This window comes from Genypterus blacodes, unplaced genomic scaffold (genome assembly GCF_046128005.1).
Source record: "Genypterus blacodes isolate CSIRO-AG114 ecotype Tasmania unplaced genomic scaffold, CSIRO-AGI_Gbla_v1 ptg000012l_1, whole genome shotgun sequence".
Lineage (NCBI taxonomy): Eukaryota > Metazoa > Chordata > Actinopteri > Ophidiiformes > Ophidiidae > Genypterus > Genypterus blacodes.
Window position 1 is genome coordinate 6,944,256 of NW_027466826.1, and position 112,102 is coordinate 7,056,357.

The 112,102-nt window shown below is 42.7% G+C and overlaps 3 protein-coding genes across 5 annotated transcripts; 2 read left to right on the forward strand and 1 right to left on the reverse strand.

Annotated features, from left to right (window-relative positions):
- The first annotated feature begins 28,235 nt into the window (after positions 1-28,235).
- Positions 28,236-34,675, forward strand: macroh2a2 (macroH2A.2 histone). The gene is made up of 9 exons (XM_076164033.1): positions 28,236-28,464; positions 29,921-30,098; positions 30,197-30,303; positions 30,860-31,054; positions 31,148-31,252; positions 32,168-32,267; positions 32,362-32,451; positions 32,771-32,945; positions 33,505-34,675. The coding sequence occupies exons 2-9, from the start codon at positions 29,927-29,929 to the stop codon at positions 33,668-33,670; spliced, it is 1,110 nt and encodes a 369-aa protein (XP_076020148.1). The 5' UTR covers positions 28,236-28,464; positions 29,921-29,926; the 3' UTR covers positions 33,671-34,675.
- A 1,729-nt stretch (positions 34,676-36,404) lies between these two features.
- On the reverse strand, positions 36,405-88,370 carry gbf1 (golgi brefeldin A resistant guanine nucleotide exchange factor 1). Of its 3 annotated transcripts, none has more exons than XM_076164014.1 (40): positions 88,285-88,370; positions 86,305-86,408; positions 85,668-85,734; positions 61,791-61,922; positions 57,434-57,552; positions 56,312-56,420; positions 55,938-55,998; positions 53,674-53,728; positions 51,089-51,236; positions 50,447-50,667; positions 50,043-50,211; positions 49,553-49,764; positions 49,374-49,472; positions 49,063-49,257; positions 48,596-48,788; positions 48,316-48,453; positions 48,133-48,221; positions 47,810-48,012; positions 47,503-47,626; positions 46,265-46,390; positions 44,533-44,615; positions 44,062-44,298; positions 43,768-43,861; positions 43,473-43,649; positions 43,217-43,281; positions 42,952-43,075; positions 42,740-42,811; positions 42,463-42,557; positions 42,212-42,365; positions 41,542-41,767; positions 41,171-41,325; positions 40,791-41,040; positions 39,262-39,482; positions 38,598-38,748; positions 38,064-38,194; positions 37,841-37,942; positions 37,545-37,658; positions 37,240-37,417; positions 36,960-37,154; positions 36,405-36,697 (listed from the first exon to the last, which is right to left on the reverse strand). In XM_076164014.1, the coding sequence occupies exons 2-40, from the start codon at positions 86,398-86,400 to the stop codon at positions 36,444-36,446; spliced, it is 5,634 nt and encodes a 1,877-aa protein (XP_076020129.1). In that variant the 5' UTR covers positions 86,401-86,408; positions 88,285-88,370; the 3' UTR covers positions 36,405-36,443. The 3 variants fall into 3 exon arrangements, with proteins under 3 accessions (XP_076020129.1, XP_076020136.1, XP_076020119.1); XM_076164021.1 differs by having other exon boundaries at positions 39,274-39,482; positions 88,049-88,353; XM_076164004.1 differs by having other exon boundaries at positions 88,049-88,353.
- Positions 88,371-101,318: 12,948 nt separating this feature from the next.
- Positions 101,319-108,487, forward strand: pitx3 (paired-like homeodomain 3). The gene is made up of 3 exons (XM_076165399.1): positions 101,319-101,427; positions 104,258-104,463; positions 107,918-108,487. The coding sequence occupies exons 1-3, from the start codon at positions 101,319-101,321 to the stop codon at positions 108,485-108,487; spliced, it is 885 nt and encodes a 294-aa protein (XP_076021514.1).
- The last annotated feature ends 3,615 nt before the right edge of the window (positions 108,488-112,102 follow it).

Sequence of the window (112,102 nt, forward strand, 5' to 3'; positions counted from 1 at the left end):
CCCCCTGAAAAACAATCCACCTGAACAAAAGAGAGACAGCTGCTCAGGAGTGGGCAGTGTAATATGAAGAGCCTTGATGCTGCAGTAAAAGGTGGGGGAGGGTATCTTTTTTAAAGGTACATTTGGTCCCTGGCCAACGGAAAGGACTTCCTGTGCATTAAAGGTGACTGAAACTCACCCCTCAACCATCTCTACAGCTGCCATACGTACTCCAGTTTGGGAATTGAGAATGATTAAAATGAAGACAAGAAACATCAAACCTGTTGGTTCAGCTTGAGAAACCCATATGTGGAAGATAAGAGGTTAAGTTCTTTTACACAAATCCAAAACAAACGATAGAAAGACAAACCAAAACGTATGCTGACTTTGACTGTTTAAAGCTCACATCTTTAGAATGCTCGCTGCCATGCGAGTCAGCATCTACATTCCGCATGATGTCTCAATTTGTGTTTCTCTAATATTAAACAATTTTATCATTAGGGAAGAATATATAATACAGTGATGTAATAGTCAAATCAATCTGATAAGCTAAATTATTTGCGGATATGACAATCTCTATTTTGTTAAGACACACACACACAATGTTTTCCGAGGGAGCACTGACCCCTGCATACTGTTTAGTTTGAGGGCATCTCTGCGGGACGGAAGCATACTGACGTGTTTCACAGCTGTGTGTGGACGTCGACGGCTACGCTGATGCATCAAACTGCACAACATGAGAACAGCAAATTGCTGCTTTGCCTTGACCCACTGTTCAGTTGTCGCCGGAACGGACGCATCCATCACGGCAGTTGTTCCTGTGACAACACAGAGGTCAGCCGCTTAACAGGCTTTGTTGAGTGGAGGCGTGACCCTCACAACATCACTGACCTTTGACCCTCCTTGACCTCTGCTCACAAACACAAATGGCTTTACACAAAGTTGATGTCTGTTTTTAGAACATTTTCCATGCAAGTGATATCCAGTAAAGAAGTCGTTTACGAATGGTTGAGAATAAATCAGTGATTTGAAGAGTTCACCTTGAGCTCTGGGCCTTAGTGATGGCATTTATCCTGATTTTGACATCTTTCTAACATAATCTTTCTTTCCTCGTTTTCCGGATACAGTAAGTTGTTGAGTAATGGAAATAGGTGTTAAGAGCCTGACACGACACGGAGACAACAAAGCGGCATCCTTAAAATCAAGCCTGCTGTCCTTTATGTACTCGGAGGCTTTTACATAAGTAGTAGTTGTGGCCATCTGACGCCCATTTGAACATGCACCTGTTTTTAAATACACTGCAGCCTAATCCATTCCTCATGCAGTCAACATTATGGGACTGCTGGCTAATTGTGGGTTTAGCCGCTGGCGCTGACTCACACAGAACATTGTTTGATGAGGAGCAGTTCGGTTAGAATAAGCAAGAGGCACCCAATCAGTGACTAGGAGGTAAACACTCGCACTCAAAGCCGTGTTGTTATGATAGCTATCAGCTGTGCTGCACTTCAGCATACCGACACAGCACTTAGTGCACAAATGCTATTGTAAAGATACTTGGTGTCCTATGGGGAAAGAAAACCTTCATCCTTCTGGTGTTTACTTTAGCGTTCAGCCCGAGAATACTGTATATGGTGATGAACAATGATTTTCTTCATTTCATTAACCGTTAAAATGCAATCCTACATGGCTTTGTGTGTTCTAAATATCAACTCATTTCTTGCTCATAAAATATTTATATATACAATCACGAGTTTTTGCACATTGTGTCTTTACAATGAGTGTCCCAATGGTAATGAATGCAGCATTATTAAGCAATAAATGCTTTATGCTGCTTTGAAAGTTTCCCACTGCCTGCTCCAGGCCTCACAGCTTGAAGAGCCTGATGTCAGGGCACCGGGAAAAAAACAGACTTTGCAGTGAAAGTGAAAACAGCCTGCAAGTGTGCGGATGTCAACAAAAAAGGGAGACCTATGGCAATAACTTCTGACAGGCCAAAGGAATATAATACGTTTCCACTGTGTTGTATAATCTGCTTGATGTTTTCTCACATGTGCACTGTGCAGTTTGGCCCTAGTTTCCTAGAAGTGTTCTGGCTTAAAGAGTATTCAGACAGATTGAGGATACGTCAGTGAGTACAGACAAAGAAACAGGTAGTACAGGTGTGCTAACTGGCAAAACTTTATAGCAACAAATGACATTTAGCAAAATGTTAAAGTTAATTAATCATACAGATTCTTAATGCTATAGAGATTCTTCAACATTTTGGTAGGTCAAAATGGCTAAATATCTAACTATCCTACTATTTTCAGTGGAGTTCCCATTGCTCTTTTTCTTTTGTTTTGCAAAATATGCCAGTCATGAGCTTTAAAAGGGACCAAATGTTATTGTCAGGCTGGATAAGGGCCATTTCTGAAATAAGGCTATGCTCAAGAAAATGAATAGTGCGGGCGTATATGGATATTTAAGTATAGATTAAAGATCTTCTCAGCTCGGATGTAAAAATACACATTTTCTCAGTGCCTAGAATATAACTACGAAATATGGATAACGTCCATATTTAAAGCAAGCAAGAGGATGAAGAACTGTGGTGTATGAATCAATAATCCTAAAGAGCAACAGTGAGATCTCAGTTAGATAACATAAAACATCATTACTACTCTACTGATTAATCTCACTCCCTTCATTTAAATCCCCTTTAAAACTAAAGAGAGGTGTGCGTGACTTCAAGTCGAGTGGAGGAGTCAGTCAATCGAAAAAAAAGAGCCTTCCCAGCAGCAGTGCAGCCGTATTTTAAACCTGCAGTGGCCTCTAATGTTACATTACATATGTATTAACACATCTGCACCTGAAGAGAAAGCACCTTTCCCTCTCCACATGGGTGACAGATGCTCAAATCGGACACAGATTTCTTTTACAAGACACAGAAGATGAAAAAAAGGTGCCGTGATTTTACAAGACGGTGCGGTGAGCTTTTGTCCTTCATTGTTGCACACTCATTGGAAACGACTTCAAGCAGCGGGCATCAACATCTGCGTCAAAAGAGGATGAAGCCAGAAGGACGAAACGACGAAGAATTGTAAAATAAATACTGAAAAAAAATGGGAAAAGGATCAAACGAAAAAGATACAGACAATGAGAAGTTTCAGAGTATGTTCCCATGCACTTTGAAACTTCAATTATGCTGCAATTAAGGCAATAAATAAAATTTCCCAGAAGTAAATCGCATTCAGGACAAATACTCTAAAATGTGTTGCTCATGAACAGCTTTTAGGAATATTTTTGTAGAGAGGGGCGGCATTTTGTCTTGAGTAGATTGTTCAGAGGTGGCTGGAGGGCACCGGCAGCTGCATCTTATTAGCAATTAAGCACTCATCTATTTATGTTCTGTTGCAGAAAGCTGAAGCCAATTTCAAAACGACGCCAAAGACAAAGAACTGAGATCCTACGAAAAAAGTATCTTATGACCTACATTGCATTTCCGGATTAGCTTTCCAGATTTTCTTGATTGGTTTCATTGCTTCATTCAACATACAATAAGTGACACAATTGTTCTGTATGAACGCAGTAAAACCCTGAAGAAGTAAACACGCTGAGCTGCACCGTCTCTCTCATACATCCAAGCCTCCGTGGTGCTTAAATAGAAACGCAGACCAGAGGAAGGTACAGCTGGCCCTTTGAGGGGAAGCACTCTGGGTGACCCGGACCCTGGAAGCCAGCCTCAGTCAGAAGATCCAAGACGGCTGGCTCATTTATCATCCCTCCACAGCGGAGGGCTAAAATATTACAGGGATTTTACTCCTGCTTCCTCATCCTACTCGAATCGAATCAGGAGGCCATTCTGAGGATGACATCATAAATTTCCTACCTCAAAATACTTAAGAGCGGATCGAAAACATACATAATGCAACTAGTTTTAACAAATGCAACCTCATTTTCTATTTAAGCAACGCTCGACACATCTTTGCACACAGGAAAGGTCGTGTTTAAGGCATTAGGGGACAAAGGAGGAGAATTATGCAGTGACATTTGTATTTGCTGCAGTGTAGCGTGAAGCGTGAGTCTAAGGTCTGCTGTCAGCCAACCAGAAAGTCTGATGAACAGATTAGATATTTGGAAGTTTGCCATGGATAAATGGATTGATAAGCACTGTAATGCAACTAGAATAAATATTAGCACTGGATTTATCCCTTGGAAAGACCTTAAGGAGCGACAGAATCACTGAAGCAAAGGCTCTTTCATGATAAAACAAATCTAGAAGACATTTATTGTTTAATCATGGGTTCAGTTATCGAATAATCTGCTCCTGTATTAACTTCACTGCCATTGAATTGTGTGTGAGGCTGTGGTTGTGTGTGTTTTGATGTATTGCTCAGGCTCATGACAATGATACGATAGTGTAAAATTCATCCACGCAGCACCTGTAATCTCTACGATACATAATATGATTTTACGGCATACAGTATCAATCAAAGTTATTGATTCGTTTGAGAAACAGTTCACGGTCTGTGCTGAGTAATGATGCCGAGCGTGAGGATGGGAGGAAATGTGTCTTTAAGTGACATGAAACAGAGCACCTCAATAAACTGCTCTGCCTGTGAGACGGAAGGAAAGTGGGTGGGAGACGCTGCAAGATGAAGCCCCTAAAAATATTTCTCACAGTATCTAAGATGAGGGGGAGGGGGGTCGGCAAACCCAGCGCACACACACAACGCAACCTTCAAGAGAGGCGGGCGGCACCTGGACATCCGAGGCAAAGATTTACAGTAGCTAGCTGAGCCTGCACCCACTTACCTGCTGATGTATGTTATTATAAGGTGATTTATCAGGCCGTCACAAGCGCAGGTTGATGGCTTTAGCAGTCGGACCCCCCCTGCTCCTCGCCGTCTCACACCAGGCCCTGACAGAAGACACACACACACATGCAGCTCTGTGATTGAGAAATGTGAATGTGGAAGAAACTGCTGCGCTCCTCTTGAAGCCTGAAGTTAACACGGGACAGGCAATGACGCTGAAATAATACAGGAGGTCATTAGTGAACTTTTACTTTACGAAAGGAAGTGATAATGTTAATACACCCTGTCTACTGTGAGTATTCCTCCATTTTGGTTACTTCTGGGAGGGTTCTTCCTACCTCCTCCATATTGGCTACAGACTCGTGGACAGCCCGTCCTGCTGTCGAAGCACCAGTGGCAAACTTCTAACACGGGGCAGAGAGGCACTGTCGACAGTCTGCCAGTGCCATCACAGCCCAACCACAAAAAAACAACCACAATCACAACTGCAGGCACTTCCACTTCACCTACCCTCCATGTCTGCGGCCTGTGGTAGGAAATGCGCACAGAAAGAAGTCAATCAGCTGAGTCCCGTCTGAACCCGTCTGGCTTTATTGCTGCGACAAGACAACGATGGCCGCTGAGGTGGCGTGCCAACCGAAACCAAAAATGTAAAGAGCTGAATATTTCTATACCACACTAAGCAAGTTCATGTGGGAATAAGCCTACGCTGGTTTGGAGTGGAGTAATCGGTTTAAGAATAGAAACGCTGTCAGGATCTACGGAGCCGCCGCATACAACAGAAACACCAAGAATACTGTGGAGTGACTTGGCTCTACTGTACCACTGTGCCACTCTACGAAAACAAGCTGTCATCCCACATATATGTACTTTACTGTTAACGCTCTCTGTAGGGAATACTTAAGGCGGTGTAATATTAAGGCTCACGGAGAAAAATCAGGAAACATTTGTCCTGAAAGTGGACATTCAACACAAACATCCTCTTCCAAAAGGGGGGCAGCCGTCCACCCCACGGTGTGCTAAGATAGATGGTTCCCAGGCGCTTATTCAATATTATGTTGGAGACCTAAAGAAGGTCCAGGGCCCACACATATGGTGGGTGTAACACGCCCACTGTTACTAATGAAGCATCCATTTAGAACAAGAAATACACCCTGAGAAAACAAGACACAGGGCGAAACCATTTTAACAAAACAGAGTGCATATTTGAGTAGGTGCTAATTATTACTATTAAAACTACAAGCCGCTATATATATAAACTAATGTACTCTGTGTGTGTGAGGTGCGTGGAATCAACAGTGGTTTATTTTCAGAACCAGTCACTTCCTGTTCAGCCAGGTCTTCTCAATCATCTTCAACCTCTTCCTCTCGAAGCACAATAGCCCCGCGACAGACTCGTTCATGCTTTGAGTTATCTGAAGTCTCAAAGCTCCACACCTTTAACTCTCGCCTACCTACACACATGTACAGTATCTCCGATGAAGTATGAAGTTACCAGAGAGACAAAAAGCATTCATCCTGATCCTTTTTTTTTTATCCTGATCTATTTAGCTTTACATAACATGTCCAGGAGCTCGGATCCAAGATTTACATCCCGAGATCTGTTTTGGGTATCAAATTCAGGACACAGACTGGCTTTCTCATGGAACACTTTCACTGCACAGGGACAATCCTAAACGTTTCTGTGTCTGACATGTTCTTATCGTAACATATTACTACTTTTGGCATCCTATAGATTTTGTCATTTGTTCATTTCGCTCAGTTATAACTCAATAACAGTAGTAAAAGACACTTTGAATTCATATACTCAAGTGTATTACTGCATTCTGAGTCATTGTAGACATCTTTACTTTAAAGGTTCAGTATTATTTTCATTACTCAGCTTGGGTTCTTTGTGTACTTGTTTAGCAGTTAATTTGTTGTTAACAGATGCTACACTCTATATGGCTTTACCTTAAAAAACCCTTAAGACCCAGCTGTGGCCCTCAAAGCCTACACTGTTATCAAGTTTGATGTAAGAGGGCTGCAAAGAAAAGGTCATGGGGTCACCATTTCTACAAATGGTTCATCCCCTGAAGAAAATGCGCCAGAAAAATTTAGTACACCGTCTATTACCACATATTTTGTACAAGTTGATGTTCTGAACTATAGCCAAAGGTCAGGAGATCACAACCCACGACTCCTTTCCCTCCCCATATTCTACGCTGGCATAACACAGACACATTCAGAAACTCAATTAATTTATACGAGTCCCAGCAACATGTGGCTTGATATCGGTACCACACCGTGTGCATTCCCTTCTATTCCCTGACCTCTGCGAGCTAACACACACACCATCTGCCCAAACATACATGCTCCTGTCTCAGACTGTCTGTGAAGTGATTAAAGGACATCTGCCAAAGCACTTGTGATGCACAGTTCCCCTTTACCCACCCGACCACTGACCAAGTTCAGCTAATGAACTTTCATTATTCAGGATCAAATGAATACCTGGATTGTTTAAATCTATTTTTCCAAAAACCACATAATTGCCTCCCAATGTGCGACTGGGCCTGAGTCATTGAAGGGTTTGGGGCATTGAGGGGTTTTTTTATACCCTGCTTCCTCAGAGGGAGCATAGCTGGACTGTCTGTGTTCCCTTATAGACTTTTTCATTGGGAGGCAGTAAATAACTTTTCTTTGTAACATCTGCAATACGTTTGAAAAAAAAAAAAAAAATACATTGCACTGTAGTAAAAAAATGTCTCACAAAACTATTTAGGAAGAACTTGTTTCCAAACCAACTTGTGACAGTTACAGCGGTTTCATTTGTAAATCTGCAATAGTCATTTGTACCTAACATTGTTATTCCATCTCTGTAAATTTTCATCATAAACTATCCAGAAATGAGCCACACTTTGCTTTTATTGCTCCTTTTGTCACCGTGTCCACAACTATTTCCTTCAGAATAATTAAACTTGTATCTTAACTTATCTTAAGTTCAGGCAGAGTATTTAAGGAAAGTTGCTGAAGTGAGGAGAGTAACATCACCATGGCTACTTTGTGGCATCTAAATCTTTTGTTTGTTGAGTTTTGCCTTCAATTTTAACATTTAAATCTCTTGAAATATAGTTTTTAAAGTGATGTACTGGCGTGGAAGAGTGTGTGACTCTGACCAATAATGTCATCTATATGGGACTTGTGCAGCTGGTTGGAAAGGGAAATGGCCTTTAAAGATTCTGCACTGATAGTCAACCCCCGGGTGTATTTAAGTGTCAATGACTGAATCCACAGACTGGAGGGGAGTTGGTACACGGTGAACCCTCTCACACCTCCTATGGGTCACATTCAATACATTAAACGTATTATTTACAGGGCTTTGTGTTGAAACTGGTTGGGGGCGTCCGTCGCTATCGGTGATGATCTTCTCAACATATTCATATCAGGCAAATCAGATCAGATGAGTCCAATGCAAAAGTAACTAAAGGTAAGAATGTCGTGATACAGAGAATTTAGCAGAGATTGCGTTTGATAAAATGTCTCTTTGATGAGCAAACAATAACTGCCGAGTCATTGGGGATCGCGTACACCGTCGCTGGTTTTGCATCTTGCGGTGCCAAGTAGCCACATAACCTCCTCGTATCAATTACAGGAATGTCACAGTGTCCTCCCAAAAAGAACACTGTGTTACCAACCAACTGCTGTCAAATACAAGCATTTACTTCACACGTTTAGGACACAGCGGTGCACTTGAATGGGTGGGGCCCGAGACGTGGACAGTCGAGGTCTGCTTTTCTCATCTCTTCATCTGAAGAGTTATTCACACCCTCTTGAAGGACTTGTCTTCAATGCTTGGTATGTCAGACTTGTCCAGGCTTCAAAGTGACGAGGGTGGAGCTTGAACATTCTGTCTGCTCTCTGTGGCTCTTATCCTGCAGGAGGGAAGGAGTCGCTGTCCCTGTTCCTCTGGGCTTATCTTTCACACCGACGCCCATAAAATCTCCCCAGTATCCTGACTGGATATCCATGCAGTTTCTAAATGTGTAACGCAGGCCTGGTTTGTACTTCTATGCTTCCTATATGAACCTCACTACTAGCTGGTTTAAACACAATTAATGTCATTCTCTACCTCCATTCCAGCTTTTATAATAAACCTACAGGATGTTCAAAGCACAACTAGAGTCTGGTGGCTGTCCTCCGATTCCCTTCTAGCAAAAAAAACTGACAAATGAATTATCAGTTGCGCAATCTAAGACCATGGTTCTCTCCTGTGATCTCAGGTTTTTGTTCACGAGTGAGGGCAGAGTGGAATGCGAGATCGATAGAGTGACACAGATGCGGTACTGAACTGTCACGCTGAAGAGGGAGCTGAGTCTGAAGCCAAAGCGCTCAATTTCCTGCTCAATTCCAGCTTTTACCAAAGCAGCTGAAATGTTAGACCATATTTCCATGGTTGCCCTTCTTCCTGGCCCGGACACAGTCCCTCTGCAAGCCATAGGCAGCATTCCTCGAAAATAGTCATTGCCTCCTCGCCAATTTTAGACTGATACTTCCTCTTTGACTGTAAGAATGAAACGAATTGAGTGTTGCAGCGGCAAAGCACACGAGGCGCAGCGTTCTGACAGCTAGCCGGGCCTGACCTCTGAGCCTCACCCTGGTTACGTTGCGGCGCTGACATGAAGCCCTTTTTCATTGGCTTCTACCTTTTCATCTCCCTCTTAGTCAAGGATACCACCAGACTGGCCATAGATCATTTCCAAAAGACGAGCGAGGCTTTCAAGCCAGCACATCCCTCGAAACGTTTGGAGGACGTAATTACAGCGTTGGGGATGACTGGGTGGTTTGCAGATCTGCAGCGGGTCACTTTTGTGGTTGAGATGTTTTGGGCTGTTATGAGAGGAGAAAGGCAAGGGATGAGTTAAAAGCCTCAGAGAGAGAGAGAGAGAGAGAGAGGAAAGGAGGATTTTAGTAGGTGTTTTCTCTGCTTCAGGTCAACTCCAACATGTTGTTTTTACACTATTTAACAGTTCACGCCTGCTGCACTTTCCTTGAGTTACACGATACGGTTTATTGCAGAGGTTGATTAGTGTATCAAATACTCAAAGCGGAAGCTTCTGAACCCTGAGTTATGGGGTTGAGTTGCGCGACTAAAAGCCGAGGTGAAATCTGCAAAAAAACTCAATTTCTTGCCTCCAATCTTCTTCACAACAGTGGCACAAATTAGTCATCTGCAAGCATTCATGCACAACCCCTTTAACAGCTGTGACCACTGAGCTGTTTTCTTAGTCGCATGCATGATTTCCAAAGCCCATGTGTCTGTTGGAGTCATTTCAGCGCAAGGACGAACACACAAATGGAAGCAAATAAAGTTAAATATGATCCAGATTGACAGGTCTATGTGGCAATTACACAATGTACAGTTAAACCGTTTCAGAGGCTCTTTCTTTCCCCTCAAGATCAAAACATTCTTTCTCCAAATAATGAAATTCACAACTTAAAGCCCAGATTGTTTAATCCTATAACAACGATGACACATTGTGGAAGATATCGAAAGAGCAGGAGATCCATTCAAACGATCAAAGACAACGTAAACCCTCCACAAATGCAAACGCGACACAAACAGATAGAAATAGGAATTTATGAGCTTGATAGAATTCATGTCAGCCAGACTTTTCCTTCTCCTAACCGACAATCTGTTGATACTCTTTGTGAATTCTTTTCCGTTAGATAATGTCGGGCTCTGATCCCAGTGGCTGTCGGAGACCAGACACTCAATCTAGGTCCATCAATAACTCTTAACAAAGACGATTGTGACCAGGCTGTGAGGACGCAGGCTGGTTGGTGAGGGACTGTAGGTGGAAACAAAGACTTTCAGAGTGCGTGTCAAAACCGGGGAATGACAAGGATGTGATTGTGGAGAGGAGCTCAACATTCCCTGGCTTGCGCATACTTGGCTGTGCTAGGAAGATGATTGGTGCAGTTCTTTGGTTTTAGGATGATTTATAGTAGGAATACAAAAGTTCCAACACATTAAACTCAGACTAACCATGATGAGATGTAGACGTGTGTAAGTCAAATGTATGAGATACTAAGCCCTAATTAGTAGGTGTGGTCAATCTTTCATTTGTGAGATAATTAGTTAGTTTTAATCACTTCCAATCCTTGTGTACATTCATGTATGCCATTACGCAATAAGACACACAGAGAAAACATAAAATGCAAAACAAGAAAGCACCTCCCTCCATTAAATCTGCAAAAACGTCACATTAAAGTCTCAAATCTCATAGCTACAACACCCAATAAGATCTCTCGCTCACGCTGTCCCTCATCTATATTCACTTCTTCTTCTTCTACTTCCTTGTTAGATCATTTAACCATCTTGTGATATTTCAGGTTTCTCATACGCAGCAATATACAGTATATTTATAAGCAAGTACTTGGAGCGCCATGAAAGGCTCAGGCCAGCGAGTGAAATAGCTTTGTACTGAGCAGCAAGGTGTCGTATCATGTGCTGGCCCAGAGGACACAGGTCAGAGGAGACGCCAGGAGTGTCTCATCCGTTTAGACTGGCTGGACACTGGCTGGTTATTCAAACAGGGCCACCATGGTGTGTGTGGCAAAAGGTGTTACCCTGAGCACCACAAATCCACTGACCTCTGTCACGTGGCATCAGTGAGTGGTCCTTCACCATGTTTGGTCCAAAGCAAGAGCTCGCCATAACTAACGTGCTGGTCAGATCACTGGTGGTCACAATCTGGACGGAGGACCAACGTCCATGAAAAGCTACCGTATGTCAAAAAAAAAAAACTATTTTATGAGGAGAAACACAAAATAAAACTCGATAACTGGAAAACTTGATAACTTTGGTGAACATTTTTTAAATATGATTATGCTTTAAAAAGGTTTGGAGTTTAATTTAGACTGTAGTCTTGGATAGACAGACATTGGATGTATGAATGGAAAATATGGATAATTTGTTGTGTGTTAAATTCCTTATCAAAATCTATCATCGTACTATACAAACAGGGAAAAACATTTGAATGTCTATAAAAATTTTACGTGAAAAATGTTCTCATCAGTGACAATAACCTCGTTTTTAATACGGTCTCACCTATTTCATCTCATAAATGACAGTTCAGTTGTCATGTCTTAGTAAAAGTTGTGACAGTGATTCGGTCAACATTGTCTCAGGGTTTAGGGGGAAGTGACCGCGGGCCGACACACACACATGCAGAGGGACTGTCGATAGAACAGTGCCCTCTTGACCCCGGGGGTTGGCAAGGTGACATTCCAGCCCAGGTTAGCACAAGGGCTCTTCAGTGTGGGAAGGAAGTGCTGATGGAGAGCGGGACAGGTGTCTTTATCGTGAGCGCACAGCTGTATCCATAAATCAGGAGCTACTAAGGCCCCTGGCAACCGGCAGGAGCTCGCTTAGGTGGAGCGACTGTTTTTAGAGCAACACCAAAGGCTGAACGTTTCTAAGGTCAGGGCTTAGGCGTAAGGATGGCAGCATATGACGTGTCACACCACGTTATGCAAAACCACAATACCGGCACTTCATCACAGCTGCCGAGAGAGGGGAACCTGATCTGACTGAGGACAGGAGGCTTAGACGAGACCAGGCGGAAGCCGAGATCATGTCATCTCTTTTTTTGTTTTAATCTTTCCCTCCGTCAAGCATTTTGTTAATATCTAGGATTGTCAATACGCTGTGTTGTGGTGGATCTATTGTCTTCATACAGCAGTACCTTATCCTGTAGCATAACAACAGTGTGCTGGATGCAATGACTTGAGTGTGGCGTCAAGATTCCAAAGGGTTTCTGTCTTTCTCAGGCTTCCAGATTGCAGCAGTCCAGACACAATGACTGTCTGTGTTTTTATGGATGAAAGGTCCGGTTTTCGTGAGACACTTCAAGGCAAGGAAGGCAAATACCGGACAGGAGCTGCTTAGTGCTCAGAGGTGTTTCTCTACGCTTCAGCACCGAAGAGGGAAGGTGTCACACAGCTGATCCCCGCAGTGGCTGCAGTGATGAAGCAGCGACCCCTGTGCCTCTTAACCCCCTCCAAACCCAGCCAAGTACTGGGATCGTGTTTCACCCAGTGCCTCCATGATGGGCTGCTTGGACGTAAGATGAAGTCTAAAATATTAATATATAAAATTAATTTTCCTGTTGTATTCAATTTGCTACTTTATCACTCCATCATCAATTAGTTCATGTGATCAAACATCTACATTACTCTCTATTTATGATATTTCTGTGTAGTAGTTGTACCTGCTCTTGATAACTTGATAACATGTTTGAGTGAAAGCCACCTGCTGGTTCTCTGCATAGTGCTATTCTACAACGTGTTCTCTGGAAAACATATTGTTAAACGTCCTAAAGTTGCACATTAAAATTGTAAGTGGCCATAAAAAACAAATTACTACCAGCAGTATTGCAGTCAATTTTAAACAACTTCTTATTTAATCATCATGTTGATTGTACTTTGGATTTGTTCCTGTAGGAAATGTAGCGCTGATTCTTAAATTGGAGCCTGGGGGACCGACGGCACTTAAACGTCAGTATGATTGAATTCACTCGGAATTATCTAAATGAAAGAGCATGTTCTGTAATCATAGGTTTAATGTTTTACAACTTTTATGGCCCTGACAGTGAAGATAAATGAATCCAAAGACTGAAATATGCAACCCCAGGGCAGAATATGATTAGATGTGGTTTTCGCATAAGAAAGCTTGACGTTTTGTATTGTTAAGCTGTAAATATAAATGTTGTTAAAGGTTTCTCAGCTTACTTCTTCCACGTTCCAGAGTCAGTGTGGGATTTAGCTGCAGTAAGAAACACGCCAGCCTCTAATACCTGCTGCACAGCCTCTATATTTACCTGGTATTGTTTTGATATCCAGTATACCAGATACGGGCTTCAAAGGGATGCCCACATAAGAGGCTGGCGAGCCGACACTCTTTGAAATTCAACACTGTTATGTGAAGTTGTTGGGGCGACTGTCCATCATCCTGGCAGTCTCGTAAACAAACGCACCCGAAAAAAAAAGATGGGGGGAAATGTGTGTGTGAAGAGAAACTTTGAGTCACACAGGAAATTAAGAAATATGTTGAATCGAGGTGAATTTGAAGATACGTCAAACCTGCGGAAAGTTTTTGAAGACACCTGCTGCTGGATAGATTCAGTGGTTGGAGTCGGAGCTGAAAATGAACTCACAGATATATGTGTGTGCGAGTGAGTGAGTGAGTGAGTGAGTGAGTGAGTGAGTGAGTGAGTGAGTGAGTGAGAGAGAGAGCAAACAAGGGCACATGAACACAGGACTCTAGTTTGCATTTTTCACTCTATAGTATGCAATAATAAAGATAAAATAATTGATATATTTAAACAAAAATGTGTACATATTCAAGTAAAATCTGCATTTCTATCGGTTCCACACTGAGTATTTTGTTCTGTGGGCACAATTCCATGCTGCATCAAACCTCACATGCCCTCTACACGTCACATTCTCCTCCAGATTGACACCAGCTGGACAAAATGGAAGCCGACACACCGTCCACATCAAAATGAACGCCGATGTCAAAAACAAATGAACCGAATGGAAGGAGCGACTGTATGTGCTGCTGCTGCTGTTATCTATTTTCGGCATGAGAAGCTTCCACGAATCCGACGCAACACCGAATGACACTTAAACTAGACTGCGGTTAATGAATTACAGTGAATCCTACTGGTCTAAGAGGCAAAACAGCCACATCTGCGTCACTCCCTCGTCCTCCCTCTCATCTTGTCCCTCTTTTCATGTTCGGGGGGCGATGCCGGCGCTCGCTCCTAGTTTTGGCTCGGAGACGGACGCGTCCCAGTTTAGAAAAAGCTCGACTTAGTCCGAGCGATCCATCCGACGCTTCTTCCCCTACAGTGTCTTGTTCGTCAGGTTTGAGTTTCTTACTGAGTCACTGCGTACGACCTCATTTTGTAGGGAAACACCAACTCTGACTAGACAAACTGACCAACCTTCTAGCGAAAAACAAGAAATTGCCCCATTAATCCCATTCTCGCTCCTCTTGTATACAGGTCAATGCCGTACGCAGCAGCAGCTTAATTAGGTATAAGTCAAATGCGGCGTAAGTGCTTTCACAGGCAGCATCACGGTTCACTGCGGCTGGGAACATGCAGCCCTGGCTCTTCAAAAAACATCTGTATTTGTATGAGGGCAATCCTGTACGCCGGGCAGTAAATTCTCTGTGTGTGTGTTTAGTTTTTTTATTCGCAATAGACACACGCATTTACTATAGTCGCAGCGCTCTGCCAACCCACGGTGCTGCAGGTTATGATTTATGAGCGTGACTTCTTTTCCAGATGGATGCTTGACTGCTGTCTAGGATCTTACCTACTGCAACTCAAGCCACAACTAGGTCTTTTAGAGAGGGTGCAAAACCTCCTTCACTCTCTCCCTCTCTCTCTGTGTGTTTTGTCATCAAGTACGAAGAGCGGCAGGCTGGTGAATGACTTTACAGCATTGCCTCGTTGTCCGATTCTCTCTTTCGGACAGTGGGCGAGCGTTTGATCTGTCCGCTTTCCCCGAGAAGCAGATGTTCTCACAGGCAGAAGTGTTTCAATACGGAGGGATTGGGGAGGTAAATCAGGCGGACCGCAAATGTAACAGAATTCTATATTTAAACATCCCAGCTGCTTCGTATTGTATATCACATAAGTTAGAATATGAGTTTAATCATATGAAGTAGTAAATTTAATTAAATTACGAGTACAGACGCAGCTCCGATAGAAAAGAAGCATTCAGGAGCTTTTAGACTTCTGCTTTCATGTGCCGAGCTTTAAATCCACATTTGTAAGTCAGTATATCTTGCTTTAAGCTCTCGATAAATGTGACAGAATGTTTCAAAAGAGGCAGCTAGCAGGAAAAAGAGGCTCAGCTCAGCCGTGCCAACACCGCTCCACCTTTCAGCCCTTATTACTCGACGTTGTGGAAAACGCGGTCTTTGGGAAACGCCGCGCTGTCGCCACCTCCGTCCTGCCCAACAGCCAGAAAATCAGGCACTGTGTCAAAAATCTGAGACGCTCCAAACGCATTTGCAGCCCTGTCCACGCAGCGCTGGAAAGAATTCAGATTTGTTGCTTTTTACAGTTTGGGTTTGTCAGCAGAGTCCAAATCCAACCTGAGTCTCACTGCAACAGAATTAGCAATAAAGAAGTGAGCGTGACGAGGTTGCATCGTGTGTCCTGTGATCTGCGGTGAACAGGTCCGGAATGGAAACACAACAATCATCCCCTACTACTCCCCCGCCCTCGCCGTGCTCACACACACACACAGGTCTCACGGCTCAAACGGGCCCAGACAGCGCGTGTAGCGGAGCTCTGGATGGAAACTGTGACCTGTAATTCCAACTCCTGTGGCCAGTTGGGATTATTGGCGCTTAAGTTCGTCATAAACATCAGACGAAAAATATTTGCAGGTTAGCTCACTGTCCACGTTCACAGAGGGAAGGTCAAAAAACAGCGACTGCAAACCTCACCGTCACAACAAACTACAGGCATCAGAGCAACATTTGTGTTCTTCAACATAAGGAACACGAAGGAAGGATTGAGGAGAACTATGAATCACTTCTATTCATTTTTAGGAATGAACTTCAGCACGTGTTCATCACAATTCCTACAGAGGCGAAGAAATCAGAGCGCCTACCAAAGACCAAAGCTCCTCTGTGTGTGTGTCTGTGTGTGTGTGTATAAGGATGTCTTCACTTGTGTATTTGGGTCGCTGCCATGAAGTGTTCACTTACCGCTCGCTCGCTATATGTGACTCCTGTGCAATGCGCTGTTGTGTGTTACGCAAATGGTGTTGACAGTGCAAGTGAAAGTGCAGCTACACAAACATGCCCACGACGGACACATAACCACGGCTGATAAGCGACGTGGTCAGAGCTGACAGGTTGGTAAAGATTTAAATGGCTGCGCGATCTGCCAGCGTTGAGCTTGACGAGGGGAGCAGACGCAGGAGCGCCGCCATGGGGAACAATGAGATGGATGAACCTTCTGTCTGTGGTGCTGCAGCTCTCGCAGCATCGCCAGTTTATGCGGGGACCTCAAAGGCAGCGAGCCTGCGACATTCTCCTCATTAGCTGGGGGGCCTCCGATGTGGCCGCAGAACATAATCGGGAAAAGAACCAATTTACCCGTAAGAGGTGAGGTTTAACGCTCACAGGCCGCAGATAAAAACCTCCCAAGCACGTTTCTCAACCGATACAGAAGGGGGGGAAAAAACGGAGCAGATCTGGACACCCAAGACCCACAGATGGTATGAACATACAAGACTGATCTGATGATGAAAATTGGCCAGTGGAGGAGGAAGAGTGTCGCGAAACACAACCGGGGCCTCCACCCAGTCCAGATGTTAAGATCCACAATTCCATCTGTATAACACAGCCGCTAGTTGGCAGCCTGACCATGAAAATAGACTACCTGTTACAAATACAACCACAATTAACTGAAGAACAAAACTGAGCAAACAAACAGGCCAACTAGGAAGCTTACAAGGAAGCTGAGATGCTACATGCATAATAGCAAAAAATTAAATAACACTAAAACAATATTCTTCATTGATAAAAACAGGATTATTGAGGATATTATAGACTCCAGGAGTCATGGAGAGGCTCTGAACTCATAGCGGCCGCAGAGCGATGACACTGGATCACAACACAGCGGTTGCCGGGGGCGATGGCAGTGCTGCCAGCCACACCCATGGCTGGCTTTGAACCAAAGCACTGGAGGATGAGTGAAGAAGCACAGAAGGTCCTGAAGCTGATTACTCATTCAGACCTGCACACTTCAGGGAAATGGACCCAAAGAAACATCTAGAAATAACTGTAGCTGTTTAGTTGTTGACTGTATAATTTGTGGACTGAAAGGGAAAAGGGCAGAAGGAAAGATCTTGTAGTGGTTGTAAATATAAATATTTGGAAAGAGAAAATTTGAACTTATTTACCCGCCCAATCCTTTCTGCCACCTTCAAATCTGCCCTTTCCCTCTCCCCCCCTGTTCTGTCCCTCTGCTGCAGTGGACTCAGAGTAATGGCGCATGGCGTAAACAAAGCCTGGCCCCTCTGCTTTAAGTGCTATGGACGGGGGTGAGAGGAGCCAGCGGGGTCAACCTGGTTTCCTGAGTTTTCCTGAATTATGGCGGCGCAGGCACTCGCGGTCGCCATTCTCGGAGGCGGAGCGGGACAGTACGGTCTCCACACAGTCTAGAAGCGGGTTGCTCGGATTACATTGGTGAGATGGCTGACATATCACGATGCCCATTCGTTTGGGTGTCACTGCATTCCGCTTCCGTGTAGCAGAGGCATAAATAACGGCTACCGTTAACACACCGGCCAAAGCGGCCAAAGCGGCAGCGGGGAGAAAAGAGATGGAAGTATTCAATTACACGTCGGAGGCTTTTGCGTGTTTTTGGTACATTTGATTCGCTTTCTTTACGTCGCACAGATCAAGGTATCGCATGACAAAATAAAGCGTGAATGAGGTCGTTCCAAACTTTTATGCACTTAATTCCGAACAACGTACAAAGTCACAAAATCTAACTTTCGACTGCTATTAAAATAAACCTACAATCTTATCTCTGTGTTTTATAAAAGCTGCTGGTTTGCGCTTCCACACCCCCCCTCCCCTGTCTTTCACAGGAACAGGAAATAGTGCAGATGGTATGGGTATGTTATGTGTTGCCAGGTTTAAATGCCAGCACTAAAAATACCGGGCTGGAATGCAGGACTTTGGCAGCAGCGATGGTTTGGTGGCCCGGGCTTTGTCGCCACTCTCTGGGCCTATTTTGACACAAGAGGGCCCGTCGAAAGCGAAACCCGAGCCTGGCTCCTTCCCTCCGCTCCGCTTTAATCTTCTATTTTGTTGTGGCAGTGCTTTCAGGGGGATACTTTGCAAGGGGCTCCCACGCCAGATGAGAGGGGGGATTTTAGGGTGCTATTCCTGGGGTCCTTAGGGAGACTTTTCTGAAAGATTTTTTTTTCTCTGTGCACCAGCATTGCCTAGTTGTCGGTAGCTATAAATACCCGATATGCTGTAGGTGTCTCGGCTGAGCCCAAACCAGGAGCGCAGTTTGTTCTGACTCCAGATTTGTACACATCCTGTCCCTCCTTCGCTCCGGGTGACGGCTGGCGTCATAAAGTTACGGCGACTTCTATAATTTGGCGTGACGAGTGACTTGGATGATGGATGGATTCTTGTGCAGTCTCTTCGTTTCCCTACACTACATTGCTTCCCACAAACATTCAAAATTTTATATTCAATGTTCAATATTTATGATCCAGTCCAATGCCGGATTTTAATGCGTACTTGAGGCAGCATGTAGTTGTCTGCATCTGTTTTTCATACATTGCTCTATGCCATTTATTACTGCAGTGTCAAATAAATGCTGCACTGTAGCGAGAAGCTGGTGGCCAATGATTGCAAATGTTCGATCCACACGTCATCCGACTCCACTGAGCTGTAAAAGCGATGAACAGACACACACAAGCATGTTGATCATGTCGCTCGCCTTATAAACATCTCGGCCTGCGTTTCATTTCCTGGCCATTTCTCATTCTCCTCTAAATCGCCAACACGTGTCTCCAATTCTGCATGAGCTACAACTCTACCTTTCAGTTCATCCTTCAGTGGCAACAACTCGACAGCATGGACCCTGAACACCGATCAAAAATGTTCCTACAAACGTCTCAAATGGCCTCAGGTCTTCCCTGTGCTGCCATTTTGCACATCTCTCAACATCCTCAACATCAGGTTACAGGTTTAGCCGAGGCTGTCAGGACAATGATGTACGGCAAATGAAACAATCTGACTGAGATGGATTCCAACTCAAATAAAGTGGGAACCTGCATCAGTTTGGCCTGCAGTATAGCAGCCGGACCCCTGCTGCTTCTCGTTACGCCTTGCTGATCTCTAGCCCATATTTTGACCTAGCATTCTTCCCCACCGGCATTCTTTCATTGTAGATCCACAACTTGCAGGGACGTGAATTTGCGATTCTGGTGAAGCAATCTGTCAACAGATTGAGACGAGGCGAAGCTAAAGCTCATCGAGTCCTAATTATGAGGCGTAAAGCTTTGCAGGAGTCACAGTGTCGCAGGTGGGACGCCTTCATCATCGAGACGTCACCTACATACCTCAGGCCATGTCAAGCTATCAGAGTTCCTTACAGCCAAACCGGGGGGGGGGGGGGGGGTTCATGGATGAACAGAATCAAATGGACTGGAGTTGCGTATCACAAATGGCCTGACTTTTAACTCTTTGAGGCACAGATCGGGTTTTGCGTGCCGTCTTGTTACAACTTTTGCCAGATAAAACAGCCGAGAGAAGTTCAAATGTGAAAGGAAGTCAACTGCTAACACTAAGAGGTCATAATTACTCTTCTCTGATTCCATACAAGTACTTCCTGCATAACCACAATAACTGAATGACTCACAAAACTAAGACTAAGAGTGAGAGAGTGCACGTATGCTTCATTCACACATTCATTGTCACAATATAGATGCTTTATATCAAGTAATAAAAGTGCTTCTAATTTTATTTGGGGGGCAAAGAGGGGGAGGGTGGGGGGCTCACAACATTAGAACTTGGTATGTCTAAACAGCACTTCAGAGATGAGAAACCGATGAGTGTAATGTACTGCCGAGGTATTTAAGGTTGTTTAAAACACCGAAGGCCACTGGGTTGCTGGTTTTTAAAGTTTAATTTGATCAAATACTCTGAAGAAGTGCTTTGATAGCTTTCAGTGGTAGACTTGAATAAGGTTTGATCGTTACTCAACATTTGAGTCAGAAATGCATGGGAAAAGCGGCCCAAACAGACAGAGCGTAAACACTGGGATGGCTTTTCCAGCTGCCTCTTAATGGTGCCACCTGAGTGCGGTTTGGAAAGCCGTCTCTTCTCAGGGCTCCTCTGCTGGGAAACAACTTGAAGTCCTTCCCACATGCTGCTGCTGCTGCTGCTGATGCCTTTGTCACACAGGCCTAAATTAACCAATGCCGGATAGTAAAAACTGGTCTCCATCTGACTTTAATTATGGGGAACATCACAAAACCACAGGATGTTTCAGAGATCAAACGTTGTTTAAATTGTATTATGGTGCGACTGACACAGTTTAATATGTGTACATCCATGTGGTCGCATCCCAGGAACAGAAGAGGAGCAATTACACTTGCTTCTTCACTCTGCATACAGTGTGCATATACTGAGCACTGTATTCATTACACCAATTAATCATCAGCACATTCATTTTGAGGCATTAAAGTGCTGGCAAGTGACGCAGCAACTTCTACATCATCAGGTTTCCAAAAGTGATAAGGCCGTTCATTTGTTTAGCCTAGTACAAGTAGTGAACTTCCAGATGATTCCATTTCAAAATGTGTCTTAAAAGGAGTAATGGGTCACTAAATTGGACTTTCATTGTGAAAAATGAGAAATCATGGGCTCAAGAGGTTAAAGAATACAGCTGTAGTTTGGTAGAGGACTATAAATGGCATTAAACTTAAATCCTGTGGTGGTGTTTTCAATCAGCCTTCTGTCTTTAATACAGCGGTTTGTTTTGCTTGCAGCTCTGGTTTAAGCAGAGAAAAGGGAGTTTACAATTATATTCAAAGTACCACTGATGGGGTAGAAACCACAGCTTGAGAAACACTAAATTACACAAACAGACTCTAATCATGTCGAGTGTAACGTACAGACCGTAAAAGCAGCATTCAAATAACAGCAAAACAAGCTACAAACAAACAAACGCAACCAATGCTAGCTAGCTTACTTACTAGCTGGCCTGTCGTGCTGACAATGACGGCGAACGATGCAAACGTCCTCCTTTCGTCTTTCTTCACCCGTCAGGTCTTCATTTCCTTCATATTTAATTGTTTGTGGTGTTTTCATGTCCATGTTCTCACTTTTACACCTGTTTCACCTGCGCGCGCTTTATTTGGCGACATTGTGGAGACGCTCGATCATTGTCCCTGAATGATCCCGGCGGGTGGTGCTTATCATGGCTGTTGGCTGTCATGACTGAACCTATAACAACAACAATCATAAAAATAACAATAATTGGTGTATTTGAAAGCTTAGTAACCAGCAAAATTTAATTAACAATGATTACTGACAGCAGTCACCCAAGTGAGTCTTGCTTGAGATTGACAAAACCCTTACTTAGGCTAACATACATGCACTGAATCATAGTGAATGTATATCATGGAGGAAATTCTTGACTAAACTTTATGTAATATTACAAATAATACACATATATTTGTACACATGAGGACTGATTTTACTTGTCAAGCTCTTATCCTTTGCATAGCTCTTTAAAGAATGGAAGAGAAGAGAAAGCATAGCAGTTTCCTTTTCTGGACAAGAACCAATGTGTTTGGGAAACAGTGTCTTCCTTCTGAAAAACACGAAATCCTACATGTTGCTCTTTTAAATTAGATCTGGGCAGGATTGTGCTGTGGTGTGTGTTATGGCATTGTAGTGAGGCGTTTAGGTGCACCAAAATACTTGGTTAAATGGATGATGTGCCAGCAGAGGAGAACTCCGGCCATGAGGAGAAACAGCCAGTGAACCCTGGAGGCTCCGAAAGAAAGAACTCAGCTGCAGCCAAAGAGGGAAATAACAAACGTCAAGCAGTCATACGTCATAAGACCTCTTTCTAATCTGAGCCAAGTGGTCTTTGTTGTACAAAGTGCCCAAGTCCTTCACTTACAGAACCTCATCGGTAAGAACTAAGAAGCGCTCCATTACAGTACATCCCTGACCTCACGTTTACAGGTCACATGGCAAAGCACAAAGGCGTCCACGTAAACACAGTGACTCGTCAACCTGTCATGATATTCGTCTATAAACAGCAACGGGAGGAAAGGCAGGGTTTCCCCCCCTCTTATGTCACAGGAGCGTAGGTGATGAGATAGTTTGGGTGATGAGGTGGTAGGAAGTCCCACCCGGTTGGTTGGCGAGGTCACTTTCCCAGGGTGAGATAAAGGTGAGCGCTCATGAAATGAACAGGAAAAAAATGAAAGTTTCATAATTCTTGAAAGCTTGAAAGTGGGTCAAGAGCAAAAACTTCACCGGTATGGAAAAAGCAGGAAGGTTTCCTCCTCTGGGAAGCATGAATGTGCTCGGGATACTCATGGCAATCGGCCCATCAGAGTTTGATATTTAATGTGCTGATGTAAAAGTTTTGGCCTGGTGCTAGTCCTTGAGGAGCAGTCCGGGGGGGTCAAAAATAGCATTATGGTTCATCCTCTGAGGATCGTGAATATGACAATGTGACCTGTCAGTGTTGAGAGGCCATCAGTTATGAAAACCAATCTGCAGACTAACACAGGCCGCTCTCGTGAGGGACATCCAACACTGTCGTAGCAGGAAAAGCACAGGTGTTACTAATAACATTTATGAATACGATTACATGGTGCATTCCATTTACGTGTGCCTAAATAGGATCCAACCATTATTTCTAAAGTCTTGGTTTGAAAAGTCAAAATGTCAGACGTTGGAGAGTTCTGTTGGTATATTTGCTTGTGTTTGCTTGTGTTTTCAAGGTGTTCACACACACTCTTTAAGAAGCACATCTCCACGTTACACCTTCGTCTCACATAATTATATTTTTTTCAGTCCACAGGTAAAGAAGAGACGGAATCGGCTACTTTGCGGAAATTGCAATTCTCTGAAAAGCATATTCCTTCTGTATGATGCTACAATGCCGAATGATTCATGTTCTGACCTGGCTGCAAAATTCATTATCCTGACTTGTATATACAGGCGGACAAGAAGCATCCACACTTCAGATTGAGTCGACTAAGTGTTCACAGACAAGATTAATGCCTTAGTAATAAATAATCCTCAAGCATCTATAGAGAATTGTCATTTTTCATGCGAGACATGTGAAGGGAAAGAGAAGGGAAGGTTTTATCTCTGTGCTAAATGATTAGCCAGATACAAGAGCGGGCCACAGGATAACACAGAGCACACACCAGGCCTGCCGGCAGATAAACCTGTAAAGATGCTGCCTTCTTGTTCTGTTCAAACCTCAGTCGAGACTCATTTGTCAGGGTGCTTTCGTGATCGCCGCATGAAAAGCTCATCACTAGCGAGGCTGCTTCATCATGATGAGGAGGAGTAGCACTTTTGTCTGCAGTATGAATGGAGCTCATTCAGTGGAGATGTGGACATCAATATGTGTGAGGGGGGAAATAACTCTATTCCAGTGAATACAAGGATGTAATTTTTCTTCTGTGAAAAGTACAATTCATGTTTGATCCCTCTATTTGCAGAGGAAATAAATCTACTGCACTTTCAGAGGATATTCTTCTGTATTTCAATGCTTTTCCAGCAAGTGTGTTCCCTCTCCCTCTTTGGCCCTGATGGTGGTCAGAATGAGTCGACGAGATCAAACACACACACACACATCCTATCCAGTAAATTGTACTTTGCTATGGTTAATACCTGTCAATTCCAACTCAGCGTAATACCTCATTGTGGCATTCAAATTCATCCTTGATATAATGACCACCAGCATTCTCCACATAAAACCATCTACACCACCTCTTCCTCCTGGTTCCAACCTAGGGAGCTGCTCCAGTCTTTTCATCACTCAGCACTTGGTTTGGTTGGACTGCCTTTGTCTCCAGGTGTTTTATCCATCTGAGAGTGGATGCTGACTAAGTGTGTCCATGCCCCTTAAGTTGAGGGGCTCTGGGGCCTTCTCCCTCCCTGAAGCATCCCCTTCGAATAGTTCAGACGGCGAGGCTGGGGAAGCCATCTCCCAATCTCCCAGGCCCCTGTGAAGGAGGATGCTGAGGCAGGCAGCATCTGGTACTGTAGTAACTGTAACTCTGTGGCTCTCGCAGGTTTACCCATGGACATCACAGACCTCGCTGATCACATCCTGTAGGGTTAAGGTCATTAAAGTGGATCCAACATCCTGCAGAATCCTGCTCAGTGCCTGAACCTGCATGCTGATACTCACAGGTACACAAGCGCCTGCTCATTGTGATACAGCAGACATCTGGACAGATAGATTCAGCAGATCTGGAATGCTTTACTCAGTCTATGCGATGACTGTAGACTGACTGTACAGGAAGACGTCAAACAATCTCCCCTTTTCTTTCTGTCTATTTTCTATTATTTACTGCTTTATGTTTCAGGATTTCACCTCCATCCACTGCATCACATCAAACAGTCTGATACCCTGTGTTGTACAAGTCAGGGCAATGTGGATGACATGTTAATGTTTATTTCAGAAGGAAGGGATGAGGTGATGGAGCTGTTCCAAAAATACAGAATTAAAACGGAGCAGTGGCTAATTTTAGGATGCACATCTGCTTTTTGTCATTGTGGAGGAAAAGGCAAATCAGCATTTCCAAACATGATTTACTTCCATCTACATCCACAATACAGCTCTTTGTTATACAGAGTAGAACCTGCTCCATTGGCAATTATATATATTTTTGTTTCTTTCATGTATAAACTGTATGTAATTATGAATATCTTGATTGTAATGTTGATAATAATGTTGATGTTCTGTGCTTGTTGAAAGAGTAGCGAGTCCAAACCCAGTTAGAAAAGGAAAGAAAAGCAGGGCAGCAGTGCTGACAGACTGGAGCTTTCAAACAGGCTTATTCCATCCTGGTCACGTGCATGATTTATTCTGATCCACATTGAAGGAGTCCACCGACATAAATCAAATCTGAGACACATGCTCAACTCATAATAATATCTAAGAAATATTAGCTTGAAGAACAAATCCTAGGAAAGGTGGACGGATACGGCACAGATCCTGCTGTGGCCACGAACTCAACTGCGTCTCCGTCAAGTCATATACTGCCCTCTGCTGGTGAAAGAGAAATACAGCAGCAGGGAGGAGAATAACTACAATGGAGTCCTATAGTCACAGTCATTGTGCCACAATATGATGCATAAAATACATTAAGATACATAAAATTAAGCAAATATATGTACTATGCACAAAACACAAACTACAACAATGTGATTAAATAAAAGACCAGCACGGAGGCATTCTGGGTACACAGAGCTTTTAAAACATGATGCTCTACTGCCCTCTACAGACTCTTCAAAGGCAAAAGAAATCAAGGCTGTATTGTTTTTTTATTTTATCGAACATATGGAAGGTTTGCTGCAATTTAACACACAATAACTAACATTTATGAAGATTTGTCCATGAATATAAACACACCTCAATCTCCATATCTTTAAGCCACTAATGTATGTTGATCTCAGGACTCTGTCAGGCATCACAGAAATGTAGGAGAGCCCTCAAATCAAAACACAGACTGTACGAATTACCATCACTTAAAAAGCCCATTTGTAGGGAAACATGTAACAGGACCTATTGTAAATATTTGGCATTAAAACTGGAATTACATTTCTCTACCTCGATTTCCATGTCCGCTCTAATAAAAGGAAGCAGTTGTAGTTATTATCCAGCCCACAGGGACCAACAGCAGGAGTGTGTCCCTAATATGCATGACTGTTGTAAGAGGAAACCATACAAACTCATATTCAAAACCAGCTCCTCGTTTCTGTGCCACTCAATACTGAATATGAGTAAAAATGCGTTGCATTTCTTAATCCCACAAAGCTGAAATAAAAGTCAATTCAATTCTGTCAATCTTGGACTGTTTGGTCTGTAATATGTGTTGTACAGATGTGGACCTAAAAGTGTTGTTACCCTCAACCCTGTGTTTGGTTTCACTGTGTGTGGGATCCATAACCTCATATTTTGTACCACTTCCTTTTTGTGGCAATCCCTGCGATCGAGCTCTTTCTGTATCGCTCTGAATGAGACTTCTACTCTTCCTACAACTGGTTGTTTGCTCCACTCTTAGGGTCTCTGTCCTGTAGGAGAAGGCCCTCAGCTCTGTGACACTGGGCGGTAATGTTTTGATGGTCTGATCTCATTATGCCGTGCACAGATTGAAGATGCAGCACAGCAGAAAGAACTGAGCCTCCTCCATGTTTCACAGTAGGGATGCTGTTCTTTGCTTAGAACTTCTTTATCTTCTGTGAAAATAGAGATGATGTGACCCAACAAAAAGCTCTCAGTTTGTTTTTATGCATTTTAGCAAACTCCAGTCTGTATTTTTATGTTTCTCTTTCTGCCTGGGTCTTCTTTCACAGCCTGCTTCCATTCAGAAAGTGATGGATGGTGCAACTAGTAAATTGTAGCCTCCAGGGAAAATACTACTGATACCCTGCCTGCATATATTTTGTTGAATGGAGCTCATTCTGGCAGTCAGGATCACCCATAACACGCTGTTTTTGTTTTGTTTTTGTTTTGATTTGTTCCTCTCCTTTCAGGAAACGTACAATAATAAATCTGGAACATTTACAGTGAAGATTGTGGAGTCGATTTGAGCAGGTTGGTCCAGAGCGGAGCAGACCTCCAGCTCTGTTTGCCCGTCTTCCTCTCTGCACCTGCAGGCTGTAAAGCACCATTTCTGGGTAAGAGGTGCTTGATACTCTGCTGAAGGCTCTCACAACCATGGGGAGGTACTTCTTCCATGTGAGGACAGTAGCTACCCCCTTCAAATTGCAGGGTGCTACAGCGCCACTCAGGGGACAATCTGGGTTATTTCAGGAAAACCTGCCCCTTTAATCATCACATTTGTTTTAAATATAGGGTTTCAATCAAGGCCACGGTTGATATGTTGGATCCATTTTTCATTTTCAATTTCAGTAGCGCCTGTCAGAGGATTATGTCACTAATTGAGGTTGAATAAAAGGAGAATGGGTGTAATATAAGGGGCTGGATGCTCTATGAGGGTGAGCGGCTGTCATCTCGTTCCATGGAGCTATTGGCTCTGACAGGAGTCAAATGATCTGAGTGGCTCCTGTGACTATGCGGGTCCCTTGTGATTTCCCTTTTGATGCATCACACACACACACACACACACACACACACACACACAGAGACTGCCAGGACATCTGCCTGATCCACTTAATAAACACACGCACACACACACACTTTTTTATTATTTACAGCAGCACTACCTGTTTGAACCACAATCCCACTGAGGAATATATGGGAGGGTGTATTTCTTCCCATTTGTTTTGTTTACACCTCAGATCTGTACAACATTACAGGAGGCGGTGTGTGTGTGTGTGTGTGTGTGGGGAGGAGGAGGAGGCGAAACATGAGGTGAAACCCGATGTAAGGCCTCATTTGAGGGCTGGATCAGACGATTTAGGGCAACAGTTTGCATCCACCGGAGGCTTTAGATTAAAGGCGCATTAAATCCCTTAGTGTCCGTGAAACAAACACACCAATCCCGCTCCATTAAACACAAGCTTTCTCTTAATCTGGAAGCACATCGCGTTCCTTTCTAGCAACATTCTCCCGCTTGAAGCCATGTTAGGGGGGCGTTTTCATTCTATTTTCCCTCTACTGAATTTTTCCCCTTTGCAGCATCAGTAGCACAGAGCCAGCCTCCGACCAGACTCCACTCAGCCCGCCTGCCTGCCTGCCTGCCTGCCCGCCTGCCCGCCTGCCTGCTGCTTCCCCCCCTTTCCTAACGCTGGGAAACAAGATTCCACACACGGACAGAAAACAAATAGAAGCCGGGAACAGAGAGAGAGAGGGGGGGGACTGGATCTTCTTCATCTCAGGCGTGTGTTTGGTTCGTGTCAAAGGAGGACAAACAGGTAGAAACACTTGGGGGAAGACTTTTTTTAAATATATATTTTCATATCCGGATTGACGTTTTTACTTTCCATGTCTGATGCGATTACAAGGAGGGGGGGGAGAGGGAGAAGGGGGCGGAGAGGGGGGAACAAATGTCTCGCTTCGGGTTCGGGTTCGGGTCCGTGTAGTCGAAAGAAGAAGAAGAAGAAGTGAAGTGAGGCCGCCGCTGCCGCTATACAAGGTGTGCGGGGTTAACGTTTACATGTGCGCGTCGCTCAAATAAACGTCGCTTTTTATGCTCCACGTCCCCTCCATTTAAAAAAACTAAATGCATATAAATACACACGCATCCACTAAACTCGGCGCCACCATGACAGCTTCTCCGACAGCGGGAGGGGGAAAAAACAGCGGAGAGAGAGAGAGCCCAGCTGAGCGTCTGCGTAGCTAGCTCGCCTCTTTGACACCGTAACGTCGGGCTCAAGTACAGTAACGGAGCTCGTCACATTCCGTGTTTTTACGTTTTATTTGTCATTTAAAAACACCTCCGCCTCTAAACATGGAGGAGACGTCACGTTTCGACGCGTTGTACGTTCGTGTAATGTACCAGCGGCGCTCGTGCAGGCCGCAGCGCGTCACAAGGCTGCACAGTACCGGGCTTGTTTACATGAAAGCGTCGGGGGAAGCGGTAACCTTTCCACCGTAACGAACATCCCTGCGCCAACACACGGTTTGAATTAAACACGCCGGGAGTGTGTGTTCGTGTTGTTTTGTTCTTCATTTCCCTGCGTAAATATTGTCGTTCGTGTGCGTAATTGGTGTTTGGATGTCATTGAACATGCGTGTGTGCCGTTGCCGTTCCGCTGAAGGTTGCACATTGTAGAGCAGCGGGACATAGAGCGGTCACACCTGACAGGTTCTCCCCCTCAGTCAAAACGACAGAGCGGAGGGGGCAGGGGGGGTTCTCAAACTGTGGAACGTGGCCCAGGAGTGGTACCTGAAACAAAAGCAACAATTGTATTCTGTGGCAATTCTGTTTCTGTTATTGTGCGAAATTATTGTTGTTGTTACTGTTCAGAAAAATCCACTTACTTTTTTTTTTTCTTAGATAACAACTGTTACTTGTTTTATTTGAAAAAACTTAATTAAATAAAATAATAATAAAATAATTGTTGGATTTATTTTATTTTTTAGTAAAATAACATTAGCAGTTTTGTGTCCCATAATGACAACTTGGTCAACTTTCAGTAACGTATGAGGAAGTGCTGTGACCAGAATTATAACACATTAATTCATGTTCATGTCACTATCCCTTTAATTAACATTGTATTAATTATTAAGTATGGATTTAGATTACATCTGATTGATGAAAACATGGCATGTAATGTACTTGTTAATCGAAGTACAGGTAAAGTAAAGTTGAGTGTGAATTGATTGGCATAACACTAACAGACATAAGTTGCCTGTTTCCGTGTGCAGAGCAAGATGTCAGCCAGAGGGGGAAAGAAGAAGGCTACCAAGCTGTCCCGCTCATCCAGGGCAGGTGTCATCTTCCCTGTGGGGAGGATGATGAGGTACCTACGCACAGGGACACACAAATACCGCATCGGCATGGGGGCACCTGTCTACATGGCAGCAGTCATCGAGTATCTGGCAGGTAGTGTGCTGCACCCACACACACACACACTCAATAAGTATTTCAAATTGACTCTGTATGTTGGATCGGTCTCCTAATTCCTTTTTCCCGCCTTTCAGCTGAGATCTTGGAGTTGGCAGGAAACGCAGCGCGAGACAACAAGAAAGGACGAATAACTCCCAGACACATCAAACTGGCGGTGGCAAATGACGAAGAGCTCAACCAGGTGAAACACACATTACATTACATTACATTACATTACATTACATTACGGTCATTTAGCAGACGCTTCCCCACACACTGGGGAAAGTGGACATGAATGAGTGTGTGCGAGTGGTGTTCAGCCCTATTTTCCTTTGTGCATCTAATAATGACGCTGTTGAAAATATTTTAATATTAGAAACTGCTAATTGTCCCTTAAAATGTAGTCCAGTTAAAGTCTTTCCACTGAAGTTTAAGGTGTTTACATTGCGAAACTACCACAGGAGATACTGAAGGTCTCATTTGACAGCAGATGGGGTGTGTGTGTGTGTGTGTGTGTGTGTGTGTGTGTGTGTGTGTGTGTGCGTGTGCGTGTGTGCGTGTGTGCGTGTGTGCGTGCGTGTGTAGTGGCTTAATATTTCAGCAGGTGTGAATTACTCACTGTTACTGTGTACCGGTCGACCTCAGCCTGGAACAGCCACAACCGGGATGTTCTGTGTTCTTAATCGTTCTTTTCCTCGAACCCACACCCCCGCCCACCCCCCCTTCCTCCTTCTCCTCCTCTGTGACTTCTCCCTCAGCTTCTGCGAGGCGTCACCATATCAAACGGCGGGGTGCTGCCTCGAATCCACCCAGAGCTGCTTTCCAAGAAGAGGGGAGGCCGAATCAAAGTCGACACGCAGACGAGCGTGCCGGAGAAACGAGAGGAACGCGCCAAGAAGAAGCCTGTCAAACCGTTCAAAAAGGGCAAAGGCAAACCAGGCCGCAAGCCAAAGGTTGGTCCACTTAAGACGATTTGATGTGTTAATCCTCTGGACTATGCCAGCGCGATCCTAATGTGCTGTTTCTTTTCCTCTGTGGTGGCAAAGAGCACAGACAACGACAAAGAGTCCGTACCAAACTCCACAGTGGAAGACGGCCCGGGAGACGGATTCACCATCCTCTCAGCGAAGAGTCTCTTCCTCGGACAAAAGGTAACAGCGGGTCAAGCTGACTGAAAGCTTCGGTTGAAAGACTGTCGAAGTTTCTCATTCTTGCAATCTAAGTGCAAGTGTCAATTTAGTGCACAGTGGTAAAATTCTATAATAATGTTTACTATGATGATTAGTGTACACTTTGTAAATATATAACAGTGGTCCCCGGATACGCATTATGATTTTTTTTTCAGTCTGGCCACGCGAATCCTAGACTCGCCCCTGTCAAATAGAACGGAATAATGGCGTAAAGGTTAGGTAAGAGAACAATTGATTCAGAATGCAGGGTATTTAACCTGCTGTGGTCAAACGATTATTTTTTTGTTCAATGCAAAGACAAGGCTGTTTGTCTCATCTGTCAAGAGGCGGTGGCGGTATTCAAAGAATACAATCTGCGCCGACACTATGAATCCCGTCCCAAAGACAAGTATGATAGCTTGCAAGGCCAAATGCGAGCAGACAAACTCTCAAAGCTAAAAAGTGGACTGTTAGCTCAGCAGAATACATTTGTACGCCAAGCTCAGCTGAACCCGTCATCCGTTCGGGCCAGCTTTCGGGTTGCTCAACTGATAGCAAGTAGCGGTAAACCTTTCACTGATGGAGAGTTTGTCAAGAAATGTTTGAATGCTGTCGCGGAGGAGGTGTGTCCTGAGAAGAAAGATGTCTTTAATGCCGTGAGTCTGTCGGCGAGTACAATCACCAGACGCATTGAAGAAATCAGGGGTAATGTATATGCCCAGCTGCAGCAGAAGACGAAAGAATTTGACTTAGGCACCCCTGCGATCGTCACACTTTTTCTGTTACAAACTGACCCCGGCCCCCATCAGAGAAGGGAAAAGTTTGGGGACCCCTGATATATAATATGGATTTAGGACAATGCTCTACACAAATCTGTTTGTTTTCTGGTGTTCACAGCTTTCACTAACAGAGAGTGAACTCAGCAAAATTGGCTCCATCAAGGTGGAGGGGATCATTAACCCAACGAATGCAGAAATGGACCTTAAAGACGGAGTAGGTGAGGAAGACCTGCCGGTGTTTGTCATTCATCAGCTGTGCAACACACACATTCCCCCCCACCCCCTTATTGATCCGTCATGGTTTGTTTGAAGGAAACGCCCTCGAGAAAGCAGGAGGCCGAGAGTTTCTGGACGCAGTCAAGGAGCTGCGGAAAGCACAGGGCCCCCTAGAGGTCGCATCAGGTAAGGGGTCATTTAACGCCGCTCGTCAATTAAGTTCCAATTGGGCCACGATGGCGATGTGTGAGCCGTGTGTGAGCCGTGTGTGAGCCGTGTGTGAGCCGTGTGTGAGCCGTGTCTTCACACACCTAGAACACAATGATGTCAGATTAACTGATGTCATCAATCTAACACAACAATGTCATTTAGCCTCAAATGACATCTTGACATGAACGATGACATGTTTCCTAACAGGTTCCTAATCAGGTAAATAAATCAGTTTTGATGTCTATGTTTAAGAATGAGAAACAAACTACGCTGTAACTGTCTCTCCCCCGTGCAGTGGCAGTGAGCCAGGCCAGCGGGATGGCCGCCCGCTTCGTCATCCACTGTAACGTCCCTCAGTGGGGTTCAGAGAAATGCGAGGACCAGCTAGAAAAGACAGTGAAGAACTGCCTGTCCGCCGCAGAGGAGAAGAAACTGAAATCCGTGGCCTTCCCATCACTTCCAGCTGGACGGTGAGCACGCCATGCGCCACGTTTGCAGAAACTCAAGCCGCCGTGTTGTTGTGACATCAGCCCACAAACATCTCTGTAGGTTTGTGGCTGGCATCTGGTTCAACGCAATCTGTGTAGACGGTCAAAGGCTCGGGATTTAAAATGCTTTCATCACCCTAGAATCTATGCTTTGGTTTTGGTTGCAGGTGGTTCTGAACACATAAGCGATCATGTTGATAAGATTTTATACGCTGACTCAAGTTGAAATATCTTCCACTTGTTTTTGTTTCTTCAGCTTTTCATGGATTTAATTTAAGAGTTTTTGTGCTCCTTGTAAACTGACCTCAATTACCTGCAGAATGACTGATGAGTCGTAACACCCACCTCACCGTCCAAAGAGTCAAATTCAAGTCAGTATATCCTAACATCAGTCTCTTACCAGGCTTTGATCAACATCGCAATTAATTACACCTTTATTTGGAGGAAGGAAAGCCGCTCTCTGCTCGGACAAACTTTTGAAAATGATTTTACCGTTCTGTTGAAATGGATCTGACCAACGTTTCGTGTCCTCATATCACAGGAATGGATTCCCGAAGCAGACGGCAGCCCAGCTCATCCTCAAGGCCATCTCCAACCATTTTGTGTCGTCTACCAGCTCCTCCCTGAAAAACATTTACTTCGTTCTGTTCGACAGTGAGAGCATCGGAATATACCTGCAGGAAATGGCCAAGCTGGACGCCAAGTGAGGAGGAAGAAGAGGAAGAGGAGTAGGGAGGAGGAGCGGCAGCCGTGCGGTTCTTGTTTGGTGGGGCGTTTTTCTAACTGTTGTTTCTTCGGCTGGTGTAGATTGGTGACGAAATAAGGGTTTTGATGTGGAAACTGTCTTGTTAAACGAGGAAAAAAATATTTGTGAGTGGAGTACTGTTCACATTTATGTTTCACTGTCCGTTAAAGAGATTACATTCTTTATAGATTAGATAATTTAATCTGTGAGTTTGCCATTATGGTTCCTTGTTTGATGTTTTTACATTCCATGTACAAATATTAAATAAGTTAGATTTCCTGGTTTCTGTAGTTTCTGATACTGTTAGTTTACTAAAGAAAAACTGTGTTTCACATTCTGCTTTGAAATAAATTCTCAGATGTTTTACACCAGAGATCTGACGTTCACTATTATGAGTCAGAAAGTACATAAGAAGCACACACACGCACACACACACACACGCACACACACACTGTACAAAGTTCAAACAGGACCGTTGACTAGAGGAAGTGCAGAAGATAGATATGGGAAAAACATTTACCTTATATTCTTTTGTAAATTGGAAGAAAACTAATTACAAACACCAGAATACACATTTTCTTTACATTATATTTATTACATTGTAAAAAGTACATTACCTTTCATTTATATGTACATATTATATTCATGTAATTTCCTATTCAGGCAAGAATCAGCTCCAGATATATTCAAGAGTCCCGTACAACAAATAAAACACAATTTATGAAATTTCATACTTTATCTGTCATGTAGGTGGGAGTGAAAAACTGCTGACTGAACCGTGGTTGCTCTATAAGGCTGTAGTGTTACCTGAATGAATTACACGCCTACATCATCTGTACTGCAACGCAACCGTCCCCAACTTATCGTTCCTGACTGAATAAATAACATTAAACGTTACTGAGACAATCCCAGAGCTATGTTTGATGGATGCTGGCCAAAATGTCTGGACTTGCTCGTGAAAATGGAAGAGTTTGTCCAAAATCTATATCCCATTCAACAACACACCCCTCTCACTCTCTGCTCCTGTACCATGGTAGGCATTGTACACGGGCCACAATCAGCATGCGAGAATGTGTCCGCCGATGTCCATATTTATCTTAGCTAAGATGGAAGAATCCAGCCAAGTACTTCCATCTCCTCAGGCTCACCCTTGTGTGCAATCTTGCGCTACACAATCCGTGTTACACAAATAAGATGAAAACACCTTCAGGAACCATAAAGTTATGTCAGTACTGTACTCGTTCAAATAATTTAACTGGTAGATTTACCGTAAACTGTAAGAGTCACTATATGGATTGATCAACGCCATGTCACACACACACACACACACATTACCTTCCTCCATAAAGTGGACCAACCACTCTGCAGACTTGCGTATCTACATTTTGGAATGTTGTACATGGGACATGGGGGAGGGGGGGGGGGTTCATAAGGTGCCCTAAAGCAAAGCTGTTTCTTGTTCCAGGGGACAGAAAATATGACTTTTAATTAACAGAAGGGGGCCAATTTCCCTTTTGCCACAATGGGATAACACAGCTGAATTTGGCCTCTCAAACAACTGCTCAACTGGTACATAAATAAACTTCTGTCTCACTGTACATGTTTGAATCTGATACCGGGGGGAGGAAAGTGCTGGTAACATCCAACTGAAGTCAAAGCTCTGTACACCCTTATTCAATCATCAACATGCGGTGCCTAAAATGCAAATCATTTACTCAACATGGATTTTTTAATGTCTCTTGTCAGAACTCTCTAAGTTAATATAAAGCACAGGCATACTAGCAAAGCACTGAGGTCAGCCTTGTCTCATTAGGTTAAAATCAGTGGAAATTTTGAGTCCTCTTGGGAAAAAGGAACCCAAAAAAATGGCGCTGCCCCTTCAGGCAAAAACAGATTCTGCAGATGTTTCTTCTTCTTCTGCTTGGGTGCCCCGACCAAAAGAACATCGAAAGGACTTCCAATAAGTTAATGGAAACAAAACAGGAATGACGGCACTTCATAAACTAGACGGAACTTCAGTCTCATAGGTAAATCTCTTATACCACATTTTTAATAATGTCCAAAACCAGGCTAATGTGTACCGACAAGGGGAAGGAGTCCAAATACATGAACCCGATGTTTACCAGGAGAGGAATAGTTCTACCCTCAGAAATGAAGTTAGATTGAATCAATCTGTGATGATCTTCATTCTACAGGAGTTCTAGAAGGTGATGGTATCTCTACTTTAGGTGAAACCATGTTACCCTTGATCTGACTTTTACTTCCAAAACATGACTTTCACCCAAATACTTTTTTATACCGTATGACTGTTGGAGGATGTTTTTAACCATTGACGTTTCATTTTCTATTACTTCACTGTACGGCACTACATTTACGTATGTACTGTATGTTGACATGATGTCACATAGTCAACAACTGGCCAATTATCCACAGGAATAAGAGAATAACACAACACAAACATGGCACAAAATAGCAACGTGCTTCACCAATGGTTGTTTTTTTGAACACTCTCAAATATCTGTTGGGGGGGGGAGTCCTTTAATAAAAATGTGGTATAACTGAGGTTAATTTGTCAAACACCTAATCCCTATCCTACATATTAAATCATCTCAACCCAACGATCAGCAGCTCTCAGAGTTGACAGTGAAGTTGAATGAATGAAAACAAAACCAGGTTTGGAGTTTTTTGGGGGGTCCAGCTGCTTGAGGGTGGGGTTTGGATAGTTGAGGGTTATTTTACTTTACATCATCAGAGGGGCTTGTAGGTCTGGGAACAGGAAGCAACGGCACCGGGGACGTGGCTTCAATAAGGGCGGGGTTCAGTATGATTGGCAGGGACATGGGTGGGACACCCACCTGTAGGGGAGAGGCGAGGGGCTGCAGAATGAGGGGCGACTGACTCAAGGGTGAGGGAGCCTGTGTCGGGGATGTCGTCAATGGCACTGGCATGGGGGGAGTGGATGGGGGCACGGGGGACGATCGGTCTGATCCTACAACGCAAAAGAACAACAGGGGCATTTTAACACAATTCAAACCCTATTGCACTGTTCAGAGAAAGAATCATAGAACATGGGAGGCCAATGCTGCTCTTTTAAACCATAACCCTTTTAGATGATGGGCATGAGGCAGTTTGAGTCCCATGACCTTGATATACTAGAGTTTGTCACCCTTTGGAAACTCACACGTCAATTAACACGTGATCTGTGTGTGCTAAATTGTGACTTTGCTCAGACATGAAAATTGGATTGTTACCATTGACACTGGCAGGTTGGGGCTCCTGGGGTGATGCTGGCCTGCTGGGGGTCTGTGGCTCTGCAGGGACAACTGGGACTGGGACCGGAACTGGAGACGGGGCCTGGGCAGGAGGTGCAGAGGCCGGAGGGGAGGGAGGCTGGCCTGATGGGGCTGTTGGCTGCACAGGTTCTGCTGGTGGACTAGGTCCCGGGTCTGAAAACAAGCCGCGCAGGTTACACGCACTTTTGCAGCTTTTGATTATAATGGGATTTACAAAAAGTGTTTGTGTGCTGCTTACCTGGTATGACTGTCTGTTTGAAGAGTTCCTCTCTCAGGTGAGGCAGGAAGCACACAATTCTTTCCCAGGTTATTTCCCACAGGTCAGAGTATCCCGTCCTGGAGTCAGCGCTGTGGAAAATCCCTGCCGTGTCCATCACCAGCAACATGTTCTTCAGAGACTCAGGGATCGCCTCCAACTACAAGCAAACAGGCAGGATGTTTCCAAGATTACAGAGGAAAATACACCATCAATAACAGTCTAAAAATGCAGGAAGATAAAACTGCGTCTGCGCGTGTCTTTGCTGCATCAGTGTGTGCCCTCACCAACAAGTCACTGGATCCAGCGTGCATGTACTTATCCATGAAATCCAGAATGGTGAGCCACAGAGCAGCAAAGGTAGGAAGTGACAACAGAGGTGACAGATGTTGCAAGAAAACCTGGAGAAAAGAAAAGTTATCTTTAGTCTCTCCTGTGCAACACACCCATTTGCTGTTTGTGGTGAAAAGTGTGTTGACAGATCATGGTAGACAACAAAACTTATATTTATGTGAAAATGAAGTCTAAATATAAATGCATATAATGTCTACTGCTTGTTGTACTGCAGTGTGTTGCATCACACCTTTGACAGGAGTGTGCAGGCTCTCATTCTGGTCTCCTCCATTCCGCCCACATCTGCTGGGCTGATGTTGTCAAGCAGCTTTGTCAGCAGAGGGAAAAGCACCTGGGAATTCAAACAAATCATTCAAATAACTTCCTTGCCAAAGGTCTGGAAGTATAAATGGTCAACATAAAAAAAAGTTTCTTCTGTGTGTCAGAGATGCAGCGTGTTGTGTCTTTCTTACCTTATTGAAGCATGATTCCCACTCAGCAGCATCTAGTGTCTGCAGATCGTGGACCAGCAGCGCCCTCTGGAGGTAGGTGAGGGCCTGCATGCGGACCTGACGTCTGGCATCGCAACACAGCCAAGCGATGCCTTGAGAGGAGAACAATATGAGATGTAAACATAATATGTCAAAACATAATTTATCAAATACAAAACAATTCTTAACTGTCAAAATCTTTGAACCAAGTATTGTTTTTATTTATTGGCAGCCTTAACAAATTTGTAAAGTTGTGAAGAGTTTTAGCAGTGAAGTAACGATGCCTTAGTCTGCTGTCATATTTTTATGACTACATATATTTTATTTTATTCATCTATCAATCATTCAATCCACTTCAGTCTAAGGCCTCAAAAGTTACCAAAATGATATGCTTGAACAATCATTAATGTAATTGTGGTGCACTTAAGTCTGTGGCTATCCATACTTAAATGTAATATACATCACAGGTGCTCCATTTATTGTGTCCAGTCTCAGTGTAAAGTGATAAAGTCCAACCTTGCAGCAGTGGGCACCAGCAGCTGGTCCATAAAGTCTGGGAGTCAGCCTCAATCTTCTTGCCTGCGGCCTCTAAGTGGCGCTGTTCCTCTGCCCAGGAGCTGTAGATGCTGGCAGCTCGAGTGTGCAGCGTGTGCATCAGGTCCAACAGCTACACCGTCACACAGAGAACCAGAGTCAAAACCAAACATGTTAGGGTTAATTTCATCTTATCGTGATGGAACTGCAACCAAGGAAAATTCTTCCCAAAAAATTTCCCAACCAACTGAACACCTCACAGGACAGATGAGAAGCTGTCAGGAGGACGATGCTCTGTTCTAATCAAATACAACCACCACCTCTCTATCCTACCCTAAAGACATTTCTGCTGTATGAAATGTCAAGAAAAAGCATCTGGAAATCATTTGTTCCATTGACATATTGTATGACAAAACATGCATATAAAGCACATGCACCCTTGGGAGCTAGAGTCCAGGTTTCCCCAAAACATTTCCACGCATTAATCACCTTAAGGCAAAGCAGAGTTTCACATGGACTCTAATATTCTCATTTCAATCCAACTATTAAACATTTCTGGGTGTACTGAAATATGCGGATATGTTTTGGGGAGATTCGGGCTCGTACTAAGATAAGGTAGAAGGGTAAAGAGGGCTGTTGTACTTACGTCCTGACTAACCTGTAATGATACCGTGTGGTAGCTGGCTGGGACACCCTCGTCCTCCTCGTCGTCACTGTGGGAGCGAGAGAGACGCTGGCTGGACGCCCGGCTCCCGCCTCGCCTAGAGCCGCCTCCGGCCTCTTTCTCTCGTCCCCCTGCCTTCTTCCTCATCCGAGACTTGGAGGAATCATACTTGTGGCTCTTCTTCTTGTCATGGTTGCGGTAACCTGGGCACAAAAACATGTTTTCAAATAACTGGACGCTGAGACAGTAAGCACTCACACACAGAATTGGTATTTCCACTTTTCGCTTAATCTTGAGAACAACATTTTGGAAGGAACGTATTCTCTCTTTAAGCACATTTCAGAATCTTTTAATAGGCTACTAAATAAATCAGGTGATGACAATGTGAGTTTACACCCTAACCCTCTGGTATTGGACATTAGGGGTCAATCTGAACAAGTCGAATAACATCAGCCAATTCTCTTTCATCTCAAAGTCCTTTGAGAATCTCCCGGTCATTCAGGGCGAACTGCCAACACATCACATGAGTGTTAGACTTAATGGTATGTACTCTGAGCCAGCACTGCTGTGTAAGTGGACAATTATCACTGAAGAATATCTGGTCATGAACTAATTACACCCTGGATGAGACGTCAAGCTCTCCCGCTATTATCCTTTTCCAAAAAAAATTGCCATTTTTCTTAAAACCACCTCGAACAAAAGGATAAGAACACAGACCACAAAAGCTCAAAAGAGTAATAGCAGGTTTGGCACTTTCTATTAGTATCTCATAAAGATTAGCGCCATGCCTTTGCCTAGTGCTTTGATCGACCCATCTTTTTTGTTAGTCAGTGTAAAGCTGTGTTGACAGTGTGTGTCCAATGGCCCGGAGCACGGGGAGAAAATGAATAGGCCGTCAGCTGCGGCAAAGCACATGCACACACCGCTGCCATTTCTCAACGTTAATCCCTGTTTTACTGTAGGTCAGGAGCAGAGCAAGGAGGAATGAATGGTAAAGGGGAGTGGGGGAGCAAAGAGGGTTCAGGGACAGATAGTGAGGAGGATGGGGGGTAGAGAAGGAGGAGGGAGAGGCAAGGAGCTGTGAGCGGTGAACTCTTCATGCAGCAGTAAATGTTGGATTGCCCATAAAGCATGCTGTGTTAAATACAGATCTTTATTTCGCCACTTATGAACTTGCTTACTATCTTCTCACATCCTTTTATCTTCAACCGTGTTGGATTTTGCCCAGTCAGAAGTGCTCTTTCACCTAGTCAGAAGTGGCTGTGCTCATAATGGCTACTTAAGCATCACTTATAGCCAAGTTAGGGTTCAAATTAACTTGCAAAACTCTCAGGCAGTGGCTGAGCAAGTCAAAACATCCAATTAGGAATCTGCCCAGACGAGTGGTGTACTCGACAGTTCATTATTCAGACTATTTTCCATTTTCTGATGCTTTCTGGTATTTCTATTAGAATATGCTTATAGATGTTGATGCTAAAAATGTATTTAGTTGCTGTTGTTAATCATCTCACCTCCATTTAGGCTGGCTTCAACAAACACTCGGATGGCTTTGACGCACAGCTCAAAGTTGTCGGGCGTGATGTGCGCGGCGTCACGGACAATGAAAGACAGCGTTTCCACACACTTTATGAGAGACTTGGTGTCGTGCTGGCCCAGGTCCTGACCCAGTGTCAGGCTGTACTGGTTGACCAGTGGGTTATTCAATGGCGATTTAGAGCTTAGTGCAGGGGTCTTGCTCATCTCCAGGTCATCTTTCCCAACCTGGGGATTTAACAGAAATATGGGTGAGACATTGATCTGAATGTGAAAATGCTGTTGTATTGTACTGCATTAGATTGCACACATTGTATAGTGTGTGGAAGAATAGTGTGTGTGGTGCATTTGTGCTGACCACAAGCCACCCGCTGCTTGCCACATCTACGTCAGTGGTGGATCGAGGCATTCTGGTCTTGTTGTGCTCTGTATAGACCTCTGAGTCAGACGTATAGCCGCGGTCAGTCACTTCACTCGGATGGTGGGATGGCAGCTCGCTATCTGACTGGGCACCTGCAGACAGAAACCCGAGACATCTACTGTACTTTTTCCTTTAACATTTTATCAATAAGCATTATTGTATATGCTATAGGCCAAGAGCAGGGTTTCATTACAAGGATGGAACAAGAAGAAATTACTGATTGAAACCTTTCTGTACTTTATATTGTGCTCAACATTAAGCTATATATCCTGAATCAAGGGGACAAAGTCATGGGAGAAATGTCAGACCTGTATCGTTGTCGATGCTGCTGGAGGTGAGCTGGAAGGAAGAGGGAGGTTTCACTCCAGCACCGATGCACTCCAGCAGGGAGAAGAGAGTATACCAGTCGTCTGTACAGTGGATGTTGGCTGCGTTCGTTTTCAGGAGCTCATGGAGGCCAAAAGCAACTTCCCGGCTGACCCGAGACAGGACGTGTGGTTTCATTATCAGCAGGAGACGCAGGGAGTGGAGCACCTATGCGTGTGCAGAGAGAGAGAGAGAGAGAGGGATCAGGAATAAACAACAAGCTCTGTAATGTTGTTGCTGTATTTTTCATGTCTTTGTACCGTTTGAAGTGCATTCTAAAATCAGAAATTCCATATATGCAGCTTTGACATTGTTCTGAAAATAAAATTAAACAAGACAGACTTATACGGTTTGTATTATTTCCCTAGCGTCCTTATATGACGCGACTTCAAATGAGTGGCATAGTTGATCAGTGTGTCGTTCAAGGACACCAACAAGAGACATGTCTGTGGTCTGGCACCAGCTGTTGGAACTGAAAGTGACCTTCCAGTCTAAGCACTGGGCCAGTCTGGTGACCTGACATGATGTCAGCCAGAAACATCATACCAACCCTACTGGAGAGATTTATGAGTGATTCATACTGTCTCTGTGTGCGTGCGTGAGTGTGTATACCTGGGAACTGATGTCTTCTCGTCGTAGCAGGCGGATGGCAAGCCGAATGAGTCCCACCACCGCCCTCTCCACCAAAAAGCAGCTCTCATTCGCATGAACGCAAAGATGGCAAAGGTGTTCACGCACTGTCTGCCACACACAGGACACACGGTCTCTACACACACAAACAGAGAAGGAGAGGTTGGCCTGTGGTAAAAAAAAAAAAAAAACAGGTTCAACTAGATGACCGCTAAGGTTTAATGTTCTCCTACCGATTCTCCATAACAATGCGCAGCAACATCTCCAAGCAGAAGGCAGCATCCTCTTCATCATAGGTCTCCTCATCAGGGGTGACAGATATGAGAGCCTGAGGAAGAAAAACAATGGACACTAGTGATTCATTTAAGAACTGAATGGGATGGCGGTGTTGAATTGTCTTTCTTTACCCAATCAGTATAATTATAAATGAGTCCAGACTTATAAAGTAGTGCAATTCAAATATATGTATATCTGATATCTATTGATCCAAAGAGATGTAAAAGCAATCACCTTCATCAGCTCCTGTAGAGACTCCAGCTGTAGGAATTTACTCTCTGTGATCAGCTTCTCGGGGTCACATTGCTACAGGAGGAAAAGTAAGAGTAAGCTCAAAGCTGCTAAGTGACAAGAGTGAATATGTAGCATAAAGAAACAAGCATTTAAGACATTTTAATACTTTCTACAGCTGTACATTTGAAATGACATGTTAGAGTGCCCTGCACCTTTATGCAGAGGATGGCAGCCTGTTTGGCTTCCTGGTTTTCTGTGGATGGTCCCCGGAGTCCCGACTGCTCGGCTCCACTCAGGGTGAGCCAGTTGACAAAACTCAACACTGCTGATTCACCACTGTCAAGCAACAAGGCAGAACATTTATTTTGTTTCTGAAGTTCCACACACTGCGGTTCAGTCAAATATGTTGAATAATACATTTTACTTGTTAAACAGGGCTGATAATATCGGTAGGTGGTAGATGAAATTTGTACAAACCGATTTGAAGGTGTTTCCTCCCTTTGAAGAGAAATTTTCCCATTTGGCTCCACAAAATCCTCCACCTGAGGCAATACGGACAATGGATATACAATGATCAATAGGTGGCAGCAGAACACATGGAAAGTAAGTGGTGAGTAAGAAATTCCCATTCTAACAGAAAAGACCTTGTGCTGCAAATACAAACACAAAACATACATTTATCAAATCAGTGAAGGATTGGAAAAGCTTCACAACAACTAAATAGAATCCTGACCTCAACCATGGCTTTAGGCAGGAGCTCAGCCCTGAAGAGCTGCAGCATGGAGTCCATGATATTTTTCCAGCCCTCCCTCAGGATGTCACCGTGTCGATGAGCGAGATCAAACACCGTCTTGGCTGCTGTCTGTGCTTTGCCATTGCTGCCAAAAACTGTAGGAAGGTTTTCCACAGACTGACAGGGGACATGACACAGGATGGAAAATTATGAACACTAATGTTTTTAATAATATCACTTTTAAGATCACCAACAACAAAAAATGTATATAAAATAATACTCTAATAAGCTTTACCTCACTGCTCAGAGTGGTGAACTTGCACAGGGAAATGATCAGATTGTCAAAGACGTCACTGAAGCCATAGTGAGCTGATATCATGGCACATTTCCTGCACAGATAGAAGTCACATGTGATTATAGAGCTTTGTACCAAACAAATAAGCATCCAAAAATATTTAAAACAACCAAATGGTATATCCATCAATCTTAAGAGCATTTGTGTGATAGTCAGAAACAAGAGGTCCCTTCCACTGTTCTTCAAAGGGTCTCCATGTTTAACAACTACTACCTGCTTTTTACATGGTTGTACCTGAAGCCAATGATGGCCTTCTGGATGATGTTGTCATCCAGGCTTTTGTCAAAGACATAGGACAGGGCAGCGATGGTGGGACCCCAGGTCATGCTGAACAGGTCATGGTCATAGCTGCTTGGTGGCACGTAAAGGAACAGACCCTCAGGCGTGGCCCCACGGTGTAACAGCACACTCCATACGTAATTCTCTTTCACCAAACCCGTCTGCTCATCTGGCATCACAATCTCCTCATTCCTAAAATGACAAACACATCTCAGCTGTAACATCAGACCACGCGTGTCATTTTATGAACGGGCAATCAGGAGCAGGGAATCGACCCCTGCAATTACTTCAAATGGAAACAAATTTAGAGATATACTTTTTTGTGACAAAACTGTTCTTGTTACATTCTTTTAATTGCATATACATATTCCAAATTGATTTGTGTATAATGAAAGCTAGATGTGTTACGGTTAGACAGCAGCTTACTTGATGGCATTGTAGATATCCTCCAACATGTCCTGGTCAAAGTCTTTGTTTCCATTCACTCCCTTTAGATTCTTCTTGTATTGCTATTTAAGAACAAAAACATGGCAGTGAAGATGTGGAATACGCAACCTTTGTGCTGAGCAGCAAATGTATTCAGTCATTATAAAATGCTTTGGGAGAAAAGTTGACCACCAGTATGTCTCAACAAGGAGCTTAGTTCTGACACCCAATGCCTCTGGCATTCAGTGCTCAGTTAACCGAGCATCCAACCAACAATTAAAAGGCGAAACGGTGGGATAACACTTGTTATGTGTCACTTAATACACTGGTTGCAGTGTTAGAAAAACAGGGATTGGAGCAAGAAGCCACCTGTAAATAAACATAACCGGCCAGCGATGACTGACAGCGTCAAGGCTTGGGTTTAACACTTGATTTGGCAGGGTTTGACCCACTGGCAGTAAAAAAAAAATGGAAAAACAGGAGGATTCTCTGCAAGGAGACCAACAGACAGAGAAATAAACACGGACTGAACAAAACAGAGAGACCAGGGGGCTACTAGGGATCAGGGTTTTATTTGTCATGCGGACATCAGTGACTTGTGCACGCACGCGCATCTACTACCTCCCATGCCTCTACCTCACAGACACACACAGATACAGTCACTCACTATCAGATAGCAGCTCTGGCAGCAGCCGGTAACAATAGATGACAGAAAGGCAGCTAGACACACTGGCTGCCAAAATCCTCTGGAGACTAAAAACAAGTCGAAACGCCATGCTTTGTTTTTAAAGACAAAATTAACATTGCACAAGTGGTCACACGCGTCACACCCGTGTCAAATTCATGGGAATAGCATTTTATTTGCACACAATTAGGCTAGCCATAGTTTTCCCATCTCTAAAATAACTCCACTGCAACACATGGTGTGGTAAATAGTGCGCATTGCAAGCTGCTAAGTCACTACATACTAGGCGCCGCTTTTATTGGCCCTCTCAGAAATATTGTGTCGAAGCCTCTGCCTCTTGTGTGAGCTTAGAAGTCAACAAGCCCTCTCAACCCAGCCGCTACTGACCCTTTGGGAATGTGGAGGAATACTTCAAACAGCATATAAAACCAACTGTATAATATAGGGATAGGACTAATATGATTTGTACTGAAGCTCAACATACATACATTTTCTACATATACATTATTCTGCAGGTAAGAGAGAGACAAAGAGGGAGATATAGCTTTCGATTGTGTCACTGAGAGTGGCCCACACACAATCTGTTCAACAGCTACCCGAGAGGTTGTGTTTAGTCTTCAGCTGCTGTCAATCAAGGACAAAAAAAACAGAGACAGAGACGGCAGATGAAGAGGGACCGCGCGCGAGAGAGTGTCTGCCCCCTCCTCTCTCGCTCCTGCCGCCTGTTTGAATGAGTTCATCTCTCATGGACCACCACTGGCTACAGCTGTTGGCCAAGGGCTTTCTGAGCCGCCAAGCAGCACCAGTGCAAATGCTGGCACTCACAAAGGAATGTCATTCCAATGGACACATATGGTACCGGGTCCCAGCAGGATGGACAGAGGGGAAAAATAGATTTCAAAGCGCATTTCCCATAAACCATTTTGTTCCCTTTTACAAATCAGACATTGGCTTTGGATTTTGTTTACTTAAGACAATAAACATATATATAATATACAGTATGTAGCATATTTCACGCAGAATATCAAACTGTGCATTTCTGCTTACCTCCACTGTCATGGGGATGTTTTGCTTGCGGACATTGTGGTTGTGCTGGTCAGTGTTCAGCATTATAACAGCATAAGCCAAGGCAAAGCCTGCATCGTTGGTCATGAATGGAGAGCCGTTCACTTTCTGCATACAAACACAATAGAAAACACGATACCTACATTAAGCAAGTCATCTATCTGTTTGCTTAGTTTATGTAAGACCAAACTAGTGTTGGAGGTTTTCAGTTAAGCATATGCAGCTAACCTTGATACAAGATTAAATCTCACCTAGGACCTCCTGCTGATATCAAAATGGAGTGGAAAACCCATTTACAGTGTCATGACCTAAAATTACTCTTGAACTCTATCAAGATGACTATTTGTGTGTATGTGGTCGACCTAAGAAAAGGACATTACTAGGAATAGTTTCCAGGTCACATGTGTCGCCCAGTTATTTTGAGAAGATGCCGTGTCCTCAATGTGCCTCGCTGCTGAGTTTGTCCTTTCCACATTATTATGTGTGTGCGTTAACACTCGTGTCACCCGGCTTCTATAATCAGGGGTTAATCATGTGACAGTCTGACTCATGTCTTCGCCACCTTTCTGTTTGCTGATGATTTAGATGGTAGTATATAGCTAGGTTTGCTGTGTGAAAATGTGTGTGTGTGTGTGTGTGTGTGTGTGTACTGAAAGCACATGAAAGAAAGAAATCAATTCCTGTGTTGTTGAAAGATGATGTGTGCATGTTGTAGAGGTCGCACCGTTATTGATTTACAAGAATCATAATGTCTCAAGTATTGACTTTCAAGTGCCAAACCTCAAACCTTTGGCTTCAACTCACCAGCAGGTCACAAAAGACTCTTCACCAGATTTAATTTCGTTCCAAAATGCCAGCTCTCCTTAAAGTGCCATCTTGACATTGTAAATGTGAATGCTGGTTTGCTAGTTCTCAGTCACTTTGTCAGATGGATGTGTCACTGACCGTGTTCTGAATATGCCGCTGTCACGAGCCAACATTCTTCCGCTTTGGGCTTATGGAGAGTAATCGGGTCTTTTAAGTCTTAAGGCTCAAGGACAAGTGAAGTCATGAGTCAAGAGAGTTAAAGTCAAACCTGAGTTGTTTTTAATCATGTCAATCCACACCTTAGGCATATTGTGCAGTAGAGCTTACATGAACCCAAGAGTGGATATTCCCTGCAGAGAAGCCGGTTATTATACCGTGTATAATGATAAAGACTTGTTGGGAATATGCCTTACATGCCAGTTGTCTGTAAATGTTTCCAAGAGTCTCTGAATGACTGGAGCCTCTCCCGGTAGCCTAAACGCCTCCAGGTAGAGCCGCAGGGCCTCGTCAATACGAAGCCCCTGGAAGCCAAATGTGCTGCAACAGGGATTCACACTATTAGTACAATGTTTTTAAATTTCATATTAGGAACCACCAATAATTGCAGCAATATTTAGCCAATTTAAGCCAATCCGTGTCATTTTGTTTTACAGAACTATTGCAGAATCATGCAAGTTCACATGTAATGTACAATGTCTATAATAGTTAGACAAAACTTACTTGACAAAGCTGTCCAGGAGCTCCATGTTTTTGCGGTCACTTACAAACTCGCCGATCATCTTCTTGTCCAATCTAGGGTTTTCTCTGAGCCACTGTGCTACCTGGTTGTTGTCCATGGGATTACTAAGGAGGCCTTGTTCCTGCAAGAACTGGATTCCCTTCTTAGGCTTCTGGTTAAACAGCTCTGTGCCTGTGATCAGTAACTGGAGAAGATGAAAATAACAACAGATCATTGGCATATAACAGCTCCTATGCCGCCATCCTCAGAACTTGCTGTGGACGTTTATTCTTACAACAGATTTCTACCAAAACAGACTTGTCACCTTTTTCTTTGTTCTGATATCCATCAACTCCTGGGAATTTGGTAGATATGATGAGAAACGATGAGGCTTTTTTGGAGGTTTCTTCTCAGCTGTATTAAGGAAACACAATTTCAATAAACCCCGCCTTTGACTTTCAGTCAAATGCTCAGAAAGTCTATGGTGCAGAACTGATCAAAGCCTCACCAGTGTCAGGCTCTTCGTGATCCTGTCTACCCAGTTTCATCTTCTCTGCCATTAGATGCCCACTGGTCGGTGGACAGGCTGGTGCTTTGTCAGCTTGGGTAAGAGTTAGACCGTTGATACTGCTCAGTCTAGAGAGATCTGCACAAAAAAAGGTAAATGTAAGATCTGTGATTATGTTTCTTTTATTTTGTATGCACAGTAAATGGAGTTAGGCACAAAACACAGATTAAAATGGTGAAATATCCATAATCCAACATCCATAAAGCCAAAGTTTGTATACCTGTGGTTGTGTCTGTGCCATTTTTCATTGAAGCCTCTGCTTCTGCCAGCATGGTTTCTGACTGATCTTGTTGAGAAGCACTGTTGAGCACTTTAGCCTGGCAATGGGCCTCAGTGCTGTCAATCACCGTCAGCAGGGCTTCGAGTGAGAGGAGGTGTGTAGTGTAGAGCTGCCCTGACACCGGGAAAGCATTCTGCAGCAGGATGAGAAAACATAAAAGCTTTAGTAAGTTTTAAAAGAGAATTTAGTTTAAAAAGTTCAATTCATCAAAAGGAGAAGAACTAGGAGACACTATGCTTATGAAATAAAACCATGAACTCAAAACTAGGGGATAACTGCTGATTTGACAGCTCTAAATCTGATGAATTCATTTGGCATTTCTCCTACACAATAGCCCCATGGACTTCCACACCATAATTTAACACAAGTTGCTTTTACAAAGACGATAAGGATCCAAAAATCTTTACCTTGGACAGCAGCTTGGTGAGGTCTTCAAACAGGTTTGAGCAGTAGAAGTCACAGTCATAATTGATGTACAGCTCAGTGACAAAGCTGGGGATCCTCCACAGCTGTACCAGAGCCTCCAGAGCCAGTTCCTTCATCTCATAGGGCATCTTAATGTTCTCTGAGGTGATGATGTCCATCAGTTTCTTTAGGTACATCTGGGAGGTTGAGAACACAGTCCACATTCGTTTACACTCGTTTAGCATAGGATTTACTTCATATTCAAACTTTTGAAGGCAAGAAGGTATTTAAAAGAAACACTCGTCATTGTTACCTCAAGCTGAAACTTTAGATGGAGTCTCATGCTTTCAAAAAGCAAGAAGCAAACCCGTATTGAGGAAGCATACAGGTTCATACGGTCCATACTCAGCAACTACAACAAAGACAAACATCAATTAATAATCAAATGAACAGACATGACCGACAAGACTGAACCTGTGTGCCACCATTTACCTGGAAAAGATGCCTGCAGAGCTCATCTTTGACCAGTCCAAGCAAAGATTGGTAATTAGAAATTTGTGCTGCCTCCAGTGCCACAGTTAGCAGCTGCAGGCCCATGTGCATCATCGCATCGGTGTTATGGCGGTCATGGGGGTTGGTCAGAGAGATGAGGAAGCGAAAAAGCTCCCTGAGACATGGTAGGCCATAGGGGATGAGGGTCGCTCCTGCAAGAGAGACAAGTCAGTGAGGACGTAAAGGAAAAGGGGGTCATGTTCAGCTTTATAGCTTACATGATCACAACATGACAAAAGTTGCCCAAAATTTAAGGAGAACACCATTATGTACAACGTCAACTAGAAGGGATCATTTCTTATAGACAGTTTGGTTGTACAATACAGTATATACCATAAGTAACGTGTTTTCTTTTAGTGACATTTTTTCAAAGATGTCAAAGCAAGAGCACAAGATAGTGGAGAAATCAAAATAGTTTCTGTATCTTTACCGTCTCTTTGTGTGGACTGTGTGAAACGAACTCCTCGAGGGTTGACATAGTCCATGTCATGGACAGAGGCGCTGTCTGACTGGTCTGTGACGGAGTCTTTGTCCTCCAAAACCTCAGGGATGGACTCCACAGATGCTGACTGGGATGGCCCAGCTTGCCTACCTTCAGACTGGATTCAAAAGTAAATGGAGAGCAACAATTTCAAATTATGAATCATGAATTATCAATTCATTATCAGCTGTAAGCACACTGAATGGTAGGGTAGAGGGCAATGTTGGACAATATGAAAGTGAGGGCAGAAAAGGGGTCTTAAGCAAACAAGCTGCTTATTGTAATTCTGGAATGCTAAACAAGCAATGCAATCTTGCCATCCTAATTGTCACAATGAATGAGGGCAGCCTTACCTGTGCCTCAAGACCACCAGGCTCAGCCCCAGGTGCTGTGCTGGGGGTGGTGGCAGAGGAGCTGCATTGCTCCAGGTCAGTAAGATCTTCCCTTGAGGTGGCCTTAGAGGAGGCATCATAGCCGCTGTCTGTGGTAGTCGGGCTGGAGATGGATGAGCCAGCGCTGTCTGAAGTTGTCAAGATAGAGTTGGTGGATCCCTGTTCAATGAATGGGACACCACCTGATGGAAAAGAGATCCAGAGATGCGATGGCTTAACCAACAGTGTTTTCTCTAGATAGAGCCATTTGTGGCATATCTCCTGAGCCACACATGAACACACACATTTCCAATTTATTATGTACACATGTACAATCTAATGAAATCTAATGCAATAATCCTAAAATAAATGATCTTGGACACAGTGTCAACAAGAACTGAACGTTACCCTCACAAACAGGTCAACCCCGGAGAAATTAATATTATAAGCTTGCAGTCCAATGATTCATTGTTGTGAAACCCAGCATTCAGGTGTATTAAACATTACGCTTCCATGATTGTACAAGCAGAGACAACACTGATGAGATGTTAGCTGCGTGGAGATTCTGAATGTTGAGGAAGATACAATGACCATCATGGGTGCAGTTTGGTGCGTTTGTCTCACCAGAAAGGTTGTTGTTGCTGAGCGTGGCCAACTGGTTTGGGTCCATCTGACCAGAGGGGCTTCTATCCATGTGGCGAGGTGGCCTTGGGGAGCGTTTCTGTTTTTTCCATTTAGAAGCCTCGCTCATCCCACCAGCACGCATCTTCAACTGGAAGCAAAAGGGAATTGTTGAGTGAGGGCCATCTGACGACATGATGCTGGCTCTCTGACTAAGGCCATGATCAAACACGATGCTTTCTTTCTCTCAAAGATATACCCAGAGATATTGTCAGTAATTGTCAAATTGGTGGTATCTAGATAAGTTGAAGTAATAGAGGATGCTATTGAAATGAAAAATGGACACAAGAAACCCACAGAGGGGGTGTCAAACATTCAAAAATGTAGCTTTAGCTCAACTTAACGTCACTCAGTGAGAGACTGCATATGTCTAGGAGACCCTGAAAACCTTCAACTTATAGATTCCAAAATAAAAAGCCTGAAGTTAAGACATGTGGCCACATCATAACCACATCTTTCAAAGTTATGAGCAAACAAATATAGAGCTACATTTAAAAAATATTGTTTGATCATTGCCCAACATGAACACATCATCTGAACCAATCAGGTGTTGCTAGCAACTTTGCAATTCCATAGAACATAAAAATACTACATACATGCACACAAATACTGTAGTATATAAACAGCCACTACTAGCAATTGTGCATTAAAGACGGGAAGTATGATTAAAAGTGGTAATGGCACTGTACCGATGTTTACCTTTTATGACCAGAACATTTTTTTGTTTAAAAGAAAATAAAAGCATGCTCCATAACAACAGCTGATAAACCATATAGGTGGCCTCTATGGCGTGATATGCAGTAGTTGAGACATGGATGAGGGATAAAAACCCAACGAAGCTTAAAGCAAATAATAAAAATGAAATGTGAGCATTTTTATCATGATAAATAGTGTCTGGAACCTTGTACAACATCAGTCTCCATTTCCTGACAAAACAAGCTGAAAGAGACCGCGAGTTCTTCACCAACTTAAATTTCCTCATTCTACCCATTTCAAAATGTAAGGATGTGGGAGGTTAGTGAGTACAGAATAAAAGGAGAGGATAAAGCTGATCGAGAGAGTGATATTAATTCTCCCCCCTAAATACTTGAAATCGTCTTACTTACCTGCACTCGTTTGTTTTTCCACAAGATATTGTAAGCCTCAAGAGAGAAGGGGGAGTGGGCAAGTGCCCGTGATTAGTGATGGGCAACATGTCAGTAGTGGGACCGACAGTCACACAGGCAAACAGACACTTGTGCATAAGGGGAGTGTAAATGAAAACGGGGTACAAAAATGAGGAGACACAGGACCAGGCACGAGCAACAGGAAACTAAGCAACTAGGATGAGTTGAAGGGCAAGCAAATCATGCAAAAGACAAGATCTCTGCATGGGGCAACGGATTCAAACTGAAGTTTTGGGACCATAAAATACAAGAAATAACATTCATATGGGATGTTTTTGGGGTAGGCATGTTCATCCTTTGCTTTCTTTGGTGTGAAACAGTGGAGTTGCATTTGATCGTTTGTATTCTGGTGACAATAGGATAAGCAGGAAAGGCATCTGTGTTATGTAAGCGACCTGTACAAGTGATCATACTAACAAAATGAGAAATCTCCTGTGGACATCACAAGTGTCAGTTACTGATAGCGAGTAATTGTGATGAAGTCTTGTATGTTATTATTAATGTTATTAATCTAAAGCCACTTTCTAATCTACAGTCCAGATTTCCTTCGTTTCACTGGATTACTGTCCAAAACGAGTGAGGATGAGGTTTCAACTCTCAAGATCCATTTGGATATGATAAACTACAATGTGCACTTGTCTAATAAAAAAAGCAGCTTTATCTCAGAGAGAATACATCCATAGACATGAGAAAAATTTGGCAGAGTGATAAGGAAAACTCTTTAGTTAAACAGCAACCCAATGCACCACCATGCACTTCTACCATGAAGCCATGCTAACCCTGCCTACGTCCGTGCAATCACAGACTGGGCCAATGGTGGGCCGGTGAAGTACCCTCTCTAGGCCATCCTGAATTGTGTTTCTACGCTGCTCTGCAAAAATAAAATCCTGAGTGTCCAAGATATAGGATGGTGTCTGTGGGGAGGAACAGAGGCAGACATACAACACATGGGCAACTCAAATAAATAACCAAAACTTTCTCAAATTAAAACAAACAGAAAAGAAGAAAGCAGCCTAGTATGAAAAATAGGAGGTTTTTCAACAGCAGAGATGGCTATAAAATCTGCGCAGGAAAGCAAAAGTTCCCAAATGCTGAGCGAGTACTTTGTATGTTCTGTTGATGAATTGATACAGGGGTTGTGTGGTTGCTCTTGATCTGATTTGTCACATTTGTATGTCATGCTTCGGTTAACCAACACTGTTATGTCATTAATTCCTTTTCACTGTCACAGATGTCTTATCGACAAAAACCTGTAAAAACAGCACATTGAAGGATGACAAGAACCAAAAGGACAAAAAGTGAAGGACACAAGGATATGAGCAAGCAAATGGGGACATAACTCAAACATCTCAGTCCTTTTACCTTCTTCATGTTGGCACCCACAAAACTCTTGGCCTCCTCTTTGAACTGGGGTAATCTGATGAAATAAAGGACACAAATAAGACACATAATTTAAATTTGCAATGTTTTCAATAGGTTGCATGTACACTAAAGGAGAAAGCGCGGTGGTAAATGTCTAAAATCAATGTAGATGCAACATTTGGACAAAGAGAAAGCAGTGAGTGTTCTAAGTTGCCAAAGAGCATTTTTGTGGTAAGAGTCCAGATTTTCAACTTCTGCCACAAAAAAACATTTCCAAGCCTGCGAGCGATGTGTGACGCAGACTGCTAAGAGTGTGTGTTTAGGTGAGTGTGTTTGTGCAAGACCGTTAAGTGCGTGTGTTTGTATGAGACCGGGTTTTCTGCGGACTCTTAGGCTTTGCTAGAAAATTAGATTCTCACTCACTCACTCACTCATGCACTCAAACACTCACTCTCACTCTCACTCTCACTCTCACACACACACACACACACACACACACACACACACACACACACACACACACACACACACAACTAACACAACACCCCCCTCCTGACATTAACTCTGCCTTAATAGAGTGTTGTCTTGCTAGCACGATTATTGGATGATCTGTGGGTCCAACAGATTAACATGCCTAATACTTTCAGCAGGCAATCTAAGACTCCTTCTGAGGAGTTGAGAAGAGCTCCTGCTCATTATTCTCTGACAGGGGGAGGGGGACGCCAGAGCCACTCACATCTCTATTACCCAGGTTCTGTGGACAAGTGGGGGGCTGGGGCTGAAAATAAGCAAAATGAGATTCGGTGTGTATGTGTATGTGTATGTGTGTGTGTATGTGTGTGTGTGTGTGTGTGTGTGTGTGTGTGTGTGTGTGTGTGTGTGTGTGTGTGTGTGTGTGTGTGTGTGTGTGTGTGTGTGTGTGTGTGTGTGTGTGTGTGTATGTGAGCAGCATCAGGAATATGTAGTAAAACGCCTGTACTGAATATACAGTGCCTCACGCAGTTACATTGTGTTAGAGGATATGATAACAAGATGTCATACAAAAGCCGTGCCAATAATTTAATAAACAGGCCAAAGAACGTTTGAGTCAGAATCTGTTTGGGGGAAAAAATCAACACCAAAAATGAGGGAATTATAACCCAACATTTTCGGACAAATCACGCAACAAATAGCCTTGGTGAAGGCGTGTGCACCTTCAGAGAGGAGGTGAATCACACCACAACTTTATTTGGAGCTCTGTTTGTTCTCCAGGAATGCTCCCTCACATTTAGATGAGGACACAACCTTTTTTTGTAGCTGATTTCCCTGATTGCTTCTGTCTGCAATGCTAATTCTCTATGTGTGCTTGTGTGTTTTGTGAGGTGTGAGTGTGTGTGTGTGTGTGTGTGTGATATGCTTAGTATTTATGGAGCGCAGAGCTTTGCCGTTGAAGCAGACCACCTTCATCTATATGCAGATCATACAGTCTGGAGCTCAATTGGCTCATCCCCTTGTCTGTGACTGAATGTGACTGGCACTCTGATGCAACTGGAGGGGTGGAGGAGGAGAAGGAGGGGGGGCGGGGGGGTATGACAGGGAGAGAGGGCCTCTTATGCTAAATGCCAAAGGGGAAATAATGTTATGGCATTAGTGAATCAGTGGCCCATTGACCCCATGCACAGTGCAAAATGAAATTCATGAGCTTCAAGGGGAATAATGATGCCAGAGAGACAGATATATTCAGAAGTCCTGAAAGCCATAATCTGGAGGTGATGCACTAGTAAGGCTGACCTGCTCAGGTACTCTGCTGGGATTGGATTTAAGATGTAAGGTTTGAAACTACTCTGCACTTTTACCCCCTTTCTTATCGTGCGGAGGAAAATCTGACATTGTGGTGGAATCCGCACATTCCGGTGATTTCCACTATATTTCCACAAGTGTGTTTAGATTAGACTAGATACTTAACCTTACAAAACAGTCCCTAAACAATCATGAAATTTTAATGAATCGGAATAAACTTGCTGTTAGCAAAGTAAACCCAAGCCCAACAACTTCCCCTTCTCGGTTGTTTCTTGAGAGGATAGTTCTTTGCTGGAGGGCTGTCCAATTCCCATTTTCCTACTTGAAGGTTGTTTTTAATATAACTATATAAACAAGATGCTTTTTGACAGGGTGTCTCTGTCAGTGTAAACCCAGAAGATTGTCTTTATTTCAGGAGCGGCACCAGCTCACTGCACACTTTATATTGACATATAATCATCTTCCCCCCGCCCCCGTTCGTTTACCTGGAGTACAGCAGCTGCACCATATCAACCAGTGTATGTTCAGCGGATTTCCTAAGGAGCTCTGCAAGAGATAAACAGCCATTAGAAAAGGACGGAAAGAAATAGAGGGGAGATGGGACAAAGCAGAGTGTTCATGCATACTGTATGTATATGTACTGTAAGTCACGTGTACGTCGCCTTGAATAAAAGCGACATAAGGAACCATCAAATTGTCTGTCAAATGAGTAAATGCAAATGTAATGTTAAAGAAGAGAGTGAGTACACGTAACAAAGAGCCTTAGTGCAATTTTAAAAGTTGATACCATTGTTACTAAGAATACAATTCTAAGAAAAATCTTTGTTTATCTTTGTTCACATCTTGTTTAATAACTCACCACTAAGGCGCATCTCAAAGCAGATTCGGAAGCAGGACTGCATGATCTCACACACAGACTCATTGGTCAGATGTGCTCCAACTGGTGTCAACAGCAGAGCTCTCAGGACCTGAAACACATAATAACACAGGACCAAAATTCACAATTTCATCTAAAACGTAAAAATAAAAAACTAATCACTACTCCACTTCTCCTGGCACTTGATGATTTCATTGGCATTGCACAAACTATATTATAATACTACTGTGTACAGCTCTGTAGTTCCATTTCCAGCTAAGTACTGCTAATTAACTTGGTGAGGAAAAACTCACATAAATCCATTAAACATGGTTTGGTTTTAAATTGCACAGCGTCTAGGAGAACACAGACAATTCATGGTGACAGGTGTTGCTGGAGACAGCGGCAAACAAGAAAGCACTTTCATCACTTCAAAACAAAACGTGCCCACCAATATGAGGGCCGCTTACACATGCACTCCAGTTCTGACAGAAGAGCCTGCCAGAGCCAGATTGCGTCTCAAAATATAGCGTTACAGAGGTAAGATCTAACAATGTCCACCAGTAGGAGGTAGAGAATGTAATGCAGTTCCAACACTTGTGTCTGACTTGGAGTGCTGTCTGTCTCCATCTCTTACCATGAGATTTGTTTTAGAGCAACAGGGAGTGTGTGTGTGTGTGTGTGTGTGTGTGTGTGTGTGTGTGCGTGTGTGTGCGCGTTCATCTGTTTTTATTGGCCTGGCCGAGTAACAATGCCTGACAGCTGCACTGTAACATGGGGAGAGCTGTGATGATGCTCGCAGTGCATTTTATGTGATGTGACAAATCCATTTTGCACCGGTACAAATGGTATAACAAAATCCACATCATCGCAAATAACTCTACCGATGTTATACCAAGTGTAACTGTAACTCGGCCCTTTTATGCACTACAGAGGGATAAAGAGTGTTTTGTTCTGTTTATTTGCCATCTCGTTTTTTAACGAGAGCTGTTGAATGAACACCTATTAAACACAATCTAAACAAAAACCGAACACGCTTTAACCGATCTCTGCTGCACTTCATCAGTTTTAATTGAGCATGTGAACGATATGGCGTTACACACTGTACTTGTACTTGTACTGTACCTGAAGAATTTTCATAAGTACTACTTCATCACTGGCCGGGTCGGTTCCCACAAATCTGGCATGTGTAACCGCATCTGCCATGTTCTCAATGGCTTCGGCCGCTGCTTCATGGTTGGCATCTGCAGACACATAAGGAACAAACCGTGGGTTAAGTGACACTTGGATAAAGATTAATTTGAGGATTCACAGTTGATAAAATTAAATTCAGCCATCCTGATATACAAAATAAGCAGGTCCTCCCTACAAATATTGCAATAATTGAAGATAGCGAGAGTGTAAATGTATGAAAAATAATAAATACGACCTTAAGGGAATGACTAATGATTCTTAAGCGCAGCAGCCACATCTCCAAAAACTTAAAACACATACAAAAACCAAAAAATCTGGTTGGGTCCATCCATAAAGTCCCTCAGACCCTGGGATCTAATCACCAGATGTGTTGCCTTTTGTTGGAGGCAAGCTGGGACAAATTGGCTGTCACAGCAACAGGAGCCAGTGTTTTTGAAATCTGAGCGGATGGTCAGCTATCTGCCCGGAGCCTGCCTGTTTTCCTTTCCCATCGCCCTTAGGACCACCAATTCATTAGCTAATAAGCACGAGGGGAAGAGAGGGAAAGATGGAGAAAGGGAGGTAGAAAGGAGGATTTGCCAAGTAAAAAGGACAATGCAGCCTTCCGGCATTTAAAGCCAAAAAACCAATGGCAATACGTTTGTGATATCTGAACGGTCGGCAGCTCAGGTGACATTTAGCTCTCTGTTTGAGCGGGTGGACATTAACTAAATGAATAGGGCTGCAGTTGTGCTGGCTGTAATAAAGAGCGAGCATGTAGATAGTGCATCACTCAGAAGTTGGTTAATGGATGAGAACCAGTTTAGGTGTGGTGCACACTATTGAGACAGGCCAATGCCAACATCCCTCCAGAGCTAAAGGCGACAACGCTCATGGAAGTTGTGCTGAAAAACATCCAACGTCTAGACGCAGAAACTGGAGCCACAGGGGAATCCAGCAGAAATGTCAGAAGTGATATAAAACACTAATCCTCCTCTTGGCACAGAGTCTATACAAGCGGCATCCAAAGGAGGAGGAGGGGGGGGGGGGCATTGTTAAAATAACAGAGGAAAGGAAAGGCGCAGTATGTGTGTGTGCGCCTGAGGGTATGTGCGCAAAGTCAATGGGGGGTTGAGCCAGCTGCCACATAAAGCAGTTTAAGTATATCAAACTCTGGTCACAAAATCAAAGAAGTGGCGTGAGTGAAAGAGCAAGCAGAGAGGGCAGAGTGGGTGTTTTTAAGCGAGCCACACACAAAAAGCTCTCAAGCTGCACTCTGCACAAGGGCCAATGCATCTTTAGAAACCAAACAAAGGCAGCGCTGCTTTTTTCCCCCCTGAGTCAGAGAAGAAAATTAGTTTGTTCACCTGTTCATCTTCTGAATAGCACAAGATCACCTTTCAACCAGCCTGGCATGCATTGAGGTTTAGCTACCCAGTCAACGCACACAATGGATAATGTATGGAATGCATATATGTTCAATATTTTAGAGCTTCTGCTTGTTTACGTTTGTGAATTTTGAGCAGTAGGTTGTGCTCCTGTTGTTTACTCAAATGTAGAACGAAAGTGATTTTTTTAGAAGCGGACAAGGCTTTTTTTTTGGGCCAATTTATTCAACCCTCTAATCACATGCAGGGTTCGGCTGTAGCTTGAGCTCGCCTCCTCTGGCAGTTGCTATACGGCTTAAGCCTCAGCTGAGCCTTAGTCTGATCCCTAGGAGGGCGAGTGGTCATGTGGCCGCTACCAGCGCGGGGAAGTCTTGCTGACTCGGCTACGTAGGAGAAATGGAGGCGAGGCAGATGAATGAATGGGAAAGGGCCGACAAGTGGTGGGAAAAACAGGAGAGAAGCGATCGGTTTATCTGTCAGCGCTGGGGCTTAGGCCAGTGCTCCCTCCATGCCAGTAGACCTTAGCCACAGATTGAGAGGAATTACCTCGCACTAAATGAAATGGGTGAGTGATGTTATGTTTTCCCTTGCCTCCGTTTGAATCCCAACAGAGGAAAAAAAAAAAAGGGGGTGGCAGAGGAGAAACGTAGATGGGACAAGGCGGAAAATGTTTAGGTTGACACACTAAAGGGGATGATGTATTCAACTTAGCACCCAGGAAAAAAGAGAAACAGAAGGGCCTGCTGCGGCTAGGGGGGGATATTAATTTAATGTGTGCAAACCTGAACTGACCTGACCCCCTCCCCCTGCCCCCAGAGGGCTTAGAGGGAGCAGAGGGCTGTAACTGATGAGGGGAAGAGAAGAAACTACAATATTTCAGGCAGGCAAACCTAGATACAGAAGCAAGACAACACGTGCAAAAAAAGAGAGACTGCTTGAAAATAAAATATTCCTTGCAGCAATAAAGAAGCTTAAATTCTATTTATGAAATTATTAACTTGAGGAAAAGACGGCAATGAGAAGGATTTGCAAATAATTTTAAGCTGTTGCACTTTTTGTGTTTCCCCCCAGCCAGAAGATGGCAGTCCATGACAAGACCGCTGATGCAGTCTGTTCCTCACTACTGACTGACACACACTCAGTTATAATCTAACTGATCCAGCCAGTATCATATAGTCAAATTTAGAGAATCATTCAGTATGAAAGAATGCTTTGCTAAGAATTGAGGAATAGTGCAATAAATACAGTTCTAATTTGTTCTTTTGCAACATCAGGAGGAAAAGTTTTCGTGTCACATTTGAGAAATGACAATTCCTTTTATTATTCTTATCCAAACCACTTCATCAACCAACTTAGAAGAATTTATGTTAAAATGTATAATTAAGCAGTCGGCATTTTAATTTGCTTTTTAAGTAGAATGATGTTTGGCTTAAAATGATTAAAAAAACTCTGGATATTACAGTACCATGTTTGGAACACGTAGGCGGAATTAATATCAGAATTTAACTTTCATTTAGAGAGGTGACAATTAAACAATCTAATGAAGAGTAGCAGCTGTCAGAGAAGCTGAAAAAGTGTCAACATTTAAATATATTAAAAGGCGTACTTTTATACAGGATAACACAACACCCATCTTTATTTATATATGTGTAAAATGGCAAAAACTAATTATTGTCGACACAAAAAAAGCAGACATTTTCAGTGGACATAAAAACACAAGAATAGATCAATCTCAACTCAATAGCGTCTTAGGAAATGCTCAACAATAATACATGTATAAATAAGGTCTTTTCAAAATGTTCCTTTGAACAGTGCGACTCCCTATGAAAATATAAATCATACTCGGTCACCCTATACACTCCACACTTCCATTTGAAGGACTCATGAGAAAATATGTCTCCGGTCTCTCTGGGAGTTTCTGACATAGTCTTCAGATCAAGTTTCAATAGTCTTTGAACTCTCCTTCAATATCTCTTGCCGACCCCACCACCCTAGAAAGAAAAATGATGGCGGACTAACCAAAACATGGAGAGGGGCAAGTGTGTTTAAAGGCTGGGAGACACTGTATCTCCTCGTCTTATGGCCAGTGTAGAGCGAGAGCCACTGGTCTTGACAAAAAACGAGCAAAAGCCTACCATTGCTATGGAACCCCTTAGTACTGCGATGATGAGATAGTGGTGGTAGTACGATAGTGTCAATATGGGGGTGGGGAAGGATTAAGGGAGCTGGCGTTAGGTCTGCAGTAACACAGAGAAGCCCTGGGACTCGGGGAGCGATCTGTGAGGTGATCTGTAGAGATGCTGTGTGTAGCAGCCTTGCCTCAACGCTTCTTTTAACAGGTATGAGGCACTAACATGGTTCTGGCATCATGTCGTCAGTTACTTCAATCAGTATAGTAAACCCAGAAATGGAAGGTACATTTCCGATAGCTTTTTTAAAGTTAAATGGTGCTGCTTTCCTTTATTTTGCAATAGCTGCAGCTGTCTTGACCACAATGTAACGTTTACACAACCTCTGCTATTTACACTAACATCTGGTGATGCATGCTCATTTCACACTCAACAAAACAACTGGCAGTCGATGGGCCATATTTCCATGATGAGGCTAATCAGGACAGGCACTGCAGATTGTACACCAGTACAACCCAGCTTATGCATCTGTGATGAGAATAGGAACATTGCCGTCATTGCTGGACTGACCTGCAGCAGGCTGGGCTGAAACATGGCAGTCCCAACAGAACACTTTGACCTTTACAGGGCGCCAAGATGATACATGCTGTAAGCCTTCTGAATTGATTTCAACTTACTGGTGGCTTTGTGCTGAACATGTAGGCCTGTTTTGCAAAATTACATCCACACGGACATACATGTTATGTCCTGAAAGTTATGTAATTAAATAATCTGGTAAAAGAATATTCTTACCTATGAGGCCGTAGGAAAGGAACTTGTGGACAGAAGTTAGGGCAAGGCCTGTGATTGGTCCAGTGGTGTCCTCAGAGCGGACCACTTCAAGGAAGGGTCTCAGGAAAACATTGGGTTCAATATCAGGCAGCTCTGAAAAGAGGGAATAGAGACAAACAGGCAATGATGAGTTTTGTGAAAATTGCTCAAAATATTTTACCATCACTTATCTTAGACCCAACAGCCTCACTACATGTTATACCTGTATTAAAGTTACATGTCAGACAGATACTGTCTTTAATTATTGGTCTACATGTTCAAAATTCAACCATGAAATAAAGAAAAACTGGAACTGGAAAATGGATGGAAATTCCATCATACAGCAAGAAATAATCATCATGTTGGTATCTATGTAAAGAACAGAAGTCAAGCTTAGTTCCTTTATGTAACGTTGAGCGAATTTACAGTATATGGCATAGTAAATATACAGTACATAGAGAGAGAAAGACAGGTACATAAATCCTGTGCAATATTTATTTCAAATATCCCTAAAAAACAAATCAAATATCCTCTATTCTCTCCTTTTTCTCCACATGTAATAGCAGCAGACACCAGCAAAGCCCCACCATGTGTGGAGCCCCTACACTGGCTCCAGCCTCATACATTTCTGTGCACACAAACAAACCAGAACAGAGTGGTCAACAGTGATGCGTGGAGTTTATTGTGCTCTCCCTCTGCACTCTATATAAAGGCCTGTGTAAACAGCAGCGGTGCCCTGAGGGGACCAGATCAATGGGGAATTAACGTCACAGAGGGCTGCACCCTTCTCTTCACCCTTCACTGCTGCTGTGGTGATGGGAACATGGACACATGTTGAGTGGAAATACTTGTGATGAGCGTGCATTTAAGACACTTTTTATCCACTCTGACCATCCACAGTATCCAAATGTTCTTCTTATAAGGCAACAACGTCAATTATGTCAATTGATAAAAATTGTCTGAGACTGAGACTATGGTATGAGGACATCAAAGTTCACAAGCAACTTCACTAGCACTTTTTAAGTTTAGTCATAATTCTGTTTGATTCCTTGTGATGATGCCACTGTTGTCTATATTAAAGTGACTACCAGGATACTATAGTCTGGAATGCCACAATTGACTGTCAAGCCCTCAGGAGACATTGCTGAAGAAGGAGAGTGCCTACTTGATGACCCCAACGTGCCAACCGTCTGCCACCACCAACATCAAGGCAATCTTGTGCTCGCACCATGGATAATAACATCTCATCTAGTGTTTATTGAATCCGATTTTTATTTGCATGAGAGCCTACATTCTAGTTAAAAGCAAATTGCGCCACTATTTCGTTACAATAAATATAGGGGACTATAGGAAAACCGCTTCAGCCAATCCACCTCGACTCAGTAGCCTCTCATTCTCTGCAGACTTCAGGGAGAAAAAAGGTCATGAGGGGGGTAGCAAAAATACAAAACAGGTAAAACAACAACGGGCAAATTAGTGGAGTCACGCACACCACTATGAAATGTTGAGCTAGAGGAGTGCTTTGCTTGCTACAGCAATACCGTGAGGATTATGGCTTCCTTAAGAGCAGCTACACTCCAGACACAAAAAAATATTGTGGGACATCAAAAGAGCTGAGGAGAGTGTCCAACCAATTTCCAAACGTGCACATGTGACCGCCATGCATTAGCGTGTGATATCCAATACCCCTGCAGCTTGTTTGAAAATCAAATATGAAATAATTTGGAAATTTACACAGTCCCTTCATCAGCCGCCAGGTCAGTGTTAGGCCTTGCTTTCAAAGGCAAATCTCTTGCTTGCTATTCTAAAGAACTTTTTTTTCTCATTCTGTGTTTTCTTTTTATTATTAGAGCTTTGAGCATTCTGGCTGTGAGGCTAAAAGAAGACACTTCAAGTAAATATTGCAACAAAGCAGACTAGTTTATAATGACTTCACTGCACAAAGCAAACCATTTCCCTGCATTACGTTGTAAAGAGAAAAATATTGCAAAATCATTCACTTAGGAGTGAATCAAAAGGAACCCTAGTGTAAACTCCTGAGGCAGAGATCTTTGTTGGATCAATCAGTCCATCAGCTGCCAGAAAACTTTTTTAAGAGGGCTTTAGTGTGCCATTACTTTACAGTGTGAAAAAAACATGTAGTAGGGGTAGAAAGAGGCAGCGCAAATGAATCTGTCAATAGATCATGATGAAGACTTCATCAGAGGCGATCACCTTGTAAGTGCTATGGCTGCGTTCCCAAAGACCGCAGATTGGAAAACTCAATTGTGTCGTATTGATCTGGCTGGCCATCGGTGAACGCGGGGCTGACGAGAGCAGCTCTTCTTAAATAAAGGCTAAATACAGGCTCTGTACTTCAACTCAATCTCCGGGGCTTGTGGTGTGGAGTGAAATAAATAACGATGGCCACAGCCGAGGTAAGGCAATCACACTATAACCAGGTTGACCTCTGGCTGACATTGACCAAAATAAAAGCGCACGATTAAAGCAGCTCACCCAGCCGTGCGTGCTGCCATCTAAGGGCTGGGTTCGTTGTGTACAATTCCTGATATAAGTGCACATACAAGTCCAGCTCAAGTTCGGCTTAATTGGTAAAAAAAAAAGAGAAGAGAAGATTTGTGAAATGAGCCTATTACAATTCACCATGAGCCTAATCCCTTCTACCTTTACCATGTTGGAGCCCAATCTTTTTGCTTTGCGCTGTAGTGAGAGTATCCAGCCATGTGTGGATTACCTCTCCAAATGACCCCAGCAGAGAGAGGCAGGCGGAGAGAGAGAAACAGAGGAGGAGGGAGGTGAACCTTTGCCCCCAGGAGAGCACCTCGGGATGAGGCCGGCTCACCACAAAACAGAAGCCATCTAACACATGCACATCCATTGGCACTGGACCAGAAAAGGCTTAGAACACAGCGAGCAACAGCAGAAGATGAATTCACTCTGTACACACACCTAACTGTCTTAAAAAATCTGATATAAACTACTTGCCAAACTGGACAAATATATCTACATGCAACAAGACGGTCTCATTGTCAGAGATCCAAATACTGAAAACCAGTGCAGAATCTCCTTTTGCTCATAACTGCAAAGCTCTGCAAGCACAGCCAGGAGTTATAAAAACAGGTCCTTCTTTCACAGAATTACACTGTAGAGACGTCTAACACTGGAAGTAAGATACAGAGTTCTTTTCATGGCCGACACTTCAAAGCAGAGGATTATCTTCTTATGGCACTGGCACAGCACGTAAAGTCACTTCCTCATCTCTGTTCAGTGAGTTAAACAAAAAACACATTGGATAGTGTCCAAATAGTGAGAATGTTGCAAAGTGTAAATGTGTAAAGTCAAAGAGGAGTTTAACACAAAACACATGCTGTACACACAGTACAGCAAACTCACTAATCTGGTCTCACACATAAGTAAAATGACTGTTACCATGGAGGCCATTATTTGGGAACAGGCAGTTGCGATGTGATCGTAACAACTAAATTTCCTGGGGGACACAGAGTTTGACTTGGACTCGGTCTTCTTACCACATCTTCTGTTGGTAATTGCACTTCTGATGTTCTATGATGCTAAACAAGCTGAGGAATATCCTAATTCCCTGCATATTATGCTCTACAAACAAAAAGCCAATTTTCCAAACTAAGCTACCATTCAAATGTGTAAATCGCTGTGCAATGTGCGCCTGTGTGACAGAAAGAGTGCATGAGTAATTGTGAGCATGATATCATCGTGGAGGACGCACCGCCATTCAAAGCAGCACATGAGGAAAAAAATTATTGACAGCAGCCACTGTGTTGTTTAGAGCATTAACACGATAAAATATAGGAAAAAAAATACAATTGGACCATGAAAATAAACATTTTTATCCAGACAATTTATCATCATCAGACTGTGTGTGTGTGTAGGCTACGATGTCAAACAGAGAAAAATATTTTAAAGCCAAAGCACAGCTCCGGTAGTGGAAGGTTGCAAAATAATCCATTTGTTCATTCATTTGTTTCCAATTACTTACCAGGAATAACCAAATATGACACAAATAAGTAAAGACTGAATGTCAGCATCGCCTCTACGTCCAGTTGGATATTTTGTGATATATTCAAACTCCTGAACAACTTAACATGAATCTATAATTTGCCTTTCATCTCCTGGATAATGGCTACATGGAGGATGTTAGTAAAGCATTCATAAAAACAAAGCGTCTAGAATCAGACATCCGTATGGAAAGAAGCTCTGAAGATAAAGCTTTGTCAAATGGTTATGAGGCAGCACACTTAGCGCTCATCTGTACCCAGCACACAACCCGTAAACAACGTCCAGACAAACCATTCACAGTGAAAATGAACACAACAAAGTGAAACCTTTGATAAGGTGCAAAGGGGGGAGAGGGTGGAGAGGCAGGTGAGCAGGAGATGAGGGAGGAGTGAATCCTCCTTTGACCGACGCAGCGGCCCAAAACCAAACAATGATGGTTATTGATCTGGACCTCTTCAGCCGCTAAAATTAAGAGTCAGAGTCCTTGGTTACAACGCTGAGGCTGCTCGTGCTGAGGGGAGACACAGCACTTTAACAAGACCAGCAAGGCTAAATGAAATCCAGGGTGAATTCCCTTCTGTTTAGCTGCTGAAGAAAGTCTTGCACGACAGTATTCTTATCCATCTGTCGGGAGAAGTTTGATGAACGTCAACTCTCCCTGGTCCATCGCCGTACCTTTGTTTCATTCATGTTTTGCTTCTGCCCTCAGTCCCTCTATTCTCTTCAATGAAACTGACACTTGTAGAAGGGAGCAATTAGGATGGAACAATGCTATGGAGCTCTACTTGGTCATTTCATTTGGCCACAGTGGTATTTTATAGGCGCTTGGAACAGTGCCTCTGCAAAACCTAAACAGGCAATTTGAAAGCCCTGGAGAAATTAAAACTTTTCCAAATGGTTGGGAGCATGGCTATAATGGCCACAGCAGGGGAGCATTTCCTAGAGGGCTACATGGAACATACTTTGCATTTGTATAAATATACACAATAGCTGCTCCCTGTATTGTTCAGTAAGGAGGGCCTTTCAAACACTTGCAACTAGAGTTACTACATGCAAATCAATCGTTGACAATTATGGCTTATAAAAAAATTCATTACAGAAAATACAGTGGTGGTGAAAATACAATGGCATATAAATACCATTGTATAACTCAATCTCTACGTTTATCATCAAGTCCTCATGAAGCACATATGCTTGTAGCTTCCAAATGGATAGAGCAGTAATCTCCACCTAGTAAGAAAGAGTGAGCCCAAGTGTTAATTTAGATACAACTATCATCTAAAGAAATTTGACATGGCAAGTCGAGTAAATACCATTGTATTCAGTAGGTTTAAGACAGAAGAACACTGTTGATTACTGCCAATAGAAATGGATGTCACTTTATGAAATGATTTGTGTTTCCGTATTTTTAAAAAATGTCAGCATGTCACAACTTAAGAACCAAGCTATCAGAAAATGTCCACTCACAAAGTCATGACTAAGACAATAATGTGTGATTCAAGCCAAAAGTTTTCTTGTCAACACAATAAACACCTCCCTACACATGGTACCAGAATTACAGCTAAAGCTAGCAAACAATAGCAGAGGCTGGGTAGTAAACAGTATACTGTATTTTCCATCCATCTAATAATGTTAATAGTTGTGATAGTATATAATAGTATATAATATGTTTTGTTCTGATCACTCCCATACCAAATCCTCTTGCTAGAAACATGATTCTTGTCAGGGAAGAAGCATCTGAAGAATATAGATCCCGGGGCTCTGTGGGAATAAATCTCACTTGGTTCAAAGACTGTTCTTTTTGGTCGAACCATGTTTCACCTAAAAAAAGCAGATCTTGTAAAATAAAGCAGGTGCATTCACACAGCATGACTTCATTACTAAACCTTGCCTGGACTGGAGCCTGGCAGTCACTGCACAGCTTTGCACCTGTTATCCTGTACATAAAATGTATTTTCTATGCTGCATAGTTTACACAGAGGCCACATTATTCCGGCAGGGAGCTGGCGAGCCCCCAGCATTCACTTAATGTGTTTCACAGCCTCCTGTCCCCACTATGATGGATGGACATACTTTACGCTCAGTATTTATAAATAACGGATGTTTTATCATGCTGAATTAAAATTCAAGTAAAGCAGAGGTGAAATCAGTCACTTCAGCTTTGTGCATGAATGGGGTAGAGTAGAGAAATTTAGTACTTTAAACGTTTTAACGGCGCAGACGGAGCAGACGGAGCTCGATCTTGAAAGAAATGCCAAGTCATGCCTGTGTGGTTTACGATCAGGGAAGAGAATACAGCATAATTTGAGAGCACAGCTTTGCTTCATTTTAACTGCAGGAAGAGTAGCAATCGCTGGTCAAAAAGAGCGTATTGAACATGAATTTAATCTTTACCGATTAAATTGAAGAGAATTTTCACTCCTTGAGGAGCCTCAAGCTTATTAAACTTTTCTCGAGATGGCATGCCTTGCCATAAATGTAGTCATCTAATCCAAATCATTCCATTTCATTTTAATGCATAAGTGTTTGCTTGTAGAGTCGCAGAGAGGTGCCCTTCAGATGAAGCAGCCTTGTATTATCACCTCTATTTCCAGAAAAACAAACACACAGAATTTCCATTCTATACTTTGACCATGTACCCTTGCCAATGTCAGCGTATGTCTTGGTTAAGATGTGGGGCGGGGAAAGAAAGGGGAAGATGGGAACGGGAAGGTGATGGAAGTGGGGGCGGGGGGGCTGCGGGGTAATGAGGTTTGGAGGGCTCAAGGTTGGGTACAGTAAGGGGTTAAGCCACAGATGTGTTCGGCATCCATTCGGCAAGATAAACCAACACACGTGCTCAGGCTCACTCTCCTTATGATGACTACTTCCATCCACAACTACAAGCAAAGAATGAGGGATTGGGAGACAGAGAGGTAATGGAAGGCAGGATAAGACAGGAAAAGCCAACTGGAAACTACTTAAGGAAACTGGCAACAGTTGACGTAAAATACGGCAGAGAAAATATAAATGTATGAATTAAGATAATACCAATTTTGTTGTTATTTTGCAGTGATAACGTTAAAGAAATGGAATCAATGGCAATGAACTAGACCTAACCCACTGACAATGAACTAGACCGAACGTGAGAGTGTTTTTTTTCTCCAAGCCAAAGTCGTATTTTCTCTATGGAAGGAGAGAAAATAAGAACCTTAAGAAAGAGCTGATGAGATAAATTTAGCGGGGCTGTATGAGTAAAGAGAGACAGAAAAAAAACCCAAGCTAAATCAGCCAACAGAGGGACAAAGCTGTAGTGTGTTCGTGTATTGGGGGAGTGGGGGTATCCTTATTTGTTTCACCTGCTGCACTCCTTCAGCTCTCCACTAATGACATTCCCAGGGGGAGAGATTCCAGAAACCACGCACTGTACAGGCCTGTGTTCACACAAGACACCACACACACACACACACACACACACACACACACACACACACACACACACACACACACACACACACACACACACACACACACACACACACACACACACACACACACACACACACACACACACACACACACACACACACACACACACACACACACACACACACACACACCACCTCATAGGCTCACACTACAACTGCAGCCTGCTGGGAATTACAGCTGGCTGCTATGGACTAACTGAGATTTTGTTTGACAGACTGATCTCAAATGGATAAGGTATCTTCACAGGAAACACTACTTTTATAAGGCAGCTGTGTTTTCAGACCTAATCCCCAACAAGAGAGATTGTTTTATATCTATATTAAATTGAATATGGCATCAAAGATGGTTGTACTACAGTCAGCACAACCACAATGAATATAGTATAGTATAGTTTAGTATAAGTACTTCTAATGGATCACATTGTAGCATTGATTCCCCCTAACTGATTGAATCACGCATCATAGCCGTCATAGGCATAAGAGTTCATTTCAGATATACTCATAGACTGGAAACCTTAGCTTTGCATGGTAAACACATTGATAAGCTACTCTACATGAAGTTAGAAGGTTAGTTTCAAATAAGTTCACCGTTCTCAGAAAGTGTTTTTCTATGACATTTGACCCTGAAAGGAGCTGAGAGATTGTTGGAAAGATACACATGCAGACTGTTGCAAGCAAAAATAGTACCCAAAGCAAACTGATTCTACGAGGCGTTGCCATCATTCTAGTGTATCACTGCTCTATTCGGGATACCACAAGATATGTTTAGCTTTTATTGTGGTGTTCATAACCTCTATCTTTGCACTGTGGGAGTAGGTTAATGGCACAGGGTTCCAGAAAGGCCCGCTGTGCCCGTTTGAACTTAAATTACCTTTACATCATGACCTTTTCTAAAATTGTATCACATTAAAGAAATGACTGAATTCAAACTACATCGATTTTGGAAAAGCTCCTCGATGACACCTTGTGAGAATACATCAGTAGCAATAAGAATATATGACAGAAAATGAGCTGAAGTCATGAAATCATACCCCCACCACTGCCTTGCAGGCCTGAAGCAGTCTGAGGAAATCAACTCAGGAGTTCTGAATTTCTGGCACGCCACCACAGTACAATCCCTCAAAAAACCACTGCTGAATTACGTGACATACAGAGCTAGTAGTACAAGAGATCTTCCTGTTAGACTACATTCAGAATCCCAGATAAAACTAACACTGCTTCGAGAAATGAGACATTGAGACACTGCATGTAATGTAGGCTATAGAAAGAAACATGACTTGACTGAAATGAGTGAGGCGCAGGGACAGTTTTGCTTAGTAATGATGGATGCAACATGGAGGGAACCGGGAGCCAGTGGAGAGCTCAGTCATCTCACATCATCCCTGCATCCGTGTGTGAATCCCTCATTTGAATGTAGCCATTCAAAGCGCAGCTCATCAGTATTAATAGGCTGATACCACTGTATTTAGACGTGATGCTCACTTTATACCAACCCAGCATTGACAGCAAATCCTCTGTGTGTGTTTAATAAATCGCAGCAGTTAGGTAGGACGGCTTAGTTTCAAGTCACCTAATGACTATATTATGAGCCCTGGCATTAAGAGGGATTAATACTAATCTTGGCTGTTTCAGTTTACCCTGGGCTGAAGGGGTGTGTGGTTTGAGGGGACAACAGATCGCTGTGTGCACCAGTAGCAAGTCAGGTTAAATCCCTCACACAGCAAAAATGCATTAATGTGGTTTTGTGCCCGTGGATTGCTACCAGAGAAAAGATCTGGCAAAAACATAACTATCTAAAGGTCTATTTGGGTCAAATCAGCTGGTAGCCCAACAAAGTGCAGTGCATGGCAGTAAACATGATTTGGTAAAAGATCTCATATGTCTGTTACAGTCCTCAAAGAACATTCACCTCTTTCATCTGCTCTGCTCTCCATTTACTGTACACCTGCCTGTGCACATATTTAATAATTCTGGGCTTGTGCTTCTTGGCCGTCACATAATAAACATTGGAGGCCGGCTATTGACTGTCAACTGGGTGAGTGTAACATTATCTGGTGAGGGCTCACAACATGGACACGACTGAGTGATGATTCCATTGGCTGTAGCATCAATCATTTGCGATTATCAGACAAAAGCGGAGCAACATAGCTACCACAAGAGAGATCTTTGACGCTGTGTTTATTAATCTGTGACACAAATTGATATGATTTTGCGTTAATCAGGACAATGTGTATCCCATATTTTTTTTAAGATGGCCGTCTACAGCCTTTATGCTGGAAGAGTGCATTTTGCTGTTGGATGTTGATTAAAATTTCTAATTCATGTACATAATATTACCCTAAAAAAGACACACATGCAGCAGAGGTACTATCACATAAGCTCTCCATATGCAACAGGTTCCCTCTCCATGGCAACACAATGTGACTACTCAACAACACAGGCTTACAGGGTACATTTCTAACCACTGATGCCACTCAGGCTCCGTGGTGGGGAAACATTAAAGCCTATCAGGTTTATCCCCATCGGGCTCTGAATTGCCCTGCTCAGAGTGGCTGGAGATGTCCCTGGCTGGCTTAGCAGACCAAGGCGACAACTGTCATAAATTACTCCCCTGTGGTTCCACATGTCTGCCATACTATAACTCAGGGGCAACAGGGCTGGATTTGAGAGCACATGGCCAGAGGGAGCCTCTGGTCTCAAGTCCTGTAGTCACGACGGTGCAATGTGATACACTTCTTTATCCATATATGAAGGTGTCAACAACAAAAGGGAAACGTATTGTTTTGTTTGGAGTGTCAACATTTTCTTTCTTTAATATGGTTTAAGCTTGATCATACTTCATATCTTTACAATTTGGAAATGCAGACGAGTGACTCTTTAAAAAAGCTTTCCAATACTGCAGCTCTCTGCTTCCTGAACACCCAAGTTTCCTCCTTTTTCTTAGCATGTCAACTCAAGGAGGAGGCTGAGTGGTTGAAGAGGAGAAAAAATGAACCACTTCACTGCCGTTCACATGGCAGCTCACTTCCAGTGATGTATAAAGTGCACTTCCCTTGGGCTTGCTGTTTGTCATAAAACATCTCTCAGCACATAATTTAACCAAACTTGAGAGGCAAAAAGAGGGGAAAAAAAGAAATACAAACATAATTTACTAAAGGGGCGTTGGAGGCTAATACTGAGGCTGTTTGCCAGGAGTGCAGTAATTCTAAACCACGCTGTGGTAAGTGGCTCCTCCAAAGATACTGTGGGGTAATGTTGGACAGCTGAGCAAATGGGATGAGGTCCAGGGAGTGCATTATCTTTATGAATTCATGACAAAATTTTGTCCCGATAGTGATACAGGCCTAGGTGTTTGTAAACACATTCCTGTGGTCTGCTCTCTCAAAAGAATGTCGAACGGCAAAAGTGTTCATGGTACAAGCAAGCATTTCGGTGCCTGCACTCGTCAGATTTAACTTCTCTCTGCAACATCGCTGTGTCTCATTTATCTGTAGAAATTACAGCATGAATCATAGGATTTAGTATTCTTAAACGTTTTTATGAACTTCCACATTAAATGATTCCTAAAACAAACTGCATGAGAAAAGTAGGCGTATAAATTTATTTGGTCATATATCAAGTAGATCACTGACTCCAACCCTCAGAGAACTTTGCTTATGCTACAGGCTTTACAAGGATTAGCTCCAAACCACAAAATCGTGGGCCTCACACTCTTCAATGTCATACACTACAAAAAGGTGAAAAGGTGCCAGTGTCAACATGCAAACGGATTGAAAAGAAGTCTACATCAGGCAGTCTACAAAAGCACTGCAACATCATCACCCACTTGCAGGATAAAAAAAGAAAGTATAAAAGAGATTGATAGAAGTTCTTAGTTCTCTTTATAATCCTCATTCTGTGGTTTGCTGTTTGCTCAAACGTGTGCACAGATTCTTTCCCCATAAAGTTGGTTTCTGCAGTGCAATGTGTCTCCATCACACCCAGCTCATTCTGCACACGCAAGGCTGCGTCTATCCAATCCGACTGGCATCACGGCCATGGAATGCTGAAGTCCACATTTTTCCCATTCAGCAAGGAAAAACGGCCTTTCAAAGCCAATCAGCTAGAAATGTTGCTTTGTTTTTATTTTCGACTGAACTTCCTGGAACCTATTATGGAGCTGTCAGGGATGTATATTTAGCTATGGCAACACAGGGCCTCCTCGCCCCCTTGCGCCACTGGTCATGTCACCTCTGATAAACAGAAAAACAATTGCTTATCCCTTTTGTCACCTTTAAAGAAAATGGCATGGGTGTGTGTAAGTGAAAGATACGCTCCGTTTTGTTCAAACAGAACATCTCTGTAAACACGAACAGAGTGGTATAGGATAATACAAAGTATACACACTTTTACACACCTTTACCTAACCAAGTGAAACCTTTAGAAAGGAAGAATAAGTGGCAAAGATTTGAGAATTATGACACAAGTCTAAATTTAAGGTAATAAAAGAGACAACATTTAAATTCTAGGTATTTTCTTTACTTGCTTCTGGTGATGTTTACACAACATTATGTCTGAATCTAGTGGACTAGTGCCTCTACAGATCTATATTATGGTGTAAATTATATTCAGTTTATATGATTATAGTCTCATTGAGAAATGATATAGGAATAAAGGCCTCAACATGCTTCATCCACAGTGCCTGTCCATATTTAGATCAGGTGGCCGAACGGCTTCACACAGCGGTTGGCCGAGTGTAGCGAGGTGTGAAAGTGGATAGTGTTTAAATCTCTACGTCAAGGGCTTTTTCTGTTGCTTCACTTCTGCGAACAAAACTTGAGAGTTGTTTATCCTGTTTACCTTGTACACAGTTTACAATCATGATTGCAAAAAAGAAAGGGATAAAACACAATTTCTGTGTACTACATTTATGCACACATACACACAAACCCTGCCCTCTGGTAAGCTGAAAAGGTGTGATGATGTCGTCAGATCAAGTTTGGATGAAGTTGGATGAAGAGTACTGTGGTCTCAAGCTCCGATACTACTGCTGACAAAAGCAGACCAACGACAACAGATTGGGAATTTGTGTCAATATTTAATCACCACCCTCCTGGGATTACTCGGACATCACTGGAGTCGCAGCATAAAGTGGCCTCTGTTATGTCAGCTTCTGTTTCAACCAACCAAGTGTGCAACAGCAGGGAGTTTTACAGCAGCGCATGAGGCCAAACTCAACATGCGGCCAAAACACAAACGTGAAAACGCTCCAACAAGTTTGCGGCGCTCAGTTTGCAGCAGCATAAGTTACTGTCTCTGGCTCTTTCTAAAGCTTTAAGATAGCCCACTGGATTGTGGATCAAGTTATTTAAGCAGGTTTTTCCATGCCTCACTGTCCAGGACGACACAACATCTGCTGGACAGGAGGACCCCGCTACACAAAAAAAGGATGGATTTTTTTAATGAATCGAGCATCAGAATTGTCCAACTGAAAAACTTGATTAAAGTGTTATCGCTGAGTATCAACACAGTACCGTCCACCTAGTTACAAAAGGTAAATGTCTGTACCGTGTTTTCTTAGCACACATGTATAGACCAGACCAATACATCTGTGGTGTTGAGTTTAGAGGAATTTGTGCTCTAAGCCCTGGCTTAGTATGACCTATACTTGACTCAACAGTAACAGTGTTACTCACTGGTTCACAAGTTCATCTCCCTTGACCTCTGTGTCTGACCCCCCTGCCACCACGACATCACACACACCACCCCATGTGTACCCTGTCACCCAAACCACCAAAAAGACGCCCCACTGCAGCACTTCAGTCTTCCTAAGTCATAAATTTAGTCACATTTCACCACTCATAACCTGCTTAGCTCCTGCCAGTTTAGCAGGAATTTTTACTGTTTAAAACCAACATAGACATATCTGCATAGCTGAGATGGCTCCTGCCGCCTCGTGCCCACAGGCGCTCGTCAGACTGGGAGGAGACAGATTTGAGGGTCGTGTGCTACCCTCAAAGGGATTATACACTACAATCGACAAATCTAGGGATGAATATTTCCAAGTGCTTTCTTAAAATGATCACTACTTCTAAGGGAATCTTTGAGATATATTTGAGCCGTGCAGGGACAAATTAATCCATTTGCACTTTCGCTGTACACAGTATGTCAGATATATAGCTGGCACGGCAAGTTTAACATTAAAATTGAAAATATTGTATTCAATAACATTAAATCTACCATTCTAAACCTTCACCCTTCTCTGAGCCTTTTTGGTGGCATTTAGTAATTCCTCAGCCCTAATTCTCAGTATCCCACATTAACAAGTCCATGTAAGACACATCAACAAGAATATGGGTGTCCAAGCCCATGAAAGAAAAAAATGCCAGGGAGCAGGGAGTGAACATGGTTGTATATATATCGGCAGGTCTATTTTCCTTTCAGACTAATCAACACCTTCTTGTTGTCCCCGGTTGTTAGCATGTCCCCTCGTCAGCTGCACTGGGCCACACCGGCCCGCTCGGCTCCCTCCCCTGTCAGCAGGGCAGCTTTTGTCAAAATTTGTTATCAGCGGCGGTGATCCTGCTCTATTTAAGAAAGGGTGCGTCAACAGGTTTAAAGCACTCCTGCCGCATGTGTCACCTCTTTTTGATTCAATATTTCTGCTATGAAATGCGGACAGTTGTTTAATCATAACCCCGCCCCTCGCCCCCCTCCTGCACGCCTGTCCTCCTCTACCCAGCCATCATTCCCACCCTGCCCCCCATCATCCCTCAACAAGAAAGTTTTGACCCATGTCACCTTTACAGCACACGCTCCTTTCAGAACCCCCCAGCTGCAGCCCAGAAATAGGACATCTTTTTTTAATTACGGGAGCCCACTTAGAGACCAGTGCCTTTTGCCAGTGTCCTCTTCCATGCTCAAACAGGGACGGGGATGACAACTGTATGAATGTTCTCCAAAGTTTGTCCAGAGATTTCGCTATCGGCCTTGATATATGTTCAGCGGAGAAGCCCAGCGCCACCACACCACCAAAGTCACTCGCCTCATAACAGTTGACTCTAGATTTTATCATACTGCAGTTAAGTGTATTCCCCAATTTTGTTTATTTAGTAAGGGGACGATGGGAGGAATGCGGCCACTGCTATAACACAAGACAGTGACCATAAACTAATATTTCTGAGGGGACAACACAATAACCACAAAGGCAGCATGATGGCACCGTACTTTTCGGTATGTTTCCCAGCAACAATACACCCTCGGCTCCATTCCAACACAAGCAGATAGTTACCTCATGCTGGCTTCCCTCAGTGTAAAAAAAACACTACAAAATGGTTCGACTAACTATGCTATGCAAGTATGTCTTAAGATAAACAAGACAAAATGAAATGTTTTGTGATGAGGGTCTAACAAGAAAATAAATCCCATGTGGAGTGCATGTAAGCATGTACTGTATCTACCGTGTGAGAATCCCAGTTTGAAATGTGCAATGCAATGCTTAGCTAATTGGATATGTGTATTAGAAGGTCCGTGGTCACAGCACCCTTATGGGGCATGAAATAACAAGCAGCTGTGTGTTTCAGAGGCCTCATGTGTGTGCCGAGTTTGTCTGCATGTATGTGTGTAGGAGGGATGGCTGCCGAGAGGTTTATTAACCCAGTCCATCAAGGCAGTGTGGGATTCACACTGAGACACCCAAGGCTTAAGGATGTGAGCGTCACACAAGCAAGGCAGCAAGACGGTACATCTCTGCAATACTAATATCGGCCCTTATTTTCTAGGACAACAGCCCCTCTACCTCCAAGCCCCTTACACACATCAAACATCACACACACTCACACAGACATTGCCTGTATAGAGGGGCTGCTTCCTCAGCTAGTGGACTTTGCAGTTAGATTTCAGCAACTTCACTTCTTACTAAGGAGAGAAAGGAGATTGCGAGTTGCAGCCTTTCTTTCACCCCAACTTTTGATTGTAGTTGTTGATCCATTCAACAACACAACAATGTATGTTTGTGGTAATGATAAACAGTAGTGTGAAACCTACGTCACAGCACATTACCCTATATAACTGTCAATATGGAATTACAGGACTATGTCAAAGGTGTGGTGTATTTAAAGACGCTATTTTAGTCTGTGCTCCCACAAACACGTTTTACAACCTTTGGCATTGCGACGCCGAAGACATTAGAATGATGTCCAAGCCATTAAGGAGGAATGGGGACTTGTGCACTGTACACATAACCCAACTCCCAGACAGGATCAGCTAATGCCAAAATACAATTCTAAGGCATTAGCATGCTTAGCCTTATTTATGTAGGGTTGTTTTCCAACAATAAACTGTTTTTGACAGGGTCTCATAAAAATAACTTACAACATGTCACAAGTGTTAGGGAGACACAACAGTGCGGTGTTGTTAAATACAGTGGAAATAGAGGATAGAAAATCGAACAATTTTCGAACTAGGTCTTATTTCTCTCTTGAGGAGTACCAGCCACCAACAACGTATGGAACATGAGCGGTCTTCATACAAGTTGCCGGTCATAACCTTGTGTGATAACCTTGAGATCATTACAAATGTATAATATCTAACAATCTAAGCATTTGAAAGGACACTGTTCAGGAACTACAGCAATCCAATCACAAAGTAAGGTGAATTTAAAATGAAAGGATCTAGTCAGCAATTCACAAGTATTCAGAGCCGCACACTGCAAGTCATGCAAACAGAAATCAGGAAGTCTCTGCCATGCTTGGGCCCTAAAGTTAGCACGGTTGTTTTCACAGTGAAAGCTTAGACTTGGCACCTCCAGAAATTGTCAATACCAGCTTGTATTGTCAATCTTGAAAATGCTGTTTGGCCAATCAAAGTGTCACCACGAGTCACCCACAGGTCTGTTTTTAGAGCAGACCTCCAGTCGGGAGCCTGCGGTGGAGTCAGAGGTGTTGAAACGTCCCAAACCCTTCCTTAATACCCCCTCTTTTATTATTGCTCTGAGCTCAGTGTGGAGTAATTAAAGCAACACTGAACTCAAAGCTCATTACCTTGGAAGATGTACAAAGGAGAGGGTGGGGGTATTTGTCTCATGCTGAACCCCAATTACCACCTCATAAGAATACGCTTAACAGAACATTAAAATATGATCCAGGTTGCACACAGGAAAACACTAAATCCTTAGTATTGAGTCACAGTTGACAAGACGCGGTAGGGTAGACCCTAACTGATCCAGTCTGATCCTGTGGGTCGAGGTGGAAAAATGTATTGCATTATTTTGTCTGCTTGTGGTTTGAAACATTGTCCTAATGGGCACCAACAGAGTGAATCACTCTATGTGAGCAGCACGTTATGTATATTACAGCCACTTCTACTTCCAATAGATAACATACATTAGCATGGCATGGTTCAAAGGTGTATGTGGTAGTCTGCATGTGTTCTATTCAATCCATAGCAAAGGAATCAAATTCAAAGAAAGACAGAACTTTGTTGAAAGAGAACAATACGTGCAGCAGGTTTTTCGTGCAAGAGGAACACACCGCCAGCCAAACCAAGCCTGCACTCCTCCTGCTTGCTTTTGGGGCTCCTTGGGGCTAGTTTGTTTTGCTCACATCTTGCCCACTGTTCCTGTCAGCACATCCAGATCCTCCATGGCACCCTCAACCCTCTCTTCCCTCACCTCCCTCCATGCCTGTGCCAGAACTCTTCACTCCCACCCCTCACCCAACAGACACCCTAGCTAGCATGATTAATGACCCTCTGCTGGGACTCTCCATCCACTCAGCACATTGTTGAGAGCCTCTGAAACAGGACAACAGTTGCATCCCCTCTTCACACCAGGTCTAAGCCCTGCCTGTCAGTCCCCGGTTAGGACACTGTTAACTGGCTAGATTTACAGCTACTAACCAGCACTAGGTGGCAGCCTGTCTGGAGAGGGGGGGGTCCTACGATTAATCACACTCCTTTTGATGGGGAAGTTTTACAACTGGTGGGCCCAAGGCTTGTCACTGTATAATACCTGCATAATCCATGGCGCCTCACATCAACCATCAATCACTAGTCTACTATACCAGTACAACTATTGCCAAAAATTCACTGTAATCTCATGGTTTGATTGTACGCTGAGAACCTAAGAGACAGGAGTTACCTGACTTAAAATGTTAGGATACATTTTGAATTATCACTAAAAACGCTTTAACAGATGTAAAACGACAATGGACTATCTTTGGTACACCAATACAAACCCCCAGGTGTGACCAATTAGTTAGCTGATGAGTTGCAAGTGTATACATTTAAATGGTGTAATAATAAAACTATAAAATATTTAGTTTTAAGTCTTTCAACAGTTAAGAGACACATTATCAGTTTGATCATCATCAATTTGATCATCTAATCTGGGATTGGGTGTCACTTAAATATGTTACTCTCGCTTACCTAATGACTGTAGTGAGAAGCAAACATGTCTCCATCTCAAAGAATTGGTCACCGTTATGTAATTTGAAACAACTACAGGAAACACCGGACGTCCTTCATGACTTCATGAGTTGAAGAGACAGATGTTATTATTTTTCAGCCAGTAGTCCTACATGGTTGGAAGGTTGAGCATAACAAATGAATTCAGGGCAAACTGCAGTGTACACTGATGCCCATATTCAGCAATTCCTTCATTTGTTCACTTGTATCAACCCTGCAGAGGATATAAGCTAGAGTTTGAGTGTAGAGCAGTTCATGATGCTTATCTAATGAAAGAAACACCCACCATGACCTCTTACAAAAGCAACGTTGCTAACTTTACTGGACAGCCAAACACTTTACCAAAACTTTCTTCAGGGACTAGGCTGCTATAATGAAACAAAACACATGGCAAATCCCTGTTGTGTGTTGCTGTAACGTGTGTATTGTAAAATGGAGTAAGAGTGCATGCCAAATTTTAGAATATGAACTGGCAATAAATTAAAATCTAATCTCTGTTTATTTTTGTAGAGTACACATCCAACGTCAACCCTGTCAAGGCAATGATTGAGGTGACAACTCCGGCCACTAAATTTATTGTCTTTCGACCACATCATAAAAATAACACACAGCGAGACTGAGAATGTAACCTGTGCTCTTACGTCTAAAGCTACAGGATACTGGGGCCACGCAGCAGACACGCAAAGAATTGACATGAGGCAGATTCTCCATGGGCCGAGTGCCTTCATGAGTAAACATATTTGCATAAGTGACTGAGTGACATGAATTACGGGTCCTATTCCTCAGCTGCCTTCTGCTGGTTCAATTGGGAGTGATATATGTGTGTGAAGATCAAATGGCAGAGGAGAAGGGGGCTTTGGTTTGGTGTTTTGGGGGTGGGGGGGGTGTGTGTGTGTCAGGGGTGGGGGGTTGGGGGGGGTAAAGGCCACAGCCAGTTTCCAAGTGCTCAGGCTGCGACCCCGGGAGGCCCGACAGCGCCTGCCTGACCACAGCTGGGGCCCGAAACAACACACACACATGCTCTTGACCTTGAAAGGCGACCGAGAGGGACAGTGCCTGCCTGCGTGTGTGCGTGTGTGCGTGTGTGCGTGTGTGCGTGTGTGCGTGTGTGCGTGTGTGTGTGTGTGTGTGTGTGTGTGTGTTCCTGATGACTGACATGACAGCAAAATGTGATGAATTAGCAAGGTTGTCAGTAGTGTGTGGATTAGTCTACGTGAAAACAAGAGACCATTTTCAAAACTAAAGTGACACGTGCCACTGATATTTGGGCTAACTTCAACTTCATTTTATTCCACCAGATGAAATAACCGCATACAATGTGCATAACAGGTTAGAGCCTCACACAGCATGATTAGAAGTATTTATTTGAATCATGCCTAATTTTCACAATTACTTGCAAAATCACCTCTGCTTTGTTCTTTCCTTAGGGGAGAGCGAGATTATTATTGGAAAGGTCAGTTGGAGACTAATCAAATCATCCTCCTCAATGTTCATTCTGCAAATCCGCAGCCATACCCCCCTGATATCTACCTCTGGCGCCTTGCTGGTGATTCGAGTCAATTAGAGGTGTGCTTGTGAATTTCGTTAGTGTTTGGATAAAAAAGAAGAAAGCTGTCAGTCAAAAGGCCACTCTGGCTTTGTATCTGGGGGTTGCTATAGAATCTCTAAACCTGTATTTGTATGAATAAAAATGAAGGGATTTAGGGCAGACTGCTTCCTCTGCAGACTTGTCAAAAATCTGACCTTCGCTACAGGAGAGGGGGTTGATGGGAGAGGATAGAGGAGGAAAAGAATTGAAGATTTGTGAAGCTGAGGCTCAGTGACTTCCGTATAAAAAAAGAAAGGAGAAGTGAAAAAGGTGAGAAAATACACGGCCACGCTCATACTCTCTGAGGAATAGTCTGGCAAAATAACAAATCCACAGAATAATTCAACAACAGACTAAGATTTGTCTGTTTGATGACACACCTCCTGCCAATGTCGTAGGACAGACAAAGGCTCAATCCTCAGATCAAACCAATGCTTATGGTATTACAATCCCCAGACAAGAACTAAGAATTTCCATTGTTGCCAGTTTATAACCACAGGTGGCAACAAAAAAACATCTTACAATAAATCTGTCACTATTAGTTCGATTAGATTTAACTCTAAGATTAACTTTAAAGCTAATCCTGTAATCGTGAAGCTGCATTTATCAGACGTTCACAACACGGAAGAACTAATATCATAGCGTGATAATAATGTGCATAATGTGTAACTTGTGATTTCGAAAGAATGTGAAGGACAGAATATTTCACAGATGATAAAAAAAGAAGCTATGAAAACTACTGTACTGTCCTGTTAAACTGATTTGCTTTGCTGTATAATCTTGCAGCGTGTGTTCTAATCCCACTTTTTGCCAAACATCACACTGCACTGTATTCCATTCCATCTAAACAATAACAAAAAAAAAAAGAAAAACGTCCTGCCTTGCATAAATAAAAAGAAACTAAAGAAACTGTATATTTAACACGATCTTTGGGTTTTAAGCCAGAGAACCTTCTTGAGCTAGGGATTATGTACTATTTCTTTGCAAACGCAGATGCTGGTCACAAAGCTGTAGCAAAGCACTCGATTATATGGGTCTAATAAGCTTAGGGACGGTGCATTAGGCTTTAGGCCAAATCCAAAACATCCCATTTTTTAATAAGAAACAAAGGTTGTGCTTATTGGGTCTAATGTGCTGAGGTGGCTGGCAAAGGTGGAGCTGTAGCAACAAGACACATGCTCTTTCCCTGGCCAAACTTCTTCAACTGTGCTCTCATTGTTCTGGAATCAAGACAGAACCTTCCATTTTCCAAGAGTTGGAGGAAACTTTTTCCTTTCAGAAAGGGAGACAACACTTCCTTTCCCAGAACAATTTATCTCTTTACTTGACAGGACTCCCTGCTATATTTACCCAACTAGAATTGCAGATGATGTACTTCCAGCTGCACTACTCTCCAGCTCTATGGCACATGGTCCTGTCAATCACGTTGGGTAGAACAGAACAGGGCTGCCAGAACAGTGAAAAACCTCAACAATAGAGAAAGAGGGAGAGCAGACATAAAGACAGATTGACAAAGATAAAACATGAAAGAAAGCAAGGAAAATAAATAAAAAGAAGAAAGACAGAGGTGGGCTGAGAAATGTTGAGGGACTAACTCATATTTCTTCGTGGCTCGGCTTTTGTTGTTAGAGGGAGTCGAGATACGCACCAGAGTGAATGGAATTACTGGGCTTTCATTAAGCAGACAGCTGGGCCACTGTGAAGCCTCAAAGCAGCAGCACAACACAGCCCACCCGCAAGATCTCACATCAAAATATCGGTGTGTTTCAGTGTGCAGCAGACAAGAGACACAGAGACGGCGTGATCTATTAGATTGTTATGCTGCTGCAAAACAAAACAAATTGATCAGTCTGTCAAGCACAGAATTCCACTCCGCTGAGGTTATTTGATCTCCATTTTGTCTCTCATCAGGGCATGGACGTAACATTTCAGAGGCTGAGTGCATATGGGATTTGGGCTTAAGGATGCAACAAGGGCTTCAAATATCCTTGACATGGACTCATTACTTCATGCAAATATCCTTAAAAAATTCAAAAAAATATACACAAAAAATGCTACGCTTTCAGTGGGGGTCCAGAAAAAAAAATCTACTTTATATTTGACTGTCGTATGTCAAATTTGATGTCCATGTCGAATACAATAATGCCGTTATTGTTACGGAATCAAAGTAGGTGAGGATAAAGGAGGAACATAGGCTTTTGGTGATTTGTGAGCTGGAGGGAAGGGGTTAGTGAGAGAGGAAAGAGGAGGGTTAACCAATGGATTCCGCCCAGGCCAGCAGCGCCTGTCCATCTCACTGTGGCAGAGGCATTCCCTTGAGGAAGGCAGCAGTGGTGGGGGCTTAGGCCCAGCAGCTCCATGTGTTGCATCTTTCCCACTGCTTATTGCTGCTACAACTGGAACCGGGGGGCTGTGGGAGCTGCCAGCGCTCTCATTGCAAAGGCATGATAACATGTAGGGTTCTCTACACGGCCGAGCTGGTTCTCCCAGAGGGGGGCTGTCAGCTTGCACCACTCCATTTACACACACTTGGACTCACAAATGATCAATCATCACACATGGTGATAGAGAGATTACGGTAGAGAAAGGCCATGTTCAATCTTAACTCTGCACCTTGCACAAATAGGGACAGACACTTCTTTTGATGCGCAACATTTACCGCTCCTTGAATGAGCTCAAGTGCAGCGTTATACTGTAGAGTTGCATCTAACTGTCATGGGGAAGGCACAGATCATAGAACGCAAAATTATTCCAAATCCAAAACAAAACGGTTGTCTTCAATCTGGGTTTTACATTTTTGTGCAAGTAGGGTTTTTATAACACAACATACTAAACAAATACTGAATTATCAAATCAGGCTGTAGATAAATGTCAATTACATGAAATGATTGATCAGATGACAAACAAGAGGGCCAATTTAATAAGTTATAAAAACAAATCCAAATCCAAGCCAAAGTCCTTCTAGTGAGACTCAATACTTAAAACATTTCCATTCATGACAATTTAACTTTAGCAATAGTAAGGAAAGAGCTACAAAGACACAGAATGTCTTTGAAACTTTGACTCAATTTGCCTGTTTTGTATTCTGTGTGATGCTGCAGTCATAATCTATCCGTATAAAGTTAAAAATAGAACTCACACACACAATCTCACTCCTGTGTGTGGCTGTCTGCAGCTGAAGGACCATCATGTCATAACATCCAGGTGCTGCTGTTTAAACAACTCTGCACAGTGCAAGATAACTGATGTCATTTTAATTTTATGGTGATCTGAAATTGCAAAATAACAATGGGCAATAAATCTAAATGACATTGAGATCAATTTGTTTTTGCAGTGCATTGGATGTTGACATTAATATTGATTTCAGTATTGATCTTTAACTGAGCCAATAGCCTCACTTCTCCAATTCAATGACATCTTTAATCTATTTAATGATAAGTCATTGCACTCACATTTCTTACTTTGTTTACTGTTCAATAAGCATTGATTTAATGTTTAGTTGCCTTTATGAGGTTGCAACAGGTTGTGATTTGTCTGTGTGTGACTGAATAAAGAACTGTAACCTTTTTGTGGGATTATATTAGTTAATAATAAAGTGTATTCACTAACGTAATTTAATTTAATTAATTGCCCATTAATTCAAAGTTAAAATAGGATTTATTATTGTATTCTATTATTCTGTTCTATTATGATTGGTTTTCTTTCTCTTCTTCTTTAATACTTTGGCTAAATCTCTAAATGTTACAGTGCCCCGGCCACCAAACTGCACACAGCTTGGAATGTTTAAACTTCTTTTTTCAGAGACACATGTAGGACTTTACAGGACATCTACCTTTGCGGTGCTCTCATAATATTATCTGGAAATAATTAACACACAGCAACATGGGGACACCTTGGGACATTTTAAAATGTTCCGACGGACAAAGTCTTTTACACAGTAAGACACAGAGAGATAATATTGACAAGTGTGAAAGGCCAAGTGGTTTCTCTGTGGACATCTACTGAGCACACCTGTTTAAATATTCCCTTACTGTTCAGACACGCTGAATGTGCTCCACTCACAGTTCAAACTCTCCAAGGTTTATTCAAATCATTTCATAAAACTGAAAATTGAAAGGCTTAAATACCTAAGAGAAATTTTCCCTACGCAGTGGAGAATTTGGAGGATTTCAGAGTGGCAAAGTTCTTCCAATGAATGGCTTCAACATGGGCTGTTCCATAAATTGCTTCATATTTGGGAACTCCTGTATGCAGAGTGAATATGCTGCCATGTTATGTTGTTCCCCTGATCACCAAATATCCAGCCAATATCACTATGACTCCACTCACCTTTTATGCCATTGAGTGTCTCCTTAAGGTGGGAAAAACTGTTGAGTAATGGGTCCTGTTCTTCATCCTGTAAAGAGAACGTTACGACATTAATGATGGGAGCATGTGGGTGGCATCTCCAACACAACATCCCGATGAACGGAAATACTTTATATAACTAAGTAACAGAAAACTATTACAGCCTTCAATCACGTCTGAGGCTCAGAGGTCATTATCAGGTTATAAAGTTATTGCTTAGAGTTATAAAAATAAATAATTAACTACACGAGCCACCTGTACACGAGCCGTTTCCACAAAGGATCCGTTTGTCTGACACAGGCTAATGCAAGCAGTAAATGAATTGTGATGGGAATGCTGACATCTGATAGGCCACATACAGAGGTGACTTGGCTCGCTTTATGATCATCAAATCAAATCTTCACACAGATGGCTGCGTCCGTACAGCTGGGACACATTCATGATATAACATCTGCCATCAACTACTGTGAAGATGTCACCGATGTCAGTCTTCATTGCTGTTGTTGTACTACCACATACATTACTGGACAAAGTCTGACAATGTTCGCAGCTTTAGGACAGCCTGCCTTAACTCAGAGAAATCGGTAAACAGAATTGTAATTTCATATAGAGCTCTTACCAGTGTAGTGTGTGTATTCCATCTAGAGTTCCTCTTGATGGCCCCCACAACAGTACTTATTTCACCCTGGACAATGTAGATGTTCTTGTCCACCATGCTGCTTCCTGGGATAAAAACAGAAGAGGGAATTTTGGCATAAGCTCCAGCATTTATGTATGACAAACTGTGGATGCCAGAACTGTGCAGAACCAATGGGAAACCAAGCAGGAATTGTTTCTGATTGATGGAAAAACAATCCATATAAGCAAACCTGCTACGCCACAAGTAATGTTAGTAAACGTATATAAAGTTAACAAGCTTGAAGTCAAACAAGGAACTATATCAGCCTCCAAATGAATACAGAATCGAAGACACAGGTAAGTTTCTACTCGGACGATGCCTTGTACCAATTTGGTTAACCAAACAGAATCAAAAGGATACACTACACTGTTCATATTTGAGAAGCAGTATACCTCAAAATGGTTGGATTAACCTTTTTCCTCATGTCCCAAAAGCCATGCAAGATAATACTCTTAGTTTAAAGGGAGATATAGGAGAATAAAGAGCAGGTGGCAGAGGGTAAAAACTCTTTTAAATTCATGGTAAGCAGCCGATTCAAAACAATAAGAGGATAAAGGAATGACAGTCAGAGGCTAAGAGCGATGATCCGACAGCCATCTGAGAAAGAAGCACAGAGATTGGCCCTGGACACCCATAATACTTGAGGCCTCAGAGTGTTTTCAATACATTTTTATTTGATAACGTTGTCCTCTTGTCCCCGTATTCTCGAGTGTTTCAAACTGTGCATACATCATTTTGCACAAACCTCACACTACAATCAATATTAGACCAACATAAACTATACAGAACCATAGCTCAGTAGTTAAAGGGACTCAGCAGCAGATTTCTAAACTTTATGGAAGAACTGAATTTATAATGTGATGTTTTAACACGTTTTTGTGAGACAAGATCTAATTTAACACATCTCATTACTTACACTGTTATATACCCTCTAATTATACCTTTAAACTCTGATAACATTGGTTTAATTTCGACTTCTCCTTTTCCCTTTCTTAGTGATGCAAGCACGGAGGAGCGTCAATCACTGCAGGTTGTGAAGTAAGTGAACCCTCCCCAGGCTGGACATTCAGACTGGTGACGTGTTGTGCTGTACTGATCACCTAATCGATCTCGCACAGTAGCTACTTTATCTCTGCCTGTATCTACTCTACAAATCCGCTATTAGTCAACTAAAGCTCAGACTCGTGCCATGATGTCACACTGAACCATAACACAGAGTGAACCCGCAATAAAGCGTGTCGAAAAAGAAGCAAGATAACGTAGTGAAGACGGCAAAAACAAGCCAGTTAGCTGTCAGGTCAGCAGAGAGAGTGCTAACTGGCTAATTAGATTAGGTAATGCTAACAGACACTCCATCACGTAGCTCCATTGACATTCCTTTGGGGAAACGGAGAGACAACGCCAGGAAACACAATGAATGCCAGTTCACACCTCTGAATGTATGCGTGTGTTTACTAAACATTCACTGTAGGAACAATATGACCGGCTAAAAGTCCACAAAGCTACAAGCTAACACCCAACCTAGCTCCACTGGCTGGCCTGAGCTAAGACTTGTTCTCCCTTCGGCGCTTATGTTCTCAGACAACTAGCCATTTATTCTACATCTCCACGGTTAGGCAAAAGGACACGTTCGTTGACAAATATATAAAACACTGTTGCTGTTCAACTGAAATCAAAACATTACCTGTGTACGGTTGCTAGTTCAGAAATGGAGTCCCCCTGTAGCTAATGCTAGGCTAGCTCTATAAGCTAGCAAGCTAGCCTGCTAACACTGAGTGAAGACCAAAAGTTCAGTTCTTTTCGACAAACAGATGAAGTAAGAATTCTGGACATTCCACTGCGTAATAAGGCGCTGTTTCGGAACACTGCTGACTCATACGGTGTTTTAAAAAACGTTACATTAATGAATAAACTCAACACCTTCCTGCAGCTGTCAATCTGGTCTTGGTAAACACACTGACGTGGAAAACCTCTGCAGTCTCAACCGAACATGATGCTGAATATGGATTGACAGCTTCCTAAACTAACAATATTGCGCTTCTCGTAACTCTTTAAAAGACAAGAACGTGTCTGTGAATTGTTTTTGTAACTCCAGGGATTCTCCCAAACTCTATTAAAATGGTTTGACTTTAAAAACAGCAGAAAATCACTTTTCTTCTCGGGAAAAGGGGCGGGATGAAAGGGAATCGGAAGAATAAGGGGTGGTTGAGCCGACGTGATGACGTAAGCACGGATGTGTCTCAACTCAGCGCCACCCGTCAAGACATCACATCTCATTTTAGCTTTAGGGGAATTTAAATGATGTAATCTCTAATTTAGATCATGGGGCACACTCTAAATACAATAATAAATATATCAGAATAATAAAACAGTGTTGCTTTACAAATTCTTTAACTATTATTATTACCAAAATAATGTTTCAAGTATGATGTTTATTAGTTCCTGCCCGATGTAGCTTAAGGATACTGACTTTGGTTAGACATAGATCTAAGGCTCATACCTGTGGCCACTTTGGGATCTCTTGTTGCTTTGTATGTTGTATGATGCAACAAATCTGTGCATAGTTGAGGAATGCGGCTGTGCTCCTGTGTAACGCCCCACAGCATTTCTCACAAATAAACGCAAGGCCAAGGCACTGTGGAGGTCTGTCAATGAAAAGACATTGCACAGATTTGTGCTTACCAGGACAATGATCTCTGGAACACATTGAAAAGCATGAAGAAGTTGAGTAGAATATCTTGCAGATATACAGTACATGCATGGTGTTATGGTCATTCTCTGCATAACACAGTTCTATCCACTAGATATGTTCAGCTTTTTTTGGGGTGGGTATAATCTCTATCTTTGTGTTGTGCTGTAATACCACCTGGCACCATATGGGTATGTTCTATTCTCTTGCTGCTTGATGGGACACAATGGGTACCAGTCTTGATAACCTACATACCCTTTACAGTGGTCAAGCTGTCAACGTTCTTCATTGACCTGAGGAGGCTCTGCGTCAGAGCTGAAGAGCTCTTCCAGTGTCGGAACAGGATGATGTCCTCCGCACTGCAGGTCTGAGGAGACATGGCTGGCCAGGGTGTTTAAGGGAGCGTTGAGTGCTTGTTGATTTGTTCTGGAGACTGATCTCTCCACAACTGGCTCAGTTAGTTTAAGCTCCTTTATTGATCCTCCTCCTCTCAGATAGAGGAGGGTGCAAAGAGGTCAGATCATCATCTTCATGGTGGCCCGGAGTGTGGTGTCATCCTCAGCATCTTGCTTCTTGCTTCAAGTCTTTTGCTACTTTATGGAGGCTGACCTCTCATTACACGATGTGATGATGTCTCTGATTCTGTCATCTGTCGACCCCCCTCTTCTCCTGCAGGGAAGGCTGCAAAAAGATAAAGGAGTTTGTTTTTAAAAAATGGCTAAATGCTTACAGAAGAAGAGGAGAAAAATGAATTATGGTAATAGTTGTAGAAAATGTTAAAATGCAAATGGCAGTGATTGGCAAGTCCCCCAACGCAGTTTAGAGAGTAAGTAACTGCCTTAGAATTCCAAAAAATAACATGAATGATCACAGGATCATCATAAAAACAGAAACAAATCTTGCATGGATGCAAAACAAATTCCTTAAATCTTTATTCCTGGAGACAAAACATGTGTTTGTTAACTGTGTGTGTGTGTGTGTGTGGCTGGGGGGTGGGGGGTGTCTTATCTGTCTGTGCAATCAGCTGCAGCCCATTTGCTCAACAACTACACTGGAAGTATTGCTTCTCTGTTTAAGGCATGTAGAATGTGTCAGACCTCTGTTTGCTCTTTGCAAAGTGTTTGATCACCTGTGAGATTTGTAATTGCACCATTTCATCTGCAAATATACGCACACCATTTTCTACAGTAGCAGGTATGTCAGCACCACAAGGCAATAACAAGTAAAGCTGCTGCACGTTTGTCATGTACCTGCATGCATATTTGAATTGTTTTCATCCAAATAATTGGCCATGAATTATTGTGAGCCTGGAGAATAAGCCCATTAGTTTAATTTTCTTCAGCCATGAAAGGGAAAGATTTACATATATACATGTAAAGTCTACATTTATTCACAAGACATCGAGGAACCAGTCCTTCCAAGAAATCAACTTTAATAACGGTGATGTTGCGTTGCAAATCCTCTTTTGATCCACCGTATCCTTGTCATATTCGCACTCAGCTCCCGAGATGAAACAGCTGGATTTCTCTTGATTACATTGCCTTCATTCGAACTGAAAATATTTATGCAAGCTAGTGTCTTGGAAGCAAGTCTGCTCATCATTAATTACAGACACGAGGAAAAGGACAGTGAGAGGTCTCATATTTGAGCGTCTCGTTTATCCGTAATCTTTGGGATACATTTAAAGCAAAACAGTGAAAATGGATTTATGCATTTACATTGCAAGGTCGGGCTCCTGGTGGGGGCTTTAAGTCTATGGCTTACATTTGCTGGAGCCTTCTTCTTATGATCATTTCAGGCTTTAGAACACACAAATATTTAAGGGCAGACAAAGTAATGTGCTTTGTATTGCAAAATGTTTGTGTCATATTTGGCAAGCACATTATTGTTTGAAAGATGTGTAAATAGTAAATGGGGGCTTGTTTATCGAGGGTTCCTGTTACATTCTTGGAGATATTTTGCAGCAGCATTTGAGTGTCAAGACTGAAAATGTGTGGATCGTTGCAAATAATAATTCCCCTTTAAGTCCAGTCATTACCTCCGATTACTTTGGTTTAAGTTAATATAGATCACAAAATATAGGTACGACTGTTTATATTTTACTTTCTCCATGCCATCTCGAACATAAGGACACAAATATCTGTCAGCCTAAGTCAACAGCTATCTGCTAGATTAACACTTGAGTTCATACAAAGGTACCTTTAAAAATGGCCAGGTTTCCCTGCACTTTGGATATCTATGCTCCCCAAAGGATGAGTTGAAAGGTTTTGGTGACCGCTTGATGTTTCTTCCACCACCACCATCAAGACAAAACTTCCACCTGTATTTAAGAAATGTAAACAAGCAATGCATGTGAATTGTACTAAGTGCATCTATGCTCCCCAGTGGATGAACCCTTTCTGTTTGCACTCCATAAAATTGCCCCAGTCTCAACAATGAAATAAGATACCTCACACTGTAACGCAATATTTGCTTTTGGCTTTGACATTTTGCCTAGCAGTCCTGGTCCCAGGAGGATATGTAGAGACCATGCAGCCTAATTACAAACATTACTTATTATCCCCACTGCTGTTAAGGCTCTCAGAGAAGCTAACTTATCAATATGTTTATATCTGTGTCACTATGACTTGTGTGGGTGTAATGAACATTGGCGCCTCTAGGGGCTGCTCAATGAGCTTTTGACTTGTCTGCTGTTGTTATTAATGTCCTAAGATAAACATTTCTAAGATATGGACTTCTAAGATATACATTTCACAACAGAACAGAGGCAAAGAGGAAACAAAGTCAACTTCAAATTTAAGCCCTCCACCAAACACACACACTCACATCATTTGTACTGCAGACAACCCCCTCAACATTGATTCCATTATACAGTATATTGTTCTTTACATTATACGGCCTCCTCATAAATGAGTTCCAAGGACAGAAGCGCCTGACTGCTTTGTAGCTCAACCAAATGGACAACCATCAAATTCAGTAAGCACTCCATCTTTAAAATGAACACAAAAGAATTAGCAACAACCACAATCAGTATCAAAGCGAACCAAAACGGGTCTAAGACATATGAAATCTTCATTCTCCTCCATTTGTTCTGTTTTATCACTAACTGACCTGCAGAACAATGAAAAGCAGTTTATCAGTGTTGGCATGCAGCTTTGGTTCCTTTTCACGTGAAGGGAAAAACAAATACACCTGTGTCGGAGTTGTACTCAGCTTCATACTTAAACTGTTCTGGTGGTCTGTTTTGCAAGCCGTGGAGTTCCAGCATCAGCAGCAAAAGGTCAGTGAGAGATGACAAATGTTGGCGTGGTGTACACCAACATCATATCTCAGAGGCCACAGCTGTGTTAAGAATGTGTTAACATTGTTCAAACAAGTGTGATTCATTCTGTATCAATCTCTCTGTACATCTCAGACCAGAGGAAAAGTTCCATTTGAAATGTACTGTTTTTTGTGTGTTGCTATTCACAAAAACTGTTTCATTTTTGGATGCTGGAATGCTGCGGTTATTACAGATGCATTATTTTCAGGACTTGTCAAAATGGGATCCGTGGGGTCTTCCATTGTCTGGCATTTGCAAATTTGAGAATGTGAGACCACAGTGATGATAATGCATTATGCTTCCCGAGCTAAAGCCAGATAGTAAACACGAGTCAGTGCATATGGGGGCGCACAGACTCACACATTCCCTTATGGTTGATAAACAAAAACTCACATCTCACATCATTCATTGTAATTTTGCTGAATGGTGTGATGTCATTCTATGCATCCTTCTCGGGAATTCAGCCAAAATTAGTGATATGGACAACGGTAGGATGGACAGAAGGAATAGAAAAGCTCAAATGTGTATGTCAGTGTTTCGTCTCCTTTCACATCTGAAACTTAAACACATGAAACTAAACCTGAAACTGAGTCAATCAGCAAGTATCACTGATGGCTGTGTGCACATTTCTAAACTTTATCCCAAGTGCGCTCACTTTGACACTGCAGCAGCCTTTTGAGTCCCTAATTATCATTGTTTGATAATGATAGCATTGGCAGGCACGTAGACGCTGTATAGGTTATTATTGTATTGTTGTACAAAATAAAGTCCCATTATTTAGTCCTTGTGATTATGATTGCAGTTGTCCTGAACTTGTATCTGTCCAGAACATGTTTACCTTCTTTAGTACATTTAAAAGGAAAGCTGCACTACTGTAGCTTTGTGAAGATGGTGATGATGAAGAACTGACACCGGATGTGGCTCTGAAAGCTGCCGTCTCATTACTCTGACTGTACAAATGTCTGTTTCTTCAGGTACGACACACACACTTTAACGTTTGACCTTTTCCTGTTACATGACAAACGTCGTCTGTCAGAAACAGCGATAGATTCCCTCTGTTCCCTCTTTCACTATATGTGTCAATAACAATAATATGAAACCTTTGGCCTCCTGATGCACAGCGAGTCTCCACATCTCGGGGATCCTGGGAGAACAACAGAGCAGGTAAATAACAACTGTGCAGAGGAAGCAGAGCGGAGGAGCCTTTGGGAGGCTGCAGGGATCAAGAGAGGAGGGATAGAGTGTTTGCAGAGGGAGAAGAGAGGGAGAGGCAGGGAAAAGGGGAAGAGGAGGAGAGTGTGTATGTGTTTGCAATCCTGTGTGTGTGTGTGTGTGTGTGTGTGTGTATGCGTGCGTGTATGTGCACGTTGGGGGCGCCAGAGAGAGAGGGAGATATTGTGTGTGTGTGGGTGTGTGTATGTGTGTGTAAAGGGGGCCGTCCTTTCCACAGTGGACCTGTCACACACAATATTTAGCATGAAGTCCCCCCTCCCCTCCACCTCTCCGTGTGCTCTGCGTGGGGATGAAGCCTCACTCCTCCACCGCCTTCATGTCTGACAGCGCGCACAGGGAAGAAGTAGAAGAAGAAGAAGGAGGAGGAAACTCACTCACTCACTGACGCCTTTTATTCTCTCACTCTCTCTACCCTTTTTGTTTTTTGACGCACCGGGGAACTTTTGGTTGTCCATGTCACCGGCAAACCTGCAGCCAGGACAGCGCAGCCATCAGCACACAGCGAAGCCTTTTGCCTTTTCCACGGATTAATTTAACCAGACCGGGATTTGATGTAAGTGCAGATGTCACACAAATGCAGTTTTCTGTGTTTTTTTTTGGTTTCGTAGGGGGGTTCTGTGCCTTGGGAGTCCAACGTTACACTATGACGTGTGCGTAAAAGCCAAACAAAAGCTGGAGCCTCATTATCCCCTTGAGTGTATTTGCACATTTCTTTGAAATAATGTTAGAAGTTAATAAACGAACTTTTTTAGGGCGATTAATGCGGCGTTTAACTCGCAGACATGGGGAAATGTGGACAGAACAGTGTAAGTTTGGGTTCCGCGGCTCATGATGAGCAAGGATATGGTGCTGATGAGGGGGCGACACACCGCGGTAATTGTCTGATAAATATTTAAACACGGACGTTAAACTGCAAACTATGCGGATAAAAACGTTAAGGAGTGAGATTTTTAAATTATCTTCCAACTTTTGCGGTCAGATGAACAGAATGGATGCGCTCTCAGCGGCTTTGGCCTGTTGGAAGCCCGATAATTGTTCATAAAGTGTTCAGATTTGTAAACTGACCGATAGTTTCACTTTATCGAACATCTGTATTATTATTATTATTCTGTGTCGACGCGTTACACACAGGCCTGTTCGTAAAGCCGGATTTTCTCTTTGCTGCTCTCCACGCCCAAAGAAGCTGGTTCCCGAAGAATGGCATAGAATCATATTTTCTTTTGTGTGTGTGTGTATGTGTGTGCGTGTGTGTGTTCGCTTGTATTTTCCCAGAATTCAAAGAGAGTCGCGGTGGTTTCGCTCAGGCGGACGTTATGAAAATATTTGGGAGGTCACAAATATTTGAGGATCTGGAGGAAATTGATAGGTGGCAGGTGGCTGCCGGGCCACTGGAGACCAGAGAGCTGGACACACACGCACACACGCACGCGTATACACACACACACACACACACACAGCCAACAGCCAGCCCTATCCACAATTATGTCAATATTACAAAGAGATATTTTAGTTTCTACGGTTTGTTGACATGTATTCATGGGGCCGAATTTTTTGTAAAAAAAAAAGAAGAAAAAAAACAGAACGAAGAAAATTTCTTGTTGTTATTCTTCTTGACTTGATTTTTTTGTTTTTTATTTATTTAAGTTTTGAGGCTAAAACAGTCTTAAACCAGTAAAAGCTGGAGCCTATTTTACTTTGCTTTGTTTAGAAAGATTTGTTGTTGTTATTAGGAAAGAGAGAAAAACAACAACGTTAAACGGGTATAGATGAAGATAAAACGCATATAAAAATAAAAGCGTAAAAGATTATTGATTGGGTATTTTTACGTTTGAAAATATGAAGCCAACGAATGTTCTGAAACTATGATATTGGTTTAATTGTATTCTAAGCTGTTGCTGTTTGCTCTCGAGTCCAAATCAAAGCCATTGTGGGGCAGCTTCCGTTCTGTCGAGTCCTCGTGTGAGCTCTCGAGTCCTGCAGGCCTTCACTTCACTTCATGGCCTCTTTTGCATCTGCTTCGAGGTCGGGCCATAGGAAAATAATATTTGTTTAATGGTATCTCACGTTTGGCCTTTGCGAACAATTTCCTCTTTTTTTCCTGTCTATAAGCGCCGTGTGCGACACATAAAAGGCCCTGCTCCGCTTCAAACTCACATCAAAAACATGATGTTAAAGATTTAATTTCAATTTCGTTCCATTCTTAAAATATAATTTCAGTTTGTCGTCAGGAGGAGGTTTTGATTTTTATTGCAAATCACTGCAGGGAATGCTCTTATTTGACTTTAACTCGCATAAATCCACATTGAAAATCGCATAAATAACATGGAATTAAAACGTATAAACAGATCTGAAAATTGAAAATTGAAAAAATAATTTTTCCTGACGTCAGCGTGGTATTCTTGTTATTCGTCATTTTAAAAGTAAATTTAAATGTAATTGTTATCATTTCACAATCACAGCCCCGCATTAGTTCATAAAAATCGATAATTATATGACCTTAATTTAAATCTTCTTTACAGACCGGATTTCCGGAGTATAATCTGAAATCATTTAAATACATTTCTATAAATCGTTAAAGTTGCGCGATGGTGAAAAGTGGCAATATGTTTGTGGTTGATCGTGTTAAATTCTTTTATGTATAAATGTGTTGTGTTAAATGAGCGGCGCGGAGAAGCCAATTACTGCCGAGGTGTGTGAGTGTGTGTGCTCGGATCCAGATCTGCTGCAGGCGGGCGGGCGGGACTCCCTCGGCCTGCAGTCCCTCAATCATATGCAAATGGCTGTTATAGGAGGGCACAAATTAACATCTACAAACATTGGGCTGAAATTCCATCTGCCGCCTCTTCTTGGAGGCCCTTAATAAGTTCTCAGACAGCAAAGTGACACACATCTTAATCAACTCTTAATCCCGGGAATTAATTCTCGACGCGTTTATGAATAATTCCCCGGCTAATGTCTGCAGTCCGTGGAAATGCAAGCAGTCTGCGGCGCGGCGCCACCAGATGGACCCGGCAATCTCCCGAAAAATGAGAGGATTTTTGCTTCCATTATTATTTTTTTTATTATTAACACCAGATATATATTTTAATGAGCTCGGTGTCATCGGGTTTCTGCTTATGCAAAGCGCTGCAGCTTATGCAAACCGGAGACTCTCATCTCGCTGTTGATTTGCGTCCATTGCTGAACATGAGCTATAAGGCCCCGGAGGCCCACGGCCATAAGAGTAAACACACACACACATATACTTCCATCTGAGTAATGTTTGAGCGTTCAGGCCGGTGAACAGCTTGTAAATGCCATTGTGCAACGTAAGGCCAAGTCGTGCAGGAATTAGCCAGGTCCCTCTTTTATCCAGTAGCACCAACAGTAAAAAGGCAAGAGGAGGAGGAGGAGGCTTGTTGATTAGGTAAATAAAAATAAACATGTCCATCATTTGTTACCAAAATGTGAGGAGGCATCCGCTGAATGAGACTGTCACCTTCTGAATGGCTCGGCTTTCTTGGCTTGTTAGCCCCCCTGATAGGTTGTTGGCCATATTGAGAGCAGGGGAGGGGGGCAGAGGGCTCTTGATTTTGGAAATATAATCATGTGGGGCCCCTTGTGTGTGTGTGTGTGTGTGTGTATAGTCGGGGCAGAGCAAAGGGGGGGGGGGGGGGCTACTGACACCTTGTTCTGGACAAAATGACTGGCTTGCATCATCCACACGTCCCTCGCTGCCAAGCCAGTCGACCTCTCAGCACCACATTGACACCAGGGCTGTCTGTCCATCAGTCACTGCCACGGGCGGATATAGAACCGGGACTGACTCACGTTCATATTTCTGACCCGAAATACTGGATCGAGCTGATACCAGACCTGGGCGCTGCTCTCACAAAAGGACAGCTGTTGCTCTGTCAGGCAAGTACCCAGACTCAGACTGTGGTGTGCTGGGACTCCGTGTGACAGCAAACAGTTTGCCTTTTCATTTCAAAGGATTAAAGATGCCACGGAAGCGTCCCGTGCTTCCAAATATCTCCTATGCTGTTGATTTGTGTTGTGCAGCAGTTTGACAAATACACATCTAAGATTACTTTTGAATCAGAAAGCAAGCGGGGATGTTTTTGTTGACAGCAGCAGCAGAAGTCTCAGCACAGCATAGATAGAGATGATGCCAAATTGAAGTATAGATGGATTCAGCTCGGTGCCCTTTGCTGCTGCTGAGGATTTTTCTGTTGGTACCAAACGAGAGCTCAGCTTTGTGACCCACAAGTCAACTTTAACCCACAAGTCCATATCAGAGGCTCATTAATACAAAGCCACAACACAGAGGCGGCGTGCTTACGGAGGTAATCTCTCTGCTGGGAGTCTTGACCTTCTCCTCAGCCTCACATCTTTTTCCCAGGGATGCAGCGATCGCCTCCGGGAGACTGAGAGCAGCACAGAATACCAATTTTCCTGTGTTCTAATCCTTTTTGAAATGTTCCAATCATTCTCATGGATGCTAAACTAAAAGCAGATGCAAGACTTTTTTTTTAAGGCTTTGGCAAATATTATTAGTCAAGAGTGACAAATATTAAAAGTGCATGAAACTGCATTTCTCGGGGTTTAAGCAAGAGCAAACCGAAATACACAAGTGTGCAGAGTTACCACTGGCATGAAAATGACCCCGATTTACTAAACCTCTGTTAAAAAGACAAAGTTGACTCACAGATTTCACAGATATTTAGTGTTGTGGATACGCAGAATGATGCTTTGGAGTGACAGACGCGACCTTAAACAAGGGTCAGGGAGAGTTTAAAGGAAAAATCACTTCCGTGTGTGTTTTTATATGAGTGACATTCAAATAATCAGGGAGGCCTTCAAATGCAAGTTGTCAACTGCCATTAAAAGCAGCATGTGGAAGTAAAGGAGCTGAGCACAAACAGGCAAAGCAGCCTCGCGGTTATTGTTTTTAAATTACACTGAAGCAGAAAACTTCACTTTGATTTATTACATTTAAATTTATCTTCATTACTTGGACTTCAAATCTCTCATTTGTCTTATGTGCTTTAATAACTTATTTCATTTGTTCTCACTATGTCAGATCATTCTTATTTGACTGCTGAGAGATGAAAGCTAACATATCTAACATACAGTTTGGACTTAATACTTGGATATGACAGCATGTTGCTTTTCTTATTTGACTTTAAGAGAAATTAGTCCAAATTCTCCAAAAACATGCGGCTTTCAGTCTCTACTTAAAAATGCCAGTAAAAACGTTAGATCCCAACAAAACTCTAGAAAAATGTATATTTCAGTAGGCAGATAGTCGATTACATCAATCCCGATGTAATTTAATTTTACAATCAAACCCATGCGTTCCTTTGATTGCCACACACACACTGAGTTATATAGAGTTCAACGCCAACACACTACGTTCAGGTGAAATCTGTTTTATTCTAATATTACATGGCACTGCCTAGTTTGTAGATGACAGCCTTGCCAGCTGTATGAGCAGCGGGCACGTCTGGGTAAAGGGCAGCGTGATGCTTGTGGAGCAGAGGAAGATCCTGTCATTTCAACAACTCCACATGGTGACAGTGAGTCTGGTTCAAAAGTTCATTCTAGTTTTACTGTTGTCTATGCAGGCAGGGGGACGGAGGGGGAGATGGGGGGGACGGATGGAGGGTGTGTGTGTGTGTGTGTGTGTGGGGGGGGTGGGGCTGGTTGGGTTGACGCCATGCCACGCTATGCTACAGTATGAACCCCCCCCTCCTGTTCTCGCTCCCTCCCCTCGGGGATTCATATTTAAACCCGGCAGAGAGTCACATGTGAGTGTGTGCAGGACGGGCCGGGCCGAGCCGAGACACAGGCTGGGGGAAACACATCAGCAGGGGAAAGGAGGGGGGGGGGGGGGCGACACACACACACACACACACACACATACACACACTCCTCCTGAAAATCTAAATCCGATGCTTCTTGGAACCAAATAAATAAGGGCCCTAACCACAACGCTGATGACAAACAGGCGAACTGGCAAAAAGTTCAAACAGCCCACAGCGGCAAAGCTAAACTGAGAGAACACCAAAGTTTGATTTGCAGGAATCGAGTTTACCACCTTAGTAAATCTTTGATGACACAAATCTATTGTGCTGTCCTCAACAGCGTTAAGAGTTTAAAAAAAACAACCTTTAGACTTAGGTTTAACTGGCTGATGTACTGCTAAATAAAAGGTAAATAAAGAAGAGAGGGTAAACAATGGCATCCTTGGAACACACCAGGCAGGGTTGAGCCTTTATTTCATCGCTCCTTTCATCTCAGAGTCAGCACGCCTGACTGTGTGTGTGTGTGAGTGAGTGTGTGTGTTTTCTCAGTTTGATACGGAACGTTGGCCCTACTATTGTGCGTGTTTGCTCTTATATCTTAGGCCGTTTATGTCAAATGCTTTGATTTGCCCGCGTGTGTAAATGATGCAGGAGGTTTATAATCGATTTGACATCGCAGATATTGATCTGATCTTGAGGTTCATTGAGGGGAACTCGTCTAAGCTGGAGGATATTTGGTCGCTTCCCTCATTAAAAGGCCTTTTGTTTGCCTTGTTTTTTGTTTATTTACCTCTTCATCCCCTTACTGATGACATGAATTAGGATGTACTTTTTTTTCTTTTTCTTTTCTTTTTTTTTTTAAATCAAACACCCTGAAGTCAAGTGGAAGACAAACATTCCCCTGCTTTTGACTTCGCCGGCACAGCAGCAGCCTGCAGGCACCATCCATCATCCTAACCCTCCCTCAGTGTAGAACGGTGGGTTTGTGAACCCACATTTTCCAGTTGTTGACTGCTCTCGAATAAATAAACGGCCCGACTATTTCGGGCTCCATTGAGTGTCGGTTGTACTTCACTGGCCCTGCGATGGAGCTTGAAAATGTCATCGCGTATTTTACAGCAATAACTCCGTTGCTCATGCAGGCCCAAAATAGAAACGATGGATGGGGCGGTTATAGATGTCAGTTTCCCTATAAAGGGTACGACAACTATACAGGCCCAGGTGAATGGAAAGATCACAGAGGAAACAGAAACACAATACACAGACTATAAATATACACACAAAGCCATTTATAGACTTGAAATGGGGGCTCTGTGATTCTTTGGTACAGTTAGGTCAATAGAATACTAATTGTCTAAATAATAACCTGCCTCTTTTTCTAATTTAGGAACAAACTAATGGAATATATATATCACAGACTTACTAGACGTTTCCAAAGAAATATCATGTGAATGTTTGATCCCCTAAAGTATCATTCTGTCAGAAAATGTTATATTACTTTGTACTTGTCCTAAATTAATACATGTTGGATAATTACTTCTCAGCGTTGATAAGGAATCAAATATAATGGATAGACTAGTTGTGATGTAAGCACATTTTAAGTTTTTGCAGGGATATTATAAACATATTTTGGGACTTTTTAGTGATAAAAATATTATTATTTCCAGGAGGACAAAAGCAATTTAAGTTATTACAAATACATTATTAGAACAGAAGTGACAATGAAAGACTATCCATCAACTCCAATCCCCTATACAGATGAGATTTCAGCAGAGATATAATCTGGGTTTATAACCACATTTGCCTGTACATTTAAATGATATCATAAAGACAAGCTGGTGTGTGGTTTGATGGGTTTAACGGCTGAACAATCCCCCCCCCCCCCCTCTCTCTCTCTCTCTTTGTGTGTGTTTAGAGCCTGGTTATGGATTTTAACCTCCTGACGGACAGTGAAGCCCGCAGCCCGGCGCTGTCGCTCTCTGACTCCGGGACCCCGCAGCACGACCAGGGATGCAAAGGCCAAGACAACAGCGGTGGGTCTCATCATCACTTACGCTCTTACCTGCGACCACATGTACCGACGACACGCGCGATTTTATTCGACGATCGCCGAATGAGCTTAGCCATTGCGACGCTTCGATTATAATAATAATATTAATAATAATAATAATAGTAACAATAATAATAATAATTAAATTATTTCAAGTCAAAACAATATGAGGTTATCCTTTTCGAATATCGTAAAAGGTCGATTAATGAGGAATCGAACCCACCCAAGTCCCTATAGGCTGTCTGGTCTACAATACGGGATTGATCGACGTCAGTGGCGTCTTCACGCAGCAGCAAACCTCCTCATGTGAACCTCCGGCTCCTTTAAGAAAATAACTCATCTCACTTTGAATATGAAAATCATTTGCCAAACAGACAAACCTAATTCTCAAGGGATTATCTCACGCAGCAACAGCTTCATTCAGTCGTGTTCAGTTCGTAGAGACATCTCACCTGGAAGGAGCTTTAAAAAAAGCGGGGATCGGTGATCGATAAATTAAAAGCCTTCGATTTATTTACAGATTCATTTGAGCTCATCAGCTGGGCGGAATGCACCTCTTCCTGAATTTAATTGCTTACGTGTTTGACTTAAAGAGGAAATGAAGTCCTACAATCTGTCAGATACTTATTCGATTGTAAAGAAATAAATGTCGTGTCAAAATAGATCCATTCCTCTCTTCATGCAGTCTTATACTAATCTGACAGGGTTCTCTTTAAATGATCTATAACGTATAAGGAAGAGCAGATGTGTTGCGAAATTTAAGAGCTGAGCTGTGCATTTTATTTTGAAGGTAAACGTCTTAATTTTAGGAACATTGCTGGGCTCTGGGTGTGATGTCATATAAGGAAATGTAATTTTCTTTATTTATTGTTACTTTAATCTCCTTACTTTGATATATGTCAGATTTTCACAATAAAAGCATATACCTTTCATTGCTGAATTTGTGTGCTACTCAAACACAAACATAATTTAACATACATGTTTTCAATTGTGCCACAAGCTTTCATAAGACTTGGTTTCCTTGTGATCTCATCAAATTGAATCAAATCTAAACACAATAGTGATGATACATTTGTAATTTTTAGACAGAATCTAGAAATATGTGTTATATATAAGTGACAATTAAGAATTAAAAGTTCTAGCAAGTCGTTCGTGTATTGAAGAATGTCACTAAAATGACTTCTTTATTGAGACACACTGATTCGATATCAAATCAGTTTATTTTCTCTCACAAATTTTAAGTGAGAGAACGTAGAGATCAAATATTGCACCAGAATTCTCCTTGGGATTGTATAAAAAAAGCTTTCAAATACTTAATCGTATCATTCTTTGCTCTGCATTGTTGTAAAACATTTAGCAAATTAAATAAGGATTTATTCAGAAAAAAGAACAAGTGATCTTTCTCGTCCACGGCCTGCCTTTCTCTCCTCCTTTGATTTTAACCGCTGTCAGGATTTAGAAAATGGAGGGAGTGAATTGTCACTCATGGCTGCCTCTGAATAACCTGACCTGTACTGGACAAAATGAATATTTGCATATGTTGCCATTGTTCCTGTGTGATGAAGGCCTCAACACACCACCACTGCTTTTCATTGTGTGGCTTTCTGTGAAGATGTTAAGAATCTTTCTGAATTTCCAAACACTGAAACGCATTTTTGCTGAAAGCCGCTTGTAGTTGTTTTTCAGATTAAACTCATCTGAGAAGGTGACCTGGAACGGCTCTCTCATGTCCGCACATTATCAGTCAGATTGCTCCTATTGTTGGTCACTGCGTCGGTGTAAAAAGGCCTGCCCTTTCCTATGTATTGTGTTATAGACTTTGGCCTTAAGTGACAGCTTACCCAGTGTCAGTTTACTGCCAGATAACAGCCTCAGCCTGGCCCTTATTGGTTTTGCCGGTGGCCCTGCGGAGCCTCTTTTTAAACCCTGCTGATCATTTTGAACTGCTCCCAGAGAGCTAAGCCCTCACCAAACAGAGCCCAACCTGCCCCAGTCACAAAAGCCTGATCCACAGGATTAGTTGGTCAACTAATTTCACTTCTTTCTGTGAGGTCCTCAAATTGTGGGAGTCTGATGTGGCGGAGAAGAGCCCTGACAGACACAACACGGATGTGTGGTCCTTTAAACCTACCGTGTCATGTGCCAAACGCAATCACTCAATGCTCCTGACAGACAGATGTCATAGGATGCTTTAGACGTTTTTATATATATTGAGATCAGCGATGAAATCCCAGGGGAGATATGCTAGAATAATGTGTTGTTTCTAACAAAGAATTTGTTTGCTCATCAAGTATTGATTGTGCTTCTTGTCTAGACTCTACAGAGGATAATGTAAATAGTCTGGTCAAAGTGCTAGGATATTTATGACCTCCTAGTGTCAAAATTTAGATTTGTGAGAGTCTAAGGTGAAGACAAAATGAATCCAGAAAGAAGGATGTTCGATGCACTCAGGTTTTCAGGTCAAGCATATTGCCAGTAGCGATTGATCTAACGATCATGTTTGAAACCCCACTGTTATGAATGCCTATTTTAAATCATTGCATTGGCTGGAACACATTTCTCATTTCTTCTGGATTGGTGAATTGCTGTCTGTAAGATATTCCATATCCAAAGTTTGTTATTTTAAGGATATTTAGTCTTCATTTAACAATTTCTAAAAAAAAACACACAAACACAACTGCCACTTCTTCAAATACTGCAATTCTGCTGTTGTATGCCCCCATTTACATTCTATTTTTCTCTTTTGTTGCATTATATTTTTCTTGCTCACCTTGGCTATAATACCCCTCTAACATGTTATTCCCTCTCCGCAGACACAGAGAAATCGCACCAGAACCAGCTAGACGAGTCCAACGCCGAGGACGGCTCACTGAAGAAGAAGCAACGGCGGCAGCGGACTCACTTCACGAGCCAGCAGCTCCAGGAGCTGGAAGCCACCTTCCAGAGGAACCGCTACCCCGACATGAGCACCAGAGAGGAGATTGCAGTCTGGACCAACCTCACTGAGGCGCGAGTCAGGGTGAGTGCAGACACTTTAAGCTCAAAACAAACACTAAAACACCGGATTTCAATGCGTCCATCTCTGCTTGAAGGTGTGTTATTCAGTAAATCAGCTGCTGTGGTGTTTATACTTATTCACACATTCATACAATTCTGTACGAATTCCCAGTTCACCTAACCTGTCAGCACCACTTGAGTGCAGGGAGGAAACAAAATGTGTTTCTAAAAAAAAGCAGCCGAGTGTGGAAACAGCCGACAGAAACCTCTGCTTTGAACCTTTGTTCCTAACCTCCGCCGCTACCTGCACACATTTCCATCTCCTGCCACAGTTCTGCACAAGTGCAGTAGGTGCTTTCAGGTGGAGACAGGTCAGAGTCGAAACAATGTATGCAGCAATGATGTAACCTGCTGAAATTTACATCACGAGGACCGTAGTGGCCATGTGGACATGTAAAGTAGCATTTAGCCTTTAATCTAAAAGGCAGATTTAGTGAGGCCGTGTTCACAAAGGAATGAATCCCTTTAAGTTCCCTTTGACGCCATGGCCTGTGTACTAACACAACCCTCAAGACAAACTGTATTTTTAGTCCTGTTGCTGTTAAGTCTCTAAAAAATACCGAAACCAAAACTGTGTGTTTGTTGCCAATGATGTCGTTTCTTCCCAGTGCTCTAGTTTTCTTTCACAGTACAAACACAATAAAGTAAGGTGAACTAGGAGCTGAATGTGTGTGATCGCCCTGAGACAGATCAAATAAATGGCAGAATAGAACAGAACAGAAGTACGTGGCCTCCGTTTTACACTCTGGCCTGAAATCATTTTGGTAAAACCAGCCTTTGATGTCGGCTCTATTATTTACACTTTCTTTGAGTTCCAGAAAATTACAGGGTTTCTTATAATAGACTACGTTACATGTTTTATTCTCTTCCACTTCAACCTAAATGTCAAAGGTGCTCTCCTGTCTGCCCACGCCCAGCGGTTTGGACATTGTAGCTATATGAAGCAGGAGGACGCACATTCTGATGGTTGACAATAGGCTACAATCACTACGCTGCCCGACAAGTAATGGATCACATTAATGTTGGCTGGATGAAAGGTCACATAGCACGCACTCCTGGTTGTTATGTTGAAGACCCAACAGACTACACGTTATTTGGGCCCTCACGTCACAGCAGCCTTTCTAACCCCATACATGTTTGGAGATTCCTGCATGCCCAAAATACCTCACCTGTCGGCTTGATTTATATGATTTGTCAGGGAGCAGTTGGTTGTTAATCGGCAGCGCAGACGGAGGAGTTTTGTGGTTTACGGCATTTAAAACGGGAAACAGGCTTTAATATGATATCGTACTGTAGCTTCTACATTATGCTGCAAAAAATGAAAAATCCTGCTGTATTACCATTCTGTTATATATTAGTATTATCATCTTCATTATATTTAGCTGCTCATTCCTTGTGAAAGTGGACAACTCAAATATTTTGTGGCATTCTCACTGTAAAGCTTTATGTATTTGTAATAGAATTCAACAAATTATAAAATGCCCTCACTCTTTTTTTCTGGAGAATAAAATGATTGATGAACGTCAAAATCAATCACTGGCATGTTGAATGAAATGCTGAGTAGGTTTAAAATGTTGACATGTGATTCAGCATCAGAGCTCCAGAGCAATATACCGTATAGAACTATGTTATGTTCCGTCAGCATTTTCCAAAAGGAATAAAGTCAGAGTTCCCTGAGGCTTCTTATCGAGATGTGAAAAAGTTGGGAGCTGCTGACAAGCTGCTTTCCTACTCTGAAACAAGACGGGGAAGTTTTCAGACAGCAGGGCCTTTACGGCTGTGATACATTACAGGAAAAGCCAGGAGATCATCACATTTGATTAAATCACTTTTGAAAGAACAAATCTGAATTATGTCTGCATGATAACGCCGACAGGAAGATGATTAAAATTCATCTTCGACGGACAATGAATGTTCACCCCGGTTCATTCAATAGATATAGATATTTCAATTGGGACCAGTGACGCCATACACACCGTGATCTAGACCTTTCATCACCACAGCTCGGGATGCTTGATTGATTTAAAGATCCTCCTGACACATTTCTCTACCGTCTTGCAAAGAAGTATTTTAATCCCTCACCCTCCTGCCTGCGCCAGCAACAATATGACTATTTGAGACAAGACATCTAAATGTTGCTGCAGACGTGCCTGGGGATAACCTTGACATTCAGCCTTTTCCACAGACATTCAAACAGCATTGCCTCCGAGTCACAGCAAAGATTGGGTAGCTACTGTCCTCCGGCATGGGGCTTTCCCTGCTGTCACTGAGCGCCATGGAAAACTCAGAGTCATGCACGTTAAACTCTTATTGATGGTCAACAGCATTTGGTTACTATCATAACAGAGGGTTGGATGATACACAGCATGTATGCCATGTAAGCAGAGAGAGTAGGAATGGCCCATAAAAGGTTTCAATTGATAATACATTTGAAACCAAATCGTTTTAATGGGGTTTTGTTGGATGTTGTAATTATACAGCATCTTTTCTGTCTAATGTTCCTATTTGCACACAGAATCAAATCAAAGGTTTTGGTTTATTTCAAAAGTTTGTGGAGAACTTTGCTCTCGACGAGACTTCTTTCCTGAAATCTCAATTTAGATTCTCCACTAAAGCTTTAATCCTATTCATATCCTCTAAATATAGGACCATAAAATGACAAATGTGAAGATTGCCCTTCTCTGACATTTCTTTCATTGGAATCTCACTATTCAAATGAATCAATAATTAGTTTTAATAAGCCTCGCCTAACATGACTGTTTGACGATACACTTCAACTTACTTTCTGGGATCATTAAGCCTCCCAAAAAATTCTGGAAACATATGCACACAATATGACAGAAAGTATCTTAGAGGTGCGAGGACACACGCGGGATGTATTTTGGAATTAGACTTTATTGACCCATGACACTTTGGTAGACTTGATAGGTCAGTAAAAGTACTTGTTCAGTCTTTCTATTCTTATATTACACAGTGGCATTGCCTTTTTTTACATTCACAAGTGTCTCTGGTATCCTTTGGTATCACAGACCAACTTCAGTGTGTAAATCTTCCGAGCACTTGTTCATCATCTTTTACTTGAATGTAATTGACCTTTCAATCAATGTTTTAATTTCAAAAGAGTTTTAATTTAGCATCTGCCCCATGTGGCAGAGGCAGTAGTGTGTGATTTCAAAAGCTTATAACCCTGAGATTTGTTCTAGGTCTTTGGATTTCACAATAAAATTTAATGAAGAATTTGCAAACGATACCAAATATATTTTTTTTAGAATTATGCACCTCTTTGCTTTTGATATGACAGTACAGCCATCAAAATATTTTACTTTAAAAATGAGAAATGTGAGGTGACTATCATGGGTCAACATCTTAAAATAGACTTTATGCACTAATTATGTTTCTCTGTTTGGCCTCCGTAGGTATGGTTCAAGAACCGCCGTGCCAAGTGGAGGAAGCGCGAGAGGAACCAGCAGGCGGAGTTGTGCAAAAACGGCTTCGGCGCCCAGTTTAATGGACTCATGCAACCCTATGATGACATGTACACAGGCTACTCCTACAACAACTGGGCCACCAAAAGCCTAGCAAGCAGCCCTCTCTCCGCCAAGAGCTTTCCTTTCTTTAACTCAATGAATGTAAGCCCCCTGTCGTCCCAGCCCATGTTCTCCCCCCCGAGCTCCATCCCCTCAATGAACATGGCCTCTAGCATGGTGCCCTCGGCGGTGACTGGGGTCCCCGGCACAGGGCTCAACAACCTGGGCAACCTCAACAACCTAAACAGCCCCACGGCGCTCAATTCAGTTGCGGTGACAGCGGCCACTTGTCCTTACGCGACCACGGCGAGTCCCTACATGTACAGAGACACCTGCAACTCCAGCCTGGCCAGCCTGCGGCTCAAGGCCAAGCAGCACACCACCTTCGCTTACCCGGCGGTGCAGAACCCCGTCTCCAACCTGAGCCCATGCCAGTACGCCGTGGACCGACCAGTATGAAGAAGAAACCACACCAGCCGCCCCCTTACCCAACTCACCAGAACCTAAGTCCGCTATTATTGCCCCACTATTGCATCTCCTCAGCCATGTTCCATCTCTAAACGGCCAGGTGTGCTATACGGCCAACACCACCTCGTTTTCATGATACACAATGAAAATACTGAGACGAAAACTACACACATGCCCTAGATGGACCACCGTGCTTCAAAGGAACTCACTTCTGTACGCGAGACTTTGCGAGACTTTGCGAGACTTTGTTGCCGAACTGACCAACTGCTTCAAAGGAATCCTAAAATGTATTATCCATTATCATCTTCTCCTTCTTTTGAACTGCATGATTAGAGTAAATGTAGAAACCAAGGGTAAAAAAAAAAATCAAACCACAGGATGCTTCAACTGGACTGGTGGTCAACACCTTGGCCCCAAAAAAACATCGAGTAAAACGTGATCCTTGCTACCGTCGCAGGAAAAGGGACCTGTGGTAGCAATATGGGAAAATTGAGGATGTATATAATAGACTTTTTTCTGTTTTGTATGTGACAAAAATATATGAAAACGTAGTACATTGAAGATGAGAAAAGCATGTTCTTCAAAAGCAAAGACCCTAGGTTGACTATGAGAACCCCCCTTTAGGAATTTTAATCTTTGTTGTGAATTCCTCTCACCTTGGAAGGTCGTAGGTCAAAGATCAACTCGGATGGGGCACGAGCAGGGCACGAAACGTCGTCCTGGAAAAGTAAAAATAACCTCGAGCGGGTTAGACGCAACAATTTACTCACACGTGTACCAGAATATCAGCAACCTTTTTAAAAGTAAATCTCTGAAAAAGCCATTGAATATATAGATTTGTGTGGTGTTATACAAAGGGAGTCCATGACTGTAAAAATGTATGTAAGAGTGCAGTTGTTATTACAAAAAACAAGCTTTTTTTTTTCCTGGTGTAGCCTGCTTTGTCTCATTAAAGAACCAATTAAAGGATCAGTTTTTATGAAGTACAAATGGGCTTTGACATTAACAGGGACAGTACATGTCCTTCCACATCTCTATCCGCTGGTGTGACATGGGCAGAAACACGATGTTCTCACAACAATGACCGCAACACCATGGAAACCCCATCTTAGCTCCATGACAACAGTTACGCAATGGCGAAACAGAGTAGTAGGGCCGAGATGAGGAGCGATGGGGAGATATAGATGTTCCCAAAGCGTGGTCACCGATATGTTTGACCTACACTCCGAGCGGTAACCACAGGCTATCCAGTAACGCAACAGGAATTCGAAGAGGCCGGGACTCCAGCGCTGCCAATATTACGCAAGCCCTTCAAGGAGCGAGGTGTTCCAGCGCTGCCACAAACAAGGGGTTAGCAGCCCATCAATCCCATCAACCCCCAACGCTAACACACCGCTGTTTATTGCCGTGACATTTACACTGGTTTTATCTTCCATCTCACACTAATTTCCAGGAAATTTGTGCAGTTTCTTTACCAAACAGATCCCCTATATATCTCTTATCTGGATTGAAACGTGTCATATTTGGACCACTCAACACTAAAAGATATACCAAGAAATCACTAATGTCGCCAAAATTAACATACGCATCCTTAACAGTCACTAATTGCAATTGACGTCATCTTCCTTCTTCTGATTAAGATTATAACCAGGAAAAATGAGAATCCCAAAAACCCCAAATGAAGTCAGCAACCAGCTTCAGCAGTTAATCTCCCGGTGGCCGAGACACAAAGCTAGTTTGTAGAGTGAGCTGAAGCCGTCACAGTTATCTGCTCTTCTCCATCACACCACACCAAAGAATCAATATTCCACCGGAGGGGAGATGTCCAAGAGTCCCCCATGTTTACTCACACTGTACAAGTACTGCAAGTGAGGAGAAAACCACAAAGCGCAGTGTGGTGAAAACCATGGAACCAGAGGAAGTTCTAACGATTACCTCAGAGAATAGAGCGAGAAGAAAAGGGAGGAATTTGAGGAGGAAATTGTTTTGTTTTCTTTACTTCTATAGCACATCAAGTCTGTAAAAATGGTTTGGATTTGTCTGTTTGTATTTACTCAAAATGCTGCTGCAAACAGGAACAAACTAAAAATATCAGATTTACTAACTTTAGATGGATAAAATATTAAAAACAAATTCATTCTGATAAGATTAAAATGTAAAATGAATATCATTGGTCTCATTAAAAGGCTGTATATCTACAGTAAACTGTTCTGATTCTACAGAGGGACTAAAACTGGACAACAGCTAAATCCAAGTTCTTAATCTCTCTCAGATGCCGTTAATGGATTGTTTACTTCAGTAATGCCTGTAAACACTGAACGAAAACTGGACACTATTTCAATTCTGATCAGGTCAAACTCGTCAATTATAGATGCAAATAAACCTGTAATTTATACGGTCATCCAAATCTCACCTGGGAACAGTTTGTAATAGCAGATGTACTGGAAACCACCTAGGATTTGTGTGTGTATTCCAGATTTGAATTCCTATTTAATAGAATTATTAGAAATAGAAATACGATGACTTAGAAATAGGAAATAAGGTGAGGGGGGGGGGGGGGGGGGCCTGTGATGGGAACTGTCTGCACACGGCCCTGTTGAAAAAGACACAACTTCAATACTAAATAGGCAAATGTATAGACAAAATAGTTTATGTCTTTATCTTTATATTTGTATCTTAATACAGACAATATCACATCAACACTGGGCCAAATATGCATAACTCAAATGCTTCAGAGCAACATGAGCAGCCGATAAACTGTCGCTTCAACTTCCTGGGGACCAATTTAACATTTACAGTCCGCAGCAGATTACGTTTCCGTCTGCTTGAGGTCAATGGGAGCAACGTGGGAAATCAATATGGATTTAAGTAAATATGATGGAATGTTTTGTACTTAAATTGATTAGAGTAGAAACAGCTTAGCGAGTGTTTGTGAATTTGTAGCACATATACAGATTTAATCTCCACGGCAACAACAATGACGATGGATGTGGAAGTAATTTAACTCGGGGGGGGGGGGGGGAAATGCAGATGAATCTTCCGGGTCAAATCCGATATGAAAATACAGGTGATTTGTGTGTTATTAAAAGTTATTATCCACAGTTCTGAAAATATAAAGGGTCAACTCAAAGGCTCATTTTACTGACTTGTGTTAATAAATTTGCTAATTGCATTCGGTTTCTGGTTATAATTTGAGGAACTCCCGTCTATTTGCATTTCATTACTCCTCATTGATATGGTAAATCATTGTCACGGAGGAGGTGGACTGGATGAAACCCAGGGAATATAATTAGGACTCGAGCAGAAAACAGCTTCATGGTAATTACTCTTCAAAATACTGAGTGATGAAGTAATTCTCCAGTCCTCTTTTTTACTGTGTGTTCCTGACAAAGGATTAGAAATAAAATCAGAGCCAGGCAATATGGCTTTTCAAAGTTATTAACTAGACAAAGTGACTTTTGGTGATACTTTTTATGAGTTGTTTGCTCAACCTGTTTAACGTGGGATAAAATCCCAGCAGTTAATTGCGAGCACTGATTTGGGAAAAGTTTTACCGCAGCGAGGATGAAGACGTGAACAAACAAAATTTGTCCCTGACTGATGTTA

Bases quoted from the DNA above. Each gene is read 5' to 3' on its own strand.
- macroh2a2 (XM_076164033.1), top strand. From the start codon at position 29,927: ATGTCAGCCAGAGGGGGAAAGAAGAAGGCTACCAAGCTGTCCCGCTCA. The intron at 30,304-30,859 runs GTGAAACACACA...CTTCTCCCTCAG, and splicing joins ATGACGAAGAGCTCAACCAG to CTTCTGCGAGGCGTCACCAT. The intron at 32,452-32,770 runs GTAAGGGGTCAT...TCCCCCGTGCAG, and splicing joins CCCCCTAGAGGTCGCATCAG to TGGCAGTGAGCCAGGCCAGC.
- gbf1 (XM_076164014.1), bottom strand. From the start codon at position 86,400: ATGGTGGACAAGAACATCTACATTGTCCAGGGTGAAATAAGTACTGTT. The intron at 85,735-86,304 runs GTAAGAGCTCTA...TTCTCTTTACAG, and splicing joins GGAATACACACACTACACTG to GATGAAGAACAGGACCCATT. The intron at 50,668-51,088 runs GTGAGACAAACG...CTTTTCCATCAG, and splicing joins CAGCAACAACAACCTTTCTG to GTGGTGTCCCATTCATTGAA.
- pitx3 (XM_076165399.1), top strand. From the start codon at position 101,319: ATGGATTTTAACCTCCTGACGGACAGTGAAGCCCGCAGCCCGGCGCTG. The intron at 101,428-104,257 runs GTGGGTCTCATC...CCCTCTCCGCAG, and splicing joins CAAAGGCCAAGACAACAGCG to ACACAGAGAAATCGCACCAG. The intron at 104,464-107,917 runs GTGAGTGCAGAC...TGGCCTCCGTAG, and splicing joins TCACTGAGGCGCGAGTCAGG to GTATGGTTCAAGAACCGCCG.